At 41.4% G+C, this 144179-nt stretch overlaps 1 protein-coding gene across 1 annotated transcript; it reads right to left on the reverse strand.

Annotated features, from left to right (window-relative positions):
• Positions 1 to 28558: 28558 nt before the first annotated feature.
• On the reverse strand, positions 28559 to 119100 carry ABLIM1 (actin binding LIM protein 1). Its single transcript, XM_082002337.1, has 22 exons — positions 118979 to 119100; positions 116026 to 116135; positions 101818 to 101944; positions 100594 to 100687; positions 77678 to 77765; positions 73020 to 73078; positions 70512 to 70574; positions 63803 to 63880; positions 61427 to 61582; positions 56647 to 56682; positions 55276 to 55405; positions 45154 to 45258; positions 42781 to 42828; positions 40424 to 40570; positions 38151 to 38242; positions 37912 to 38017; positions 35706 to 35767; positions 35339 to 35399; positions 34335 to 34342; positions 33010 to 33084; positions 29985 to 30065; positions 28559 to 28750 (listed from the first exon to the last, which is right to left on the reverse strand). The coding sequence occupies exons 1-22, from the start codon at positions 119083 to 119085 to the stop codon at positions 28637 to 28639; spliced, it is 1947 nt and encodes a 648-aa protein (XP_081858463.1). The 5' UTR covers positions 119086 to 119100; the 3' UTR covers positions 28559 to 28636.
• Between the last annotated feature and the right edge of the window lie 25079 nt (positions 119101 to 144179).

Raw genomic sequence — 144179 nt, forward strand, 5'->3', positions numbered from 1 at the left:
AGAAAAAGAAAAAAAGATAGCAGAAAAATCTTCATGCAAGACAGAGCATAGTCCACCCAAGGAGGTAAAAATACTGGCTTTTATTAAATTGCAAGTGGCCAAGTCTGTATGTTATATGGGAGTTTCAGTCTGATCCCATAATTCTGAGATATTTACTTCCAGACATAGTTGTTCATAACCAAAGACAATGTTGCCATACACCAAACCATCTTCAGACGTGCTTTCTATGGAATATTGCCTACGAAGAAGGCAATAGGTCAGTGGGGAAAAAAAGAAAAAAAAAAAAAAATTATTTTAGCGAGTCCTGACCCCGTCTTTTGAACTTTAGGCCAAACCAGTGAACTTCCCAGGCCTCCCCCCCGCAGCACCCTGCTACGCCGCGGGTCCTTGCGCCGCCGCCGCCAGCGGGAGTTACCATGCTCACGCCTCCTTGCGCGGCAGCTGCTCTCACACTCATCCTGCCCCACCAGCTGCAGGTTTAACCGCTCTCGGAGCTTTTGGCTGTGGCTGGAGCAGGAAGCTGGATTTGGACCTAAGGCTCAGCCCCACAGAAGGGGTGCGTGCAGGCACAGCGCCAGCCCTGCTTCGCTGCAGCTTCTCAAAGGACTCAGCTCTTCTAACCACCCGTAGCAACTTGTGTTTGCTTTCGCCTTTTTTAATCCCTCCCAAAGCTCTGCCCCCTGGATCCAAGTAAATTTATTTTTTTACTTAAAAACCCCCATGTTTATAAGAACTTCGGGTACTGGGAGAATGGTGTCTTCCTACTGAATACTTCTAAACAAATTTTTCTTTTGTGAGCATCTGCAGCCCTTCCTCCGGTTCACACAAGGTTTTACCATGCACTGTAGCACACAGCAAGAAGTTCCCAGATTTAACCCCTCTTCTCCAAATGGCAGCAATAGCTCTCACAATGGAAATGCCTTCTCCCAGCTACTGCCAGGGAACTTGCCTGTTCACCGACGCTTCCCCATCCACCCCCAAAACAGAGTTAAATAAGCGGTTCCAGCCCAGAAACTGGCTGTGTCGGCACCTGCACACGCAGCTCCTTGGGGCAAGGCCGTGTCAGATGCATCTCTGACCCACAGAGCTCTGCTGACAGTCTGCAGCACAGACTGGACCAGTCTGTCTTGTCTGCTGACCCAAAAGAAAAGCACAAATGACTCAACTTCCAAGATTAAGTAAACACCACCACGCAGGTTGTCAAACTAGCTGTGTGACTGCAGGATCCCGATTTATATGCCTGTGCTTCAGCCAGGCAGCTTCAGAGAGGAACACCTATGTCCTAGGTGCATGTGCTCCGCATCATCTTTAATCATAGGTGCACCTCTGATTTTTGGTTCCCCAAGATGTTCCCTACAGCTCTGGGCTCTCTGGTTGCTATTGCCTGAAGATGCACTTCCCTGCCTCAGGGGACTCCTGCCCTTCCAAAGAGTACAGCAAATTAATTTGAGTTTACAGGGTCTTCTCAGGAGAAGAGCATCCCTAATTTCCCCTGATCCAGGCTGGATGGTTGTGAGGAAGGTACTGGCCACCAATCACAGACCTTGGGGTTCAAGCCCTGGATTTGCCATAAAATCTTAAGGGATTCAGTTAAATTATTTAGATCCTTCATATGTGCTGTATATCGAGATGGAAACATTGTGGAACAAGTATTCAGCTGAGCAGCTGTCCAGAATGTAGATTTAAAAACCTGAGGTGCACAGCCCTGCAGAGCCTGGGTGACGTGGGCTGCCCAGCTGCCTGCTTGCCCCCAGTCCACCACCACTACTGGGAGCTGAAAGAGCCAGCCATGCTCAAAAAAAAAAAAAGCGCTGTACAAGCATTTCTGCATAGACACTCCCTGTGTTCCTGGGCTGTGGGTGTTCAATGAAAGCAATGAGTGAATCCCCTGAACAATAAACTCATTCACATGGTATCTCTGGTCACGGCACGCACAGACCCTGTTGCGGGGAGCAGCAAAGGTGCGAGAGGAGGAATGGGAGCGAGACTTGCCTGACCGCCTAGTCAAGACCATAAAAGAAAAGCAAGGGCTCGTGCCCTGCCGGGAGCACTCCAAAAGCAGGTGCCCAAAGGCTCAGAGCTTGTGAGCACTGCTAGCTTTAGTGGCAGGCTCCCGGCAATTTTGGCAGTGACACAGACAGGGCACTGCCGCTGCTGCTTATGGTCAGGAGAAGGAGGAGGCCCCAGTGACCATTTTTGGGGCAGCAAAAGGAGCACCCCCAGGCCTGGCAGTTACACGCACACTCCAAGGGCCATTGCTGCTCATCAAACACGGCTGAAGCCAGTATCCCTACAGCCTCCTGCCCACCCGCGGAGAGCCCGTCCTGGTCTGGAGAACACCAGAGAGGCTCATGTGCACCCAACACAACTCACAGTATCCTCAGGTGCCCTGTTTACATAAGTAATGCAGCTGTGCTAGAAGAGACAGAAATATTACACTAGCATGGATGACAGTGTGTAGAATGGTTTGGTAGGGTGGACACAGTAGATGTATAATTGAGACAGGCTGTGGTTTCAGTCACAGAAAAAGGTTTTGTCTCCTAAATCCCTGCTGAGTAAATGACCCTGCACTCCTGCTGCCTATTCCCCAACAGAGTCCCTTCCCGTCTCCAAAACTCACTGCTCTCACATAAGTGAGGGTTATTGTATTCGTTATGAGGTTATGCAGGACATTTTAATCTGCATTTCAAAGAAGGCTCAGCCCAGCAGCTGAAAATTGTGCTGGATTTGGTACAGGGCAGTACATTGCCCTGTTTCCTCCAGATGCCAGTTACACCAAGACAATTAGGTACACACAAGAGCTGTGTTGATGCTCAGCTTGAAGAGAAACCACATATGTTTGTACAGACCATGTTAATATGAAACAATCCACTCCCGGCTCTGATTAACAAGACTTTATAAAGGGACTCAGTTTCTCACTAAGGCTCACATCTCTCATTCATGCCTCCACTTCGCACTTTAATCCCAAGCATATCTCCTTATATTTGCAAGAACTTGTTAAAAAGAACACATGCCAAAGTCCCAAACAGACCCACACCCCTTTCCCCTCCCAGTTTAAACATGTTAACTAGCAAGCAAACACCTTGCCTTTCTATCAAGTCGCTATTTCAATCCTTATCAACACTAAACTGTTGGCTTCTGTTAAGAAGACAATCTCTGCTCCATAGTCAAACAACAGCGGTCTCCTCAGAGGAACACTGCAAACACTAGCGATGTCCTGCAGAGGCCCTGGGAGATCCTCAGATACAAAATGCAAAGCTTGTGTCTTTGCTCAGTGACACTAAAACAAGAAAGCTAAACAGCTTTCTTCGAAGAACTGGGCTGCAAGTCACTCCAATTTCCATTACAGAGGTCTAACACATTAAAAACACAAAATAATCTTACAAACCTCTCGAGGCTTGCATCGCTTGACATCTTCGACTACACACATGGGGCTGCATCACAGGGGAGCACCTGTGACTGAGGTGACAAGGGGTTGGTCTGAGAGTACTTCACAGGGATGGGTGGCTGAGTCGGGATGTCACCAACGCACCCCTCATCTCTAACAATGCATTCAGCACCTCTTCCCTTCCCAGGGTCTGGCGATGGCTGGTCACAGATCAGCCAGCCGCGTCTGACAGGGAGGGCAAGATGCTCCTTGGGTTCTTGGGTCTGTTGCTCCTTATGCCTCACACATACTCCCTAAGTCACAGGGAGAAGGTGGATTTTTAAACAGCATCTTCACCAAAGGGAGAAGACACTCTTTACTGTGGCCTGGCAGGAAAAAAAAGAAAACCCTGCCACACACCAAGATCATCCTTCAGAGCTCTAAGAGCCTAACAAGAGTCAAAAGCCTATGTCTTCCTAAGCAGCTGGCCTCGCCCCCCCATTTGCAGAGGCTGGGAAAGGAAACCCATCCCCAGGAGAGTTTCACAATCCCTCCTTCGCTTCCCACCGCGCAAGTCCAACAGGCCAAAGTCTTCCCGCTCCAGGGGTGCCACCCTGCCGGCCACCAGCCCCAGCCTCCCAGGCTCGCACCCCGCTGGCCCGATGCCTCCAGCTGCTTCCCCCTGCCATTGCAACGGGGGACCTCTTGTGCCTGCCAGGTTAGGGCTTGGGTGGAAGCACATCCCTGCCTGCGCTTAAAGCAGAGAAACGCTGCTCTTTGCTGGTGCTTGTAACCTTCATGTCTTAAGTAATAGGAGAGATCTGGCAGTCATATTCCTCCTCCCAGAACACCAGCTCATTGCTCAGCCGCCTTCTTTGAGTCCCTCCATCTCTGTCGTTACAAGATTTCCCCGCACAAGCGCTCTGCCTGGCTCGTGGTGACGGCTCGCTGTACCAGCCACGGCAGCGGCAAGATAGCCCCACCAGAATGGGCACGTGTCCCCTGTGCTTCTTAATAACAACTTGCATGCCTGCTTTCTCCACCTGCTCCTCAGGGCTCCCAACTCCCACACGTCCTGCCCCAGCCCAGCCCTTCCCCCTCCACCCGCCTCACCGGCCCCAGCTGACTCCAACCACCCCACCACGCTGGGGACACCTCCCACCACTGAAGGAGCTGCTGCCATCACCTGCGGCTGCTCTGCCCAGCTGGAGGGACCTCGGGACCCTCATTAACCCACACCCACTCCCGCACACTCGTTACCGCTAACGCAGAAAGGACGGGCAAGCCTCCGCAATCAGTTGCGCTTGCTATTCATTACGTGTGCGGAGCGCATCCCTGCCGCTGAGGGAGCGGTGTGTGTGTTTAAAAAGACAATATACAAAACATAGCTGAATCTTAATGAATCTACTGCTTTGCTACTGGAACTGAATTGTACAGACCCTGCCAAAAAAAAAAAAAAAAAGCCACAGGACTACACAGTATTTGATTTGTAATATAATCTTTAACATCACTTTTGCAGTATGTTAATATCGTGCTTATCAGGCCCGTAAAGTATCGGTTGCAAGGAGGGAAAGGATCAAAATGCAAGAGGCAGCACAGTGCCAGCCATGTCAGAACACTAAAGTACTTGAATAGTCAAAAAAAAATACAGAGTCCTGGCAAAATATTAGCTTCACACAATACGGTACCTTGACAAATAAAGTCGCCACCACAGAAGGATTAGGGAACGAGGGCTACCGGCTTGAATGCCTCTGCCGAGGCCTAACCGGACCTTGCCGGCCTGGTGCAGCGAGCCCAAGTGGAGTCGGGCAGGAACACAGAACCAAGCACCCCGCGCGACGGGCGGCGGTTGCGACGCGAGCCACGTCTCCGCGCGACAGGTAAAAACCCGCTGCAGGCTGCCTGCGCGCCGCACGCGCCTCCTCCCGGGGAGGCTCCCGCGCGCTCGCGGAGGCAGACCACGGCGTACCCCCACGCGTGCGAGCGCCCCGCGCCCCGGCGCCTCCCCCTCCTCAGCTGGCAGCAGCGCGGAAGCTGGAGAAGTTTCCGAGAGGCACCCAGAGCGCCACAGACCGGAGGGCAGCCCTTCTCGGGGACAACGGCCAAGCAGCATCCCGCAGGCAGCGCCAGGGCCATCGATTGCGGGGAAACACAGGGGCCGGGGGTGACCAGCAGCCCGGGGGGCTGCTCCCCCACCCGCTCCCTCGCGTTTAGAAAACAGGGCACCCGCTGCCGCACCCGTTAAGCCTGGGAGGGCGGGAAGTCCACCCGGACCGGCAATTTGGGAAGAAAGACGGAGGCAGGCAAGGCTGGCCCAATTCAGCGGCTGCAGAAAACGAAACAAGACGCTGCTTTTAAAGCGGCGGAGAGAGGGCCCGATCCGCAGGCGCTGCAAAACGAGAGGTCTCCCTGCTCCCCCGTGCCCGGGGCAGCTGCAGGGGGCTGCACATCCCCGTGAGCGGCCGCGCTGCCGCCGCCCGGCCCCGCTCGCGGGGACCGCTCTCCCGCCGGCCCTGGGCTGACCACGGCCCCACTCGCGGAGATCGCCTCCCCCGGGAGCTGGCTGCCGGCCGCCGCCTCCTCCGCGGAGCTAGACCCTCGCCCGCGCCGCCCCGTCCCACTCGCGGGACAACTTCCCCCACGCCTCAGAACTGAGCTCGAGCCCCACTCGCGAGGACACCCCTCCCCGCAGCTGACCCACGGTCCCACTCTCGGGGATCACCACCACTGGAGCTAGCCCCCAGCCCGCCGCAGCCCATCGCCGCCGTGCTTTCCCACGCGTGGGGACAGCGAGCCGCAGCGCCCTCGCGTCGGCGAGTCTGTGTCCCCCGCGCTCCCCCAAGACCTTTCCCCACCAACCCCAACCCCTCAGGCCCCCGCTGCCCCCCCGGCGGGCAGGGCGACGGTCCCCATGCGGGGCTACCGCGGGGCACGGACACGCGTGGCGCCCCGCCTCACCTTTGTACTTATCCATGGAGGCTGCAACGGGGAGCCGCAACCCGACGGCTGCCGCGGAGCCCCGGGACACGGCACTGCCTCCGCCCCGCTCCGCTGCCGCGCCCCGCCAGCCTCTTATTCCGGCGGCGCCGGGTCCCCCGGCCGGCCCGGGCCGCGCCGCCCCGCCCCGCCCCGCCCCAGGGCCGCGGCGCTGGCCGGGACCGCGGCTGCGGGTGGGGATCCGGGATCGGGGCCCGGCTCCCGGCCCCGCGCCTCGTCCTGCACGGCACGGACCCCCCACCGGCGTCGGGCTCCGCCGGCGGCCGGTCCCCTGGGAAAGAGCAGGGTCAGGGCCAGTGACAGGAGGAGGAGGAGGGAGCCTGGGGCGCCGGGCTGAGGCCGTGGGTGGCTCCTGGGGCCCCTCGCTGCTCCCCAGCGCTGTCCCCAGGGGGCCCTGTCTGCTCCCTGTGCTTCGGATGGGGCTTGCTCTGGCTGCAGTGGGGCTTGGGCACATTCGAAGGGCCTGGTTGTCCCGGGATAGCTGGCTTCGGCCCCGACGGTTGCCGGTGCCGAGCCCAGGCAGGAGGCAGCCAGCGACCCACCTCCCACCCTGCTCCTGGCTGGCAGGCTGAAAAACTGGGGCCCCCTTCCACCATCCCAGGGCAGCTGCTGGCTGTAACCCCGAGCCACTGAGTTTGCACTCTCCCTTTCCAGTGGCTTCATTAAGGCTTCCTGGGAGGACCTGCCTCCTGGACAGAGCAGATCTCACAGGAAGATGTCCCTGTCCTTGGGTTCCAGTAACATTTTTGCCTGGCTTCCACCACTGCAGACAGAGCCAGCATCCCCAAAGCTCTCTAATAATAACGAAGAGAGAAGTGGGCATCCAGTCTGACCTCAATATAAGGCAGAGGTGACAATCTGTTCCTGAGGCCAATATTTCGGAGGCACTGCAGGAATGTAACGTTTATATCAATAATGAGAACATCCAGAGTTAGAATAGACAAGATACACAAGGATTATAGAGGAAGTTTTCTCGTGAGAACTAAGGTTAAGCCGTCAGCGTGGGGACAAGGGAGCCATACCAGCCTATGATAAGGTCGTTCTGGCAAGAGGACTAGGCGCCCAACCTGGATGGGCAGCTGCACTGCTTCTGTGCAAAGAGATGCAACCATTACCTAGAAAATCAACGGCTGTCCTTGGGAGCTGAAAAACCAGAAGTCAGCTCTGCATCATTCACCAGCGCTATAGCCACTGGCTGGCTATATGAGGATCTAGTCCTCCTTCCACTGGAGGACAAGGGTCATACCAGGGTCACACAAGGGACTCACAGGCTTTGGGGTCTGGGCAAAAGGGAGCTTGGGCCTAGCTTAGGCTTTGAAGTGTGGACATGAAGATGGTGGTGTGGCCTGCAATGGAAATGAACCTTTTCTTGCAGAGAGCTGTTCCTGCTGCGGGGCAGATAGGCAGGTGCTCCAAACCACACAGCCCCTTGCACATTGACTCTGCTCAGCAAGCTGAGCTCTCGGACATCAACCCACACCTAAAGACCCTGGGGTACTCACAAATGGTGATTGCTGTCTTAGTAAGGTGGCAGGGGCAGCATCATTTCTTCTGTGGGATAGCTGTGTCATGGCATCATCAAGGAGAGGGCAGTTAGACAAAGCCCAACGAGAGGCTCACAGAATCCATATTTCCCAATTTTTGGACCTGCCACCCCACAGACCCTTGGCATCTGTGGTCCAAGGCAGCCTTGGGAAATGTTAGTGCCATGTATGTAGAAAAAACCCCAAGCGTCCATCATACGGCCTCCTTACATTTTCCGGAAATAGCCATGAGCAGGCTCTTTTGGCTCCCAAGGGAAGCGAGCAGCTGGGCTGGAAGGGCACTGTCCTGCCACCCCTCGGGTCCCTGTGTGCCCCTCCTGCCCCCTGCCCCCCCAGGCTGTGCTTGACGGGGGTGACAAGTCACAGAGGATCTGAGTGTCTGGTGGAACCAGAAGGTCTTATTCAGTATCTTTATTGATGATCTGGATGAGGGAATTGAGTGCTCCCTCAGTAAGTTTGCAGATGACGCCAAGTTGGGTGGGAGTGTTGATCTGCTGGAGGGTAGGAGGGCTCTGCAGAGGGATCTGGACAGGCTGGATCGATGGGCAGAGGCCAACTGTATGAGGTTTAATAAGGCCAAGTGCAGGGTCCTGCACTTCGTCCACAACAACCCCATGTAACGCTACAGGCTTGGGGAGGAGTGGCTGGAGAGCTGCCCGGTGGAAAGGGACCTGGGGGTGCTGGCTGACAGCCGGCTGAACATGAGCCGGCAGTGTGCCCAGGTGGCCAAGAAGGCCAACAGCGTCCTGGCCTGTATCAGGAATAGTGTGGCCAGCAGGAGTAGGGAAGTGATTGTGCCCCTGTACTTGGCACTGGTGAGGCCGCACCTTGAATCCTGTGTTCAGTTTTGGGCCCCTCACTACAAGAAGGACGTTGAGGTGCTGGAGCGTGTCCAGAGAAGGGCAACGAAGCTGGTGAGGGGTCTGGAGCACAAGTCTTATGAGGAGCGGCTGAGGGAACTGGGGTTGTTTAGTCTGGAGAAGAGGAGGCTGAGGGGAGACCTTATCGCTCTCTATAACTACCTGAAAGGGGGTTGTGGCGACGAGGGTGTTGGTCTCTTCTCCCAAGTAACTAGTGATAGGACAAGAGGAAATGGCCTCAAGTTGCGCCAGGGGAGGTTTAGATTGGATATTAGGAAAAATTTCTTCACTGAGAGGGTGGTCAGGCATTGGAACAGGCTGCCCAGGGAGGTGGTGGAGTCGCCATCTCTGGAAGTGTTCAAAAAACGTGTGGATGTGGTGCTTCAGGACATGGTTTAGGGGACATGGTGGCGCTGGATTAATGGTTGGACTTGATGATCTTAAAGGTCCTTTCCAACCTAGTGATTCTGTGATTCTGTGATTCTGTGCCTTTTGCTGCATGGAAACTTTACATACGAGAACAAGTTTAGCTAAAGGGCTTCTGCTGCTCAAGGAAGCTGAAGCTGGAGCCACATCTTGTCTCTTGCCCGTACAAAACTGCTGCACAGAAAGACAGGCAAGCCAAATGCCTGAACCATCAGATCCAGCAAGCAGATAGCAGTCTTCAATGACTGGAGAAAAAACAGGTTCAATAAATGTATCTGTCATGTAGGAATACTTCTCTTAGAGCTCTTTCCAGCTGCTTCTTGGCTCTAGCTTTCAAAATCTAGCAAACTGATCTTGCAAACTTTTGAAGCGTGCCTGTATCTCGAAGCAGGTACTCAGCAAGACCAATTAAGGATAATACCAGTTAAACAAACTAATTAAAGATGATTTGAAAGATCAAGACGTCACATACCTGTGTGTCTTCAGGCCCCAGAGCCTTTACATCCCCTGCTTGTCCCTTCCTTCCCCTCCCCAGCCATGATAAGGATGCTCTGGAATCCCAGGACTGCTGGTTAGGCCCATGGCAATTGCTGGGCAAGTGACAATGGGACAAATACTAATGCCGGAGGAATACATGTTCTTCCTGTTTGTCCCCTTCCTCTTGCAGTAGGAAGTACCTACAATACTCTGAGATACTCTTTTCCAAACAGGCTGTTGTGTTTTGGGTTTTAATAAAACTGGGAACTACTCAGACCCTGCTTAGTGTGAGGAACTATTATTCCCAGTGTTAGTGCTGAAGTCTATAGACATTTGCCACTGTGCTCAGCTAGAGCAAATGCTTGCGTACTGGTTTTCCTGGTGGAGCTTCCCGAAGCCAATAAAATAACAGCCATCTACCTGTGTACCCATGCATTCTTTGCTTTTTTCCTGCTTATTAGCAGCAATGATTGTTAGTGATGATTACTACTAGCTATGACTCAGGTGTGACAAGCCTTGAGGGCCAAGCTCATCCTGTTCCAAGTCTTTTCTTTCTTTCTGAGTCTGACATCCTCTGGTGCAGAGGATCATACTATAGAACACGTTTTCATGTTTTTTCCCTGCATACTCATGCTGTGTTAATAGACAGTCTGACCACTACTGAGATTATCACCTTTGGCTGAAGTTCTCAAGTACCATGCTGTGGCTTTCAACTGATGTGATTCTGCTTCTCTGGCCTTACACTCTTTCATTTTAGCACTTTTGCTTCCTGTGAAACAAAGGAATCAAGTATAAATTTAGAAGCCTAAACAAACTCTATAAACAATTATAATGATTTGCTAAATAACTTGTGCAGAAGCATGATCCTGATCCTCTCTTATCCACTGGCGATGCTAAATGCTTTTCCTTTTTTCCCAAATATTGACACTAGGCAGGTGTACATTGCTTCATTGATATTACTGCTGTTACACTTACCTTTTGCATCAGCAAAGTCTTTACTATCTAATATTTGTCTAAATCTTTGCTATGACTTTTGTCTCTCTGGTTGCATTTGACTTGCTCTTTCCCTGGTTTAAGCACGAGTCCAAGTCTGGTGAAAGTTATTGACCTCTCTGTTGTGAAAGCTGGAGGGAATCCTACCACAAGAGCTTGTGTGCAGGTGCACCCCACCGACTTCAGGGAAGTTATGCTTGACGGAGGCTGTGGGAAAGAATCACACCTGACTTGGGCGTGTGGAGCTGCTCCCGGCGGTATTTCCTCCCAGACGTTGATCACCCCAGTTGCAGCAGTCCACAGTGGTCAGGCGCCTGCCTTTCTTCAGGGAAAATCCTCCAGCTGGCAGAACAAAAGGTGGACATCTCCTCCACACATTAAGGGTATCTGTTGTTTCACAGGACTTTTCATTCTCTCTTCCCCATGCACTTATCAAGGCTGGGAAAACCTACTTCAGGAGTCTACTCAGCAAGATCAAACTCAGTCAGAAGTAAAATTAACTTGGTCTTGTTAAGATCCTGAAAGATGGGGAGCCATGTCAAATACTCCATGTGTGCAGGCACCTGGAAGACAGATGGAGACAGAAAATGGCTTGGCAGACTAGGGTTAGCAGTGAGATGTGCTCAGGTCAATGGTGGCACACCTTTGGTGGTCCTCTTTTCTTCCACATATCAGCTCAGATACCTGTTTAGATAAGGGTGTAACATCTCTGTGGCCAGTTGTGGTCAAGCAGGCATAACACTACTTCAGAGCGGTTGACAGGAGAGATCTGAGCAGAGGCGAGTTTTGTCACAGATCGGAGCTGAGATTAAAGCTGAGGTGTGTCCTGTGAAATGCCAAGAAACAAGGAAGCCAAAGGCTTCTTCACTTTGGCATCCCTGGCCACAATGCTGGGCTGTAATCTCGGGGCGGGGGGGGATTACTTTTGTCCATATGCGGATGCCTCTGAACAGCAATGAAGCCTGTGGAGCTAGGGACAGCTGAGCCAGCAAAACAACGCTGCTGTCTCTGAAAGGCAGAAGGCTCTTTCTCTCTCCTCCCCATGCTTCTGGCCAAATGATGTCTCTCTTCCTAGCATCATTTTCACAGTTATTGGACCAACTTCCATGCTGAAATGGTGGAAAACTAAACCAGCAGATTCTTCTCCCAGCTGAGAAAGACAAGTTGGGTCACAGTAGAGTCAGGGAAGACTGAGGCTGCACCAGGTAAATGGCAAGCACCTGCAGCTGGGAGGAAGGAGGAGACCATGTGAATATGTCCACACAAGCAGGTGGGACCACAGCTGGGACTTGGGATCATCAGTCCCAAGCTAAGCTGTCTTCTTGGAAGTCCTCCCTGATCTTCCCTCTAGCCAGGAGCACAGAGCAGGCACTGGCAGGAGTTCAGCATACTTATGGGACTCCCACCAACGTCTCTTACTCCTGACCTGCTGAATCCTGCCTGTCTTCCAGAATTTCTGATTTGGGGGGGGGGGGTGAAGGGGACAGCTGGTGTTGGGAAATTGAACTGAGGCCTCCGTTTATTCCTCAAGGAGGTCTAAATAGCTGGACACTGCTAACCGTCCTGATTCATGTGATCAAAGACTCTACATCCCATGCCGAAACCCTGAGCCACCCAGGCCCCAGGAACACAGTTTTGTGAGAGGAGCTGTGATAAATGACATTGCCACGTGGCTTACTGCAGAAATGCATTAAGGATCCCAGGCTACCAACTCAGGAGCATGAGCAGCAATGAAACATCCTTCCCCAGGCATAACGATTATGCGTGTTTTATAGTAGACCAGAGTAGCTCCTTGGTTCCAGAGAGGGCTCAGTCAGTGAAGAAAGGGCCAGAAGAAACAGAGAGGCAGATGGGGCACTGTCTGGGATAGCATGGTTGTTGCAAGCAAAGCTGCTTGGTGGAAGAGGAGCAAGTACTCTGTTGGAGAACAGGACATGAACCTTTCACCTTACAAGATCTGCAAGCATCCTGTCTATGGGTGTCCCTTTTAAGGTCTTCTGGCTTCCCTGTGAAGGGCTTCATGATTGTGGCCATAAAAGAGATGACCAAATTCTCCCCCAGCATAGAGCTGGCCTTACGCTGGTGTTGCTCCACTGACTTCCGTCCAGCCATTTCTGACTTTCACCGATGAAAGGCAAGACAATCAGCCCTAACACAAACAAAACCAGAGCTGTTTAGCTGCTCAGCTATACAAAAGCTTCCTCGCGATACATTCCAGCAATGTTTTGGATTCTCTCAGATGTTAACCGTTTCAAAAGAGCGTGGCTGGGAAGAGAGTGGCTGGAGAGGGGGCGGGGGGGATTTCCCATTAAGGACAGCAGGACCAGATGTCTTTTTGATGAGCTTCTCTTGGCTTCCCATTCTTTGACATTTCCTTTTCAGTTGTTGAGTCCAAACTGCTTCTAGACCAAATTACAGAGAGCTCTAATAGCAGGAATTGTTTTCTTTCCCCCGACAGATAGAATACCTTCTTCTGGCCAAAGTATGAGACACCCTGACCAGTGTGCTCAACAGACGGGGCATTTGTTCCTCCTGGAGCCATTTCTTCTTCATACTTATTTTCCACTTCAGACCCTCTCGCCCTCCAGAGAAGCTCCTCAGCTTTCCTTTGACAGTGTTCAATACCAGTTAAAGAAGTAAAAAGCATTCTTTGTTCCCTTCCGCTCCAAACTCCACATGGGGATGCTCACACCAACAGACCTCATTGGGTATCAATACACGGTGTTTCGGCATGTAACACTCAACAGGCACCACAGGACGTGGCTATCGGCTTCCTAAGAGTTTCTGACACAGATTTCTAATACATAACTAGCCATGGTCCTAGTTTTTGAGGTGATCAAATAGGAAATCATGGCTTTCAGTTGAACAAATACTAGAAATTTCATCCACACTTACAGATTTTACCAGTAAACCAGTATTGATCAAAATCTCTCCCAAGTTGGTATAAAAAAGCCCACGTGGAGTATCAAGCTGTCAATGGAGGACTCGACAGAGCTGAACTCTTGGCACCTTTCAGCACCACTAAAACTTACCCAGGCGAGAGGAAAAACTAGTTTTAACAAAATATGGGGAAACATTAATTTTTACGTCTTGCTGCGTTTTCACTGGGATTTTTTTAAGCCTCCCCTATCATCACCGCAAACTGTGGTCTGATGTCAACTGTGAGCTCACAGAAGGCTATTTATACTGGCATTTTCCCAAAAAGGAGTTTTTTTCAGCCCGCAGCTTTTTCTTTAGGCCTAAACCACCTCTACCCAGCCAAAGTCAATAAGCAGAGCACACTTCTGAGGTCAGCGCTGCTGGAGTGCGAAAGGGAAAAGAACGAGAACCCGTGGTCCGTACAGGAGAGCACCAACAAACTGCCGTTTGCTTCAGCGGAGCCTAAGTACCATGGAGGAGTCCAAGTTTCCTTCCCACACCCCACGTCTGCTATTAATATTAGATCTCGTGTTATGTCAAACTACCTGCCAAAGTGCAAGTAGCTACCAGGTAACAAGTCTCACCCACGTCAGTCAAATCTTCCACTTTTTTTTTTTTGTTCCAGTGAAAAGAGATTTAATTGAGAGTCAAGAAATCCACCTCGATAAATACCAAAAAACGCCGTTTCCCTTTTCCCACGTAGACCCATGGAGCTGCATTTCTCTTGCCTTCCTGACTATCATTAAGTATTCTGTTTAAATAGGCCAGCTTCATGCCATCTATAATGAAGTTATAGTGTATTGCTCTGTTATGAATGATGAAGCTGTTGTGTCCTACGGGGAGAAAAATCGCTGTAATCCAACTTTCCTTTTGAAAAGGCCTAATGTATCCACATGAGATCTTCTGGCAGAGACAACTGAGAGAATATAAATAGAAGCTTAAAAGAAGAAGGAGGGGAAGGGGAAAATAACTCCAACAGGGCTGAGTAGCTGAAATTCACAAGTTTAATAGGAAGATGGATGACTGAAGAGCCTGTTCTGTGACACAATTAGGACTTTATGTAGGCCTTTTTCAATTATTTGTAGCTGACAAAATATCTCACAAAGGCTGTTTCACACTGCAGGCCAGGTGCCCAGAAATGGGTTTTTTGGAGGCGGGGAGCAACTGGGAGGGTTGCCCAGGGGCACAGGCCACTAGGGTCGCCACTGGCTAAGTTAGGCAACGGTGAGCATCACCTCATGCACAAGTGGCAGGAGCAAAGGGTGTCCCGCAGTGCCCGAGGCCCCTGTACATCCAAGCCGTCATCTGCCCATCCCCAGGGAGCACTGAGCTCCAGCCACAACAGACCACGTGGGGTGGGAGGTGACTATACAACTGCATATGGTCCGTCTTGGACCGCACCTTCCAGTCTGCGCCGCAGACTGATACAGTAAGGGGACATGTGGGTTCCTGCTACAGAAAGAGGTTTCTGCTGGTGGGTAATTGTCAGTACTGAAGTTGTATCAAGAGCTCTTGTCAGTTCAGTAAATAATCTAGTAAATTCAGTTTAGTTAATTTGGGGTGAACTTTCCTGGGTGTCCCCATGAGGAGAAGACTAAGTCGAACCCCAGGACGTGTGGAGGGGTTAATTCTGCCTAGGTGGAACTGTGGTGGGGCAAGGCCAAGTCTGTGGGAGCAGACACAGGCTGCTAGGAGTCTGCCAGGCAAAGATAAAGCAGGGTAAGGGGCATGTTCCTCCATCTGTAACAATCTGATTGAGGAAAGAAAGACAAGGTAAGAGGAGGAGGGTTTGTGGAGAAAGGGGAGTCACAGGAATGTCCACCCTTTGGGCAGCATTAGCCCTTACTAGGGCAAGATTGTCTCTAGGGAGGTGTTTTCCTGAAGGCTCGTTCTTGACTCCAGTCTTCAACGAATGGTTTACAACTTCCTCTGAAGACTCGGGTGGCTCAGCAACGCAGTCACCATGGGGATGGGGCATGGGGCAGAGCCCTCCCAATGCCCGCAGTCGTGGTGGCTCAGGGCACACTTCCAGCACGGCCTCCCTACGGGACCGGGAAGGGCCAGGGCTGCCTGGCAGGACAGCGGCAGCTGTGACTTCAGCTCACGTGTCACTCGCGCGGCTAGAAGTGTTTTCAAGTTAGTTAAAAACATGTTGTCGCTGAATGGCAATGCCTTCCCTCACCCTTCCCTTATGTCAGCACTAGCGACAGGCTGGCTGCACGTCGAGGCTGGCGGGCTTGCCGATACGACTAAAAGCTACTCGCTTTTCCCTGACGGGGTGAGTTTTTCAGCTAGCTGTTCCCCCGGTCAGATGGGTGATCTGCCTGCGCTGGTGGTAACTCCATTGTTGCTTGAGCTGGCAGAACACAGGAAAATTCTCCCGAGGTTCCTCCTCTGGGATCGCTCCTGAGGGAGACGGAGCACAAACGTACTTTTCCGGAAGCTGAACAATTAGTTACGGAAAAACCAAACCTCGAGTGCCAAGAGTTCAGAGCAACGTCAGAGCATTGAAGTGGTGTGCTCGGGGCTGCCGGGGCACCATGGCAGACCACTTAGTTGATTCAATATTTACTGGCCTCAGCAGAAGTTTATTTTCAATTACCTACTATTGTTTCACAAACCTGGCCAGTAAGAGGACTAAAACTTTTTTTTTTTTTTTTTGGAAGGGGGCAGGTAGAGGGAACAGCAAAAGCAAAACATAAAAATAAAACACACACTTTTAAATGATTCGAAATATCAAACACTGGCTTTTCTCCTCCCACAATATCTGTGCTCTTAAATGCATCATTGCAAGGGGAATTATTCATGTAGTCACATCAATAAATCTTACTTAAGTCCTTTATATTGCAGTCCTCATTTATCTAGCTGGGACTCCTCTGTAAACGATAATTAGGGTAAGAGCTAACTGAGATACCGCAGAGTTTGCTCTTGGCCGTCATTTAACATTCAGCATGGTATCAAGGCTGTAAAGTAGGCATTTCTCAGCAGCAGTTCATTCATTGTAAAACCTGTTTCGATTATTAGCTTGTCTCCTGTTTCATAGCAAACACTTAGGTTCACATAAAGACCTCAAAGCATTTGTCAATGAATTCCTTGAATGGACTCAGCTGCATTTTGTTGTCTCTGCAGTATCGCACCGAAATCCAGAGGAGTCAGCCAAGGGGGAGCACTGTTCCCCTCTGGCAGCCTTACTGGGCTAGCCTTCAGAAGAGGCTTGGTTCTACGATCAAGTCTCCTCTCCAACACCTGGTGCTATGGGGGCTGGGATAGCCCAGATAACTGGAAATAGGTAACGGATCCACTCCCAAGCATGATGTGGAGACCTCCAACAGCAGTCAGCCTCCAAGCCAGTCTGCTCCGGCCAGACCTGGCTTCCTTTTTGATGTTCCTTCATTGGGCTGCCCAGGGATGCACTATTAATTTACATCCAGTCCCTTAGTCTTGCCAACTATGAAGACTGGGCATGTCACTGAGCAGGGGTCTACTCTGTGCAGACCACCTTCTCCAGACTTGTGCCCTGGTTTTTGCAAAGACACCATAACACCCACCAAGGCACAAGTGCCTAGCAGAGGCTCTCTCCCGTCTTTGGCTCTGGACGCTAATCTAGCGCAGACTGAAATGGGTCTCAGAGCTCAACTCTCTCTCCCTCCACCCCAACATCCATACAATTACACCCTTAATTGACTACTTAGTAATAGAAGGTGTGATGGTAGTGCTGGAAAACTACAGGAGGGCCCCCCCCCCCCCGCCCTCTCTGCCACGGACTTGAGACTGTGATTTCATGACAGAAAGTGTGCAATATCCCTAGCAGTTTAATGTGTTCTGCTCCAACTCCTACAGACCCCACTGTCCACTTGTGCCCATCACATTTTTCATGCCAGCACAACTGTTTTGTGAGGCCACTGCTTAAATCAAAGCAGGGAACTGACTCTATTTAAAAAGAAAAAAAAAACCCAACCAGCTCTATGCGATGAAATAAAAAGTAAAAAATGTTTTTTTAAGCAGGATTAGTTCCCAAATGCCACTGAGAGCGACCCCACAAGCAGCCACGCTGACATATCTGATGGCAGGAAAAAGCTGTGGGGGCGTGGGAACACCTTAAGCTCGCCGAGCAGCCGCCCAGTGCTTTGTCTTATGAAATCACAGCCCGAGGAGAGACTGCGCTGTGCCGTTTTCCTGCTCCCCCTCTCTTCCTTTCCCCCTGAGCCCTTGGGCCCCCATCACTACCATGACTACATCCAGGCCGGGATGTACATTTTAATCTGCAGTGTGTATATAAAAGCGAGCTGGAAACAGTGGCTGTCTGAGACCCACCTGACCTTTGGACGTACAGCAAACTTCCTGTGCCAGTGCTGCCGGCTCTTTCATCTCCCAAGTCCTTAAAAAATAAGAGTGAGCCTATGTGAGAAAATGCTTTGTAATGGGAACTCCTGGAACAACTTTTCTCTCTCGCCCTCTGACTGAGCCTTAGAAAACAGTCAATATCTCTCCCAAGAGTCCTTTTTTACAATAGAAAAATGGCAGGCGAAACTGAAGTTTCATTTCCCAGCCTCAGACTCTGAAGCAGACAGGCACAAAAGCTACAGAAAAATAAAACAGCAAGAGGAAAAAACACACTCTTGTTCATTCAGAGTTTGGGGAGATTTTTGGTGGAGAACAAGCTTCTTTTGGTGGGGAGCAAGTCACACTTGGGAACTGGGTTTCCCTTTTTGCAGGAGGAAGTGGTCTGGGGCTATATACTTGACAGCAAATTAGCATTGACATTTGACTTGTTTTGATCTGAGCTATTTACAGTGGTATTATCTGTGTATTTTTGACATGCTGTGAAGATTCCCATTGCCAGATGCCTTGCGATGGCTGTAGGATGCAGTGCATTCCACAGTCATTACTCAGGGGTCATAAACCTCACATTATTTCTGGGGAGGAGGGGAGCAAGGAAAAATGATCTAACAATAAAAAAAAAAAAAAAAAGAAACGCCGGACTTAAGATTTCACTGGACATGTGTATTTAACTGGAGGGAAATTAAAAATGCACTTAGGCTGGCTGGCACTGTCACACTGTGGAGCTGATGACTGGGATGGATCCTCGTGAATTTGCATTACGCATAGGAGCGCATTCACGGCAAGAATATTCCCAACTGCTCTGGGCTGGGAAGGCTGTAATGGAGCAACTGTGCCGCTGCACTGCTGGGTCAAAGCTCCCCAGCGGGGGGACTGCTGCCTGGGGCCTCGGGAGCTTGGGTTGGCAGGACATGCCCGCGGGCTGGCACCGCTCGGTAGCTGTTCCTACAGGGAAAGAGCTGAGGCTCGGGCAGTGGATTTTCAAGAGTAAATGAGACTGATTCAAAAGGCAGACTGTGTTTCTTGTTCTCTATGGTTGGGAAACTTTCAAGAAAATTTCTCGGGACAAATCATAGACCTACACTTGTGGTTTCTTAAGCAGATACTCCATGCACAGGCCTTCCTTGCCCCCTAACTGTGTGGAGATGCCCACAGTTAGGTTTGTGGGCATCTCCACAAACAAGTAGTTTGAGGAGATGCCAAAAAGAGCCAAAAGATGCCAAAAGGCAAACTGGAGATGCCCAAAGAGCACCTGACATGGAAGTGCTTGGGGGCTGCAGGCTGGCAGGCGGGGAGTGGGGTCCTGCCCTGCAGAGCAGTGAGGAAACATCTCCCTGATGTCTGCTAGTCCAAGGGATGGGGAAATAAGCAGTGCAAAACTTTTTTCAAGAAAGGTCTCCCTTAGACTCTACACTTGCCTTTCAGATGAACAAGCAGACATTTAAAAATGTACCCATGTCTTCCCAACTCTTCTCTGGCTCAGGACTGCCCAGCACTTCCCACAGGTAACCTGCGCAGCACCATGTGTGATCAGCTGAGGTTTGCTCACAAGAGGCTACAGTTTCCTAAAAACCCTGAAGCTTCTCCATGCTGGTCCTAAAAAGAAGAGGATAAAACCCAGGTTATTATGGCCTCATCCATACCTGGTCTGACGCAGAGAGGGCTGTGAAGTGGCTGGGCAGGAAATGTCTATAAACATGGCAGAAACAGAGAAACAAGCGATACTGGAACGCATGTGCCGACCTGCTGAAATCCACAGGCCCATTAAATGTTCAACGCAGGGGTCATCTCCACCCTGTACTTACAAATGGTCCAGTTCAGGATTAGGGCTCTTCCAACTAGGCACTGCAACACAACAAAAAATCTGGGTTTAAATATTTTATGTAGGTGTGCTTCTGCCCCTCGCTGCACCATGTTCCCAGCAGTTGCAATGGATGATTTTCTGATTTTGATTTGATTTTGTCCCACCTACAGCAAAAGTACGATCTCGGGATTAAGCCATCCAAAGAAAGGAAGCATCTCACTGCCTCCAGGTAGCTTTGGTGGATTTGTCCATAGAAAAGTTTCTCTTGTGCAAGATTCAGCACAAATACAACAACAAAAATCTGGGCATGGCCTGGGAAGTGAACGGGACAGACATGAACTGTGCTAAAGGCTAACTTCACAGTCGTGTTGAATTCCCCACCTCTTGCTCTCCAAGCAGGAACCTGAGCCCCCACCTCATCCGAGACTCAGTCCTTAGATATACCCAACTTAGTATATTGAAGTAAAACCCTGGGGGAAAACTCTACCTTCGTTGTGAGAGAGAACCTGTGTAGAGTATTGAGGTAGGGCAAGGGCAGGGACGTGTCTCAGAGAGGAAAAGAAGATGGAGAACACGTTATCTGCAGGGCACAGACCTTGATGCTGCAGGGGCTCTCCGTAGGCTCAAGGACGCTGTGCAGGATGTGTGCTGCATCGCTCCTAACGGAAGGCTGCAGCTCAGATGATCAATGGTCTGAAGCGGGATTCTTTCCCATCCCCTTTGAGGTTTTTTTAGGATTGATCCCCAGTGGCTTCACTTCAAATAGCAACATCACCACACCCCCCATACCCCCCTTTAACAAACAAGCCCAGGGGCCAATCCTAATGAGGCTCCAGCTCTGGTTGCTCCGGGTCCCATAACTGCATAAAGCTCCAATTAATTCAGTGAAGATGTTTGGCAGGTCATCTAGAGAGCTGAGTGGCTTCTTTTCCAGGGAATATCTACACACAGTAACGAGTGAAGTCCCTTGACATGTCTTTGTTCTGAGGCACTGGCAGGAATTGCTATGGATTCCTCTGAGGTGCAGCGTGCTTAATTCTGCTCCTGCTATGGTCTGCTGGAGACTCAGGCATTCAGCACATTCATAGGTGTTTTATAGCCCTGTTTCCTTCAATGGCATGGTCCCCTACCTTCTACACCCAGACCAAGGCTGGGCAGGTACAACTCCAGCTAATTATGCAAACATCTAACTTCAAATACTAAGGCACGTAAATATCTTTTCAAGTGGGGGACTCAAATTTTAGCTGACCTTGCAAGGATAAAGAAAGGAAACCATTTAGACTGTGAAGCTGACGTAACAGCATGCCATAGTTGACCTCGATGGTATCTCAGGTACTTTTAAACCACAAACCGACCACACAAAATTAACACTCTTATGTGGTTTGTATGAATATCTATTTCTAGTAACTTAAGTTACAGGAAGCCTTATGTCCATTTTCAAACCTTGTGTCATAATTTCACTGAAGTTGCGTAACTGTTCATCTGTCTTGCTCTGGTCATTCATGCCTCACCTCTCTCTTGCTTGAGAGCACATTGTGTTTTGTAAGAGGACTTTGATATAACTCTGAAAGATGAAAAAAAAAAAACCCCAACCACAAATGAAGCAACATGAATCCAGCGATTAAGAATAAAGCTCCAAACTTTATTCATTGACTTGAATACAACAGTGATGCAGGTTACAGTGGCACAGGGGTGCAATATGTGCTGTTTGCGGTATGACAGTGGAAACACTAATTGTACAGAACAGCAACCCAGCTCAACTTTTCATTATGCATACAAGCAGACTTACTGTACAGACAAGACATTGATTCACTTTTACAGAGACTCAGCTGTCTCACAGATGAATGGAAAACAGAGGGACACCTCCCCAAAACACTGGTTTATAATGTGTGAAGGGAGGAGAAAAGAAAAATAAAGTAATAAAAAACCCTATTGCCAAAATCTACTGATTTAAAGGAAAATACACCTTTGAAAAATCAGTTTCAGTTTCCAAAGCTTAACAAAAAGCCCCCAGCTGTAAGGCCCCCTTACAGGAAGGGTTGTCGGCAACGTCCAAGCCGCTCTGCTTGGAGAGGCCTGACGCAGTGATGACGTACAGAGCTCGCTGCTGTGGGCACACGCAGCAGTCGGAGGCTTTCCCGGGCTAGTCAGCCAAGAAAGAGCCTGCTCCAAAGCGTGCAGAGGTCAGTGAGAGGCTCCACCGATTTCAGTGGTTTTGCATCTGGAGGGAAGTGCTTTCTGAAGGGTGTTCATTGAGAAAAGCCCAGGCAAGTGTCCAGCGGGACCCATCAAAACGCCTCAGGGAGCTAGAGACTCAGCCTGGTAAGGCACCGCTGGAATTCCCATAGCTACTTGAAATGCTTCATTTCCTAACGCCTAGAAGCAAGGTCCTGTGGGCCTCAGCTTTGCAAGTCCTGGGAGCAACGCTTGTATTAACTGTGGTGATCCTGACAAAACGGGTTACTGTTTGCCCTCAGTCGTCTCTTTTTACCTCATAAGAAAGACCGCAATGCACGTGGAAGTATTACCTCTTCGCATGGACAAGCATTTTTTAGGAAATCATTAGCAGACATCTATTTCCCTGTTAGAAGCCCTTTGGGCAACAAATAATTTTATTTTGCATACAGGCAAACAACATTAATGGCCAATTACATTCCCACTTCCTGCACTGAGGCCTACATTAAAATTAATAATACTTAGTCTCTCCCTGCCAAATGTGGGCATCACAGAGCTCCTGCCAGCAGAGCTGTCTGACTGAAAACTCCGTATCTTTGCATTGTGATAGATTTTTTGTTCCTTATTGCATTAAGCACAAAAAAGGTGTGTGGGAGAAATCACAAGGCAAAACTCACCAGCCAGAGCAGTCCTGCAACCCGCAGCAATAAGGGTGTTTCTACATCGAAGGAGAAAGGCGCATTGCACTACCGTCACAGCGTGCAGTAGCTCTCTCTAGCTCTTCGTTACTTTAGCAACGGGGTAAAAACATGCCACATATTGCCAAGACCAGCCCCCGCTACGTGTCTGCCCTGAAGACTATGCTGGACTCTAGCAGGTGTATTGACAGGACACGAACTGGGCCATGACCTGGGGCTAACTGAATGGGGAAGGGGGCTGTAGAGTCTACCCTAAGTGCCTCTCTGACATGGAAAGATGAGTGGCACTTCAGGACAGATTAGTTCATTTTCTTGTTTCCTGAATGTGTTTTATTGCATCATCATCGTCGACCGGTATTTTTCACTGCCATAGGTAACCTCCAGGATGTGGACATCCTCCTCCACAAATACATTGTGAAGGAAAGCAATGAATCACGGAGTGGGAGAAAGGTTGGTTTCCATTTAGTCCACTCTATGAGGCTACGCCCCAGATATGCTAAATCAGGATGAGCCAAGGTAAGTCATTCCAAGATGAGTTTAGAGGATGTTCACATTTTTACCATTTGGGGGCTAACTTTCCTGTCACTTGTAACAGCTTCATACCATTAATTTCAGTGTAGACGCTCGTAAACTGTGGGCTCCAAACTTGACTTCCCCACAGTTTGAAATAGGTACCACAGGCTCATACCGGTGTTTTCTTCTAAGTTTGCTAAACACCCCCCTGGCAAACCCTGGCGAAATCAAGCTTATGCCAGCCCTCCTCCCTCCCAGAACTTAACCCTTCTCCACGCACCGATATTACCTGCCCAGGAGAAGCATGGCTTGCCGAAAAGGATTTCACTTCAAAATGTGCCTGATTTCAGCGTAACAAACTTTTGCAAAAGAGACTCCAAATGACCTCCCCTGAACAGCAGGACATCTGAACTACACGGCTGAGAAAGGATTTCCAAATTGCAAAAGGGAAAGGGCAGCAAACACTTCGGTGCTGGGCCCACAGACTTAGGACTATAGACTTTGTCCTATAGTCTTTGTACAGAGAATGACATCAGTCTTGACATAAGTAAAAGCACTACTGGAGCCACAGAGCAAATCTTGTCCCACATACAGGTATTAAGAAACTTACTGTTCTCCTAGTCTAACCTTTCACAGCACACTGCAGCTATGTCCACAATGCATCACAAACTGTATTTTATGAAAGGCTACTAACCAAAATGAAAACAAGTATGTTTCTGAGATGCCACTAAAACCTGCCTTAATTGACACCAGCATGAGATGATAAGAAAGAATTAAATAAAAAAAAAAAAAAAAAGAAATTCTGTGAGCAAACTTCACAAGAACTTGCTCTTCCACTTGTATAGAAAGTTTAGCAGGTTTGGGATAGGACACCGGCAGAGTTGAGATGCTACATTCAGCTTCCTGAACTGAGGCCACAAGAGACCACATTGCTTCACTGAGAAACAGTGGACAGTTTAGTAATTTCCAAATCTGTTCTTCAAGTTCTTAATTCTACTATCTTCAGAGATGATGAACAACATACTTATTTCAACTTCTAATTTGCATTAGGCTGGAGCTTACACTAAGTTAAGGCAGAGGTGTAAAGGGTATGGCCAGCTACTCCCACTACACAAACCAGTATATGGAAATTATCAGAACAGTATCTGGAAAGGGCACAAAACCCAGTAAGTCAGGTCTCTGGATTCCCCGTTACTATGTCAACTATTGCATAGGGTATTACACTTCCATCTAAGCACTGCCAGGGGTGGGTGCTGCAAGTGTTCACACACACCTGGGGAGGCCTTTTAAACGGTATCACTTGTGGCCAGCCTGGCACTCCCATGATTTGGGAAACTGACCCTGCCTTTTGCACACTCCATACATCACAGGTATCCACAAGCCAAGGCTGCGAGAGTCAGGGTTGTTCAGCCTGGAGACGAGAAGGCTGCAGGGAGACCTTATTGCAGCCGGCCAGGACTTAAAGGGGGCTTAAAGAAAGATGGGGACAGACTTTTTAGCAGGGCCTGTTTTGACAGGACAAGGGGTAATGGTTTTAAACTAAAAAAGGGTAGATTTCGACTAGAGATAAGGAAGAAATTTTTCATAATGAGGGTGGTGAAGCACTGGCCCAGGTTGCCCAGAGAGGTGGTAGATGCCCCATCCCTGGAGACATTCCAGGTCAGGTTGGACAGGGCTCTGAGCAATCTGACCTAGTTGAAGATGTCCCTGCTCACTGCAGGGGGGTTGGACTAAATGACATTTAAAGGTCCCTTTCAGCCCAAAGATTCTATGATAAGCCCCGCAGATACAAGTACATGTGCAAGCGACAACCTTCATCATAACTTAATGACTACTGTGTATTCAACACGACGCACTATTTGGAAATTCCAAGTTAACTACTCACATAGTATCTCAAGTCTAAATGGGGAGTGTGTCTGCTACACGCGCATCTGTGTTTCGAGAACCTGCATGTGTACCTAATCCCATTTTGCACACGTGTGGTTATTTTGCAATGTTTTGACAGGTCTTTGCTCTTACATCACTTCTAAAGCAGAAAAGGGGAAAAAACAAGATAAAAATCAATCAGTTTTCAGTCCTCTTGGCAATGATGCTCTGTTGACAGCACCAAGTTTGATGGTACTTTATCAGAAGCTCAAACGCTTTGCAGGAAATAATAGAAGAATGTAAGCATGTATTTAAGGCATATTCATGGAATCATAGAATGGTTTGGGTTGGAAGGGACTATTTAAGATCATCTAGTACAATGCCTGACACGTCTCAAGGGAATACTGAGGGGAATTACAAAGAACTGCCCACTACTTGACTGATACTAGGAAAATGATTCATTGCTTACAAAGAAAATTCTCCCTGGGGCTACACTTCTATTAGGTGGAAAGACCAGATGAAAGAACAGAAAACATTGCAGTGACAGTTGCCAACAGCCCACTGCAGAAAACACACATGGCCCCCGTGGCTGGCTGCAGCGTGGCTTTTATGGACAGGCGATCTCTTGGGGTGTGTCTACATGCAGATGGTTGCAATAGTTAAGGGGAATTAACTATAGGCATGAAATTGAAGTGCAGAAACCCCTTCATGTTCTCAATCAGAAATAAAGTGGTATTAAGTCTAGTGCAGAGGGGCGTGAACTGACTGACTATGCTCCACACCAGTGAGATGTGAACCAGCAGTGGCCCAGAAATCCAGTTAGAGATGAATTGTTTCTGCAGCATCTAAGCTGGCTTCTCTTAATTCTTTCCCAAGCTGCAATCATAGTTTTAAATTCGCAGTTGCTGAGGCAGATACAAATTACCCTGTCATTCTCACAGGCTAGGAGGCTGCGTTTTTTTAATAATCTTTTTTTTTCTTTTTTGAGAGGAGGGACAGGAGAGAAAACAACCTGGCTTAGTCATTTCTGAAATGACTGGGTAGTATACTCATACATGCTGTGAGAAGTTCAATAGTAATCTAGAGATGGGGACAGGAAAATGCAGACTGGCAGCTCACATCCTTGAGAGCGCAAGTCTTCAGATCAAAAAGGTTTATTGTCAAGGTGACTTGGGCTAAAAGACCCGTAGCGCCTACTATGTCTGAGAGGCAGCAGCACATATTGTCTATAGGATGTGGGCTGACAAAATTTGGAGAATTTTAATACTTTAAATGCATTAAAACTCAAATGTTCATCTCAAAGTTAAGCTACACCTTGCAGGTGACAAACACTGAGTTTCTAAAGCTCCAGCATTCACAAAGCCTGTGACTGTAAAACATTGCTGTTCCTTCATTGTATGGGTTTGGTTTCAGCAGCCACTCAAAAATGCATCTCAAACTGCCAGTGCCCCTAACATTCCCATTTACTCCTCAGCGTTCCTCTAAAACCCTTTCAGATGCTTATTCTGAAAAATGAAGTAAAACATGTTGAACTGATTCTTGCTGCAATCTCAAGTGACGTCCAGAGAGCTCACAACTGCGCGCGTCACAGCCTTCACTGAGGACTGCTGTTCGGTGGGGACTGTGATGCCAGATCTGCACAGCAGCATATTCTCTAGCTTGTCCCACAGATTCACCATTCCCTTAGCTCTAGGGACATGGAGCAGGTGCTGACCCCTTGTATCTGCCTCTCGTATACTGAATATTCAACTCAGATTTTATCAAAGGAACCACAGTGATCTGTTGCAACAGGACTTTCTAAACCAGCAAAGAGGAGGCAGGATTTGGGTCCTGCACATTTCATGGTGAAATGCCATTTGGTGATATAGAGAACTCAACACAGTGATACTGAATCTCACAACTACACGGGACTGTTTCCCCTTCCTGACTTCCAAATTTTAACACCAATGCCTCATATAGCAGAAAATACAAAGGTTCTGATGTCTCCAGTGCCAAAAGTTTCTGCATTAAAAATGAAATCTTGATATTCTTTGACAGACACAGAACCTAAATGACCCTCTCCCACATCAGGAGATGGGCTCATTAGTGCAGTATGCATTGGCAGTTAAGCACCAAGGAAGAGAAAAAGCTGACCTTGCAGCCACAATGCATTCATTCAGTTACTTTGGTGCTCATGTCTTCCTCTGTATAGGACTTGCCCAGAAGCAGTTAAGGTATATACAGGCAGTTTTTTAAGCTGCAGCATATTGGAAGAAGACTGAAAGCAGTAAGGAGTTCAATGCAGCTCTGAAACTGTCTTGCATGATTACTCCGTCTTCAAAAACCAAGTCAGGCACAAAGGGAAATAAAAATAACCAAGGCTGGAGCTTTGATGCTTCAAGAGAGGAAAAAAAAAAAGTCTGTGGCCTCTTTTCCAAGCACAAGTGAAAAACTACATTAACTAAAAAGAGTGCTTGGCCCATGCACTGTGCCATACTGACAACAGCAACTGCAATTTAATCAAAAAGCCTCTATTGGCAAAGCATGGCACCTTGATGGTACCTTTTAGTTCATAAACATTCCTCCCTCAGAGGAATGAATTTGCGTGTTAGTTTGCAGAGAACTATATTCCCTGCTGACGTTAAATCCTACAACTCCACTGCAGTCTGATGAGCTGTACTAATAATTACTAGCAGGGAGTCTGTCCCAAAATCTCTGGGTGTGAACCAGGGCACACTTAAAAAAGCATTTTCTCACTCTGTCACTCCCACCCCCATCCACCCATCTCCTGGACTAAATTACAAGAAAACTGACTCTTCTCCATCATTCCCATTAAGTGATCTGAAATTATTCAAATGACTGGTTAAGCTCCAGCCTTATTAATTCAAGCAGAAAGTGTGGAAGAGGGAAGACTGACAACAGACACAGCAATTCACTTCCTACATCCTAGCAAATATATACAAGGAGTCCATTTTCCAGAAATTCAACTGGTATGTCCTGTAAGTGAGCACAGTGCCCACCTTTACAGATTGTATCACACGAGGAAGATGCCATTTCAAAAGAGTGCCAATTAAGAAACAGTTGTGTGAACGACAATGTGACCATGGGGATATGTTACCAAGGGCTTCTCCTTCACTACAGAGCATCTATCTATCTATCTGTCTTCCTCTCCATATATATACACATATATACACATACATACACGCACACACATAGATAGATGGGTAGATATAAATACATGTGCGCACACACGCAAACACACATACATATATATATATTTTTTTATATATATATATTCTTTTCCAGTTCTTGGAGGGGTTACAACTACTTTAGTCTACAAGGCATCCTAAGGGCACTTCCTGGCTCTAGCAATAAAGTCCATCATATTGTGGAGAGAAGTAAAGGGAATATCACTGAGGGAGAACAGAACAGTTTCCTATCTTGTATAGTATCATGTAACAAGTTGACACCTCTGAAAACCATCATTGTTGTTTCTGAGCCCAGGTATTTTCTCCCTATGTTACAGGAGAGCAAATGTTCATCTTGTTCAGTTGCTGTGTACAGAGGTGCCACTATGAGATTTTCCCTTTTTGGTGATAAGTAGTTGCTTCCAAATAGTTTGGACTGTATGATACAATATCCTATGTATCATTTTTGTTGGTTTGTTTAAAGGCAGATTAAAAGAGTTTTGCTTTTTTCTTCATGTCGTTGCGTCTCCAGAGAGGTAACTTGTCAAACTCCTGTATCGTCATGCCAAATATTTCTTGAAAAACCTCAGGTGCTAAGTGACGCTTTAAAAAAAAAAAAAAAAAAAAAAAGGAAGGGGAAAAAAAAGGAGAAAAGGCAATGGTCAGTCAAAGCCAGAGAGACACAATGGAAGATAGGAGTACCGTAAGGGTTTCATGTCACTGTGTAAGAGCCATTGCAGGAAATAATAATGCTTTGGCAATACCCATATCCAAGTCCTCATCAATTCAGGTGCTCAATAAATCAATAAAATTTTGCAATTTGTTAAGTCTTAGAAGTTTACAAAGGAAATCAGGAGATCAGAAAAAATATTTGTCTGAAGCCACCCAACAAGCAGTGATAGACCAGAGAACAAAACCAGCTCCTGCGCGCCCGTGTCCCAGGCTTTAGCTAGTCACCTCTGCATACGTATGGAAATTCAGACACAGGAGAGCTTTGCAAAAGGGCTGCAGGTTGACACGTTACATCTGAAGTTCTGAGAAGGAAGATGTCTGGCCAATCATTTTTCTACTGCCAATGAAACTTTTTTTTGTGTGGCCTTGTGCACAAGTTACTTCTTGTTCAGCTGGTTTAGAGTGCACTGGATGGGGAAAGTGTCTCTCTCTGTCACTAATGTAACACAGCACTGAATTCTGATTAGTGATCACATATCTACTAGTCTAAAAATACGGATAAATGGTTACTTACCCAAATTTTTGTGGCCTCTTCCATGCATCTCCACAGAACATTAACTAACTACAAACGACTTAAGACATCCCCAGCCTTCTGCTGGGCTGCTTAAGTCTTTCTAATCCACAAAGCTGTAAACAATTTTTATTTGTTGGCAGAAATTTAAATCCTCATATTTCTGGGTATCAGCCAGTCTAACTCACAGGACTCACAGGTGAGTTAAAGTTAGACTTTTGATCTTCAGGGATGGCTGAGACTGACTCTTAGCTTAGAAATGATCCAAGATTAAACATTCCTATATGGATCCTATGACTAAAAAACACTTCGGGCTTTTTACCAATTTACAAGTATATAATTAATTGCTTGAAAACACAAGGGGGTTGTGAGAAGCTAAGTCCAGCAGCAGGGAGACAGAGATGTGGGACTCCTGGCCCAGCACTGCTCACGGAGATGCGGCTGCTTCCTCCCCGTCTGACTCCTCCTTCCCTGCTTAGTGCTGAGAAATCTTCCCAGTCTAACAAGGACCCACACTTCAGTGTTTGAGCTTTCAAATGTACAACAACAAACAACTTCAGCAGGAAAGAGCATTTAGGAACTTGCTTCTCTTACCTCAAGCCTGGTTCTGTCTACATCTTTTAGTATTTTATTTCGCCCTCTGTTGGTCACCATGAGCATTTCATATGGAAAAATCTGTTTGAACAATGTATAAAAGGGGGAAAAAGAGATGTATTTACATTCTAAAGCAAAAAGAACACAATGTGTCTCGTTTTCATAACCACACAAACATTTGGTTTCCTTTCCAAAGGAAATCATAGCAGTTTTGTCCCCTACATTGCATGAAAGAAAAGCCAATCTCGACATAGCAAGAATATATTTAGTATCAAACTGCCTCATATTGTAGAGCCACTGTGTACTTGCCCACCCCACTGATTTTTATGGTGCATATAATGCAGCTACTTTGGTAAGACAGTCCTCTCTATTCAATATACCTTCTCATCCAGCAATGTATAAACTCAAGAGTTTATTAAGGTAAATATATTTGGCACTCATTGGTCTAACTGATGGTTGCCGAAGTGTGGACAGCTCTGAGGAAAGACACTTAGTGAACTTTTGAAAATGAACCACATCAAAGTACATCAGAAAAAGCAGCAACTCTGAATAAGCAAGATATTGAATATTGATTCATCAAGATTCATCACATGGTTTTCTTTGCCTTTTTGGATAGTTGAAAAATTTAAACAACTGCCCACTGTGCTTGCTGGCTGTGCAATACATACATGGATTAAAGGAGATATTTGTCTTACACACCTTCATCTACTTCAGGAAAGTGTGTGTCCAGCACATCTCCCACTAACGTTTCCGTTGTTTTTCCTTTACATTGCAGAGAATGTCCAGAACTTATACAAAGCAATTATTGGCCAATAACCGGTTCCTAAATGCACAAATGATTTTACCTTTGTTTTACAGGCTCTTTGTCTGAAGTAAAATGTTTACTGTCAGTGGGTCCCAAATCAGTTTAACCCCACAGAAACAATGCTGCTTAGAAGGATTTCAGAAAACCATGTGCCTTAAAATCAGTTTCTGGAATCATCCCTGGCAAATAAAACTCTGTTTTGGGACTTTTTCCCTTGGGCAGCCACTTCCACAAATGCCTGGAATGACCTAGGAGAGCCCACGTTCGTCTGACAGAGCCTCCCTATAGCCCTTCTCATTGCATGTCTCTGCACAGTAGGGTAACAGCATTCCCAGTGAGGTCCTCATCCAACCCATGCTGAAGTCAATTCAGTTCTTCTGCAGACTTCAGTGGGGATTGGCTCAGCTTTTATTGCTGCTTATGGGGCAATGGGAACAAGACTGAGACCACCAAAACTCTCCTGGAGAGACATCTGAGCTATTATCCAAGGCTATTAATTAAATTATTTTAACATCAGAAGAAATTCAACTTAACTTCTGTGCAGAAGTAGACAATTAAGTTCATTCCATTGTCAACAATTATCCCAATGAACTTTTCAGAGTTATAATAAATAAGATTCAGGCATCAATCAACACACCACTGAGTTTATTGTAAGTAATAATAATTTAAATAACGTGTGCTTACATACCAATTGTAAGATATGATTCTTAGGAGATTCTGACATTGTCACAATTGTACAATTAAGTCTATGCTTTGAATTACATTGTTTATGTTTGATACTGGAAACAGCTACCATATACAGCATTATAGGAAACGTCAAGCTCTATGGTCATAAGTACATTCTATATTTAGATATTCACAACATGGCATGTCTTAGTCTGGGGTGGAAGGATGCACAAATTCTGTCCTTTCTGGAGAAGCATTTGGTAAGATTTGGTCATTCTTAAGTTTACTAATTTTCATTTTTCATATGTTTCACGCTGACTTTGAGTTGGTTTCTTTTACTTTATCAGGTTTAAGTTAGTGTTGGGACCATTGGCATGGATAAAAATACTGCCAATTCACACAAGCTGAGGGTCTGGCATCACCTTTATAAACATCAACAGAAAGAGACCTATGTCATGAAAATTCCCATAAATTTTATCACTAATAATACTGACAGAATTTGTCACCCAAAATAACATTCCAAATCACTGGGTGCATCAACAGCAGTGGTGGCTGTAAAAATTTCTATTGCACTGAAAGAGAAATTATTTGGAATAAAAAGTAGTACCTCAGGAATTGGAGATGTCCCCAAGGTCTTATTTATATAATATATAAAAACACTTGTTAATATACATTGCAATGAGGTCTCAGCTTATAAAGCTAGGGTTATTGCCTAGAGGTGACTAATAACCTAGAGGTTATTGCCTTGTCTGGAGGTGACTCGGAAGCATAAATAGTAGTCTGCTTTGCAAAACGAGCTCCTCGCTTAACTGCAGAAATGCTGATCCTCGTAACATCAACAAAACCATGATTTCTCAGAAGGTTCATCAGCAATACAGAAAGCTGTAAGATTTAAAGCACAGCCCTGGTTGAATCCCCTCTATCTTACGTTCATTTTTAACTCTGATGTCTCTAGACATAGCTGCAAAAGCATTTTAATTTATATCTTAAATTATATTCAGCTGATGTTGCCTCTTTTTCCAATAAATCTCCTGAAGAATTTTTTATAAAGCGAATTCAACATTATAGAAAGATGTCAGGCTAACAGTTCTGAGAGCTAAAGAACAGATCCAGATAGACATGTAGGTATCTAACTTCCAATCTGAAACAGAGATCCATGTATTTCATTAATTTTTAAATCAATACAGCCTCAACAGAGCCACAATATTCTGCATCACTTTTCCAGCCTGAGAGATCTGAGACTTTCCCATCCAGTTTGGCCTGCTGTTTTGGCTAGTGGAAGCTTGACAGAGAACTTGCTATTGAGCATCTTCACTATCTTTGTTTTGTCTCTGGAAAAGCCTCCTTGACCCAAGAAGCCCACAGCCTGCCTGAGTACTAACACCTGTAACAGGCAAAGTCCAGAACAACGGGAGAGGTTTGGCACATAAGGAGCAGGGACTGAGGGGAGATGAAGAAAAACAAGGGAACTAAGTAAGACATTTCCTGTATTTTATCTCCATTTCACAGTAAAATCTTCACTGTCTTGAAGGAAAGAATAACATCTGCACTTGCCTTTGGCTCCAACATGTTAGGCATAGATACTCCTCTGTCCATTCTCATTCCAGGGACATGACCATCCGGAAGGGACTGCATCAGATACAGGTATACATCAGACACACAGGTTACACACACAGAGGGTAAAGGCACTCAAGTAGTGGTGAAAACAAGGGTGAATTTGCCCTGAGACTTCCTTCAAGTCTAAATATTTGGTCTTATCATATAGATCATTGCCATGGCTACTGTTTACCACTTCTCTGAGGCATGCAGAGGGATCCTTCCATCCTCTCAGCCACCACAGCCTTCTGTCGCTGCTAAGGCTGGTGATAGTTCCCCGCCGAGCCTACCAACACCACTTTCCAGTGGGGACCCCAAGAGAGTGGTGGGCTCTTTCCCACCCCCATGACTAAGTAGGGTTCTTCTCTGGACAAATACACAGAAGCATTAATTCAGATCCCACCCAGCAGCATACAAAGCAGTATTACACCTCGGGGCTTTCCTTCCTGTCACTTACTGTATCAGATGAGAGATTTTTTTTTTTTTTTTCTCTATAATGGGAAATTTTTACTACGAACACAAACAGGGATAGGGTAAAAAGCTGCTATTTTGATGCAGGTACTGTTCCTAACAAAATGTTTTGAGCACAATACATGGACAACTCCTCTCTCCTCTCATAATCTTACTCTCTTTCCAATCATCATAATTTTGATACACCATTAACGAAATTATCCAAGTAATTAAACCCTTTCTTAAATTGCCATTTTGTATTGTGATTGTGCTGAGGAGCCAGACAAACCATTCTGGAAAAACCCCTGCAGACAAGATTTGGAGTAAAAGGGTTTATATTTGCAAACACACCTCTTACTGGCTCAATCTGTGATGGCAGCACTGTAGAAAACTATTGATCAGCCATCTTGTTTGCAGAGTAAATTCCAGGGTGAAAATGAGGGGTTCAAGGCTCCTGGTATGCGAGAAAATTGCCTCCAGAAGAGACTTTCTATCTGTCTCTGGGGTCGGTACTAGAGAGGCTGGAATTAAATCCACCCTCAGCTGTCCAGGGAAATAACTCATATATCAACAGACAGTGGATTTTACAGAGCAAGTCACAGAACTGGTGTGAGCTCTCTCAACCCAGCTCTGGGGAGTTAACAAGGAGGAATCGGAGGCTGTGCCTGTTTTTTGTTGATAAGAATCTACATTTGTGATTACTCTTAAACATGCAGGAAAATCAAAGCTATTGTCTTATGAAACCCTTCCCTGTAGCAGAAATTCAAACTTCAACAAGAAAGTAGATGCTTTTAGTTCTGTTGTCAGTTGATTGATGAAAACCCGTACTCTACCTGGAAATCTGAAAAGCAAAAGAGAAATCTCATCAGCTTTAGAATGCAGAAGAACAGGAATCGATCACAATCTACCAGATAATCCTTGTGTCTTCTGGTCTACCTGATCTTTCAAAATCCCATTCGATTCTCTAGGGCCAGCAACCTTCCAACTTTTGGACTTAATTTGCAAAGAGTCAAACACTCCAAACATTGCAGCCCTTTTCATTTTGAGCAGGCTCCTCATTCAGGAAAATCAAGTCACTTTGGAAATACTGAGAGACACAAAACCACAATCAAGTGAATAAATAGCCAACTAAAATTCAAATATATAGAGTGGGATTCACCTCACCTAACCTCTGCCATCAGGTAGCTGTCTAGATTCCTCCACAGGCTATAAGGAGACACAAGCACCAACAGAAGATGCCTGATTGTAGGGTATCTAAGGTAGTCGGGATCAATCTCACTTTGGAGATAACTAGCCTCTCCCTCTCCCTCAGCTTAAATCATTTCAAAACATTAACTCTCAAAGTTTCATAACTTTCATAAATATTGTCAATTTTTATTAGGCAGTGACTGATATCACATCTTGCTCAAAGTCATAATGAAAATCACGAGCAGCAATGGGGATTAGAAGGCATTATCCTCCTTTCTTCACTGTGGCACATTCTTTTAGACTGTGCAGTGGATGGTAATTTTCAGAGAAAGAAAACATCATAAAAGAACTCAGTACATATTCCTGATAATAGATGTTACCTGCTTTCCATTTGCACCAATGCTAAAGCAGTCTTTTGGCATAAACAAGGATCAGCTCCACACAGCAGATTTAGCAAAATAAACCCAAACTTTTAAATAGGTATTTGCAGAGTTTGGGTTAATTACTGAATTTACCAGAGGAAGTTAAAATCTACTGAGCAAATGCAAAGTAACTACATCTACAACCTTAAAATAAAACAACCAAAATCATCAAATATCGTAACATGTTCAGTAATGAAGTGGCATGTAAAAAGGCTCCTCAGCCTTACCTCTAACACCACCACTCACATCCCCATAACTGTTGTACTGACCAAAATCTGTAGACACCGGCTGTAAGAGAAAAAGAGGGACATGCACATAAATTCACGGTTCATGACTTGACAAGCACGTTGGTATATGAGGAGTGACACACTGCTTTAAGCCTTTTTTTCTCCTCAATTTTCACAACATTTCTTGCATTGCTTTCTTGCCTTTTTAACAATGTAGTTTGTGGGAAGGGAAATTAGGTTTTGTCTGACTTCAGATGGTCTTACTAGAAAGCTTGATCAAACTGAAAATCCAGTACCGTTAATATGGAAATAAATACCATAGATAATTAAAGCCACCTTTTGCTTCTCAAAATCACCATCTACTTACCCTGTGAAGTCCATTTTTTCCATAGCCAGGGAGTGAAGAGGTTTTGGAGGCTGAGGCATGCGCTGTTGAATGAGGAAGGGAAAAAATTGAAAACAAGAGCATTTGAGGAATCAACTAGCATAAAAAACAGTTAAAAGAGCTAAGCATATAACTGAGACACACTGACTTTAAGAAACTAACTTTTCAGCCCCAAACTCATCACAACCTTCCCTACATTCTGTAAGTTACACACAGCTTTATCATGCTTTGGTGGCAGGTCATCAAGAAGGGACACTGTGATTTTGCCAGGCTCAAAATCAAAGTGTTCTCCACTGAGTTTAAAGTAATGCTCAAGGATCAGACAAGAGAGCAAAATAAATAACTCTTTAGTCCTTAGCTAGGCAAAGTATTATTGTGCATCTTATGACCAAGATAAAGGACAAGGAGAATCCAAGATCGACAGTATTTGACTGGATAGATTCCCTGTTAAGCCTCCCATGCAGGTCCATTCAATTCCACTCTCCTAAGTGGCACACATGGTTTATATATCATCATACCCTCTGAACCTTTCCCGAATTTCCTTTCTATCCTTCCTACAGCAACTATTACTGCATTCATTCATGCTCCCAGCTTCTGCTGTTGCATAAGCCAAGATACATATGACTAACACTCCATTCCCTCTGTATTCACACGCTTCAGCTTGCCATTTTTGCTACGAAGAAGAAAAGGCTATTAGTTTTCATCCTGTAACACTGTAATTGACAGATGCTTTGGTACTGACTTCATCAGGAGAATGATCAGTAATGGGCAGTGCTGAGTGAATTTGAATGAGTTTGTGAATTTGGCATCATGATCCAAAATTATAGCTATCCCACACATGATGTGACACTTCTGAGAACATGACATGATTCAACAGAGCTCTGTGACTCCTGATTTCTTATAAAATGAAAGTGAAATAACGCATCTGGGGGCATTTAACTTAGCATTGGCACTGACCTCAGAAACTGCACGAGAAACATAAAGAATGTGGAAATGTCAAGGGTATGTTTTCAAATACAGATAAAAAGATGGATAAATAGAAAGATTGTCAGCATAATAATGCAACAGCATCTCTACAGTTAATACAGCGCATTCAGACAAGATATAGAATTCAATAATTCTATGTAAGAATTCAATTTTTGTTTTTTTAAATGTTATTTTTACCACAGAGGGCAGGGAACATAAAACTTGAGGCAGTGTTGTTGCCAGCAACAACAAGTTTTGGGAAAGGTACCACTGATTCCACAAAAGGCAACTGATGACTGCACTGATTATCACTGCAAGAGGGATGGACACATCTCCAATAACGGAGTCCTCTCATCTGTGTTAAGGTTAATAAAAAACCATAAGCCCTGAGCTGAGCAGGTAGACTCTAGCCCTGTAAACGTTACAGGTAGTGAGGGACAGCCACAGACATTCTCTTCAAGACCGTAAATAGAGGCAACACACTTATGCAACAAGGAACACAAGGAAATCTTAGTTTGCTTGGCAGCTACTCTGGTGGATGACTCCAAAGAGACTTATCTTTTCCCTTCTTTGCTCGAAGAACAGCTGCTGTGCTACGGTGACCAGTGTGAAGAGAGTGAAGTAAAACCCCCAAGCCCCTCTCTGGAGATCAGAAAAGGCCACAGATATACATCAAAAAGTGCAATGAGGCCAAGAATCTAAGCCACCAATTAACCAAAGTTGACTTTTGTGCTTTTGCTCTGGAACAGCATACACACAATCAAAATGCCAGCCAAGGCCGAAACATTGGCTGTGTTTGGAATATGCAGCCCCAATGGCAAATGTTGCTAATTTTTTTCTCCCTGGGAGGAGAGACTAAACAGTGATAGGAACCACCAGTTTAAGCAAAATGTCTTATTGTAATTTAATAACCCAGACTATTAGCATATCTGTGATGTAATAGTCACTGAATATTTTACCTCACTCCCTATCTATCTTAGAAAATCACTCTCCTCAAAATTGCCTGAAAATCCTTAACCTCATATTTCTTCCAATGAAAAACCAACTATGATGCTCCTCCCCTCACCAAAACCAGCTAAAGAATTAGGCCAGTTTCAGGGGAGAACATCACATATACACATATCAAGCTGTCTTCCCAGTGGTGTCTCTTCTGAGAGACTGCTTGATATGTGTATATGCGGTGTTCATTAATTCACTGTTCATTATTAGCTTTATTGCCCACGTGAATTACCTGTAGAATCGTAACGACTGGCAGAAAGGGCTGACCTATCGCGACTCTCCTTTTCCATCTCTTCTTTCAGTATCAATTGTCCCAGACCAGAGTTGAGCTATAAATAGCAATTAAAAAATATATCAATAAAACAAAGGTGATCGAGGCATTAGTAGAAATTCATTACAGAAAACAAAGGGACACTTTTTGGATGGTGTTCAGAAACAGCATGAAGACAAGCTTATAAACACCTTCATGAGCTGCTCCTCCTGCAGTTGCCGGCGTCTCTGTAGTTCCTCATCATCTTCCTCTCTTCCACTTGATCTGCGTCTCATGTCAGCTCCTGCTTCCACAAAACCACAGCAGAGAAAAAGCTTTGTGTATCAGTTCAACCGCAGCTTGAAAATTTCTATGCTAGAAAGTACTGGTCATTTTGATTTACTGAATAAACAAAGCAGTATTTTCCTGCAGACTCAAAAGACTTTTTCAAAAAATCACCCTTCATAAAACTCACTCAGATAGCCTGCCCTATGGCTATCAGGCTTCTTATAAAATTAACAAGAAGTTAAACTGCACATGGGTTCCCAACTAAGCAATCGTCCTGGATACAAAAGCCATAAGTCAATGTAATAGAAAAAAGGAGCTCAGATTGCTAGTTCTGGAAACGTGGGGTTTAATGGCACCAGTAACTACCCGTGGTTGAAAACAGAAAATCTGATTTACATTTATACTTTTATCTAGACTCAGAAAAGCGAATCTGAATTAACTCTGCAAATGGAAAATGAAACTACTTTAATCTCCTGAAGGGACACTCATATTTACAAGGCATTATTTTTAGTCTAAAATGCAAACTAATTTGTGTTCTACATTAGTTTCTTACTTTTTTTTTTTAATAATTTTTATTTTCTTGAATAGTCTTAAAAAATGGTCCAATTTGGACATCAGGACACTTCCATGAATACATAGAATATGATATTGCTGCAAGCATTTAGACAGCAGTTGTATTTTTTTCTGCACAGGCTATATCTCGATATAGTCATTTACCAATCTTATGCTAGGCAAACTCAGTGCTTTATTTGAATGAAGACTAAATTTTCCAACTAAAGTATCATAAGGTTTATATCAATTAAATGTTTTGTACAGCAGTGTTAAATTGATGTTCATATAGAGAGGGAAGAAAAAGCTATGGGGAAATTATTTGCCCATATTTAAATTATTATTTTCTTTGGTGTCTCAGGCTTTTGCAAGACTTTTTAGTACAATAGCAGTAATACTCATTTTTTGGACTTCTGAGCTCATTCTGGCTCTGTAAGCAAAGTAACACAGAAAATCAGACAGCAAGCTGAAAAAACTGGGGCTTGTGGGTTTGTTTTTTAGTGATTAATCTTGTATGATGCCGCCTTATTTCTGAATAAAATAGGTCCATGAGCACATTTTTATCTGTATAATTTCCAAACAGTCCTGTTTAGTTTCTCAGGTATAACGAAATCACCTGATAGCCAATATACAAAGCAGTTATACTGGAAACAATTAAAAGTTGTCATCCACTGCCTAGAGACTAAGCTGAGAGACAAAATTTCCAACAAAGGCTCCACCTCAGACATATGGCATAATGCTGCTGTAGTTATCACCAGCATTGTCAGGAGAGTTTCGAGGATGTCGGTGTTATCACTGTGACTGTAGTGTTTGTCAGGTTGCAATCCCATATAAAGGACTTTTTAAAAAAAGTGCCGCTGCATATGCAGCCCCTTCAACTGGCCATTGAGTTCTCCCATCCTGTCTCTCCTCTCCTACCACTTCTATGAAAATCCCATTGCGCTGACAACCATACGCTCCTTCACAAAAACCTGAAACAGGCAACACCTTCAGTGTTTCAGACATGACTTCAGAACCAGGCTAGATAGTTTATTTTATGCTACAGGGGTCAATAAAAATTAACAGAGAAAAAAACCACAAAACAACAAAATAATTTAAAAATGATCATGCACATGATTTAAAGAAATGAATGATGATACCTGTAGTGCAACAACACAGAAGAAAAATACAAAGTCTGTAGATACAGTAACTCTGAAAACCAGGACATTCTTAGCTCATTAACTGTTCCACTTCAGTCTTTGCTTCTTGCCATGAAAATAGTCATGTGGTTGGAAGCAATCACATTTTCTGTGGAATATTTGCTATTAGCTTAGGACTAAAAGATTAAATAGACAATAACTGAAAGAAGTCAGGCTTGTGTGACACACCACATTTTTTAAGCTATTGCACGGGAGTTCACGTAATTTGTCTATAGGTTAATATCTGTGTGATCAATTCCAAAGTCTTCTAGCAAAACCTCTTCTACTCAGAACTATTCAATAGTTTTAAATTCACAGACACTTGGAGGTCTCACCAGAAGACCTGCGCTTCGTGGTGAACACCTGGAGTGGACACAATCTTCACTACCCATTTTTACAGCTCCAGTATTAATCTACTTTGGTTACCAGTACCTTTTAAGACGCATCGCTTGTATCTTTTTTTTGCATACCTATGGCTGCAAGGGAGGGAGGACCTGGCCAGTGGTCCATCTCAATCTTTGGTATCTCGTTGGGTGCTGGTGCATGAGCTGCTGGGAACTTGGAGGACTTGATGATATCCTCGGAGGACTTGCTCTGTGCTGCCAAAGCAGCTGCATCTAGATGGCAATCAGGGAACTTAGCTATGTAATATAAAGGTCTTCCTTATTTTGGCAAAATTTTATAATTTACAAGAAGTTGATTTTCAAAAGAAACATTTTCACGTTTTCCTTTTCTAATTGCAATTTGAAGCAAAGTAATGTCTTTCTCTTGCCAATAGATTGGAATCAAACTCTCCTTTCCTCCCTCATCCCCATCCCCAAAATAACCCCAAATTAACTTTGGATTTTACTAGGGTTGCACAGTGTTAGAATGATTAGGCAAGAGTAAGAAAATTCAATCTAACAGTATTTGTCAATATCTCCTAAGGACAGCTGATTATTAATGAAGATGAAACCAGATTTATATACTGATCTGTCTTCCCTCTAGGGCAAGAAAACATTAGTTCACAGGAACAGCATTAATTTTAGCTTTACTCATGCTAATTATTTCCTATGTTTCTGTAAAAAGCTGCAAAAGAAATAAAAAAAAGAATTCTGAAACAAATATGTTTATTTAATCAGTGGATTTTTTCTGCTGCATGCCCTTGCTTATTAGCATGCAGTAGTAGTAAAAGCAGATGTGAATTCATTAATAAATACTAAACTCCATTCAGATCCTGGCAGGAAAAAGCACTTGCAATGAAATGAACCCCACCAATAAAATATCTCATCAGTGAGGCATCCACTTAAGATTCCTGTCTAAGCCAAAGTCTCTTAAAAGCATGTGAGGATGTACACTATGGCTTTCACTTCTTGACATCTAAGAGGATTTAGTTTGCATTAAAACCAGCCTTAACTACTTCTTATCTGCAAACTGTTAGCTCAAATCACTTTCTCTTCATATAAAACGATTGTATTCAGAAGCAAGGATTCTGGACTTTTCCCTTTCCTCTGTTTTATTAAACAGAGACACATCTGTTAACGAAGTGAAGCACCGTGTTGCTCATCCAACATGTTCAGGGTAGTTTAGGAACATCAGTATTAGATATCATCGGGAATTCTCAGCATTTTATGATTGGGAAACTAAGCATAATTGCAGGTATGGAGGAAGCTGGTCAGAGTTTACAAAAGCATGACTTCAAACAGTACTTACGTATTAGAATTGGTGATGTCAGTGGTTAAACATTCACATGTTAATGGGAGGTGAGGAGATACATTAAAACCATAAAAATAAACAAAAATAATGTTAAGACTTTTTCCAAAATGAGCATATGGTTTGAAACTTAAAAAACAAAGAGGAAAAAACCCTCACGTAAAACCACAGCAGTGTTGTTTGCAATGCTCACTCCTGACTACAGAATGGACTTCCTGGGCTTCTCAGCTCAATGGCTCTCAGCCAACTGTTCGTCTAAACCCTGCAGTACTGCTAATTTGCTACTTAACCCTAAATACATTTAATTGGATAAAGGGTCTGCAAAGGGATACAAACTCAAAGTCTTTAAAAAGTGGAGTCATCCGTCTTTCACCACATTACACAAAAATCACCTCCTATTCAAAGTTTTCTGTTAAAAGCAGAAGGGAAGAGTGAACACACTCTTGTTATAACCAGGACCTTGCTCTGCCGTACTAAAGACTGGCAAGGCAGTGGGCTTCTGCCATCATTCTTATTTCAGACTTGCTATAACAACATCTACACAGAAAAGATTAGAGCACTAACATTGCTGTCCAACTCAGAATCCAAACACTTGGAAAAACAAGTACAGCATACTACCTGAGCTGTATCACAGGGCTTGAGAATCAAATTAGCCCTGTCAGTGACAAGTCATCTATATTATCTTCAATAATTAAATAATAACATCTCCACCTTCGCTGTTGAAATAAAATATTGTACTTTGTCTGTTTAAAATAAGGATATTCCATGAAGTTCCTGTCAGAAAACATTGTTTTTAATCCATTTTAACATCATCAGTACCTGTATTCTGAAAATATAAACTTAAAGAGGTGAAATACAGGAAGGCATCATAATGCTAAAGAGACAGCAAAATCCCAGTTAATGGCAATTTTTCCATTAATATCAATGTGGCCAAGATTTAAACCATAAGATCCAAATGAAACAACATGCTTTAAAACATAATTACTCAGCAGGACATGCAGTAACAGCTGTTTCAAGCGTGGACTACTAATTTTTAATGCTTGCAAAGTAAAAACTGAATGCTTTTCACTAGTCTGCATGCCTTTTAATTTAGTTGACACTCCAGTTTTGAAATAAAAAGAGAAAGATCATTTACCATGCTGTTTGTAGATGGGTGGTTTTCTGTAAATGTTGACACCTTGATCTGTGAAATTGAGAAACAGAAAAATGGGAATATGAAAACTGCTTCACTTGTAGATAAAGATAACTCCAACACTAAAACAATAGACAGACCAAATCAAGGATGTAGCACAAAAAACAGCCAGAAAGCTATTTCAGTATTACAGAAAATCAGATTATTAAGGAAAGAAAACATAACAACAAGTGAAAAGTCAGAGACATGTGGGATGAAGTCCTTTGGAGCTGATTCTGTAACATGTGGATGCATCCAAGTCATGAACCATTCATTTTCAACATTCAGAAGATTACCAGTGGGATACAAGTTAGAGAGGAAATGCAAACAAGCAAGACATTTCAACGGTGAAGATACAAGCCTTTTGGAGAAAACTACCCCAAATAACTTTTGTGGAAAACTGTGCTTCAGTCACATCAGCTCAATTTTCTTCCCAACTGACTGGCTGGATTGAGCAGAGGAGAATGCAGTGAGCCTACAATTTACCTCGAAAATCAGAGAACAAAAGAGCTGCCTAATATGCTGTTGTTGTCTGTTCAAAACAGTTACACTTCAGTGAGTCAAAGGGATGCTTTATGAGTGTTAACTGATACACTACTAAAATTCTCAAACCACAAGGATAGATTTTATTTCTTTTTTGTATTTTTTTTAATGTAAGGCCCACCAGATTGCACAGTATCAATGCAAATCTGAATAAAAACACCTCCCAGAACTCTAATGCAGTAAATCTACAGCATGTCTAAAAGATACAATACTTTACAAATAATTATCTAAGAAATAGAAACCAGTTTGTTCCAAACTACTTCCCCACCCAAGCCAACACTTCATGTATTCGGCATAGCTACAAATACAGAAGTTAATCCAAAATGAGTGCTACAATGCAAAACCTGTCAAAATATTACTAGAAGACAAAAATGGATACGGGGAACTAGAAAATTAATGTCAATTTTTCTTTTTTTCTACTTCATACTGCCTGAAAAAAAGTTTTCAGTTACATCAGAATGAAAGATGAAAAAGCATTTTAGAAATACATGCTGTGTATCGCAGATCCAATTAAAGTATTACAGCTGTCAACTTAGCCTTTGGCATTAAGGAACGCTAACCCTAGAACTCTGTGGAAACAGAGGCAAATCTTACTCAGTAGAACCCTACGTCCTCGACTAAACAGGCAAATCCATTGCACACAAAGACACTGAAGTATTTCACTCTTGTTAGTGATCTGTTATGGCTACTTGACCAGCCAACAGGTATAAATGTTACAAGGGTAGTCATGCAGTGCTTTTGCGCACATCTATACCAGAAAGCTAGAAGGAGGACAAGAACATGGCTCCTTCTGGGGCTGCACTGTGCCAGCTGAAGCGGACAGGTCTCCCACCATGCTAGAGATTATTACTCAGAGCTATTCATGCAAGTGTGCGTTAGCTTACGCAAGTCAAAGTGAGCCAGGTTAGCTTAAGCAGTTAAAACAGTCTACCTTAGCCAAGCCAGGTCACACTGACTGAAAAGGGATTTCCCACAAACAGTTTATCTGCCAGATCTGAGGGAAGGAGGAAGAGCGGTAGCCTCTGGCAGTGCGAAGGGATACTAGACTGAAGGGGACCTGAAGAGTAACTGGATATAATAAAGCTTTCAGCTAGCACTGATGCAGTCAGAAGATGCATGTCAACAACGCTAGGGACACACCACTCTCATCTCATCAAAATGCAAGACAGATGAGCTTCTCAGGGGTTGGAAGAACTGTGCAGCTCACTTCAAAACAGAGCCTGCCCTTTACAGAGAGGACATCCTGAGGTATACATATCCTTGTGGATCTGCAAGTCTCCCTGAGGGCACCAAGCCATTGCACAAAACAAGTAAAGAAACATCCTCATCTGCTTTAAAAAAAAGGGAACATTAAACTAGAACTGCTTGGTTCAAGACTGAAATAAGTCGCAAAAATCTGAATGAACAACATATGTAATGTCTCACTGGTCAACTCTTTTCTACGTGCCACTGTGAATCAAAACCAACTCCTCCGAAGTTAGCAGCTTAGCTGAGGCAACTGTGAGAAAAATCAAGCCCTACATAGCTCATATCCAGCCCACAGGCCATCACCAAGGCATTCCAATAGTGAAAGACCTGACCAACAGAATGGGTAAAAATCACAATTAACACCCTCCAGTCCCTCCATTTCTTAACTCACTACTCCTCTCAGCAAGCCCAGGAGCAGGCTGTTCCAAACCCTGCGGGTGCACCCCATGATAAACAGCGTGAAACGATGAAGACAAGACAAAAGTTACAAAGGCTACATTCTACACTGTGACAGGACACCGAGACACATACAGTGCCAGCTCCTACCTGGAACATGGAAATGTTTAGGGGCCTGAGCGTAAGTTGGAGTGAGAGGGCGGCTGTCGGGCCGATAGGGGACAGGGGAGTTCCGACCGCTGGACGGCTCATTGCCTCCAATGAAAGAATGGAGAAAACAAAATGAGAAGAGGGAGAGCAATAAAAAAAAAGTAAGCCCAATCAAACCCAAACAAAATCGGTGGAATCAAAACCTCAAGGGAAAAAAGAAGTTGAACAAAAAATATAAATACAAACAATAACGAGAATTGGTAGCCTTGGTGACATTTTTTTCCCCCTGATATTCCTGCAGAGACAAATATTCATGTTCAGGCTAGAGTTGAGGTTTCAGCAGCTCAGACTTATTCTGACAGCATGCAGGCAGGAGCTGTGTGCTCGCAGCTGGTGCAGATGGGCAGCGTGGAAAAGAAGAATGGAAGGTTACTTGGCAATGACTTAGTACAAAGATTGATATTTGGAGTTAAAAGTTGCAGGCACAGAGCATAGTAGTTGATATGCAAACCCAAAATGAAACCAACTCCCAAGCAGATAGAAGCAGATGCTGGCAGTTACTACAGTTCCGTAAACCAAAAGCATACAGGAGATAAAGATGGAGAACAGCTGTTAGGTCACTTGGCCCATATCAAAAGGCATCCCTGTTCTATCCACACTCTTTCATTGGTTTAGCTCTCTGGTGGAGAATTTTTGATATAGCAAAAATAATTTGTAAAGCAATGCAGCCCATCTGGTGGCTGCGCCCATACCATTGGTTCCACCTCAAATCTCTGTCTATGGCAAATTTGGCTCTGGTGACATTAACTCATTACTGCTGATTTAGCAAATCTGAATCTAATGTCTAAAAATTTAAGTTTCATTTTGCACACACAGTTTGTTCCATTTGTAGGATTACTCTCACCAGGACCATTTCTTTGCCTCCTAACAACCCTCCACAGTAATCCAACGGCCCTGCAAGTTCCTGTGTATGTCAGGGAGAGAGGGCTGTTGCAGAACCATGCTGGGTGATCCCCAAGCATCAAGACTTAACAGCCAGATATCCAAACACATGACTGTGTGTATCATAAAAGAATGTTGCTGCCTTTTACTCTGTGCCATTCTTCACACTAGTGTGAACTTGCACAAGCAAAAACTGTCCACATGGGTGTTTATTTTACATGGGTGTGAGTGACCACAAGGGTGAAAAGTAGGGGAGCATCAAATCCCTTCCATTTTTCAGGTATGCAGAAGGGTTTAAAAAAAACCCTAGAAAAGCTGATTAGCAAAGCAAGTTAAAAAAAAGTGGAGGGGCCAAGGGAAAAAAGTACAGGAGGGCTATAAAACACAACAAAAAAGAAACTGCAGGCCTCCTTTCAGGTACTAGTTTCCTATATCCCATTAGAGGACCCGAAACCTTGGGACTTGGCACACTTACTTATGTACTGGGGGTTATCTGTCAATCTAAAAGGCACCAGAAGGAGAAAAAGAAAATGCTCTTTACAAACCTCGCTGAGAGAGATATGCCACAGAGGCCTCTGCCAGTATACAAGTTAATCCATCTGCACATACATGTTTTAAAAATTACATGCACAATTCAGCGCGCTTGGCTGTACAAAATTTGTTCAGAAGAATGCATGTGCAATATTCTGTATTTGCCACTCGGATATTTCAGCCCTGAGTGACTTAACGTACATGATATCCCCCAAACACAATGTACTTTCAACCACGTATGTTGATGGTGGTTTTCTATTTTGGGTGCAGTGATGCTGAGCTTCTGGCCAGGTAACAATAAGTGCTAGGTTTACTAACTGTGAAAAGCAGTATGAACGATTATTTAAAATAATATTGTCATATCTCAATGTATAATCTTTACTTGGCAGTTCCAATATTATGTTCTACTTGTCCAGCCCTTGAAATACTGTCATGGTGAAACACCTAACTTGGTTAAGCTGATTTCACTCATGTTTTTTGTTTCTATTGAGAAATGATGAGTCACTTTTCAGCAAAATTATTGTTTTGTAGGGAAAAAAACATCAGTATTGAGATGGCCTCAAGATATAATTCGTTCTAAAATGTACTACCTTTATAGAAACATGTCATTCTGCCTTTCTGCTCCCATTAGCAATTAGTATATTCAATAAAATAGAAGACTCAAAAGGGGTTTATTGATCTGTGGACTGTCATAACAGAGGAGTCACAAATACACTTTACCTGTTGGGAACTGGTAGTAAAAATGTGGGCATGTTCAATTTAAAACGCCTCTATCACCAACACTACAAATACAAGGAGGAAACCCTTCTTATCCCCCACCCCTTTATCTCAACTAGACACAATTAAGTGTGCTCACATCCATAAATGTACACTGGTTAATCTTTTATTTGGTACACAGACAATTTGTTCATAGAGAACTGGCAATGTTGGATAACACGTACAGTACAAGGCAGACAATTAGTGTGGTATCATCCTGCCTGTGTTGCTTTACAGAGGCTTCTGTTGGCTTTTATTTCCTGGTGTTCCTGTGCAGCCTCTCTCTTCTCAATGACTCCTACCATACTGACAAATGAGTCTATACTTACTAGGATGGCAGTCTCGTTACCTCCAACCACTGCGGGAGGGAATGGTACATCTACTTAGATTCCCATTAGATCATCCCTGATGAGCCCACTCTAATAATGAGGCTTAAGTGCTTCAGATGCTGCTGTAAAATCACCCGCAGTTTATGAAAGCAGTGCCAATATCCGTGGAAGGTGTACAGGCACACAGGAAAGCAGAGCTGCTAGCCTACCTGTACCTGCCTCCCAGGGCCTCATGGCCGGCCCGCGTGCAGCTTTACATAAAAGCAGCGGCTGTGCGTGCTTTGAATTTGGGTTCCTTGCTGTGCCTGCAATCTGCCTATTCTCTCAGATATGCCATAACTAGTGTTAACTCCACATAGCAAAAAGAGTACTCCAGTTCAACAACACTGTAGGAAAAACTAGCTCTCACACCCCTGACATGAAGTTGAATATGTGCATGTGTGTAGGTGGGTGCCGGATGTTAAGAGATAACGGAGTAAGTTTAATATAAAAATCAACCACTTGAGCACAGCAGCCTCAGAAGTGAAATTCAGAGGCTTGTTTTCTTTGATTCTGTTTGCTCCATCAGGTAGTTCCCTTTTTCTATAGCTTGATTTGTTAAGCAGGTTCCTCTAGCAGTCAGGAATATAATTGCTTGCCTATACACAGTCCATGCAGGTTCCTGCTGCCTTCTGAAGTGTTCACCACCGGGCTCACTGTGTGATTCACAAGCCAAGTTCACAGAATCAGGCCAAAAAACCCATATGCAGCCAACACTGAGCCTTCTTTCAACTTGCAATTTTATTGCTCTACTTCTGAACATAGGAAAAAGAGCTCAACAGCACCTGAAACCCTAAGTCCTATTCAGGTTTTGTCAAACTATAATTCATCATCTTGTCCAGATATGTAGCTCACATTTCCAGCACAAAACTGAATGCCATGAAACAGCCAAAGCATGGCTGTTTTCCAGAGCACAGCTTTCAGCTGCATCCACAAAACCCTGGAAAGAGTTATCACACACAGAGAGCATCTGATCTGAGACCTGCCTCAGGGAAGGAAAGCAGGAACCTGTGAAAACCAAGGCCAAAATTCACTAGGAAGGGGGGTAGATTCCTTATGGGAAGGTCTGTGAGCAGAGGAATACACATTACTTCGGAGCTCTTTTTACATGGAAGTCTTACGGGAGCTTTGCAATATTCTTGAATGCCTCTGAAAAATTCTAGGCATGTGAGATGAAATCCAGGCTCTCAATGAGAGTTTTGTCTCTGATTTCAGTAGGGTCAGGGTTTCTTTCATTCATGGACTTGTTTTGATTCTTTCATAGCAAAGACAGTACTTTATTGAGACAAGACCAAATTCAATGGAGAGTCCAAATGAGATTAAATGAAGTCTAAGCTGACGCATATTACACCCTCTTCCAGCTTGTTCAACATATATGTGACATTAACAAACTCTCACTGAGACTTCCTGAGGCATTATCTAGTCCCTTCACTCCTCAAAGTTCTTTACATTTGGCCTTGTCTACAAGGCTTGAGCATTCCACTTGTTTAAGCATTATGCTGCATGAAAACACACTGAAACTGGTCTAAATGTCTACTTTTCTGGCTTGAAGTAACACAGACGTAATATGTCATATGCCACTTTCATGCTCATTATACTGTTAGAAAATTATGCTCCTTTACCTAAAGAAAAAAACCCCACAACGTTACAGCTGTATGAAATCTTTCTTACAAACTTACTCCAAGTTCATCTTCCTGCTATAAGTACAAGTGGCTTTAAGAAAGGCTGGCCAAGTACAAACGAGATCACAGGATGCCTTTTCTTTGAATCACTGCAAATTTATCTATCCATCCAATTAACCCTCACATTGCCATAGTTCTCATTTCAGATATATTCACAGGGGTCTAATTCCCTAGTAGACATAAAAATGCTACTCTCAACGGTAATATAATGCAGTTCTTTTGGCTTTGAAAACAGACACCTAGAATACCCAAGACAAAACCCTACAGATAACAGTATCAGGGAGTTGCATTAGGTGCAGCCAGTGCCAGACTAATCTCTCTTTTCTGCTGCACAGATGTAAAAAGGGGGTACTTGGACACATGTGATACTCATGGAGGACAAATGAAGAACCATGTGGGAAATCCAGATCAACCTCATCAGTTGATAACAAAATCTATTTATGAACATGAAGTATCGAAGAGGACATACAATATAGTGCAACTGGACTTCACTCAACACTACTCAAATGTTAAAAAAATCCTTCCCCCCCAATTGTATACTGCGCAAGCTATAGCATCTCTTCCTATGAAAACACTTACACCTACACGTTTTCATAGTAGAGAGGTTTATTTAACAGAAATATTACCAGTCCCTATCATCTTGTCTCTCTTGAAGTGCACGTGCACTGCTAGTACATATATGCATATATACACTATGTGTATTTTCAGAGTATATCTGATTAAGAACTATCTTCCATCATATTCCTTTTACAGGACAAGACAAAGTTTGCTCCGACTTAAGGAACATTACAAATATTTGTTCGTCTAATGTTTTGTGGGCACTTCGTTAATCACTTAACATGCCGGAAAAATGACAAAAGTCTTCAGGCCTTTTTGACCTCTTGTACTTTTCAATATTTTGTAGTAATGGGAAGACAAAAACTTTTCCTAAGCTGTTTCCATAGCTACTTATCTTCATCTTAAACAATTTAGAGAAATAATGCCATTTTTTATCTAATTTAAGTGTAACATCGGATCTTATTGTATCTTTGCCTGTTATATGGGAGAATGTTCTGTTACCACACAGGTACACAGACACTGAACAAATCGCTACCAAATCCTTACATTTGATAGTATTAATGTATTAACAGCCATAACTTTTTCACTATGAGATTTGCAATTATTTGATGGGCCTTCTCTGAAGCTCCTGCAGTGTTTCTTATGTCACTCATCCTGCTGGGACTGTGGACTTACCAGCTCAATTCCCTGTCGATCTTATTCAATTACCTAACATCTCTACTTAGCTCTTTTAGCTGCAGCACCTCTTTCTGCTGTCCTATCCATCCATCCTAACACCCACTGGAACAGTCAAATCCTCTTCTGAGTCACTGCTCTTCCCAGCATGTACAGATGGACATCACTTAGAAGCACGGCTTACGTTTGGCTACACTGTTCACTGAGAAAACTGTTGCTCATGTTCTTTATTGACTACTATTCTCCCGCTCTGCATGCCATCAGGGAAGTCTGCAATATTATTTCATGTTTTCTTCCAGATCATTACCAAAAATACCCCAAATTAGCTTATCTGTGTACATTTTATAAACATCTGAGTTTGGTTCAATGCTCTGAGGGAACTCAGCTTGCAGTGTTGCACTGAAACACGGAAGTGTATTTTTGATTTTTTTGAGTAGTTGCCTTCCTCCACAGGGAGGAAAAACAAAAAGAAATTAAAAGCATGGGGATATTCCCACCACATTAACCTAGGGCCCAAACTTAGGTCACCTTAGAAAGGTGCTTCTTTTTTTCAACCAACTATTACAAGACTACTCTTTCTATTCAGCCACGTGAATTACAAGATGTGGGTACCTACTACTTGCCCCTTCTCAAACGTACCACATCCTCAGATGGTGTACGCTGTCACAGTTATATGACCTTGAGCTTTCAGGAGCTTTCCTGAGTTACAACACATAAATCCTGTCCAGGTCTAAGACTTTAATGTAAAATTTTCAGAAAATTGTGGATTCTTACAATGCCTTATGTGACATATCTGATGAGAACCACATCCACCCCTTTGTCTACAGTGCTTGCAATCCCACTTGGCCTTTTGTACTGATAACTGAAATACATACCTAATCTACACACCAGGTAATTTGAAATCTGAAAACCACAGGCATGGATTTCCAATAGTTCTTCTGAATTATCTGTTGAAGAAGCTATTTTCTCAACAGAAGAAGAATGAAAATGCCACTTGAAAGAGTGTGAGCATTAATTTAGATTTACAGCAAAGAAATGTTGAAATTGCAAGGATTATGAATTAACTGCATGCTGAAATGAGCAGCGTATCTATTTTTAAGGGTCCCAATCTTTTAAGTTTGAAGTGACATAATAGGAAAGTTGAAGTGCGTATTAACAAAACTAATCTAAGAAAAGACAAGAGTAAAATTACTAAAGGTGATCTGAGTGCTTGAAGAGCTATAACCTTGAGATTAGCATTTCTTGAAAGTTCATGGCAACAACTTCCTTGCAACTGTTTTTGATTATCTCCAGTTTATGATTATCTACATTAATCAGTGGTATTCAGATATCTACCAGAATAGAATCTATGTTCAACTTACTCAGCTGCCTCTTTTTGAGCTCTTGTAGGTGACATAAGCTATGACCTTCTCCCCCAGCAGAAGGGATGGCACAGCCAGAGAGTGCTCCAATAGAAATAAAAGTAAAACCACATTTGCAGAAAGCAAAAAACAAAACTAAAAGATTATTGAGCTGAATGAGCTCCTTGAAGGGACACAATGAAAGAAGAATCCTCCTTCCAAAATCAAACCATGGAAAATAACATTGAAAAACACAAGAAATGACCAGATCCTCAGGTAGTGTAAACCCCTGCAACTCCACTGCTTTCAGCAGAGTCTGCTGATTCTCACTAGTTGAGGAGAGGCCTAGAGGTTTTAATTTTACTTTGCTGGGCACTGACTATTGCCAATGTGACTAACAACGATTAACTTCCTTGTTGCCATTGATCTGTGTAGATTTTTTTTTTCTTCTCCATATTTTTGATCACCTCGCTCTCATCCAGGCAATATCTGTAGTCAATTTTTAAATGCATGTTTTAAGAATGTGGAAATAATAATTAAATTTTATCTGCTAACTGCTGTAGTGATTGTTATGTACTGCTTTAGAAAGAAGCTAAATTAGGCTCATATAGGTTCTAAATAGTAAATGACAATGCTTTCCTGTATATTTCTAATAGGTAACTGATTGATGACTCTTCAACTAGGGCCCTTAGAAATGACATATTTCCTCCGAAAAAAGGACATTATGTCTATTCTAATGTAGTTTTAAGTGTAACGGCACATTTCAAGGCATGCTCAGCTATACAGCCAATGACAACCTTACAGAGATACACCTTATTAGCTTTGACAGAATGCTAATAAATCTCCAGCCTGGAGGGTACTCCCTGGGGAGGCCTGGCTCCTTACCTTTGACATGGGGGATGAAGTGGTGTCGGAAGGGGGAGTTGGGGCGGGAGTCATGGTGAGTGGAGCTGAGACTGCTCGTGCGCAGGTATGACAACCGCTGCACACCAGTAGAGAGCAGCTCTGCGGCAGCAGGGAATCGGGGGGCAGAACAAAATGAAAACAAAGAAAAACAATAAGAGAAAGGCAGGGAAGGAGGCTTCAAAGGAAGAAAAAAAAGGCATTGAACAATTAGGATTCTGAAAAGAAGGAAGGAGAAAAAAAAAGGTTAAAAAAGACGTACCAAAGGGTTCATAAATGTTAGACAAAATTACAGGAAGTATTAGAAGAGAGGCTCAGATTTGAACTGCATCACTAATTTAGCATAACATTTATTGGCTTAACGAGCTTCTGATCTATGCCTTGTTACCAAAAAGTAGGCTGCTACCAGCATGCAAACATCACAAAAATTGATGCTCAACTAGTTAAGAAAGCAGCTGGTTTGAAAAGTGCCTGACCAAAAAGTGTGAGTTAAGAGGCATGCAAGCTGTTTTCTATTGTTTTAAGACATTCCAAAAATGCTGCCAACATCAGCTAGGGCACTGCAGGAGGAAAAGGCTGCAAACTTTTTCAAAACTTGTATCATTGCAATTTTTGAAGAACCTTATGCTGACAACGTCAACACAGTGGTTCACTTCTCTCTCAAGGGCTAGCTGGGAGCCAAAGAAAAGTTATCTGGGGCCACTGGGTTTATTCAAAGAGAAATTATTCTTGCAAACAACATGATGATAAGAAGTGTCATTAGGAGAAAAATGGTAAACAGACATGTGCTATTATTCAACATGAATAATTACTGTAGGAAAATTATAACGTATCATTAACAATTACCCCAAAGCAGGGTAGCAAAGATCAAAATGATAAATTCTACAGAATTACTTCTGTGTCATCTGAGAAACAGAAACAGGTGAGCCAAAGATGAGATCATCTGAACAGAGATAAGTTTGAACAGATATCTCCTCAGAAAATCCCTCAGGCTGCAAACTTTTGAAGATTTTACATTTGGATCCAAACTCCAGCTTGAGCCCATCCGCCCGTCGCAAGAGTTACATAAACAGAGATTGCTTCTGGGGAAGGTCCTTGACTGAACACAGACGGTAAAACTCAATCACAGTAAAGTCTGGAATAGGGCCTGGATTTGTTCGTATCCTTGAAATAACTGATACAAATGGAAAAATCCCCTCAGAACTTCCAGAATCAAGAGACAGAAGTTTGCAGCTTTTTCACGCTTTTAAGTCTCTTTTGGTTTCAGTTGTAACGTCATCTTAAAACACAGTCATGTTGTCAGCACTAAGTATCAGACACAATTTGCTTCTGTCCCACCTCCCTTGGGTCCTTTAAATAAGGCATTCACTGACAGACACAGTTAGCTGCTTTCAGCTCACTCCCACTAGGAAATGGCTACAGCATTCAAGTTCCACAGTGATGGCTCTATTATAAATCTTTAATTTTAAAAATGCAGCTCCCATTGTATATTGGCTTTTGGCATCCCAACTGTTCAGCTGTAGTCACCAAGGAAGATGGAACTGCATGATTGTATCACAATTTAAAAAGATCACAAAGATTTAATTCATTACCATAAGCAGTAAAATCAGTCTTGAAAAGTATTCAGTGAACAGCATTTAGAGACACATTTTTATGCAATTTGGGTGCAGATGAACAGTTGATTTTCAGATCTTGCTTTTATATACACGACCATTAATTTTGAATGCACTGGCAACCTGAATGACCTGTGCATTTTCTATACTGTACATAGAACTTGTACATCACTGCTAAAGCAGTAAATGAAGTTCGTGTTTTTCAAATGTTCCCAGGCAATTGCCCATGGCTTTAATTAAGAAATCTACCTTGTGAACCATGAGTCTGTTTTAAAAAATGAGTAGCAATTTAGAATATCTGGGAGTTTTGCTGCTGAATCTGAGATTCCATGGCTGTATCAAGCTTTAAATGAATTGTTTTTTAGGAGGGAGGAATCCTACATTACTGACTCTGTATAGTCAAGCCATAACTTTCATTTCCAGTATGTGAAACTTTTCCCAAATTCCAGAATGAAGTTTGTGATTCACTGCTGCAACTTTTTGCTCGCTTTCACAAACATATAAAAAATAATTAATCAGAAACAAACCCAGAAGATCCCTATTTATTATGTAAGAAACACTCATCAGCCTAGTGCAAAAGACTGCATCAACCAAAAACAAAAAAACAGGTAGAAAGGGAGATATTAAAATACGCAACAATTTTTCAATCCTACATTTTCAGTGCTAAAAGAGACAAGTGCTTCGCTGTGCCACTAAGTGACATTAAATAAAGAAACAATAGTTTTACATATACTTCTAATGTAGTTGCCCTTACCAGGTCTGTGGAAATGCTGAGGGGAACGTGACATGGTGGGTGTGTAGCTATGACGACTGTACACTGGAGAATTAATGGAGCCCTGACTAGTAGACCTGTGAATCATGCGATCCCGAACATCTTGATAACCCTGCAGAATAGAAGCATTCACTAATAAATGTAAATGCACATTACACGTTTTTAGCAGCACTTAACTTTCACGAATCTGAAGACATCAGCAGAAGCTACTGAAATAACAATATCCCTTAAGCTTTCAACCTACTTCATTATTACTAATGATTATTCTAATGAACTGCTCCAATACCTCCAATCCATTTTTATAGCCTGGGTCAGAGTTGAGTCTTGAAAGGTTCCAACTCTACCTATAATTTCTATGAAATTCTACATATCCTAGATTTGCCCACATTCCTATGACTCTGTTAAGGGAAGCTGCATTCAGAGTATGTCTGTCCTGCAGCATACTGCACAAGATACGTGTGCTAGCCTTTGGCTACCTAACTTGGAAGACCAGCAAGAAGTCAAAAGCTGTAGCACAGAGCTCTCTGTGGCTTAATTTACCACGTGTCTTTACTAGCTACATCAAAAGCTATTTAGTGTACAAATTAGATTCCCCTTGTATCTGAAAACATGACACCTTCTTGTATAGCAAAATTCAATTTACTTGGTTTCCTGGGGGAAAAAAGCCAGTAAAAAACACCACCCCACCCCCAACCAAACATCACCACTAGCCCCCAAACCCACAAAGCAAAGCAAAACAGGATGAAAGGAACAGGACTGATGTTAATGCAATGACCACAACTTTTACGTTGCAAATAAGCAACGCTCCCCACCCCCAAAATGATAATGCTTCTGCAATGGCATCTATTTTATCCTGACAAATGACCTCCCAAATATTTCATGGCATTGTGATGTTCCAATTAACTCCTAGGGAAAAGAAAAACAAAACCAAACCTTAATTATGTTTTCGTGAAGACAAAACTGCAAACGTTTTAGTAACAAAGATGGTGTATTATTTAGATGCTCAGAGCAGCATTTTAGCTCATGTAAATCATCCAGCTCCTGTGATCTGAGTCCGCCTGGGCCACAAGAAGCATGAATGTACAAGAAGTGACCTCTGCTGGAGCAACGACTCTGCTCTATAGCCATCAAACGGGCAGGAGTGGTAGCTTCATTTTTTGTACAGTCTCCCAATACGAACTTAAGGTTTTCTTTTTAGAGTTAATTTTTGTTACATTTCAATATTCAGAAAACATGTCTATATGGCAAACAGAGATGGATCAGACTGATAGCAAAATCAACACCTGCATTTGCTGAAGTGAATAATTCTAATCACAGTAAGATACTGCCCCCAAAGGCAAACACCAAACTTACTTCTGCGGAAGGAGTAGGTGATAATGTCCTTGGAGACTGCAAAGACATAAAAATAAGGTTACTGAAACGCCATTACATGTGCTGGGCCAGAAAATGGTAATCTAAACATTGCTGCAGATACACGGATATATGGCAATGCAAAATGGCAATGTAGAAATTACTGAAGGCATTGCAGCGCTGAAACTTGCTTTTTCCACATTGCTCAGGAACTGGTCCATAAATCATTGAAGCAATTAATGTTTCTGGGAGAATCTTTGTAAGCGTGATTAATTCAGTCAAATATCATACAACATCATCTCTCAGCCATCTAATCATTGTGGTAATTAAAACATAGCTGTAAAGATCAAAATCAGAAAGGGTTATTAATTTAATAACCATGCCTGTTTTGAAGAAAACTTTAAAGTGGAAATGAAAAGTAAATAATCTTAACTCAGAGCTTTGCATGGCATCAGAAGTACAGAATAACTTCCAGGACAAAGCATGTTTTTCCTCCAACACACGTATCTCTGGCAAAATATGCTTCTCCCCAAGGCCTTACATTTCATACCCATGCAAAGGAGTACGTAGTTGTCATCAATGTTTCTTTGATATGATCTCCTTTAAATCTCTGTGTTCTTCCATGGTTATGTAAGGAGAACAGACAGGAACTACAAGTGTGTATATTGAAAGAACTGCTCAAAGGCCAGTCGGCAGAAATATGCACAGTATTATGAAAAGTTTCTGTTACAGAGATAGGGAAACTGAGGCAAGAATTACCTTTAGAAATTAAGCATAAGATCACGCATATGTTGATGGTACGAACAAGAATAAAGACTATGTATAATTACCAGTTACGTGCCCTTTAATCACAAGACAATTTGAAGCTGGAAGATCAGGATTTAATTATTTTCTTTATGCAATAAACTTCAATATTATTTAATTGCCGTAATAAACTGGGCAAGAGATTATGCTTTTAAATAAGACCACAATTATTATAGAACGATACAGCTATTAAGATAATGTCTCAGAAGCAAACCTGCTGATTCTGGTCTAACTGTTACAGTAATATACAACAGCAGTAGTGTAAAACTTATGCAGAATTTCTGGTAATAAACATCCAGCTATACATTTTGCACTGAGAGACCATTACCTCTCACAGAGCTGGTGATACTGTGAATGCAAAGTATCCAAACAAAGGAGTGACATCTCTTATTTGGGTACAGAACACCTCCTTTCCAGCAAGTTTCCATACAGCTTTGTAAAGACTGCTTTTGTAACTTTCCATCAAAGCCCTGAATGTCTTTTACATTATTGTTTTCCTAATCATTGTAACTGCACAAGTTCTATACAGCAATCCACCATTTCATTACACATCTAACAGCAGCAGTCATAAAAACTGCTCCACATGAAACACATCATACACAGTGCTTTGTAGCATTACTCTCTACAAGAAAAACTGAGAGCTAATCTAAAACTTTCCATATGAATGAAAAAGCAGATGTTGTGACACACGTTCCCACATTTTTCTACTGGTAATCTATGTGTTACTGTAAATAAACAAATTTCCATAATCTGCTGTGGTTGCCTAGATGGTAAGGTAATGACTAGTGTAAAAAGTAGTCACAGGAATCTAAGACTGGGAAGGCATCCCAGAAAGTAATGTGCTGAATCCATGACCAACCTTTCACATGTTTTTACTCCACCACTATCTGAAATCATCTTGTTGCTTTTTGGGAACCACAATCTGCAGCCAATTTACTGTTTTATCACGCACAGGTGAACTGCCGTTATCTCAAACTCTGAGCCTTCCAAGGAAACCTTGGTTCTTCAGGCTTTATGAGGTCTTTTAAATAAATCTGGACTACCACAGAAGTCTTTACACTAGTCAGTTAGAAATACACTGTGCACTTGACTGACAAGCAACAGCTCTGTTCCAGAATAGTAAGCTAGTAGATATACAGAGTGATCACTCCAGATTGCCAAAAAAAAAAAAAAAAAAAAAGTCTGGGTAGAGAACTTGTTCTGACCAAATTTACAGTAAAAATTATGAAATTATGGCAAACATTACAGGTGTTGTTTTATAACATAAATTCCAGCATTTTAACTTTTTATTGAATTACCAGGTAGGATGCCTGCTTCGTTTTGAAGCAGCTATCACATTAGAAAAAATACTTTTCTCCATTTACAACAGCTTGTTTACTGAAAGCTGTTACAGACATTCAATGCTTTCAAGTGACAGAATACTAGAAACAAAGGACATGCAGGTAAAATACTGCTTTTCACAATATTTATGCAGCAAAAGCCAGACCTGAGAAAACACTTGATCTCAGTGCTAATCAGGTTGCTGCTCATAGGGCAGAAGTTATAGGACATGAAAAACTTGAGTAACTGACAGTTTCTGGAAACGTTATCACTACACTAAAGGTCAGCCTCAGTAGTAGAAAATTTATTTACAGACCTAATTTGTTATTTGTTAATCTCTCTTATATTAGAAGCTAATCAACCTCTTCATGAGCTTCCTTTCACTCTTCCGGCTAACCGCTGGCGGATCTGGGACCAGAATGCCTGGTCCCGCTAGATGGTGCTGTGCGAAAATATTTTTCATTACAGACTTAGAAAAACAAGACTGGGATTTAATTGAACAAGAGAGATTATGGCTGAGAAACTTTTTAAAACAATTCCCTTCCATTGCAATAAAGAAGAAAGTCTCATGTTGTGTTTTCTCGCTTTCTATGGCTAAAGAATACAATTTTATGGTAGCTTGTTCCCTGCAATTAAGGTTTGTTTCCACTACTGGGTTAACTTGGCTCTTGTACATCTACCCTGTACACCCAGAAATCTTCCTTAGCTGAGTTTGGTGATTTCTTTGGTTTTTTAATCATGGTGAAGGGCGTTTCTTGGGTACAGGCTTAAGTGTAGGCTCCCCTTTTGTTTAACACCACCACATACACACACTTTGCAAAAAGAATACAGGTTACATCACTCAAAGTCTGCAAATCCCTGCCATGACTAAACATGTCACCTCCTTTGCTTTTTAAAAATGGTGGTGACTAATGTATGATGTACTAAGATTTTGTTGTCACTTGATTACCACAACACAAACACAAAGTTAAGAGATCACTCCACCCCAATGGGCTTGTGTTCTCATTAGGGCAAGGGAAGGGAGGAGAAACAGGTACAAAGAGGTGAGTTAACTTGCCCAAGGTAACAGAAGTCAGCAGTAACACTGGGTGGAAAACCCAGATCTTCTGAAAAGAAGGTGAGAGCCCTTCTGTTTCCAGAACAGATTTCTGTAGTCACCAGAAATGAATTAGATTTAATGCTGGTGAAAACACAGGGTAAGAAAATCCCAAAGGCTTTTGCTTATCCTCAGAACAAGCACAACAGCAGACAGCTTCCACCATACTGCTTTGTCTGTGAGAAGCTTCCCCTTAAGGATTAACAAATAGTTTACCTTCTCTGGGTGATACTAGTTCCTCCTCTGTGACTAACAAGAGACTTGTGTTTGTAGAGGGTTTTGTGGAAAGGGTCAGGCCTGTAGGAACTGGCCGGAGGTCACCAATGCATCTCACAGTGGTTTTGAACCAGGTATCAGCTGGATTCACGACGAACATAAATTTGAGGGGGGAAATTCTATAGTATTCTGACCTGTTAATCTCTTATCTCATTCTTGAGCTGAACAGTCTCCTGAATTTCCAACTCATGTTATAATTTAAAAGACTAACCCTATAAAACATTAAAAGAATAAAGCAGAAAATCTGAGACAGCTCTCATCTGTTGGTGGACAGAACACTTTGCTAAGAAAGCAGATTATCAGTCACTGATCTGGGCATCTTCAGACCACTGGTACCTGAATGATTTACTGTACTTGCTTTTTCCTCAGCTCATCTTCATACTCAATTCAGTTACAGTCAGTAAAGTCACAGAGATTGCAAGGAAGTAAATTCATTTCCATGTCCATTTAGATTTGCATTCAGGAAGTCTGATTTACAGTTAGATGGTATTACATGACAAAACCTGCTTCACGATCTGCACTGGAAACATGTAAATAGTCATTGCAGCTATGGAAGCTCACCTGAGAAAACTGGGGGACACTACCGCCTGAAAGAGATCTTTAAATACAAATTTAAGAGAGTAAATTAGCAATTTTTTTCTACCATTGCAGGATACAAGAATCCTTACTAAATATCAGCAGTTTAAAAGGCGAGGCAGCTATTTCCATAACACAACTAACCTGCCTTCCCAGGTGGAAGAGCACTTCATCCTGACCTAGTTCAGATTTTATCCAGTACATCTGGCAAAGTGCTTCAGAAATGTATTTCCCTTCAATATGCGTTAATATTTCTCTTCAATATTAAGAGAAAGCATCCTGCTGCTCTTAATACTGTTACTGCCATAGAACATCATGGTATTCCTCAAATTCAGTTATGATTATTGGTGCGCCACAGCACACCACCAGGTTGGCTTTTGCCTCACATTCTGGACTTTGCTGTACCCAGAGACTAGGATATCCATGTGAGTTATGAGAACGCACACACAGCCAGCGTCCAAGCCTCCCCCTTGCCATTCCTCTGCCAGTGGCTGCTGTTAATGTAGGTGTTTAATTGCGTGTTTAACTGTGCAGTTTCGCACATGAGGCATCATCATAATTGTTCCCATTAAACCCAGACAAAAAGCACTGTGAACAGCAGCAGCAACAATATCTAGGAGTGTCAATTAGAAACTGTTTCAAAAGAGGATAGAAGCGAAGCAGGCTTTGAATAAAGCGTATAGCAGAATGAGTTGCTTGTTGGTTCATTACCTCTCCAAGACTCTGTCTCTCCTGTCTGTCCTCGTAGGCGGAAGTGTAGAATGGCTCATAAGTAATTAGATCTGGACGTTCAATGTCATAAATGGCCTTGACTTTGGGAATGGCTGCTAAATCCTTGTAATCAAGGATTTCATTGTCTACTTTTGCCTGAAGGTCAAAGACAGAAGACAAATTAACTTACACAAATGCACTGGTAATTTCTGTTTTACACAATTTTTGATTTTTGGGTATTTGTTGTCACACTGTTGCTACGGAAAACTCTTTTTGGCACTCTACATGCGAAGTGATTGCTTCTTGCTCTTCTCCAGCAGTCCTCCTCTGCAAAAGCACACAGTGTTTTCTCAATTTAGGAAAGAAAGAACATGGCATATGAAGATCTAATACAAAAGTTTCTTATCCCCGGTAGTGAGCTGGAAACTTCAGCTCTGCAAATGACTCGTTTTGGGGCCTCAGGCAAGTATTTTCACCTTTCTGCTCTTGTTTTCCCATATGTAAAATGTGTGATAACATCAACTTAGTTTGCAGATTACAGAGATTGTGAGAGGATTTCATGCAGAAGACCACAGACAGAAATTCAACTTATAGCTGTGCACACAAGAGGAAATACAACTTATTACAAGGAAATAAAAAGTCAAGCAGGACTATTTGTCAGGACTGGGTATCCAAACTCCCAACTGAAATTACTGAAATTATTATAGTGCACTTGTCATTCAACCTATACCCAAGCTTCTAAGGCATATGCTGTTTACTATCTGCATACTACACAGGACTAACATTGACTATTTTTCCACTAAAATTGCAAGGAGCTCATGACTAGTTAAAAAAAGAAAGTAGGAAATCCATTCCTAAGGCAGCTGCATCCATTAGAAAGAGCTAGAAAGAGGCCTTACATACAGTTTACAAAGCTAGTATCTTTCCTTACTTAAAAGAAGACTTTTAAAAAATCGTCATATATTCTTCTCTACCTTACAGAAACATATTTGATGATTAAAACTGAAGGAGAATACTCAAATCGGTTTTCAACTCCTCTAATAGATATTTTATTTATTCATAGTAGCCTGCACAAGGAAACAAGGCTGATCTGTTTCTACTCACATTCAGTTCCATTCTTCCCGAGTACTAGCACCTAATATTTTCAGATTAAAGTGCATTTGCCTTTCCAAGCTCCCTTAACAACCACTGGTCTTGGTGGTTCTTAAGCAATGCCATAAATTAGAAACAATACAAAACATTTTTTGATAGAGAAGTAAGGTTTGAATTAGGAAGTTAGGAAATTAGCTTTCTAAAAATAGCCTCAAATCTCTTTAGTTTTTACACACCAGATATAACAAAATACCTTCAGCCAATTTAACCCTTAAAATACACAGGTATATTAACGTATGTCATTTCTGTAATATTTTTACCACAGTCTGTTAATATGCTGCAAAGATGTCTGGATATTCTTAATCCAATATAAATTACCACAGAAATTTTTGTAGACTCTGGTCTAGGCCACCATGTTGCCCTACAGACTGTGCTGTTGAGTTAAATTTCATAAGCTACTGCTTATGAAGTTGATACTACCAGCAGAACGGCAGTTCTCCAGGACATGCTCTGTGTTTCAAGATCTGCAGTGTGTACATTTTTAATATACCAGTTAGTCTTTGTTGGTGTTGTTTGAAATGCACTGAAGAACTAGTATTTAACTCAAACTCAGGACTTGAGATTTGTAATGTTGGTAATTTTTCTGCATTATTATACATCTAACTGATAAATTTCTGTGTCTTACACTACAATGATGATGCCAAGAAGTGAAAGATATCCTCTAAAATAATGAAAAAGGAGGCTTGATTACTGAAGGAATCATATTAAACTCTAAATCTCGGGTAACTAACAACAAATAAAATAGTGTATTAATAGCTTTGCATTTTCAGCACTGTTAGTTTAGTGAAAGAAGGATGCTAATACAATTTTTATGTTCTTAAATAAAAATAACCTTTTCTTCCACAACCAAAACATCTGACTTCTGAAATGGAAGATGTCCCACAGCTGCAGACAGCAGACCTCCCAAGAACTGCACACCGAGGTGCACAGATCTCCTCATATAAATCCTAATACAAGTCAAATAACCTGTCTGCCTCCTGTCCCTCTTCACATCACCAAGTGATTTCAAGAGATTTACTGTATCTAATGGAAATGTGACCTGGAAAAGGCTTACTCTGCTCTTGAAATTCTGTAGTTATAAAAATGACGTCTGTCACGACGAGAATTTTAAGAATTTAACCACTAGAATGAAGGCATTAGCATCAGTATAAAAGTTATTTCAGCATGGAGTATTTCATGTGCAAGCAAGGGATCGGCAGCTTATTCCTTAGAAGGAATACTTACATAGATAGTGTGGCCTGGAGAGCCAGGTATACTGGAACCTGGTCTGGAATAAATGCTTTCTGATGATGTTCTGGTAGGCTGAAAAACAAAAAGTAACTTATCAGAGCAACCTGAAGCCACTGACATTGGTAATTTTGGTTTTAAATGAAGAAATCTGCATAAATCTTGAAATTAACTGGATTTAGGAAAAGATGTCAACACAAATGCAAGCATTCTGGCAAATTTTGCAATCTTGTGAGGCAGGTGGGCTTTTTTTTTTTTGGTAGGGGAAGGAGTGCTGTGAGAGGTGAAGGAGGTTTTCTAAACCACACAATGTAAAAGACTGACAACAATAATGAACAAAACCAAACAACACCTGCCAGAGACACTGCAAGGCGCCATACAAAGTACAGTCCAGGATAGCCCTACTGCTCATTTTATCAAAATGTTAGTTCACAAACAGCTAGAGGTATCAGCAGCTCAGCAGACAAAACCGTTGAGAGGAGCATAGCACACACGTTATCACTTTCCAGATGTTAAATCACTGGATTTCCATTATGAATACAGAACTGAACTCAGTCCTTCTAAGTAGAAGGACCAGAAATCCTTGCCTTGGAGCTGTTTCCTACATCTGCAGCACAATCGAGAGGCAACATGAAAGCTAAAGTGTTGGTTGAAATTTCACGGTTCCCCATATTGCAAAAGTCCTGACGTCTAACGACAGTGTCCGGCAAACTGCAGTTCATGAGAACAGCCACACCCCCACAGAGCAAGTGCTGTTACACATTTAGTGGACTTTCCAACACTTCATCAGGACTAAACAGACACAGATTTCCTGGGAGAAGTTTTGTGAGAGGAGACAAAATACCTTATCACTGAGATGTGGGGATCCTGAAAACCCGATGAATTTGAAAAACAACTATTCCATCAAGTCACCCAGGCTGTTGTGGCAATTACTCCTAAATTTGGCATGCAGCAGACACACAAAGGTAGTCAACAATCTCTCACTTGCAGCTGAGAAACCATAAACAATTTCTGCTCCTTAACTGACTGCAAAGAACCAAATCCCGTCACAAAGCAATGCATCAGCTGATGACTGATGACACTAGTGCAGTGGGATACTTCAAAGTCACTGAAAATTAAATCTGGGCAAACAGTCCTTACCTCGTCAGCTTGTGACGTTGATCTAAGGGACCTTCAGGCACACAGTGAAAAGAAACAAGGCTTGACAGCCCGGCTTGCTGTGTTTTTCTTAGGAAATATCTGGAGTGAACACAAGTTTACTGGACTTTTCTTATCTCTCAGCATACATTTCCTGAAAGGATCCTTTAACAGACCTCAGAGTCTTTCTACCTTTTATTTCATAGCCAGGAAAGCTATTGGAACCATCCGTATAAAAAATGCTGAAGACTAGTCGTGGATCATATGGCAGGCTTTCTCTGACTTCATTTGTGGAAATGAAATCACCACATTCTGGGAGGGTCAGAGGAATAAAAGGCTTTGAACGTGTTCCACCAAAAAACGTGAAGATTCAGATCAAACAGAGAGCAGATGTGGCTGTGGACTGACACAGTCACAAATCCTCTCCAGAGCATGTCTGAGAACACTTTCTCAGCTGGACCTTTATGTGTTTCTTTCCTTTTCTCTCTGTAGCTGCAAATTCCTACATCCCAAAATGGAACAGAAATTTCTCAGCAGCCCTTAAGCTCCTCTCATGATGCAATCAAAGCAAAAAAACACCAATAAGCACTTGTTCCATGGACATGTTACAAGAATTAAGCTGGAAAATCTGTCTGTTGTTGAGAAACACTTTATTCCCCCTTCCATTCTGCCATTTCACACCACTGTCTGTTTGAGTGGAGACACATGTAACATGTTGCTGCAGTTGCTATGGAAAACAAGTGTTTTCATTACAACATAGGGGACAGTCTTAAGTAGTTGAGGTACCATTAGGGGTGCCTCTGTTACCTTTGGCTTTTGGCAGACATACTTTAAGAGTTTTTTTCTGCTCAATTCTCCCTGTTGTAGGAAAACAAGCATTAGAGGCAGTTATGGCTTCTGCCCACCTGGCAGGCCCTCTTGGTTGCTCTTCGCTCGGGAACTTTTATAATCACTTCAGAAAACAAGAAATTCTCAGCCCTCAGGCCACGTTAGTCTCATCTCTTAGCGTCACTGGTACAAACCTTTTTAGCAAAGGAAAATTCACTTGTATTCATCACTTCAGTGAATTTATTAAATAAAGTTACGACATCTTAAAGATGGTTTCAGCCACATCCTGCTAACAGCCTTCTTAGGTGCGCTTAACGCTGGAGCACAGGAGCAGCACAGACTGGTAAGTTGTAGCACCTGTTCTTCATTTGCTCACTGTGTCTCTGCTTCAAGTTCCTCATTACCATCCCATTAACACGGCCATGAGCACCTACAGCACCCCTAAAAAACAGTTTTCTATTTTCTGTAATTCTTCCTGCACACATCAATTTTACCTTCCGTCTATTGCAAAGCTCCACATCCCCTGGGCAGGATGCCATCCTGCAGCCGCTGCCTGAGCACACACCCTTCCTCTCCTGAGGAGCTTAATCCAAGCAGACCTGGAACTCTGTGGCTCCTCTATTTGCCCCCAGTCCTGTATCTTGCTTAAGTTTACGACACACCCCTGAAAACAGTGCATGAAGAAGAGGACTTCTACATCTACCCACCCGTCCTGCCTCACTTTGCCCTATTTCTTGTTTTGAATTACACAGGCTGTTTCCATTGCAGATGGCTATTTCCTACTCTGCTGCTCCCACATGGTCTGGAATCCTTCACAGCTTTGCACTTTTCCCTAGAGACAATTGCATTGCACTTAAAAACATTTGTGCTGCTTGCCTTAACAAACATACGCTAAAGATTCCTTGATATAAACTGCTCCTCTGGCATACTTTTAGTTGCTATGGTTGGCTCCTTTCCTAAGGGACCTCCAATAACTCCTGACTGAAAATCTGTGATGGGGTATGGCTTTTACTAGATTGTACATTACATCTTCATTAGCTGTCGAGAATCCCCGACCCTGTGTATCACTGTTGTGACTTTATATCTTAAACAGGCGGCAAGAGACACATTGGTGGTTAAGTTCTCTATTGATGTAACTGCAATGGGGTGCAAATTCCACCTTAGAGAGAGCTGATCAGAGTACAGGTAAAACAAGAATAGCAGCCACCCCTGATTTAACCTTTAACTTTCAGTGGAGATACCACGTAAGCATCTCTTGCACACATTATTGGAAGACAGGTAAAGAAATGCGAGAAAACATCCTTCAGTATGAATGCATTAATTTAGAGCTATTTCTTTCCATTACAATAGTCCTATGACACTTGTTCTACACTCCCAGCAACAAAACAATTAAGCTGCCTTACTTCTACAAACAGATCTGGAACACTCTTTATGTGATTGTTCTTGGTCTTGAAGGTTTCAAATAGAGCTTTTCATAACACCACCTTTGTGCAGAGAAATTTCAAGCAAATTTCTATGAAGAACAGCTAATCTTTTTTTCTTTTCTTGTGGTGCATGGCCTTTCTCCACATCTTCTGACACTAGAAGAGTCATCTCTTTTTTCCTTTCCTTTTCCACTCAAATGGATGTAACAGTAGTAAATATATCAATATAGGATGTCTGTACCAGACACAGGAAGTCTATGAAGTATATGAAAAAAAAAATCAATAGAAATTAAGTCAATAGATATTCATCCATGTCATTAAATGAGCCAAAGGAAAGAAACAGATCACAAAGTATCTAAAGTATCTGCAAGACTTCTCAGTATTTCCCACTTTATCACAAACTTCTTATTTTTATGTTTTTTTTCTTCATTCCACGCATTTGTCTTCAATGCAAAAGTTCTTTACCAACTTCATTTTCAGCTTGGCAGAAGTAACACCAACTGTCATGCTCATCCCATTAGGTTCCCTGTGAATTTCAATACTCAATCATTGTATCACCCATGCATATACCCCAAACTGATTAACTTGTTATTTTAATATTAGATTGCAAAGCTTAAGATGTTCATCTGCATTTATCTCAGTTTGTCATGTCATCATGCATGGCACATCATCTAAATAAATAACTTCTTAAAAAAAAAAATCCACGCTAAAGCCATTCACATCATCTAGATGCTGCTACAATGTGGTGGCTCTGGCTTTCTCAAGTACAGATGTTCAGAATCATGCTCTATAAAAACTTAGAAGTGCAGGCAACCAGATCAAAACTGATCCCAAGAACATCTGGCCAAACGGATGCACTATTGTTTAATAAAGGCATTGTCAGCATTGTTTACAGTACCTGCCTTAGTTTTTTGATGGAGTTCATTATGCAAGGCGGTGATAATAGCTGCAGAAGAATGAATATGTTTTCGTTTAACAACGTTTAACATTCTAGCTTAAGCAAATTCTCTAAACCTCAGAAGCTACTTTCAGTGAAGCATGTTTATAAATAGGATAATAGACGATTAGGATATAATGTATTCTACTAGGCAGATGCAACTTTGCAATAGCAAGGAATTCGGCTTTCTCAGTACAACATTTTCTACTCTCCCTACCTGCTTCATCAACTGCAAGGTTATACAGCTATTCAGGACTTGGAACCAGGGTTCATTAAACACAGGCTTCCTGTGGATTTCAGTAATTTTCAGTTGCCATGTACAAGACTAATAAAGCACCTCAGTGTTACAGCATTCATTGTGCTTTTCTGCCAGTTTAGCTGTACTCTTCTCCTTACAAGAGTTTTTCCTTCAAAAGCATGCATTCATTATTTCTTTGTCTAAAAATCTATACTACATATGCATCAAGACAAAACTAGTGAACAGGTTTAGTGCAAACTCAGAGACACACATATTAATAGGTTACAAATAATTTTTCTTTCCTTTCTAGTCACGAAGGCCAGAGAGGAGAATGAATTTTCAGCACATAATCATTGAAGGCACGCTGCTACCAAACCAACTCTTTTACAAGACTACTCATGCAAACGTAGCCTTCACCAAGCATAAGGTAAGTGGAAAGCAGAAGAAATAAAGTGGGAAGTCCACAACATACTGAATTCAACAGCAAACTTCTCAGAGAATTTACCCTATGATTTTCTACCTACAATTTTCATGTAGATTCAAGCCTTTGGCCCATCTTTATAGAAAAAGCAATGATATCATCTTTGTGCCTACTCTGCAGACAAGCCAAAATCTGCCTTGAATTACACTCTGTATAACCAGCATGTAAATCTAAACAGAATTTAATACTGGCCAAATTTACAGAAGAGGATATTCATCCGACCCTAAGCTATTTGTATCCTACACAGTCTACAAAGCAAGAAAGAGAACGTACCTTTACTTTGACATGGGCTGTTCCTATTTTGCCTTGTATATTTTTCTAATACATTGGATAGGATTTGTAAGGCTCCTTGATTTCAACACTGGAAATTCAGACTCGTGCACACTAAGTTGAATGCAAAGCACCACTACGCTGTCCTAAAAGATGAGTGAAATAGTTCCACAGTTGGCTGTTCTCAGACTCCAAGATTCAATTCTATAAAGCCTAGGGCTGCAGAGACATTGTCCTCCTTAGGAGTACTGATAACACATCTTTATAGCTGTATTGTCTTGATACATAGTTCTCTAACTAACAGCAAGAGCGGTGCTCAAGAGTGATTAATGCATCGCAACACCCTAAGTTAACTGACTAAAGCACCATGCAGGACGAAGGTACAGGGCTTGCATTAACTCCCATTGAATCACAGCACTGGATTCAACTGTTTACCACTATCCTGCAGGCTGCACCTCACACAAATATCTTGCCCTGGCTGATGATATGACTACGTCTACTTTGCAATTAGAGATGTGAAGGCAGCATGAGCAGACACAATGGAAATCCAGTGGCATGGACTCTATCAGCCTGTCTGCCTACTGCTAGCCTGTACTAAGTCTGTACCGGTACGTTCTTACTTCATCATCAGGTGAAAGCTACCTCAGGTGTGCCTGCATGCAGTACAGCCACTGTGCCCCCACAGCAGACACCACTAATAAATAATCACTGCCCTGAAGGAGAAGAAATGGAAGTGGGTGGTGTTTGTAGGTGCAAAGCAAACTCAAGGAAGTCTGAAAGTAGAAATTCCAGAATCAAGAGGACAGGGAGGACCTCCCAACTCAGTTGTGGACATGCCCCCGATTAGAGAGAAGCAAATGTTCTTGGGCAGCACATAGAACATGTCCAAACCTGGAATTTTGTAAATATTCATATATGTATGAATATTTGTATATATGTATTCAAATGTAGTTGGTCAACACATATACAGAAGTAACTGATTTAACTGATGGCATTTTTTTTCTAAAAAGCATGAGCCATTGTTCATGAAAAACTATTTCTTTTTAACTACCATTTTGAAGTAATTTTCATTTGCTTCATATTTGCACTCTAATTTTTTTAGAAGAAAAACTTTCTGTAACACTGGAAGAACAATACCACAGCCCCAAAAAGCTCATCTGAATTGAAAAAAAAAAATTTTAAGCATTTCATTAAACAAAATAAAAAAATGTGAGAATTAACAAACAACACTGCACCACATGATGCAAAATTCAGCGTCAGTGCCCAGGGTGGCAAGTGATAGCAGGAAAGCTGTGTGGCAGAAGTAATAGCAAGCGCAGCAAATGACAATCATGAAGAATCTTCTCAGTAAAGAAGACCATTATCAACACTATGAAAACACAACAGCAAACCTCTGCAGAGCGTGGCCTGCGCAGAACCAGACTCTTTGGATAAAAGAACTCAGATGAGGAATGCTGTCATGAAACACAAAAGGGAAAAAAGAGTGAAAAGAAAAGCAATTTCCCCAGCTCAGTGGTTAAGCTCTTTTTTTTTTTCCAATCAAGTTACTAATACCTACTTGCTAGATAATAATCTGTGCATTATACATCTATGTTGCTTATTAATCCCTGCAGAATCATGAACAACCAGACAGTTTTAAAAAATTCCTAAGCAATGTGTATTTTTTAACATACATATTATGGTTGCTTTATTTTCTGCTTGTTTTGGCTTTGTAATCCTCCACAAATATCCAGTGGGAGGAAGATCTAAAGCAACCGTTGTTTTTATGAACTCCCTCTCAGTTCCTGACCAGCTAGAGTGCCAATTAGTTAATACCACAATTCAGTTACTGAAAGAAAACAGAACTTGCTGAACACTTCTAAAGCGACTTCAATGATAAAAGGGCCTTTTGTTTTGTTTCCCTCTATAGGGAAAGGAAACTCAGCAGAGCAAAGAGCCCATGTCACTGGCTTTTTGCAGAACCACCAGAAAATCTAGCCCGACCCTGAAAGCTGCTGTATCATATACTTGTCAACTCACAAACTAGATTCTGATTCTCGTATCAGTTCTAAATGTGTGTCACCAAGAAACTGAATGTCAATCAAAGTACAGTTCATAATTTAGTGATGACATATTCAAATAGCACATAGTTACCCCAGTTTTATCTTTTTCTGTACCTACCTGTTTGCTACTGCCTTCATTTGAGTCAGCAGAATGAAATGTGTCAAAGTCATCAAAGTAAACTCCAACTGATTTTAAAATAAGGTGCCTGACTTTGCGCTGGAGTAGAGACTATTTGTGATGTACAGCTGAAGCTAAAAATTCTCCATATCTCCAGCTAGCTTCAGTGCAGTGTATTTTTCAATGCCTTTTAAAGACATATTAAAGCTCTGCATAGAAGCTCTCATCCAGGAACAAGGCAACCTTGGATAGCTGTGCCATAATATTTCTCAGATGTTCCCTTAATATACATTCTTTCGCTTCACTTAATTTTTTTGCAAGAACTCACTTAGGCAAAGTCTTGCAGGTGGATGAATTCATTTACTTCACTCATGTCAATTAAAATTAGCTGAGGGGGAAGAAGACTGACATGCTTGAATGTGTGATGGAAGAAAGGAAAATATTTGAAGAGGACTTTGGCCATTTCCATAGGGAATGGAAATATGCCAACTGATTCATGAGGCAAGCTGGAGAAGGTTCATAAGCATTGCAATGTAGTCAGAAGTGCTTTGATAAGACTCTTAGGTCCAAGTGAAAGGGAGGTATTGTACCCCAACCCTTCACTACAAAGCACAAGTGTTCTGACACTTAAGCAGGGTCAAAACACTGTCTTACATTCAAATTGTTAAATAAGGAAGAAAATCCAGTCTGGCATAATTTTTGATTTTCTTACGGAAAGTCAGGATAGAACAATGTGCAAATGCTGGATGGTACCTACAGTGATGTTTGGCTGTGCTAGAGTGAATTATAATTCTGTATTAGCAGTACAGCCCATGCTAACATGATATTTGCTCAACAAGAATTTATCTTGCACATTACCTATGATCATAATAAATTCTCTGCAGAGGACGTTTTACAGACCAGTGTACCTGAACAAATTCTAAAGGTTGTGGCTTCTTGTCAATGAGCCACACATAGAACACAACCCGTAGGATATCCTACATATCTCCATGCCAGTCTTAGTTTCCTTGTCTGAAAGATATTTTATTCATATACAGTCTCTAACATTCATATCCAGAAATATTATCAAATTTCAAAGGACCAACTGAGACATCAAAAAGAGTAAATGGTCCAGAAGATGCATTAGTGAATATGGGCTTAGAATTGCCTGGTACATGCAAAAAGCCAGGCTCCAGCATTTATCAGTGCAGCATTATTGACATCAAGGATTTGATCCAGAAAGTTTGTCTGGATATGCTGAGGTGACTCCAAAGGGAATTGCAGCTCTTCTTGGCATTCAAATTCATCATTTTAGGATGGGATTTATTTGGATGGCAAGGGAAGAAGAGTCCATACTGTCTAAATGCTGTAAATAACCATACGGAACAGGGGACAAGTATAAAGCAGTTATACAGATATGCAAAAATACTAAAATATATCATAGCATTTGCCCTGCTCACATTTTCGCTTTAAGAATCTCTCTCACAATAATTGAGCTATGAAATGAAGTGTTTTAGTGACTTTGCCATGTCTGTATGTCAGTAAATGATACTACCTTTAAGGCAGTGCACTGAGACAGGTATGTGAAGGTGATAAGCCTAAAAATCAGAGCAATACCTCTGAAGTGCATCCACTGTTTATTCTGCCAGAGTGGTGACAGCTATGTGAAAAAACATGGGAAAAGTCACTCTTTTAAAAACAGCATTCAGTTATTGTGTGGGCAAAATACCTGGTGTGTCATTGCCACAAATTCAGCTTACCCGCAACTTATCTTCAGTCTTAGTGGATTGCTTACAGTCGGGATGCCAGACAGTGGAACCTGAGGGAGGTAAAAACCCAAAAAAATCTTTATTCAGAGTAAAGCAGATGACTTCCAGTCATGACAAGTCAGTTAAAGAGAATCCCTTCATTGCATCAGATGGTGAATCTGTATGAACTATGCAAGTAATTCACATTCAATTCTAGCTCATGGGAAACACAAGTGAAACAAAAAAATACTCAAATCCCTGGCCCATCTACAGCAGCCTCTCCCTGAGGCTGTCAAAGCACTTTGCACACATTCTTAATTAAAACTCAAATAGCCTGAAGCAGCAAGTCAGCAAGCACCAGCTGGAGGAACTGAAAGACAGAACGTTCCTCTGAGTAGGATGGAGGCTAAGAGAAGAAGAACTAGGCCATGGTTATCTGATCTGTTCTCCCCTTATGTACTGCTCCACACATAAAAAGGAAGTTCTGACCATGAGTCCATTAATACTGGGAAAATCCTATGGCTTCCTTGAGCAATAAGTGTCATATTCAGTTCACCTCTCCCCTGCAGTTTTGCAAAATGCAACAGCAAAAAAGCAAAATTAGAAAAGTCACAATGCAGCAGGGTCAGGGCTGTCTCTCACCCACTGCACTAAGCTAGAGGTGCCAGTATGATGTAGGTGGTACAAAGCAACACGTGCAAGAGCCTCTCTGTAGACCTCAGTGTACCATACTTGCCACTGGCACACACATAATTTCTACCCCTTGCTCTGCAAGGGCAGTTGCATGTGTTGCATTGGCTTTTCCATGGCATATTCCAGCTACACATCCTAATAAAAAAGGCAAGGTCTCTGCTGTTTGTGTCCAAAAACATGGGGATTCTCTCTTATGCTGTAAAAATGGAAATATCCCATCTGTCCCCAAGGGCAGAGCAGCGTCAGGGGCAAGGAACATTTCCATCCCATCTCAGCTCTCCGTTGGAGCAGAGTGTAAACTGTGGTCACTTCTGGGAAGCTGCTGGCAGGTATTAGCCAAGTTGAAATCGAGCAGAAGCTAATGCTGATTTTTAACACTGACTGCAGCTGCAGTCAAACTTCATTCTATCCACCGCAAAGCCAATACAGCGCCTTGTCTGTCTGGGAGGGGGAATATCACCTCTTCACTCTGTCCACAAACACAACAAACAGAGCAAAGTCCAGGTCTCCTGCTGGTGACTATTAGCTCAAGTGCAATCAGAGGAAACCCCACCCTCAGAGCCCAGGAGAGGTATGGGTCATGGCCCCTGGAAATTTTGTTTTAATGAGCCCTTACATGGCTCGTTACAGAAGTAAAGACCAGCAGGAATGATTTCACTTCCCAGCAGCACACAGTGTAATCATCACCAGAGACTGGAGAGAACGCTGTGACTCTGGATCAAGGGTCTGACACATTTGGCTTTGAGTCGAAGCCAAGAAGAAGAAACTGTGCATTTGGCAGGGGGAAACGATCAGGCAACGGGGAGAGGTGTACCAACAGCCTTCTCTGTAAACAAACAGCAACCTCGGAGCCAGGACCCCACAGAGCCTGCGAGATCAGGAGAGAAGCATGCCTTGTGCATTTGCTTAGGAGGTCAGACAGGTCCAAGCACTCAGGAGGAAGGGAGTTCATGTTATAAGGCTGATGAACTAAGGCTCAGAAGGTTTAAGTTCAACTCTCAAATTCAGCTGTGAGCTTCCTGTGTGACCCTGAGAAAAATGATTGCTGTTCCTCAGTTTCCTTTCTATTAAACTATCCCCACTGTCAAAGAAAAAGCTGTCATTGCATTTTCAGGCAGTATTTAGCACAAAACAGCACAATTTTAGGCATACCCCAGCAGAATGGTGCAGCTGCTGAAAGTGAACAAGAAATGCAAGAGAGTCTGGATGTCACTTTTATGGTGAAACTTAGCTAACAGTTGTGAGTTTTCTTTCACAAAATGGTAAGAGGTTTGAAATAGTAAAATTTAAAAACTCAAATCACATAGAGCAGGCTTAAGAGGTTAAATGTAAATATTTCTCATGATCTTGAACTTTGAGCCAATGTACAACTTGTGGATTTTATTCATCCAAGCATGCCAATCTCTTTTGAAATGCTTGAAATGGTGCAAATTCTCAAGCTGCATCACCCCTCTTTTTCCTACCGGAAACAGTTCAGCAAATTGTTGTTATTCCCATTCTTAACATATGTTTGTTTGCTCACTTGGCAGACACCAACCAACATGTTCATTTATTCAGCTTTTCACTTTGCACATACCATTGTTTCAACATACAGTGCTCTCAAAATCAGTAACTCAGGCTATATTTACACACTAAATAAGGCTAAAAGCCTGTGTGAAAATCAGGTGAACCATCCTTCTAAATGCTGAGCAACAGCCCAGCCCAGCAACAGTCTTCTGGGGCAGTCTACATAGTAATAGAAAGTCAAAAAGGTTCGGATGATGCTTCTTTTTCATTTCCCTGTGTTGGAGCAGTGCAAAGCCAGAGTGCTTCTGCTAGCGTTATTCAAACTATCCCTAACACAGAAAGCCCCAAAACAGACAGCTTGTTTTTCCATGTTCTCCTTTTGCAGGTTTCCCACACATTTCTAATACAAGTGGCTTCCACAAACCTGCCAGGTTCCTCTATTACACAAAGCAATACCAACACAGCACTTTCATGTCCTGTGGAGAGGACAATTAGAGGTAAGATGCAAGCTGCCTATTTTCACATATTTTTATCAATAATGTGATTTTGGTTGTAGCTTTAGTGCTGTGTGTTGTGTTTTTATTTCAGAGAAAAGCTTGGAATGCTGTTTTTCTGCACCCTAGGGTAAACAATTTGGACGGAGTCAGGATGTACATTTCAGCTGAGAGCTTTGCACAGGAAAGGCTTTTATGTCCCTTACACTTACAAGCATGCTGAATTCAGCAAGGAAAGCTTTGGCAGGACAGTCTGGAGCACGCTCAGCAATAATATTATTTAGTCAGAAAACAGCTTGTGAACAATAATGCAACTTGGGATGCTCCTCCTCTGAGACAGAGTGAGCATGAAGAACATCAATTCACAGCCACAGAAAGGGAGATGCAGCCAACAAGAGAACAATGGCAGATCAAGGAACCAGGTGTCTCTCCTCTCCTCTTTCATATCACCTGAACTTGTCCAGGACAAAATCTAGCCTTGTTTAAGTAGAAGCAATACCTTTGGTCTTATTTGGATCTGCAGAACTTTATACCACAGCCTGCTCCAACTCTCTACTAGACTGGTGAAAACAGCACCAGTTGCGAACAGCTGTTATTAATAACAGCAAAGGGTGAACTGATGCTCACCTTGAACTCTGTCTGTACTTTATTGTACTAGGACCTGAAGAGACTAAGAAGATTACCAGTTGTCAAATGCGGTGACCACTGCTTTCAAATCAGTCTTTCCAATTTACCGTCAGAAAGGAGTACTTCCTACCCAGCCTTCTTTCAGCCTCTCCTTGCTCTTGCAATGCAGAGCTCCTACACAACTTGGTATCCGCTTTTGTGCACAGCTGGAATAAGATGACTAAGGTATAAGGTCAGTGAGAGATGAGAGAGATGGACTGCAAGGGAGGACAAACAACCCAAGTTGTTAACCCAACAAGTTAGCTTCAAAGGAATTCCTTAACAATATTATCTTAATTTTGGAATTCCTCCAGAAGGAATCTCTCCTCAGGATTTCAAGAGATGGATGCCACCACACTTTCCTAATTTCTTTCCTACTGTTTTACAGTTCTTTAGGTATATTAAGCATGTTTTCTATTTCAATATATAAAATCCCAACATGTATCTGCCTTTTTCACTTTGATTTCTGGCTTGCATAAATGTCTATTATACATCTTTCTACCAACATTACTTCATACAACAGCAAGTTGTAAAAATAACTGTAGCTTAATAGTTAACATGCTACCTTCTGGGAGAGTAAGTAGAATTCAGATCAAGGATACTATTCAAGAAAAGAACACATTCTTTTTTGTGTGAAAAGATCATGTAAAAAACATATTTGGCAATACCTGGGAGTGTGAGACTGTTAGTAAGAAAGAGGAGATGAAAATGAACATACAAGAAAGAAGTAACTGTAGAAAGACATAAAAATAAAGTAAATGGGAATAAAAAGAGAGACAGGAAAAATAAAAGGGAAATGGGGAAGGTAAGCAAATATGATTAAGAACTGAAGGAGACACTGTCAATGTGCATGGGGAATGAGATCTACATGGTGCAAAACAAGCTCACTGGAAGTTTTCCCCTTGCCTTTTACAGTTTGGAGTGTGCTCCAGACGAGAACAGAAATTGATCAGCAGAATTCAGGGGAAACCCTCTCACTTTATCTAGTATCTCATATACCAGTCTGTGTGCTAAGCTATCCATGAGATTGCAAATTCAGAGGCAGCCTAATAAATTTATTTTTGCTACACAGCTTTTGAAAAGACAGTCTGCCTCAGCTAGGGTGTAGCGTCACTGCAGTGCCACTGTTATGGCCACCTACTACAGCAAAAAGTTTTCAAGTGAAAAGGTATGAGCACACTACTGACGACAGGATGACTATAGTCCTCCTTGCCCCTATTATTACATGGGGATGGTTTATAAACTCCTGAGGTCTGTGACAGAAAAATTACAAAGTCTGATTTTCTTGTTTTGGAATGGAGACACCCTTACCTTGCAGATACATTTCTTCTCCTTCTGTGAACATCTGGTTGCACCTGCTGCATCGTGCACAGCTTGGATGATAATGCTTGTCACCTGCCTGAACAAAAAATAAAAAGGGAAATGAGGGACCAAAGTATTGCATTGCTTTGTGAACACTCATTTGCTGACAGGCCAGTGCCATTTTTCTTCTAGTTCATCTGTTATGATACAACATTGCCTTCGTGATGTGACAACAGCTATGAGAATGCAAGATCTGCCATACTGCTTCAGTTCAGAGGTTTATCTAGTCCAGTATCCTGTCCTCAACAGAGGCCAGCAGCGACTACTTGCGGTAAAACGCTGCAAGAAACAAGACAATACAGAACAGTCTTTCCTCTTCACACGTTCCTATTCAGGTAATCAATGGTTTAAAGATTTCCTGGCTAGCAGCTACGTCACAATCTATCTATTCTCCATCGCCCAACACCTTTTTAAATCTCCATCTAACAGTCCAAGGCCATAAATGTGACACAGCAGCTCAATATTTGTGTAAACCTGCTGCCTCCTCATTTTGTCACGCAATATATATTTTCTCAGTCACACCATTGTTATGTATGAATTTCGACAATGAACAACAGTTTTCAACCTGCCATTTCATTCCTTGGCCTTCTTCCTGACACTACTGATATGGGCATTAAGAGAGAGAGCTTTCTAGAGCCACTTCTGGGACCATTAACTTAATTCACAGGTGCCTGACTTCAGAAGCTACACTAGCACAGACAGCATGAGCTGAATTCGAACTACTGATGTAAAGACACTAAATACTCTAGATCCTATTACACAAATCCAAATCCACTGAGCCATTCATTCTCTTAAACACACTGGTACCCATAATAAACAAAGCTGATCAGATTTCAGGCCTATAAGGACAGGAAAAATCAAGGCACAGGTATTAATGTGATTTCTTCTCCTTAGGAGACTAAAGCATCCAATGTATTAACTTCCCTGCATCAGAAACTAAGCATGCAATGTCCACATCAGGCTTTTTAAATTAAAAAAATTACTAATCCTAGAAAATGACCCTTAACAGTGACAAGTAATAAATTCTAAAAGTCTTTAAAATTGTATCTGTCTTTCCAGACATGTTAACCTCAAGTTCTTTTTCACAAAGTATTCCCTATCCACTGAGATGTTATATGCACAAAATATGTTTACTCTGTAGCTCACTTGTAAAATGCCATCAAATCCATTGATGGATGCATTATATTTCATTATACTTGAGACTGTAACATTACTAAATTCAACCTTTCCTTATGTCTATTGAGATGAACAACAACATATTTTTGGTTCACATTTGACATTCATTATACAGGCTTAGTATTTAAAAGTATTTATATGACATGACGAAGTATATGGATTAAAGTACCTGATAACTACCAGACAACCAGATCCTCCACCCAGCCCTCCTACAGGTAAAGAAACTTGCACCATTTATTTTTCATGTTCTCATTCGTTCCTGCCTTAGTAGTGTAGTACCTGCATTTGATTTTAGGGAACATTGGGTAAGGTAGAGACACAGAGGTAGATTAACAGAGACAGTGGTGTTTGTGGACATGACTATTTACCTTTCATTATCACTAAGAACAATTCCTATCCAGGAATTTCAGCAATACAAGGCCAGAGAAGAGGACTCACTGTGCTCTTAGTTTAGCCATACACTTGCTCTTCAGTTGAAAAAAACCTGTACTTCTCCTACTCAGATACTGCCTTTCCTCTTGATTCTTGCTCCTTAGAGGGCAGCATCCACCAAACTGGGAGACTAATGTGATTTAGTATTTTTTTGCACATCAGATTTAGACCTATCAGGCAAAAAAAGGTGCTCTGGTAAAACGGAGGAGGAAAGGTCACTACAAGGAAGAAAAGCTAATGAGGGAAGAAATACAGAATTGATGCTTGTGTTGCAGCACCAAAACCGATATTGAACTGAGAAGGAAAAACACAGTTAAGGCTCATTCTCTTTCTATCCTTTTCATTACTGGCTGTCCTCTTCATCTCTGACTCTCTTTAGCAATTATTTAACCCCTGAGGTGTCCCATCAGTTCCATTCAAGACTGGAATTTAAGAAAAAGAAAATGCAGAAAGTCTGTATCTGAAATGCAACACTAGCATCAAGCCACAGCTATTCTGATCTTGAATGCAAAAGTAGAAAGAAGAGCTACTTGTGTGTGTGTGTGTGTGTGTGTGTGTGTGTGTGTATATGCAGCTTAGTGCTGTGAGTATGGAACAGGGTTCAAAGGTAGGTCTCCAATTCAGACAGCTCAGCACTCAGCAGATGCCAACATCCTTTTCTTGCACTTTCTGCCTCATGCAAACAATACTGTACGTACGGAGGAACAACAATCTTCTCTGTGTTCGGTAAAATAAAAATCCCAACTTTTGGGCATTCCTAAAGTTCTTCAGCAGAATGGGGCCCACAGAGCTGCTTGTTACGAGTGATTTCAAATGTATTCGGTTTAAAAGTGATGGCAAATCTGGTGTCCTGGGAACGACTCCCAGTTAATGAGATATAAAAAATTCCTAAGAGAGCTGAATCACTGCCAGAAAGGATCTTCTCCAAACAGGAAGACAATAATTGAAACATAGATTTGCAATAATAAAAACAGGAATCTTTTCTGGGCTCTGCCTGTCTCATCCAACTAAAGAGTATCTCTGTGGCATAACTGACACTGCTTAACAGAGCTCTAATTTTCAGTAAGCACATTGGATTTTTCTGAAATAAAATTCATAGCTTCTCAAAAGGTATTCAGTAGGGTAGCTAAGTAGCTACATGGTCTGAACTGGAAAGAGTACAGAGCCTGTTATGTTATTATTAATTAACCTCTGAGATATCCCACCTGAGATGGGATTGTGTCCTGTGAGACGTTTACCGAATTCCCAGACACATAGGAATGAAAGCTTTGTACATAAGTATACACAAAGAAATAATTCCCTACCAAGCACCCTCATGCTCATCTAAGGCAATGTAGCTTTAAGAAGGGTAGGTAGGATCCAGCAAAGATACCTGTATTGTGAGAGGACCATGACATGCAGACAAAGAAAATCATGCATTCACACCTGTATGGTTTCAGCTTCTGTTCTTCCAGTCTGGCCTTTGAGGTGTAGCGGGTTTGGGGTTTTTTTAATGTTTTTGTGTATTTGTTTTTGTTTGTTTTTTATTTGGGAACAGGAAAGCCATATTGCACCAGTGTGAGCGATGATGAATGAACACCATGCCCCAGATAACACAAGCTTGCTAAATGGAAGCGCTAACACATCCTGCACTAGAGAGGTTTTGGGGGACTTACATACCACAGTAGCTGCAGTTGCTGCTGAACACTTCCAAACCAGTTTCATGAGTTTTCTGCCTCAGTAATGTTTCTACAGCTCAGGAGTCGAATCCTTTCTTCAGTGAGTATCCACTGGAAAACAATCTGCATCTCAACTAACTCAAGGCTAATCTTGCCATGCCTGGCTTGCCGTAATCATCTGAGAAAACACTGCTAAATATCAGTCATTTACAATGTATTAGGAAAACCTTTTGGATCTACAAAGGGATGAAATATTCAAGCTTTTTAGAGATCCAGTCTTGCTCAGCTCTCAGTCTGCTAAACCCTCATTCCTTATGGCCAATATGCAGCTTCCTGTAATCTTATGCTCCCATGCTGTGGACTGTAAGGCTTGTATCTCAGTCCCGTTGGCTGTAACAAGTAGCGTTAATTCAGTGCACGTTTGTGCTGAACATTCTTCAGGCAAGGTGCAAGAGGGTTAAAGTCACTTCCTTCCCACTATGCCTCGCTCTCCCCCTACCCCTTCTCAAGTTCACTTCATGTCCAGAAATCCCTTACAGTTAGCTTTGCTACACGAGGACTTCTCAAGCGGCATCTTGCACCTTGCCATCAGCAACAAACCACTTTCTTGTTCAAAATACAGCTATGCAGCCACTAGGTTTTGACCTATCATATTGCTTTTGATCCCTTCTGAATTATTTCAGCTTTACTCAAAGTCTTCAGGACAATACAAACCATCAAGAGCAAAGTGACCCATACCTTAGAGGACTGTCCCTAAACTAAGTTTGAGTAAGCCGAGTTAATTGCTGAAACTGTCTTGGTTTTGCTTAGATAGAAGTGCTAAAACCAACCGAAATAATTACTCATCATCACTCTTACTCTGCATACAAATTTTTAAATGGAATTGAATGAATCGACAGCAAAGTTTCTTGTCAAATGAAATATTAAACCTACATGTTACTGTCACTGCTTATAAATTCTTTGTCAAATCAGCTGGCACTCGCATTTGCAGTAGAAGCAAAGAACACCACTTATCAATTTATAACAATATACAATCTCTTCTGACTTTCAAATTTCTCTTCCGCCTACACTGACAAATCTAAAATAGGTTCTCAGATTAAATCTCATTTGAACACAGTTGATAGAAAAATTCAGATTAAAAAAGTAGTAGTATATACTCATTTATCAAATACCTTCAGAGCCTTAAGAATTGCAGAATGAAGGAACAATGGGCAATTGTATATTATAAGTGCCATTATAAATGTAAATAAATGGATGTTAATTTGAGTAGCTTTCCATGGTTCTGTAAGCCTCACTGATTCATGGTTGACCAGCAATACATGAAGTCTATTTTCTATGTATTATTAAATATATGTACTACACACAATATGTACTTATTCATATTCATGTACAGAAAATAAGTTTTAACATTATTTTACATAGTATTAAGGTTCTATTTATTCTGGTAATTTCAAGACTTATACTAGAATCGAGTCTTTAGCAACACTGAGCTTCAGTTTCCCAATCTACAAAGAAGTTTAAATAACATCTAATGTCCTCCATAAAATATTTTGGAGAAACACTACCAAGGAAAAGCATTACAGAAAGGTATTCCTCATGACCAGTCCTGAGAATAAAACCATGTAATCAGCTCTCCTCTAAGACTTACGAATGATGGTTGGAGGCTCAGCAGTCAGGATTCAAGGACGATGGACTACATACGGGGAGCTTGATGTGTATGTTATACAGAGGACCTGTCCCAAGTAACATTAGCAAAAGTTCAAGCTCTATTATGTCTTATAACAATACCAAGACCTGTAATAACAGTTAATAATGAGACATCAGATTTTTCACAGATCACCTTTTCAGACTCAGCAACCATCAATTTTCAGCCTTCTTCCAGCATACCATTCTCTTAATAACTTCAACTGGAACATACAAATCTTCCTCAGCTGATTACACCATTCTGCAATGCCATTTTAAAAGCCACTGTGTACTGTTTACAGACAGCTTTAAAGGCTCACTCTAATGGAGGGGTAACAACCCTGGACAATTGTCCAGAACAGGAAGAATCCTGGAACACAGCCGTTGCATTACACACGGTGTGCATGAAGCTTCAAGAGACCTCTTGCAGTTCAAAAGGTAAACCGAAAGGCTGGGGGGTTGGGAGTTGTTTGAAGCACCAGTTAAACACAATGCACTGAGCTCCTGTACAACCCCTTCTCACGCCCATGATGCTCCAACTCTTCACAATGCGCACAACACATTTGCCTTCGCTTTAGCACAATACCTTTGGGGATTTCCTGAAGCCAAAAGTGTACTGGTACTCACAGGCATCACGGAAGGCAATGGTGGGTATCACAAGAATCATTCCAACCCAGAAGCTACAAATACAGCTGCATCCAAGTTGATGTAACATGCCCCAGAAACCCCAGCATAAAAAGTACCTGTTTGAGCACACATACAGCTTTAACTCCAAGGTAATAGTACTTCAAAAGCCAAGGACTGTATTTTCCAAGTCTGTCCTGTCTGTCCCCACTTCCCACAAAACTTTTATTCTCTGAGTGATTGTAGAGCTGTAGTCTGATTAAATAAATGTTTTCCTCTTTGGTGAACGTGAGAGCTTAAGACTTCCTATTACTCATGCCTTCAGTTCTGTCCTTCCTTCCAGAACAACAGTGAACAAGAGCCAGAGAGAACAATAACAAGAATCCCGCTAGGAGAGCTCACATGCCAGTGGGTCTGGTAGAGGAAGAACTAATTACCAACAGACATTTCTGCTGGCCAAAGGACACAATTAAGTGCATATTTGTTGTGTTACATTTGCACAGCTGCACTCACTCACTGTCCATTCAAAGATATCTTAGCAATCACCTGAAAAAACCTATTAAACATGTAGAAAGCTTTACTTTTCTAATACTATTTAAATGCCACAAAACCTGCTATGTAGTTTTAAGACTACATTTAAGAGTAAAAGCCCCCACCCTTTTTCCTTTTTTTTTAATTTTTTATGAACAGGTGTAATGGGCCCATTTGATGGACAAACCTAATCAAATATTTAGTTCTATTTAGACTCTGAGGACAATGACCTGATTTCTTAACTCTCTTAAAGAACTAAGGAGAAGCACAAAGAATAATTCATCTTTTAAACCCCTTAAGGAATGTCCTGAATTATAAAACAGGAACTGTGGCAGGAGCCTACCATTTTCCAGTGAAACTTTATTTTAATTACTTGCAGAGGTCACAGAACCTTCAACCCTGTTTGATGTTTGGTATAACATCAAATTGCATTGTTTCCTTCTCTGCAGGCTTCTGTGATCTCATGGGCAGCTGGAACAGCACAAACACTATGAGGACCAAAATTTGCCTTTAATAACATCCTGATCCAAACTGTCCACTCATTTTTCCCAGGCTCTTATCTGCTTAGTAAGTCACTACAAATATCTGTGCTCATATACAAAACTAAAAGTGCAGCTTCTTTGCTTCCAAAGAACTTCAGAATCTACCATAATTTTCTCCGTTATTACCAAAGGAAGGAAAGTGTAATACAATTTAAATGTTGAAAAAATTCTAGCCAAATAAATCCTTGTTTGATATTTATCTTTAAAAATAAGACCTTCTAAAACTGTTTTTAACACTACTGTCACAACATCCCAATAGAAACAGCTCTCAGCAAAGTCTCTGCTTCTGTTCAACCTGGGACAGGATGGAGCAGCGGGAAGCAGAGCTCACACTGCCAGTTCCCAGGCTGATGGCGCTGCAAGACACAAGACACCACACCAGGGAACAGTGGGAAATGGAGCGTGAGGCTGTGACTGTAAATCTGAGTGACAACACGCATGCAAGAGACATGGAAGACCCTCAGAGCCTTCCATCGCTTGCTGTGCTGCCTTAGGTAAGCCAAAACTGCAGCTGTCCTGCTGCTAGGAACACTTGCACTGTTAATTCATGCCTGGTTTCTGATTTTCGTACAAAAATACTTCCCAGCATCCCAAAAGTGACTGCCGATGTCATGCTAGTATATTCCTTAACAGACGGACTATGATAAACCTTGTAACTTACTAGTGTTAATTCCATCAACAATATTGTTATACTCATCAGTTGCTGCTAATAGCAATGCAATTATTAGCTGCTTGGAATGTAATTTTTCCTTACAGCAAAGATGTGAGTAATGATTCAGGCTAAATCCCCAGTTGTAACTGCACCTATTGCTACGTACAGGACCAAAACTATGAACTTACATTACCTACACAGTGAACAGCAGGAGGTTGGTACTATAAAGAAGGTAATTCCAGCCAACTAAGAAATGTAGCCACAATAGCCCAATGTGGCTGGTTAGAATAGTCTGGGTGGTATGGAAGAGCAAAGCAATAGCAGACACGGCTTTGTGGCCTATTGCCAGCATTTCAACAACGTCTCTGTTAGGATCCTGTGTTACGTTTATGCACAGAGAAACTTAATCCCAGTTACTGAACATGTAGTTAATAAGAGACAATCCAGAGGAAATATATGTACTAGATTTTATTAAGATAATGCACACATGCTGCAAAAAAGGAAGGTTAACCACTGAATGCATGCAGCGTTTTCTTTAGGTGCATGTTCCGTTTTGTAGTGAGGACGTAAGCAAATCGACATAATTTTCTACCTCGTTTCATTCTAATCTAATTAACCATACAAATCTGAATTCACTGCCTCCATTACCCTTATGTTAGGTGCATATGAAGGCAAAATCCAGCATGTGCTGTTCAATTTTTTTTTAGACCATGTTTATTGCACAGATTTTTATTTTTTTAATTCTGAACTTCTCTACAGCAAGCACTTGTCAAGGCCTGATACAAAACCCTCCTCTGTTTCTTAACAATGTCAGGTCCAGTTCACAGTGCAGGTGTGAACTTCCTACATCTTCTGTAATCTTTAGGCTTCACACAACATTAGAGAACTAAATATTCCTTTATCTTGTATGCATTTTGTCCAGCATGGATTTTTGACATGAAAAGCTACTTCACCTAAAGGACCTGATTACAGCCACGTTCACATTGCTGGATTAGTTTGGAATCAGAATCAACCAGCAAAGCTACTTTACAGTAACTTCACCATAGTGCCAAGGGCCTTTTCAAACAGCCTAATGCTGGCTGTAAGTTTGTCTCAACCAGCCAGCAAAACACCTCTACTGACTACCAAGACCGTTGTGTAGCTCTGCTGAGCTGTACAGTTGAGTGATCAGCCTCTGCAGCAAGGCAAGAAAGCCATTCCAGCCACAGCTTGTAGTGTAAGCAAAGCCCCTATAGCTTGGTTTGCTGCTAGGTGTTAGTTATACAGCACAAATCAAGGGACAGTATGGAATCACAGAATCATTAAGGTTGGAAAAGACCTTTAAGATCATCGAGTCCAACCATTAATCCAACACCACCATGCCCACTAAACCATGTCCCAAAGTGCCACATCCACTTGTTTTTTGACCACTTCCAGTGATGGTGACTCCACCACCTCCCTGGGCAGCCTGTTCCAATGTTTGACCACTGCCTCAAGTAAAGAAATTTTTCCTAATATCTCATCTAAGCCTCCCCTGGTGCAACTTGAGGCCATTTCCTCTCATCCTATCGCTGGTTACTTGGGAGAAGAGACCAACACCCACCTCACCACAACCCCCTTTCAGGTAGTTGTAGAGAGCGATAAGGTCTCCCCTCAGCCTCCTCTTCTCCACACTGAACAACCCGAGCTCCCTCAGCCGCTCCTCATAAGACTTGTGCTCCAGACCCCTCACCAGCTTCGTTGCCCTTCTCTGGACACACTCGAGCACCTCAACATCCTTCTTGTAGTGAGGGGCCCAAAACTGAACACAGTATTCGAGGTGCGGCCTCACCAGTACAGGGGCACAGAGTACAGGGTACGGAGTACAGGGGCACAATCACTGCCCTGCTCCTGCTGACCACACTATTTCTGATACAGGCCAGGATGCTCTTGGCCTTCTTGGCCACCTGGGCACACTCCTGGCTCATGTTCAGAATGGATTATGTACTGGATGCATACCTTATGCAACCTTTCGTAACACCAGCAGTCTCCCACTTTCCAAGTCATCTTGATGTTTTCTTCCGTTAGGTGGTAACAGGATCACTGAGTTATCAGGAATATGTGAGTTCAAGAGTGAAACACAACCACGTTTCTCCTTTTACCTCTCTGCATGAAGTGACTGTTAGTCCCTCAACCTGTCCCTCTGGCTGAACTTCTAATAAAAGAACGTGATGTATATGCATTAGCAGATCACGTTAACTGAAGTTGTATTTGCAGTGCTGCAACGGTATCTCCAAAACAATGGGAAGTATGATGGAAGACTGAAATATTATTAGTTTATTTATTAGAAACAACCTTCTCAACCTGTAGAACTATAGCTGACACCAACCTGCTGAAATTTAGTGAGAAAAGTCAGTAACAAACCTCTTTTGTATCTTAAAAAACCAGAATCATTTCACAAATCAGAAAGTCTTGCACCTGACAGCAGGTAATAAATATCACCATATCATAAAAAGGATATTTGCAATTCCAATAATTAGCAATTATTGCCATTCTGATCATGATCTGATTGCATTTACACAGACAGAAATAAAGAACAGTGTTATATGTGCATACATATATATGTGCATATGGAATTTTAAAGGAACATACATATTCCTAGATAATTTTAAGACATCCTACTGAATGTCCCAAATTCTGTATTCTAAAATAGAAACAAAAAAGTTATCATAGTCCATATGCTTGATGCACAGAAAAATCATAGGAACGGAGATACTATTAAACAACAACAAAAAAGGCAATTAGTAAGCCATTAAGTTAGAAACAAAGATAACTGATAAGAAAGCTAACATTACAAAAAAAACAACTATGGACAATATGTTTAAAGACAATAAGAGTCTTTACTAAAGCATGATGGGAGGAGGAAAAAAAAAAAATCACAGATCAGGCAAAGATCCCTTGTGAGCTATAGATGAAAAATAATAAAAGATGACACAGAAAAGGCAGGAATTCAGGAGTTGTATCTTTCTGGTTTGTATTTGACAATGTTGAAAGACATATTTCTCCTGTTTGATACTGTTTATTGAGCAAGAGTTATTTAAATAGTGTTTGCCATGGGTCAACATTTACGTATTGGGAGACCTGAATAATTTGTACTCAAGAGTCTTAAGAAAACTATAGCTTATAGACAGTTCTCTGACAGATGGATGTGTTAGCAGGGGAGGCTCTGCTGAGCCAGATACCTCAGAGATTACTTCCTTCTACCCGCAGCATGAGGTACCTCTAATACTGGACAAGACAAGAATATAAAACCTTTCCTGGTAAATCTGCTGATGACTCAAAGACAATGCTTGTTTAAGCTATCTAGACCCAACAAGTACATTTTAATAGTCTAATGTAATATAAAATGTCTGCAAATCAAGAAAGCAGGGCCCTGTGAGATTGAGGGCCATGTTGTGGGCAACGGCAACTGAGGGAGGCAGTTTGAGGACATCATTCAGAGAGAGGCTTCAGAGATGACTAGCTTACAGTGGACAGGTGATTAAAAGCAAAGAAAGGAGATAATAGCAGAAAAGAGCATGAGTTTTTCAATCCCATTGAAAAAACCATGACAACATCAAAGAGCTGAAGATAGACTTCAAAATAAATTACCTTCAAAATAAGATGAAGTTTCTAAGAAGTAAAGGTAATTTAAAGCAGCAAGAGGGAAAATTTGTGTTCTTATAATCACTCTGCAGGTTAATTGCCCAAAGGATAAGTTTTCACTTGTTTTCTAGAAAAGCTCTATGATTTTGAGAAGAGAAGGTCAAGCAAGATGATTTTACAGTCCCTCTGACCTTAAAACCCATTCCAAAGGGCTTTACAGAGAGAGAAACTTTTACACATGCATCAGGCTGCTCCTAGGGAGCACAGGTCTGTAGCAAAACAGCAGAATATTTAAAGTCAGAGTCTAAGGTTATACTGGTAAAATTTCCAATAGAGTTGAATCAATTCACATTGAAAAATTTACAGAAAGCTGTCTTGGTTAAGTAGAAAAATTCCTGGAATAGCCGGAGCTTTGCTGTTAGGATGGAGCTTTTGTTGATGTGGCTTGTGGTTCCAAGAGACAATTCAAGTGCAACACCAGGAGAAGTTATGGGGTTGGGTGTGCTGCATCAGCACCAGAATTGCTACTGACCCGGAGAGCCCAGCACTGAGATGGGGCTCTATTGTATGGGTAAAGTTGAGAAAACAGGTCAGTGTGGCACTAGGCAAAACTCTTGTTAACCTACTCAGTAGGCAAGTGCAAACCACTTCCTATTGATGAAGCAAGCAAGAGCTTTGAAGATTAAGCAACTCACCTTGGATCAAAATTAATGCTTGCAGCAGAGCCAAGGATAGAAAAATTCTCAGACTCCCAACCCTGCCAGACCTCCATGTAGCACACCACCAGATCCAAACAACTCTAGCTGATTTTCTTGTTCATCTAACAAAAAACTTTCCAGTTTTCTGTCAGAAGACTGTTTCAGGAACTGTGCAACCTTTGGCATGTGATTTAGCAAAGCCTGGTCTCCATTCTGACGTCTGCATTCAGTTCACAGGGAGTGTCCCAAGAACAACAGAAAAATAAAGGTTGTGAAGGCCAGAGGAGGGGGGAAAGAAACTAAACATGAGGTCATGCACAGTACATCCGTAGAAAAATAACCAGAGAATATAAAAGAAAGGTAGCCTGTAAGAAACAAAGTAGACATGAGGCCCTCATGTCTAGAGGTAGATTGGTAGACTCAAGATTGTTCTAATAGGAAAACATGTTACGATTAAACTGAGCAGGGAACTACTCTGATCCAATAATGCTTCAAAAAGTCTAAAGAACGGGTTTTGTCCTTGATTAACTGTGATGCTACCTGCTGCCTTTGGAATTCTCTTCCAGCAAGAGGTCACAACAAGTAATAGATTACAGTCTAGGGAAGGGACAGATTTTCTTCAAATATTTTTCTTCCCAGGCCCATTGCTCTTAACTCAAGAGTCACCCATATATAATTATGAGCCTGCATTCAGACATTTCTCAGGAATCCTCGTTTTGTAATTCTGGCCAAAGTGTTTACGTTATACTAAATTTAAATTTGAAATTATCAAAGGACATCAAGCTCACCAGTGGATAGTGCAGACAACCAGTTGTCTCTTTTTCAAATAGAACAACTTTGAATAATTGTCAGAACACAAACATGTACTCTGCTAAAAGCAGAGCCTTTTATTTTTGGCAGAAGTCCATTTTTTTTTGTCCTATTTGCCAGTTTTCTCACTGCTGATACATGTGATTTCCAATTATAGATGCAAAACTATGCAAGCATACTTTTGAATCCTAGCTGACATGAACATTCCATCAGAGTATGTTTGTCAGAGCCAATACACAGGGATTTTCTTGTCTTCTACCTTGTTTTCTTCAGCTCCCTATAAAATCGAGATTTCTGGTTACCGCAGGAAAACTATTCCAACAAAATAACCATATTACTATGGTAATGAACAGGAAAGAGATTACGGACATGAAGCAGAAAGGGATACCTAACATCATTTGTGGCCATTCAGTTTTCAACCGAGTACAGTGTCTCCACGATTGCTCTACTCAACAGCAGTAGTCCAAGGGTGCTGCTGAGATAAGTCTGCTTAAAGATTTTTAATGCCTCAGTTCTTACTCTTCTCATTGCTAGGAAAAAACTGCCAGCTGAGACTAACGGCTTTACAGAATTCAAAGCAACAGCTGATCCATCTGTATACGTAACAAATGTCTCTCTCCAAATCCGACATGTAAAAGTCAGTTTGTTAACGTTTTAACTCATACTGAAATGATTTATGACGCTCATTTCAGAGACCTTTGCAAAACCACAAAACATTCCATTTCAGACACCTTAAATGCGAGAGTATCTGTGAAAAGGTGCATCTCTTGCTGTGTGCTATTTTTCCTTCTTACAAAGAAAAAGGCTTGTAACAAATGTCATACATCCCAGATATCTATCCAAACAACTATTAGACCTGTATGATCGTCTAATGTAGCAAGAGCACGTAATTAAAATCTACCAATTTTGTGCTCCAGGTGGTCATTTCAAACATTTAATCACCCATAAAATACTCATGTGTATCGTATTTCTTTATCTGTAAAGCACCTGCTCAGTAAAGACAGGTGTTAATTCTGTGGACTTCAAAGTCCCTAGAGATTCCAGACATATCTTCTGTTTTTGTTTTTCTTGCCCGCCCCCCCCGGGAAAGCACTCTGACCCAAGCAGGCCAAGGAGAGAGGGGACTGAGTCCTCACAGAGTGAACATTAAGCACAATACCCGGATGGAGGCTGTTACAAACAGGGGACAAGCAGAGACTTGCCCCAACAGGCTCTTCTCCAGTTCTCAGTTTCAAACATGTTATTGCTTCATTCTTCCCAACAATTACTTTTTATGGAGGACAGGTCTAAGTCCTACCCTGCTCTTCAAGAAGTCAGTAGCAAACTCTCCACTGATAGGAGGACTTAAAGCAGGACTTAGAAATGAAAGATCACAATCGTGCAAAAAAATATTTCACCATTTAACCCATTTTTTATTGTGATTTCAGTCGAGAAGAAACAAAAAGTTGAAATAATTTCATATTGCTACAGAGTGCCTCACATTCCCCTGTCACTACATCCCAGGTGACAGTGAGACCGTGACACTGGAGGAAGTTTTCTTTTCAGTGTAAGTACTTTGGTGCAGGGATCATTACTAATTTTATATCCCCATTGCGGGTGACTGTGGCAGGCAGCATTAGCACAATGCAAAGATGAACAGAACAAGCAATGGAAGCTACACAACAAAAATAAGAGTATTATGTTTTCCTGAAAGCAGACTGCTCCAAGAGGAGAACAAGACGTGTTCTGCAGTGACAGCCATGCAATTGAATTCTTAATACAGCTATGCAACAAGAAAAATAAAGTCATCCAGGTAAGTTACTCTTCTAAAAACAGGTATGTGTTATGTGCACCTCTAAGACATGAAAAAGCGACTTGTTTTAAGTACCTATTGTGTGTTACTGGAATACATGCAATGGCTATATATCACAAATGCTGCTGTTGGTGGCAAGAAAGTTTACACTAATACAAATGTCTCCACTGACATGTCATTCTGAAGTATTTTGATCAGTCTGCTAACGTTTTTCAATGATATTTAGTGCAAGAGAATATTTACTAAATGAAAAAGGTAAAAGCTAGAGATGCTGGGCTAGGAAATACAGATCCTAATCAGCAACACCGTACTCATGAAAGCAATTTATACAGATAAGCCATATTTTTATAAGCATCTGTAAGATTTCACACTTTGTGGCAGTAAGGAAGCTTTAATTAGTTATTTTTTCAAATTACTTGTTACAACTTGCTCATCTTATTCACCATCCCTACATCCTCTTAACATTCCTCCCCTGCCTATTGATGTTCAAATTGACTGAAGGATGTTTTCCAAACCACTGCTGAGAAGTTAATGCCTTGTGATTATGCTGCCATAGCAACTGAACTTCTGTTACGGCTCTGTCAACTTCAGATACTCTTTTGTCATCTTTACGTGACAGGTCTTTCCCAACTACAGAGATCCCTCTTGCCAAATTCAGTCTTTTGAGGATGGGGGGGGTAGGGGGGGAATAAATAAATAAATAAAATCACCAAAAATCCTGTTAGAAACATTTTTACATGAAGCAATTTACATTATTTTTCTGGAAGCATATTTATTCTAGATTTTTGGCCCCGTGCATGGTAGTGTTCTAAGCAATTACATCTAGCAGATTTTTCATCAGGGAAGGCTAGTCTAAATTAAGTTAAAACTATGCTACTACTCAGCTACATGGACAACCTGTCTGAATCATTTACCCATACCCTGAGTCATTATTAAATTTTTCATTTCCCCTTTTTTATGCAAACCCACCCCACATTAGAAAAAAAAAAAATCAGCATCCTACGTTAACTGGTAAAACAACTTTCTCAGCAAAAAGGCAGGGAAACTGGAAACAAACTCTAACCTTATTTCTATATCTCAGAATAAAAATCTCCAGAATTGATCAAAAGAGCCAAACTATATTAAGAATTATTGGAGATAAAGAATTGTATTGTTCCTCCATACATCAGCAATCAGTTGCAATCGGAAATAGCCCAAGCTCTGTGCCATTCCTGGCAGCTTAGAAACAAGTGAGCTGTACTCCCGTTATCTAAGCCACAGAATTACACACAGCCTTTTAATAAAATCCTTCTGGTGCACAGGAACCCGAGTACAAGTGCCCTATTAAGCTACCACTAGCAAGCCATTCAGTCACATCACAAAGTTGTACCTCCCTCTCCCCCCATAAAGCAAGCCACAGTTCAGATCTGGTTTTGCAGGAAGGGGTTTACCTTCCGATAATAATTCTTCAGTCTAAGCCCATTCCCTCCGCAGCCCGGCGGGCAGGCTCCCTGCACCTCCGTTCAAACTTGGAGCGCTCCCCGAGGCAACGTGCGGACGGCTTATGTTCTCGCCGCCCCAGCCGAGAGTGCAGTGCCCGTGACCGGCCCCAGCCCCGAGCCTCACTCCTCCTCTGCTCGAGCACTCTCCTGCACACACCCACCAAAGCAAGCAAATAATCCTCCCTGCACATTAAACCCACTCCGGTGGTAACTTGTCCAACCCATTCTCAAAAAGAAAAAGGGGTAAGAATATTGGCCCAGCAGAGGCAGGACTGTTTCTTATCACTTGTGTGTCACTATTTGACTCGGAACTTTTCCCCTGGGGAGAGGCATCTGCTGAGTATGAAATCAGCGCTCCCTTTCTCTGGAAGTTATTAAATATTACTTTCATGGCTTCTGAAGAATATATACAGCCTCCTGGGTGTTTGTCTAGTTTTGTCAGAAACACTTAGTTACACTGAGATTGTATTCTAGTCCAGTTCAGATTAATGCAGGCAGAGTGCTGGGGCCACTTCTCACTCTAGCACGTGCATCCCTGTACCCTGTTTGCAGGTTCTGGGTGAGATGATGCTTCAGCCACACTCTGTGAACATCTGATGAATTTACAGTGGGCCCTGTGCACTGACCCTATTTGACCTCTCAACAGGTATTTTCCATAATCAAAATAGCCCAGTGCTCTGCGGCATATACTTGTCTAAGAGGGCAAATGATGGCAGCATTCTGCTTTTTCTTATCGTTTACCTGAGACAGTTATCTATTATAGTTCTATGACATTCAGGCAACATGTTTGTGTTTTCCCATTTATTGTAACAGCAGTAAAATTAAACACAAACAAGGCAAATCAAAGCACTAACAGAGCATGCACTAGATTCCACTGCTGCTTCTCTTTTGCTGGGTAACCTTTTCCCCTGTATTTTTACGGTATGGGAAGATGACAATGATGACTAGGTGATACTGGTTGAGAGCAAAGTCTCTTCCAACCCTAAATGACACCCAAACCAGTAGATGCCTAGTGCTATGAAAACAGAATGCTAATACATTCTTCAGAGGTATTATTTTATCACAACTTTAACGTACCACCAAAACCAAACTCTTTTGGATCCATCATATCACCAGTCCTTGTTCAATTCACCAATTGCTTCATTTATAAAAGTGTTTAAAATTCTACATCAGCTCAACCTGTATTACCAGTACACGTTGCATCATTAAAATCCAGTAAATGACACATTTTGAGATACTTCCTGCATAACTACTATGAAAACAGCCTTGCTAAATATTTCATTCAGCAGAAGAATATATGCTAGCCTTTCATTTAATGTTTCTGAATGGAACTGAAATAAATTTATTTGTTTTAAGAGATTCTCTACATGGTTCCCCAATCTAGAAAGCATACTGTTTTAAGAACACAGGACCAGATGCATGAATGTACTGAAGTACCTAACTAAACTCTGTACTGCGTGGGTCTTTGCAGAGAAGGGTTATGTCTTTACCTGAGCTATAAGCCTAAATCTCCTTAAAATAAATTACTTAAACATGTAGGCTACTGAGTTTCCCTGAAAGCCAATCAACTGAAGCATCCGAATACTAATACTCACATGAGCAAAAGTTGCTTGCAACTTTAAGTTTTGGCAGAAGGCACATCCTTCAACAACATAAACAGGCATTGTTCCAAGAAATCATTTACAGCTTGTATGCGAACCAGTGATGTTGCTACTATCATTCATATATTTATTTATTTACATGTAAACAATCAGCAGAAACTTCCCTGAACCCCTCACAGCGCAGGTTTCTATATCTAGCTCTGAAAACAATACTTGACACTTACGGGCTCCCTCTGGCTCACATTCTTTACCTCTTACATATGGATACAGTTTCCTTACACAATCATAGCAGCTTTCATCTCTTGGTTTTTTCTCCCCATAATTGCTGTTATTTATTTCTAACTTCAGAAGTCAAGGTGTCTCAGAATTGATATCTGAGTTCGTTGCAGTACAGATGACACATCTTAAAATTCTGGCACATTAAAGTAACAGTATCTGCAAGTACGAAGCCCCCTTCACATTAAATACTGCATCTTAAATTACTACTTCTCTTTAAAATCAGGGGAATCTCAGCGTAAATTACAACATCAAAAACACATTTAGAACTTGACCTTGCAGGCTGAAGTCAAGGGAGCCTTCTGGTCTCCTGGCATTTCTCCTCTCAGGTCCGTCTGTTAAAATGGCGTTATGCCACTGCCTACAAGGTGGAGTGCAAGTTTCAGCAGCGCACAGGAAACAAACACAGGGCAGGCAGCAGCCCATCAGAACAGGAACTATGCACTGCCAGGAGAAATCATACATTGGCTTTTTATTTGCAAATGAATATTAAGCAAGTAGTGTTATAAAAATGGGTGGAATAGCAAGATGGTTGAGGGGTTTGACAGTAGATAGATACATCTCAATCTCTAGATCATGAGATCAAATCCTGTTCATATCAGTAACAGTCAAAAAAAAGTGAAAATCGTTAAGATGTGAATCTTATTCTCAGGCTTTCTGTACGATTTAATGCATATTATCCACCTGTTTCTGCCCTGATGTCTTCTTTCTGCAGAACTAAAAGAATACTACTAAGAAGTTTTGTTAGACATTTTGGATAAGCAGAGATGAATTACATGGATATAGGCAGGTCATTCTGAGTACCATTCTCTGAAGTCAATGGAAAGCTTCTCATTGATTTAACATATTTTGAATTAAGCCCTGGAGGAATAGTTATACTGTGTATGATAATCATATTAGACAAAAATTATTTAGGCCAGCATCTTTCAAACAGCTAAATGTGTGCTGAAGATTACTTAGATTTCTGGAGTTACACATGTCTACACAGAAATTTGCAGGATTAGGATCAGATGGGCATCTTCCAATAGGCAAGCCTTGAAGCCATGGAAACAACAGCTTAGTGGAAAGTTTATATGAAAGTCCTCACTCTCACTGTTATTGCCTGATAAAAATGGTTTTTGCCAGAGTTAGTGGGAAGTTAGTAATTTTTCATAAATAAAGATTCCTTTCTGCTGGAGAAACCCAAGGAAGAACACTGATCTCTGTTGCCTGGACAACATTATCCTGAAATATTCAAGTTTTAAAGTATACAGTATGCTCAAGGAATACTCAGTTGCAGTATCTATTTCATATTGGATACTCATGCCATTTATTATGTTGGCATGCACTCATGTATCATCTGTGACTATTCGCCACAGCAAGTTATGTGCCAAATAATACATGAGAAATATCTGAGCTGACTTAAATGCACATGGTATTTTTCTTGTATATTTTCATGGCTACTGAAAGTAGTTAGATCTACAACCTAGAAAAAAGAGCATTCTTCCATGGTATGTGGATATTAGCAAAATAAGTACTGTTTTTCTAGTAATGCGTTTCTTAATTGAGCAGAGGGCTCACCTCTACAGAATGGCTGGAGGGAGTCCATCCCCTCAAGGCTTAAATCTCTAGGTTTGAACTCAAATCTTGGCCTTTCGGACAGCCTTTGCTGAGGATGCCTACCAGGGGCACAGCATAGCTGCTTCTTAGATGAAGACTCTTAGGTCCACATCAGGAGTGGTTGTCTCTCTTGCTGGCTGCTCACTGTAGAAGACTGAAACTCTGTTTTTTCAGAGGTGCCAAGCCATACTGAGGGACAAAAATGAGCAGGAGCTGCAAGCCTGCAATGTTGTGAAGAATCTCAATTTCTCTTAAAAGAAAAAATTTAATCTCTTTCTGGAAGAATAGATACTATCAGCCTCTGTGAACACAATTGTGTTTGAAAGTTTCATGCTTTCATTTCCCTTCAGTTTTCAGTTGACAGTATAGACTGTCCCAGATGTAGTAAGAATAAGCAGAAAATAAAGCAGCATGAGAATGGCATGCTGCTAAACACTTCTGATCCATTAGAGGGAAGTGTTCGTATACAATGCACTGTATACTTCCCTCCAATCTCTTCTAATAATTTCTTTGGATAAAGATGATGATGAAGTATGCTCTGCTGCTGACATAACAAATTACTTTATTGACAAAAGACAAGATACTGATCAGTGAATTTACTACTACCATTTTTTTTAACAAAGGCAAAATACAAAGTGTTTAGGGTTTTTTTTTTCCCCACCAGATGTTAGTAGGTATAACTTTGGCTGGTCAGTGGATAACCTAGAGGTTATGGCATCACCAAGACAGTTCCTATAATTGTGCTACTTCACAGCAAGAATGTGGTGTCCTTCCCAAGACAGGCAGCAGGACAAGACACAACCCACATGATATAAATCATCAAAAATACCCAAATTTGCCAAAGAAACGTTGCCAAAGAAAACAAAGAGGGAAGACAGTAATCTTTGTGTGAGAATCTCAAGCTTCATCTAAATTAAAACTTCAGGGTACTGAAAGGTTGCAGGTGATCTCCTGTATTGGATAAGGCGATTGTTAATTGGCCTGCCTCACATAGGTCTGCAGCCCTCCCTAACTGTGGCATCCTGTTCTGTGAATTATCTTCCATGGCCCTGTGGCTGCTTCTGATCTCTCATCTCTCTTGTTACCAGAGGATTTATGTCGTGCTCTGACCCCATCCTTTAGACTACCTTTTCCGTCCAAAGGGGATACACAGGCTGACACACAATTTTCTCATCCTCAGTTTTGACTTATTAGTTCCTTTAGTCTAATTTAGAGGCATTAGTACCACCCCTTTGGAACTGTGCATCTCTGACAGTGTAAAAGGTTTCTAGGATGAGCCAAGAAACTAGCCCATGGTTCTGATAATACCTTTCAGATAGCAGTCAGCCTTCAAATACCATTTAAACAGATCAGGAAAGAGCTGCACTGTATGAGTAATTCAACTTCTACAGGCTTTAGAGTTTGCTCTTAGCTACATATTGAGAAGTACTGCTGCCCTCTACTGTATTATTATGGGTTGTGCCTCTGATAATCAATGACAGCCACAAGTACTCAAGCAAAATTTCTCATCTTACCCAGAACTTAGCATGCTTAATATTTCCATGTATTGGTAAGATCATTCAAAGGGTCTGTTTCCAATTCATCAACATGTTCTGATTCTGGAGGGGCTAGGTCAAATTGAAAAATCTTTTTAATTGATGTTGACTCTTAGAAGAGGTGGATCCTTGGAAGAGGTTGGACGTGTTTCATTGCTTCAGCAAAATGTTGTCTCTTCTTCTGATAATAAATAGCCATCAGAAGAGTAAGAACTATGGAGTGAGAAACCAACCCTGGGGCCAAAATGACTGCATCGAGGTTCTGCCTGGGACACAATGTCTCTGATAACCTGAATTTTATCTTAGATTATGATGGACAGCTAAATCCTAGTTCAATTGAATTCATCTTCCCTTAGTCTCAGCTTATTCAGTTCTGAAAGGATACAGCTCACAATCATCTCAGAAAGCTAGGTTTCTTTCTCACTGATGCTAGGAGGAATAACGAGTGCTACTTTGCTATATTCACATCCACTACACAACAGGTTCCAAACAGGAATAGCTTATTTCTTCCCAGCTCTTCACAGCCTCCAATAACCTTCACTTTTATCATTTTCATCTCCATGTCTCTGAATAGGTTGCACTGCTTGTAGGTTACAGCACCTATCATGTGCATCTAAAATAATTTTAGAATTACTTTATGCTTCCCAATCTCACAAATCCAATTACTTCTCTCCTGCAGTGCTTCCTGCACTGGAATGCAACTGTGGTGTCACCAATATATAGTACTAAACTGAAAAATTCATCAGAGATGGGAATAGATAAGCAGATGGTAGCAGACAACTAGATTGAAGCCAGAGACACAGCCTTCCTACTCAAGGGAAAACTCAGACTGTTCTCACTAATTATCTATGCGGGTCTCCGAAGGAATTAGATACACATTGTAAAGGAAGCAGACTAAGAGCCTGGCTAATTAAAAAACTGTTCTTCCAGTAGATGCAGTGAGAAATCCACTGGGTGTCCACACGTGTCCCGAGTCCCTCATTTGGTGACTACCACCCTGGTTAATATTCTGAACACTGAAGCAGAGAAACCTCCAGAACTAAAACCACAAGCTGTTACCATTTTACGTCAAACCTGAAACTTCTCTTATGAGGCTGACACAATCTTCTATCTGTAGTAAATGGGAAAAGAACCTGTAATACACATTCACTAGCAAATTCCAGCCACTTTTACTTCTGTAATATTTTCAGGTTTATTTTCTGTTATTCACTGTAAGACACCCAGTATTTCCAGTTTCTTCTTCACAAAATACACCTGTAACTTAACTTCACGGTTCCCCATTTCTTCCATAAATGTTATGTAAAGGCTTTTTTTCCATGAAAAGGGGAGTACTAAAAAAATCATTAAACTTGGAGTCAAGCCACACAGCCCAGCTCCAGATCTAACGTCAAAGCTTAGGTTCTTTCCACTGAACAGTTTCCTACAGGGAAAGGACGCAACAATTTTGCTTCTCATCTCTGAATGACAGTGTGACAAGGAAGGTCCTCTGCATTTTTGCCCCTTACACATTTCAATGATGACACAGAGCGATCCATGTATAGTTTAAGGATTGCAGCTCAAAGGGGGCTTATCACAGCCATGGGAGAAGGAGATCAGTACTGACAACAAAAAGATACGTATGTCTCAAAAGATTTGTCCAGTTTCAATAAGAACAGAGGACTCCAACTAAGAGTCAACAAAAGAGATGGTTCAGATGTTTTCTGCCTTTTCATGTCTGAACATCTAATTTATCTCTCCAGCATATTTCTCCCTCTCACATTCTCAGCATCATTCAGATCATCTGGCCTCATTTGGGAGGAGAAATCTCATGTCATAAATTTTGGCAAACTTATGGTTGCCAAAGGAGATTACAATACTCAAATTACCTCTACAAATATTATAACAAATCTGACACAGCATTAGCAGTGCAATAGACTCTGTACCATTAAAATAAAAACATGGAAACCACAGATCCATAGAAACTAGTGCAATTAATTCCCTATCTCACACTTCTCCTGATGACTGCAAAGCTAAAACACTCAAAATATTTCTGCAAATTAGCAACTCTGCTCTAAAATCAGCAAGAAAGAAAAAAAAAACTTTCCTATGAGAATTTTTTGTATTCTCTGCAGTTGCACGAGGACATAACGGAACATGGACCAATTCTTAACCTCCAGTTGTCAAAATACCCACCTCTAGGACCTTCCCAGTAATGAACTGGTGACATGCTTCACATTTGACTCCAAAAAGAACTTGATAGTCCTTTTCACAGTAAGGAGCACCATCTCTGAAAAAGAAAATCCATGAATTACAAATCACCTTTTAAGAAACGGGTTACAGCATGACTTGGTCTTCCCTTGTCTTCAGTCTGGAACCCCTACACACAGCAATAGGCAAATGGGAAAGAATTCAAGGGAAATGTTTTGTAGTAGAAGAAAAAAAAAATCATATTCTTACTAGTGCCTCTTAGAATTATTCCTTAAATTCCCATCAAGAAAAGGCATCCAGGACAAACCACTGATATAAATCTCATTCTTTGTGACAGACTCTCTACACCTACAGGTGGTACAATTCTAGGGAATCAGTGGAATATGTCCATGGGGATGAAAGGAGATTCACTTCAACAAAAAAATGTTTGATAGTCTGCAAGAGTATAAGCAGTTACTTTTAAGTGTAAGGTTATGTATTTTTTTTAGTATGAACAAGGAACGTACAGTAAAAGTGGAAACACTAGTCAGCTTAGGAGCATTTCTCAGGCACTGAACTTCCTTTGAGAAATTAGAGATGCTACTTTTTACTAAATATTATGCACCCCTTAATGACAGGTTTGTGAGACACACATTGTTTCCCTATTTTTTCCTCTTTTTTATATGCTTGAAGGAGGGAACAGAGACTGTATCTTCAATCCCTCTATTTTATCATTATACTTCTTTTCCCCATTGTCTTCCTCTACACTTCATTCCACTCAAAACTCTCTTCATTAGTTTTATTACATGGAGATGAGAAACACAGTATCAGGTCAATCATCAAGTTTACTCTATTCTCTAGCAAAGGCAAGCAATGGACAGGTTCTTACCTTTTTCCCTCAAAGGGGGAAAGCAAAATGGCACAGAACTTTAGCTGGCTAACTCGGAAAACTCATGCAGGAATTCACCTAATTCTTTGTGGAAACATGGAGATATACCCCCTTCTGTATTAGTATTAAATACAGACTACTATCACTTAAAAACACCTTTTGGTTGTACTTTTCAGTTTACTTTCCTTTCCCCACTCAGCTCTCACTGGGAACCAAGATTTTGTTGTATACGGAAAGGTGGTCAAAACTGGAATTTGAAAGGTGAACTTTGCTGCAAGCTCTTCTCCATTGGCAACAAGAACTCATGCCAAGAGTGTAGAAGAGATGCAGAGGTTACGTACTTGCTGATGTATTCCCCGGTTAGGACCTTCCCGCAGGCCTTGCACTTAAAGCACCCCAGATGCCACTGCTTATCCAGAGCTAGCAGTGCTTGTCCATTTTTTATGTCTCTTCCACAGCCAGCACAATCTGCAAATAAACAAACAAATGCATTTGTTGTCAGTTACTGGGTTCATTAACCCCCGTTAACCACCCACCCATTGCAACATTTGATAACCAAAGGGGAGAATTACACAGCAAAGCAAAGGCACATCATCTTTTCCTCAAACACTTCCCGGATCCTGGACAAAGGCTGCATCTTTGTCACTACAGACACAGTCAGCAGAAGAGGCAAAGTACCTCTTCTGTTTTTCATGCTGTTTATGATTCAAAGACTGCCAGGCAAGCTCTGTACAACTTCCTTTTGTTGGGAACGAACTATAAAAATCATCACTGCAAGAAGTTCCTGTCTTCTGAAGCAATCAGTGTTATTTCGCGTTTTGCTTTTTGCAAGATCTTGACCGCTTACGGGAAGCTAAACGCGGAGGCCTGAGCGAGCACCGCCAGCCAGGACCGCGGCACTTCCCCGCTGGGTGGCAGCAAAGCCCAACGTGCCCAGCGAGCTGAGGGGCGGCGGCGCAGCCCAGCCAGGCGCCGGGGAGAGACCTTTCCTGAGGGAGGGCCCACGGCAAGGCTGACGGCAGGGTGGCAGCAGCGAAGGCTGCACGGCAGGGCACATCGTCTTCCACCTGCAGGTGTGGGCAACCGTAGTTCTCATGGTCTCTAGTCGGCATAAGGACTCTCGCTCAGGGATTTTGGTACTACCTTGGTAGTAGACACGTTTCACAGCGATTCTGAAAGACTCTTTGATGGCAGAATGCAAACCTGAAGCCAGGAACACTGAATGCCCTCTGTCCCAGAGGATGCCACAATGCCTATGTCACATCAGAAATCTCTGGCTCAGCCCCAAGCTCCCATTCCTCTCTATTCAAAATACTCCTAGTAAGGGGCAATTCAGCACATGGCAAGATCTGAAGAGCCTGACGTGGCAGGCAGCGCTGAACTACAAGGGTTGTGCTACAGCTTCTGTGCCCAGCCTCAGGGGACAGGGGGGCCGAGGAAAGGAAAGGCCTGGAAGACCAGTGAAGCAGAAAGGGAAGCTGCCTGTCAGCTGAGGCACACATGGAAGCCACAGAGGAGACAGCCTGGAACAAAGGATTTTCCATATTTTATTACCCCCAAACTCGGTATTCCTTTGGTGAATGTAACATCCTCTCCATACACCTGCAACATCAACAAATAGCAACAAACCAAGACCAACAGAAATAGAGCAATACGAGCAGTTAAAGCAATTAAGGCACCAGGAAAATCATCCCGGCTGCGCTGCTCAAGCTGATTGACAGGTACAGCCTGAAAACTTTCATGTCCTCATGGGTTTACAGCCCACACCTTGCAAAAGGGTCAGTTCGAGTTTATCATCTCAACTGATAATGAGAAGAGAGTCACTCCTTTTGACACTAAAGGGCCTGACTTTTGTTTACTGGATAACCAGCCAAGAGAGCCCCAAATATATGCCATACATTCCTGCCATCCAGGTCACCATTTGCAGCACGTACCTCCTCCTGTCAGCATTCCTCTCCTCAACTCCCTTTAAAAAAGGGACTAAGCACCATCGTATCTTGTGATAAAATGCAAGTCACAGATTGTTGACATAACTTGGACTTGAAAAGCAACCCTGAGATGACCTAATATCAGGACTTTGCTCTAGAGGGCAAATGTTACAAATTGAAACCATGAAATGACAAGGATCCCTCTGCTCTTCCGTGCCAGCTCAAGGCTCCATGCCACTCTAACAACAGCAAAGGCTGGAACAGGTCACCCAAGGGAGGCTCTGGAATTTCCAGCATGGGGCTGAGGAGGGGACAAGCAAACATCTGTCAGGATGGCTTTGGCACACCTTTGGTTTTGGGAGGATACTACATCATCTCTTGAGGTCCCTTCCAGCCTGTGTCTTCTTATGCTAAATCCAAAACCATGCCATTTGCCTTCCAACTGTGACAACAAATGGGATCTTTCCTTCAGTCTCAGTGGGCACTGAACTGCAGCATTAAACAACACCAATTTCTCAGCTTCCCAGCACTACCGCTTCTCCCCTAGTGTGCCAGCTTCTACATTCCTGACCTGGGGTCCAGCCAAACTGTGATACATTCACTGTAACATTAATCCCTCAAAAAATCTCCTGTATTTTTCATGCTTTTTTCAGCTTTATCCATGAAGCTTCCATGAAGGTGAAACTTCTCAGATACAGCAAGAAAAAAAAGATTTTTAAAGCACTTAGTTTTGCTTCTAACTATATTTCTGAAGCAGTCAGAACAGAAAAATTGCTTTACACAAAAGGTCTACCTAGTCCAGTATCTTTGTCTTGTTTTGGCACCAATCCGGTTACACGGAGGAAGCAGGGATCTATGAAGTACCTTTTTCCGTTTAATTGCTTCTTGTAAGCCAAAGGTGGTGTTGCCACACTTACTCTTGTGGTCATGTATGGTAAAGGTTGATAACATGTTTTTATTATTCTATAGCAACAATGATATTTACTTACTCTTTCTGGGTTTCTTGAAGTGTTTTGCAAGAGCAAATTAACATCATTATTTCCATTCTGCTAATATTACAGATATGTTGAATATCTAAAATCAAAGGAAACTAATAGCCCAGTACTGTCTTATTAGGCTGAGATGGCTTTTAACTAAGCCTGATTTTAACTCTGGCAAAACAGTTGGGTATATACATGAAAAGCTAGCAATTATCATTATTTCCTAAAATAGAAAGCAAATAAGGCTGGGCTAAGAAAAGACCATTTGTTCATCCAAATTCCACAAATAAAAGCCATTTATGATCTCAGGCCTGCAAGAAGCACATTAAACCCTTTGGCTCAATGTCATCAGCACACAGCATATACAGGCAGGATCTCAGGATCACACTAAGCACAATCTGTATTGGTCTAACCTATAACCAGCACATACTGCAAATAAAAGGGCCATTAGGTAAGACTAGCGGTCCACAACCACATGCCAGAGCAGACCTGTACTAAAAAAATCTGAAAACCCTTCCCAAAATTTTGTGGAATGCTTCCCACCATGGTTCTCTCCGGCTTCATACCTGGGTCTAATAAACCGCACCCCTTGACCTTGAGCTGTCTTGTGCTTTCTTTTTGTCATACAACCCACTCTTCCCTACTTCCATTCCTTGCACATCCACGTATTCAGCTGTGCCAGTATAACGAAGAGGAGGAGGAGGGGTAAAGTGCGGTTAAAAGTACTGGTTAAAATGCAGAGTGAGCATTACAGTTCCTGTATGCACTTATGATCAAAAGAAAAGCATACCACAAAAAACACTATGTAAGACTAGACATTCCATGGCATTGATTCCCCTTAAGAACTGGGAAGTAACACACGTTCATATGTGTTGTGTCCATGCTCAGAATGTTCAGCTGTATAACAGCTATTTCTCAATAAAAGCACTGCTGTTAAGGACCCAATCAGAAGAAGGTTATCCAAGAATGTCAGGAAAATAATGTATTCCCCCAAGATCCATCCTAAGCAGGGAAAAAAAGATTGTATCTGACAGTACTGAACATACAGTTACCCAAATCACGGTGTAGCCTCCCCGGGCTGTCTGTGACGCCAGCAGCTGCAGCCTCCACAAGCAATGTCCACCTGCTCAGACTTTGTGTGTAAAAATTGAATTCACTCTCTCATAACAGCGTTAGCTGACAGTACCATTTTTTAGCCAAGCAAAAGCTTCTTACGCAATTTAAGCCAGAGATGCTTAAACATACCTGTTGTGTCTTTCACATACCCTGGCTAGGCCTGCTCAATCTGAAGATATATCTTAACACATTTAAGCTACAGGTCTGGAATAAAATAGCCCAGAAGGATGTCATATTAGATGTGTCCAGATACAAAAGCAAATGCCAATGCCTGGACTGTAATGGGGAGTCAGCCAGCCCAAAAGCATGGAAAAGTGGGGGGACAGGACAAGGGAAAGTAGCACGGCAGTATAATATTATATATGATTAAGATCTCCACCCCCAAGCATCTTAAGCAGCCTCACTAAAAGATGTAGGCCAGGGTGAGCCGCCATCCATGACACCTTGCTTGTAAAGATGCGATGAGAAAACATGTTTCCCTTTTTAGCATCTGCATCACCCCAGACATCCAGGAGTGAAGCATCCTGCACAGCAACCCATTCGTCACTGCCTAAATTAAGCGGTGGATTTTCCTCCTCTGCCTCCCTCCCCTGCTCTCAGCCAATAGCAGGGCACAGCGGTGGGCTCGGAGCCAACATGGGTGTATTAACCCTAAACACACTGCGTATGACTCCCATTTGGATTGCTTTGAAAATTGTATCTTTATCTCACATTCTCTGCTCACCCCATGTAAGTTATGAAAGGGAAATCATCTCTACTTGCTTTAGTCCTAATGACCATGGTTATGCAAAGTGATGTGCAGGGACAGTCTTCCAGGAGTGTATTAACTCTGCTTGGTGCAGGGTTAGCTCTTGTGAACAGAGCTAATTGCAGCCTGAATTAATGATGCATACTTAAGTCACCAAAAAGTTCCTTTCAATCGTGAAGGCCATTAGTGGCACATGTCTAGATAAAGGCTGAAGCTGCCACAAGCCCTACAAGTCGCAGGAGTAATACTCTTCTTACACTCTTTTTGATACCATTCCCCTTCCTATAAAACACAGGAAAACTAGTTTTACAAAGGTAGCACCAGCAGGCTTCTGCCCTGAAACAGGTAAAGCAGGGCAGAATGAGGGGGATTTTTATAATTATTATTAATTTTTAAAAGAAACAAACAATTTTTCTTTGGGCTTACACCGAAATACATTGTCAAACATAGCTGTACCTAAAGGGCAAGCTACGAGGAACAGTGATGAAAGAGGTAAATATTACCAATGAAGTAAAGGTCAAGAAATCTCTAATTGTAAGTAACTCTCACCCACCTTGAAAAACAACTTATATCCCAATAACTCTTCTGTGGCAATGTGAAGGTTGTGCAATTATCATTTCTCATAGACTTAGGAAGACCAGAGTTTTTTCTCAGTCACCCTTTAACCATAGATCGGGCAATGCCTTTCAAAGCCTTGTTTCAAAATTAAAAGTTTTGGTGGTATCATGTAGGCTTTTCCAGATCTTCAGGATATTTCAGTCACAATTAAAAATCCAAACTCACTTTGCCTGTTTACAGTATGACAAATGCTTTCAAATTTAAAAGCATAACCATTTGATCATGAGGGCAGTGATGAGTTCTGGACATCAGAGAAGGACACACAATATTGGGAATTTTACATCCAGGATTTAGATCTGAGTATGCAACTCAATTTGGCAAAGAAATCTGTTGCCATACCCTTCCTCTTTGGCAATGCAATGCTATGAAATGTTTGTCAGAACAAAAAGCACTATTGCCCTTCTGCTAACAGCAAAACAAGCGCATGCGGGCAGCCTTGTACTCCTGAAATCTAACAATAATAGGCTGGGCACATACAATGGAGGGAAATAAATTTCCCATGGGAAGTGGAGTATAGCTTTGACAGTTTATTATAAATGGCAATTTTGGAAAAATTGGTATTTTCAAAATAAATATTTAAAGAAAATAAAATTATTTTCGTTGATTAAGTACGGAAAGAAATCACAATGGCATGAACTGGCATTATTTGCTTGCAACACAAGTCTGTGTTAACCATCTATGAATGCCTAACATTAACTTGCCTTTTTAAGAATCTGGATGTATCATTACCATAAATAGCTCTTTCATCATCTGATGTAATTTAAAGGGATTTGGAAAGACGAATGCTCTTCCCCAAATCCAGTTTGTTAGTATGATATTATTTTATCAAAGGAGTTTTTATTTTTGCCCTGTCTTCTACACAGGAAGAGGAAACAGCATTTCCCTCCTTTCCACATCTTTCTACACCTCCTTCCCAAAGGAGGCCAAACCAATTGACGTTTTAACCTGTTACTCCTGCAAACTGTCCCTACAAGCAACATCCCACCAAGTCAGCCTTTTTCTGTAACATCAACCTCAGTCTCTTCTTCAGCCCAATCTTTCATACAGGCATCTGAACTGAAAACCAAAGCTTGAATGAAATAGGAGGAGGAAGAAAGAGCAGACATGCTACAAACTATCTAAGACAAGAGTTTTTAGTTGTCCTGTAAAAGAAAGATAAAGATTTTTAGTTGTTTTTTTTTCCCAGCTTAGCACTTCCAGAGTTCCAGCTGTAAAACTACTCTGAAGGATAAGCCACAGACAGGTATTTCTAAGCTGAGGCTAGTCTTTACCCTGTTATTTCTTTTACCATACTTCAAATGTACTACTTCACCATAATTCAGATTCACAATTCCAACCCGCAGTACCCCAAGCAAACTGCTCAGACAGCAAATGAGCTTCACTGTTTAATACCCAGCTCATGGACAGCACATTGTGTCTCTTCATCTGCAGGCTATTTTGTGTATTTTCAGTTGTTATTCTTGGAAAACAAGCAATTCAAGCATGGTACAACCTTCAACAATAGGCATGAAACATATGGTAACTTTTTGGAAGGTTTTTATGCCCTGATAACCCATGGCAAACTAAGGTCTAGCTAACAACCAATTCACTTCTCACATTGTTTTTAAGTGACTTCTGATTCCTGACTTACTACCTGGCAGGCTTTCTGAATATGACAATGTTTTATCTCTGGAGACCTCCTCCGATAGTTGTATCTTCCAAGCTAGTGATGCCTCCTCTTACAACACCCATTTACTAAGCAATTCCTTACACTTCCCCCAGAACTTTCTTTGGAATTACCTTTTGATTTGTACTTCTCTGGTAAAAGGTAAGGAGATGGACATGTTTTGATTCCAAGTTCAAGGTGGGGTTACGCTTAGACAAGTAAGAACTAATACTTATTTACTACACTTGTATAGTTTATTCACAATTGTTTCTGCCCAATTTACAGAAGTATACAAAAGAAATGGGCAAACTGGATTGAAAACACCTTCCTGAAAAACAGTCGTTTTTGTGAAGGAACATTTTTCTAATAGAAAACTCATAATGGGAAACTTCCTGCCCTACCGCAACTATATTCTCAATACAGTTGCTGCTCTGTCTGTGTCACCCAAAAGTTAGTCTACAACAATGTTTCATACACTTCCAGAGAAGGATCTAAGGCAATTTACAAAGCAGCAATGAAAATACCCATCCTTGCAAAATAACAAATAGCTGAGTAAATGGAGGCTACTGAAGTAATTTAGCCATTGTTATGAAACATAAGCAAGGACTAAAATTAATCCAAGAAAGCAATTCAAATTATGAAAATGCCTCAAATATTGCCAACGTTTTTCAAAAGAATAAATCTCGTTGGAGTAATCACAAAAATGGGCCAGTGTCATTGCAAGGATTTATCAAGAGAAGAGCTGCATATTCTTAGGTGTAATCTAACGGCTTTTGCCAGAAAGGAACTGTGCTTGGGTTTGCATCATTTCTCTGCATTTTGTATCATTCCATACATGTTGATTTGCTTATTTTATTCTTAAAAAGGGGGCCAAATAAAATTTTAGACCCACTGTATGCTCAAGATATTATGCCATAAATGTAGTTGCCTTGCAATGGTATTACATGCAAATTTATATTAAAGTAATAAGAATTAGATACTGATATTTAAAAATAAAGGATTTCAATTAAAATCAGAATTTTAAATTTTCATTTTAATCAAAGTTAAAAATCCAAATGGGATCTGAAAACAGAGAAGAAACTTGCTCTCCTTTTCCTATCTATAAACAAATTGAGGTATGATAAGATCTGCCATTTTTAATATCTTTAAGGACATGGTGAACCAAAGTAAATACTTTTTATAAGCTACAGATCCTTGACCAATCAGCAGTTCCAGAATTAAAATAAATTTTAATGCATTTACTTCCTTCATATGTCTAGTGGATTTCGGGTAGTTTCTGAAATTAAAAAAAATCCACAATGCCACTTTATGCATTCTAATTAAATTTTAATTTCCATTCAAATAGAGCTTGACATAAATCATGAGCAAAAATAGTCATTAGGAAAAAAATAAAACAGATGCTAAAGAACATGATGAATTTATACAGAGCTACATTAATTTAAGTAAATGTGTACAGATATGGAGTATCCTCATGCTTACCAATTAGCCTTTTACAATTAAAAACCTAAACGTAAACCAAGGTTACAACCAATTATTCTAATCAAGGTTTCCTGGGTTCCGAGGTAAACCATGATTTACATCAGTGATTTAAATCACAGTGTTTGAAATCAATCCACAGGGATGTCTGTGGTATGTCTTGATTCTAGGGTAAATTAAAAAAATAAGAGAGACAGGACTACATGAGCCCCTTCTGTCCAGTCCCCAAAATCCTTAACTGAATCTCCAGTACCCAAACATAAGTATGCAGGCTTGAAATATGTGAATGTTTCTGTATCTTTAGCAGATAAACCGGCATTATGAAACGAGAAAATTTGTGTATTATGGCACACAAAAAATATTGAAAAAGTATACACAGGATTTTTAAAATTGTATTTTAAAACTGTATTTTAAAAACACATGTTCAAAACCAAAATTGTTGACCCATCTAAGCTCCCCAGTGCATTCACTGTTTATGGATATTGTGAGTGTGGATCCCATAGGCAAAACTGGGCTCAGTGTCTTACACAAAGGCCTATCCATCCGTGCCAAGTATTTGTACAATACCAATCTATACTATGTAGCTTTGACACACAGTGTGAAATTGTAGGGTATTTCCTAAGAATGAGCTCAAAGTCATGTGTTGGATGTTGCTTAATATCCTTTGAAGCCAAAAAATCACTGCAGATAGCTTGCTTACAAATAGCCAGCCAGCTCTTCCTCTTTGCTTTTTAAGGCTTCCCGATGAATTTGAGGGAGTTTTCAGACAGCTCAGAAAAGAAGGGTTAAGAACAAAATAATGAAAACTGAGACAAATGTACCTAAAGAGTTACAAATCCTAGCTACAGATTTTTCACAAGAATTATGATTAAAAGGAATTTTGCATCCATTTTGTTCACTCAGCTAACTTCTAATGGAGAAGTTTGTGATGCATATAAATCAGCTCAGACAATATTTCTGAATACTGGCAACAATCACCTATCTAACGAAAGGACAGTTATGTCCCGAATATAAAACTGCATTAAGAATTAGAGAGTCTTTAAAGGAATACTGCTGCTTCTCCATTCTGATGCTTCGTTGTTTCACAACCAGCCTCACTCCCCTCACCACTTTCTGGGCAGTGAGACAAATGATGATTCCTGTTTTTTCCTGCTCACCTTTTTCTTCAACAGGTAAGGTATGTTGCCTCTGCTCTACTTCAGCATTACCAGAAAACTTGTTGAAGTTTCGGATATTTACTGGGAGCTTTACTGCATCTTATTTGAAGACATAAGGCTATTGAATAATTAACAAAGATATCTTTCTCCCACAAGTTCATTAAGCATTAAGCTTATTTATATCACAATAGAGCTCAGATCCCCAGTGGTGAGCCAGGATCCAACTCTGATAGACTCTGTACTGATGGACATGAAAGCATTTGTCCCAGAGAACTTACATTCTTTGAACCAGAACATAATGTGCAAAACAGACAAGGTCAAACATACAAAACAGTATCGTGAAATCTCCACGTTGGATGCTGGCTGGTCAGGGAACAGCTGCACCAAAGATTATTTATGCACATGTAACACGGGCCATTTTGAAAACGCTGGTCCATGTCTTGGCTGCACTGTAACGCTCTTAACTCACAGGAAAGACTGTTAGAAAGAAAGGGGAGTTGACCTTTTTTTCCCTGTCCTTCTTTCCAAACAGTATAATCATGGGATATCTTGGCATCTATTTCACTGAAGAAAAGGAAAATCTGAAAGTCTCCCTCATCATTTTAAAAGAAGATGAATTTTTCAAATATAAACTCTTGCTAGGTGATTGTAATGCTTCAGTTTCTTTTGGATAAGGAGTTTTTTGCTATCCGTCTAGAAAGTCCACTTTTCATTTGAAATACAATTTCTTAATTAGTTCATGCACATCACTAAAACGATCCAACCTTTCAGCAAAAAGATAATAAGAAATAACTAAAACTACCTTACCAGCACCCAGACAAGGAACCAACAGAGAAACAGCTCAATCTCAGGTAGAGAAATAACATTCTTATTACTGAAATGCTTTATCATGGAAATAGGGAAGTGGAATGCTTAAAGGAAAAATCTCTGTTTGAGAAAGAGGGAAATGTATTAAACTGTCTTCAAAGACACATAGTCTCTTCAGAACTTCAAAGACGATACCTAGCCAGAAGACAGCCAGCTCGAGCTCTGCTAGTGCAGACTGCTGGCACCACCTCACGTGCCTACCCCGAGTGCGGGGGATCTCTCTATGGCTGCTCTGCTCTCGGATGTATGTTCCACAACCCCCCTTGTGCAGTTCAAGAAGAAATGCAAGCCAGTGTGGTACTTTTTAAAAATGAAGACCTGACTGAACTAGGGATTTTGATGTTCAAATGTCTGCATCAGTTCACCTACCAACTTCCTTGGTGAGAATTCACTGATAAAATGCCCTAATGAAGAAGTATCAAAGCGAGTATGCCCGTTAATGGGGCAAATCTACTTGCCTCTGCTTCACGCACTAATGCGGACAGAAATTCTTTCAAAGGTACCTAACCCTAACATGGATGAAGAACAAGAATTTAGGCAGACTTTAGGTTCTTTAATTTCTCCTTACACAAGTTAAAACCACATGCCTTTCCTAATTTTTATGACTTCAGCATCAATAAGTAAGACCCAGGCAGTAGCATAGTACTTAGGACTGCATCATCTAAGCACTATACCATCTTCAATTTGCTTATAACCACAAGAAAGCTAGGACAGCATTATTTTTTTATTTTGCTGATAGAGAACCGACCCTTGAAATTTAAGTACCTACCCTGATACATAAAACGTGTATGAAGAAAACAGAAAGCTACACTCAGGATTCCCAGAATTCCCAAGGGAATTAACCACTAGATAATCACTCCTGTGACAACATGGAAACAATAAACCATGAATCCCCAAACAACATAAAGTAGCAGCAACAATAGCAATGATGACAACAAAAAATTCAGAAGTTTGACTTTGGCTTTGACTCTTTTTCACTCTAAATTACAGCATGAAATTAGGAAAAAAAACCCATATAATCTGCAGGTTTTTAAACGTGGCCTTCCAAAACAGTCCACTGAATATGTGATAAAAAATGCTGAGTGACGGTGAAGTGAGGCTATCATATATAGAACAGAGATACAATACAGGAGATCTTAATTAAAAGAAGGTAAAATTGGAGGTGGGTGTGTGTAAGCTAGTGCACTGTGTACATATAGCAGTGTCTAAGAAACAGGGTTAACTAAATTATAAATTATGAATTACAATTACTCTATACCATCTGTGTACTGAAAAAGTCCGTCTTAGAAATTTAGAATTACAAAGGAGTCACTGAAATGGTTCTTCAAGAAAATAGCTATAACTATTCCAGGTACTATATGTGCAGTGAAAGAGATATATTATTAATATAGATAAGGTAAATAAGTACCATGGATCCAACTAATATTAAACAAAAAAAAAGAACATTAATTATTCAGTACTTTTTCTTCTGATTTTCATCAGAAAGTGCACTGGTGTGCACTATAAAGGAGTGTAATAGCATTCAGGTTCTTGTTATTGAAGATGTTAACCCCTGTATTTAGAGGCATTTGATTTTCCTTGAAACCATCCAAAAAGAGCTGTCAATAAGCCTTTAATTTCTGTGAAGTAAAAGACATCAGACAACCGCATGTCAACATTAATGCGGACATTCTTGTGGATAGAAGGCTTCCTTTTACACTACATCAGCCAATCAAAGCTGATATACTTTCAGTCTATTGACTGAATTTCCTCACTTCCAATTTTCTTTGTTTTAAGGAAAGCCTCCTCTAGTAATCAACTTGGAAGTAATCAGGGGAAACTAACAGCAATATAGGATATAAAATAGATGTATAGTATGAATGCGATTCTGTTCTAAAAAAACTTGCATTGAAAACAAAATCCTTTCAAAAACAGGCAAAGCATCAGAAAAAAATGATCTGTCTGATTCAGCAGGAGAGATGTAGAAGCAATCTGGAACAGCTTGTACTAATTAAAATTTACCCTTCAGTACCAGCAAGAAAGACTTCTCCGTCTCTAAGTCAACTTTTGCACAAAGCTAAAGCAGCAGCTGGCATATCTTTGAAGACAGAGGACGCTTCATTAGTATTCTTTTAATTGAGTTTTTCTGAACTTATAAACACACACTGGTCTTGCTTTTATTTGTCTGTTCTGGAGAGTTTTGCTCTAAAATGACAAGAAACTCCATACTATATCTTCCTACAAGTCTTTCTCCATAAAAGAACAAGATGCATAGTGGCAGGTACTTCCAGATTTCAAAGTAGTCCACTCTAAATTGTTAAGAGCAGGACCTCTCTTGCTGTGTGTACTGGTAAGGCAGTTTGCCCAGCAGGACCCAATTCTGATTTAAAATTTAAAAAAAAAAAAAAAAAAAAAAAAAAAAAAAAAAAAAATCTCATCACAAGCAGCAGGGAAGATTGTTTTATAATCCTTGCTACCTATGGCTTAAGTGTGGAACCCAAGAGGCAATTCAAGCAGAGACTATGGCCATCAGGAAGTGACTCTCCAGCTCTTTTGCTTGCTCACCATCAGACAACTTTAGACTATCATCTGCTAGGGGGCATTTTGGCACCTGGAGTCATGTATTGAGAAGTGGCCACAGTGCTGGACACGTCCGCCACTTTTTGAGAACCAGATGTAGTGTAATCCAGATACTTTTATCATTGCACACCAGATGTTTGGGAACCAGTGCTGTGACATGCTTGGAAAAAGAACGTCAGTATTGACTGAGGTCCCTATGCCTTGCAGTTCCTTACTGATTATGCCTCCTAAATATCAGTAATGAAAATAAAATTTCCACATCATTCCTTTGTCTCAGAAGGACTCTCTGGGTGCCTGAAGTACCTCATACATTTCCATGTTGGTTTGTAAGTCTTGTAAGGCTTTTGTCAGGTTCCTAAATTCTTCCTTAACTGACTAGGTCTGTGCATTTTCAGCTCCAAATCTACAGTTATAGTGGAAAATATCACTTAATAGACAGAAAAGCACGATAACAAAAAGTTTCTCATTTTCCATTTTGCTAAGTGTCTGATTACATGTTCTCAGGCAAATCAGATAACCTGAGATTCACTTGACTCATCCACTGAGCACAAACATTATTCAACTTTGCCTTTACGTTGCACTTCATAATCCTAGATCTCAAAGCCAAGTAACCAGTATGAGACACACAGTGTCTCCCTGGAGGAAACCAACATTGGTGGAAAACTATCTATTGTCACAATGAAATCTGTAGCCATTTTGAATTATAAAACTATACTGGGTAAGTCATTATAGAGTGTTGAGTACAATCCAGCAGTCAAAGAACGAATCATAAATCCACAAAGATTAAAAGAATTAACTACCAGAGGCAGAGATTAATATCAGTAATTTACAAATTATCTTTTAAAAACATTAAAACCCAACAGCAAACCAAGTTAATTTCCCTCACAAACTTTCTTCATTGTCTCTTTTCCCTTAACTTCTCTCTTTTTGTAACAGTTTCTTGAGGTTCTGATCACAGTATCATTGTGGTATCAGTTTACTGGAGGCATAATCCTGGTGATGCTCCTTTTAAAGAATAATTAATTAAAAGTGTTTAATAGTAGAAGAAAATTAATTTCCTCTGACTTTGTCCTCTTTTGAATACTTAAATCTGTGCAATTATACATGGAAAAAAAGTAGAATCTATCAACTCTGAAACCTCAGATTTCATCAAGTACTTTTCCAGTGCCTATAAAAGCAGAATAAGCCCTTTTAAAAACCCAGTCATTGGGGAAAAGTCATTTGCTCATATTGAAATATGTAAGTGTCTCTTCCCGCCTGTAGTAACAGACACTTTTCATGAAGAAAAAAAAAAAAGGGAAAGAAAAAAAGAAGGTTCCCAGAGATAGTTCACATTTCTAAGGGTGAGGAAAAAGAAAAAAAAAAACACGTAAAGATTGCATTAAAGTTAGTTTCAACCAAACACTGGTCATCCCGGGAAAGCGAGAGGCTTCAGAAAGAAGATGGAATACTTACTGCTTGAGGCAGACAATTCTTTTGGACTGGAAGACATTGGCTGAGCACACATCTGACAGAGACAGTCCCTTCCATTAAAGGTAACACGATCGCCTGGTGGAAATGGACGCCTGGAGAGTTAAAGAGAAAAATGTATTTTAGCAAAGGTTATGCCAGAAATTTTCCTCTGTTCCCTATGCCTTGATTTTGCTGCCTTCCCTCAGTGCAATCAATATTTTACAGAAACTCAGGCCAAATAGTTTCTGCAATGTGGCCTTGAAAAAGCCAGGCACTGGAAGAAATCCAATCCGTGGATGCAAGCAGAGCAGAGGTTAGACTTGCCTTGTATTTTGGCTTTAAAAAAATTATCAAACACATTTTATCTAAAGAGTAGACGACAGTGAAATCCACTTAGACACAACAGCTTTATTTATGATGGTCTCAGCATGATGTTGTGTGTAGGAAACCGTACAGAAGAAAACTCAAAGGAAGAACAGGAATTGGTCTTGATGCTAGTGAGGGAATGTGGATCTAGTCACTCATAAATACACTAAATTCATCTGTATTCAGCAATGAAATATAAGACTCTATTACAGTGGATGTAGCCGTTTGCAAAAAAAAAAAAAAAAAAGTTATCCACATGCATTCTCCTAGAGCTTTAAAATAGGTATCTGCATTGCAGAACCACCGCTGTAATTGCTACCTGTGCAGATGGTGTTAGGAAAAAGGTGAAGGCTGAACAGACTATGGAAGTTTGAGATTATTTGCTGAAGCCAACAAAATGTTAAGAATGTGTTTTAGGCAGAAGTTGACATTGCTGTTAATGCTTATTTGGTGGATAAAACAGAGGATGAACAAAATTTTGTATGAGCATTTCACTAAAATGAGAAGGTTCAATAACTCCAGATCTTTAGTAAGTAGCTTTAGCTGCCGACTACAGACCCCCCTACACCACACTTCACTCCAAAACCGTGCTTAACAAATGAACATCTGCTTGTTTCCACAAAACAAAATGTTTAGGGCAATGTTCTAGTTTCCTTTCCACTGCCATTCCTAAGTGGGCCATAAATAAATCAGCAGCAATACTGCATTTCATTAATCCATTCCAATGACTCATGTTTTGTTCATTCAACATAAAAAGATTGATTCAAGTCAATGTACAGAAAATTGATGTCAGGTTTCATACTATATCATCTACTTTCACACTGTTCTTGGGAGATCAATCTGAAACATACACATCATATGATTACCAACATAGAGTAAATTCACACACTAAAATCAAACATAAAAATGGTCAAAACACTTTCAATAGAAAAGGTCTTGGAAAATGTATGAGACTATAGGACAAAGTACTTAAACTACTCATCAGAGATAGCTATAAAAGATTAGGGTAGCACCTGGCAAGTCTGCCACACTAATACCCAGATGCATCATATGATGGGATCTCCAACAAGGTACACTAATACCCAGATGCATCATATGATGGGATCTCCAACAAGGTACACTAATACCCAGATGCATCATATGATGGGATCTCCAACAAGGTACACTAATACCCAGATGCATCATATGATGGGATCTCCAACAAGGTACACTAATACCCAGATGCATCATATGATGGGATCTCCAACAAGGTACACTAATACCCAGATGCATCATATGATGGGATCTCCAACAAGGTACTATCTCAGAATGTAGATTCTTGCCTTTCTTGTTCATGTCATCCTCCTGCATTAAGTTTCAGACAATTCACCCACTGTCAGATTCTGACTTTTGGAGAACTCCACTGTCCTGTTTTCCTCCAAGACTACAAAGGAACAGGCCCTGTCTTTTGGATCCTCCCTCTCTATGAAATCCACCTACATCTCTATTCTGATGCTCCTTGTATGTCCCTCAGGCATTACACTGAAACTTATTTAAGAAAAGTCCTGATTTACTTGCAGGGTTCTGAACTGCAGAAATGAACAACTGGATGGCCATCTTAATTCCAGATTAGTAAATAGTAAGTATACACATAACACAGTTGGCTTTCTGTGGAATCATGATGGCACCATAGTATCACTTCACTTTCACTTTTATGTCTAGAAGATTTTTACTACTATAAAAATGTGCCACTATTATAAAAACCTAGAGAAGCTTTATTACCTCCAGTGTATCCAAAATATTATACCAATCACCATAGCAATAAGGTACATACTAAGACAGCCTAAATTCTAGCATAGTCTCAGTGCCTAGAGCCAGCTAATAGAGAACACTATGCATAAGGACTTTGGGTTGAGTTTAGGCTGTAAAGCTCAGCTGAGATCTTCAAGTATAGAACTGCTCAACTGAGCACGCTATGAGAGCATGTGGAAGATCTGCCCTCTAGTCTTCTAAATGAGTATCTTAGTGAGAATTTAAACTAAAGAAGAAGTTAAAAATGCCATCTTTTGTCCCATCCACACAGCCTTAGTTAACTTCTTTTGATTCTCTGTAGAACTGAAGACTGGTTCTCTTACTGGGGACAAGAAATAGTATTTGGGAAAAAGAGGGGAATCACAGTTATCCCAAAGCCATGTGTTCTTACATGATGTGAAAATGAGTCTCCAGAATGTTTTCAGTTGTTTAACTGTTCTTACAGCCCAAATGACTTCTGTATTGTAGCAGCCAGAATCTTCCTTTACCTCATTTCTCCCATCAAGCTGGGCTGATCACCTGAACTCAACCCAATCCACCTCCGTTATCTCAACATGTAAGCCTGATATTTAATTCTTTCATATGTGAGAGTAACTCTTTGAGAACAGAGAACTATATGTAACCGAGAAGCTGTGTCCCCCAAATAAGTGAGTGATATTTTCAAGACTCTCAAAGTCAGACCTGCAGCAGATCTTTTCCAACCAAATGCTTCCCACAGAGAAATATGTCTTGAGGTGATACCCTCCTCTGTTTTCCTTGTGCTGGGTTCATGCTATGTTAGTTGAAAGGGATGACTTACTTGCAAACAGTACAGGCAAAGCAGCTTGGATGGTAAGTTTTTCCCAGAGCTGTCACTACTTCACCTTCCACGAACTCCCCACAACCGTTGCAGCGGGTACCGTACATGCGCTGGTAATCCAAGGTGCAAAGATATTCCCCGTTCTTAATGAAAAAGCCTCCTTGTGCCAAGTCACAGCCACACACTGCAAGAAAAAAACCACACAGATAGTTTGGAAAAATATACCTACTAAGGATGTCAGCGACAGTCTATGCTGCCGACAAATGAGATGACCCTGGTGGTCTTGCTCCCTTCTATCATATTTTTGCTTTCTGCTGCTGTCACTACATGCCTTGACATCCCAGGAGATGTTGGTATTCTCTGGCTACAAAAGAGCTTTTAAGACTTTCCTTGGAGGAATCTACATAATCATAACTTTCATGTGCTTGGTCCTCACCAAGAGTTCAGTTACCTCCAATCAACCAATTAATCATGTTATCAGAGATATTTGTACCAATGCAATCTTGCTTTCACTTCTGGGACTGGAGGTGAGCAGAAGAAAAGATATGATTCCGTAAATAGTACAGATTTTACTATTTTATACACTAGCATACATTTTTCCTGCAAGCATGTGCTTTATTTTAAAAAGCATTTAAGGTGCTGCATCTTTTTGAAACAATGAATATTTTTGAAACGTCATATAGTTTAGATTAACTCCTCCAGTCCCCAGATAACACTGAGCTGCTCCACCACCGCTGCATTAATACTTTTCGTTTTGCTTTAAAAAGCATGATCTTTGAAACGTTCAGGTTGATTTTACAGTATCAATTTAGACATAAATACTGGGAGAAAGATGCAGTGAAGAGACAATCAAGCATTAAAAATCTAGCCACATCTCCACTATATATACTTCATGATATATGCAGCTAAACTATACAACAGTATACTGGATACTGGATAGAGCAAATCGGAAGAAAGAGTATTCCCCACCTGTATTCTGAACAGGAATTATTGTCCCAAGAAGTACTATTACCTTTGAGTGCCTAATCTGCATTGGTCTTCTGTTAGTCTTTCACATATTATATTCCCTGTACTTCATGGATTAAGATAAACAACTCTAATATTTGCATATAGACTTGTGGCCATGTACAGCTTCGTTGGGAAAAATAATCGTATCAGTAAAAAGGTGAAGGACCGGTGAAGCATTTCTGTGACTTGGCACTTTTTCCACTGTTAAATGCTTATTCACCCAAACTAAAACACATCACAACCAGGTGCCCGTTTTGCTTTAAGAAAATATTCATAGTGCTACATTGGCATCTTCTGGTCAACACAGGAGAGAGAAAGCAATCCATCCCACAACAGACATGGGAGATGGGAGATTGAATTTCACACTTCTGCTTTGGCTTGGATTGACAAAGGACTTGAATGTTTCTAACATCCCACAGTAGCACGAAAAATACTACTTGCTTCATGCTAGCTTTTAAAAAAGCCCTTTATTCACCTCAGTGAGAAAGCATAAATAGGAGCTGCTAGATGAATTCTTAAACAAATTTATGTATGACTGCTCCCAGGCATTTTGGTTTCAGCCACTCCTACTGCTCATCTGTATATTGCTGTATTGGTGTAATTCAGTAAGAGACAGTACTCTTCACAGTGGTCTAGGATGCTAGCTTAACTCTTACTCTGCAAGCAACTCCATCTCATCGCTCTTCATAACATTCATGTATGTTCAGATCAAATATCAAAAGTATCGAATATCAGAAATCCTGATTATTAAGGGAAAATAAATAAGCAGCAGAATAATAAATTCTAGGTTCCTGCAGTTAAAGAGTCCCTGAAAGATTGAAATATGAAATACAGAAAGATTATCAGGGGAACTGGGTTCAATTCATCTCTCCCCCACAAACTCCAAGCACAATGTCATGGCACAATGTCATGCACAACATTCGTTCTCTCCCCTGTTAAAATGGGCTAATATCCTATTAGCTACCTGCCTTGAAAATTAAAATCGCAAGGTGTTTGGGTCAGGGATTGTAAATTCTCTGTTTGCCTCTTGCCAAGCCTCAGAGGTCTAATGAGTGTTCTGTAACAATAACTAATAGAATAATAATAAACAGAATGCACTAAAATGCAACTTAGAATTGAAGCAGTATAAGTGCTAGCAGTCTTCCAGTTTCACATTTCTGCATAGAACAGTGTTAGTATTTCACGTGCAAACAAATTACATGTCATGGTAGCATTCAAAATAGCATGCAAAATGCTCTAAGCTGGTTCTCAGGTACACCTCAAAAAAAACCCTCTTGGTTTGTTTTCCATCATTCTTCCATTTTTTTTCTACTGATCTCCATTTTGTTTAAAATACTATTTTCAAATTAAGCATACGGCATCATGTAACCATTAGGCAGAAAATACTGTGACCTCTACATCACATCACCACTTCCCCTCAGACTCTTCCTGAGTTGAAGACCATTTTCCACTGGTAGTCCAGAGTTACCTTTGGCAGATCCTTATAATTAGATCATGGAGTAACTGAGAATTCTACTTTAATGCTTAAAAGTTGTCAGGGATTACTTCAGTATTCAGACTGTTAGATCCTGTGGTTACAGTGTATAAACTGGAGTATTGTCACGGAGTGGTCAATACCAGATGCCTCAGAAGCTGCTAAATTTCATAGAGCTGTAGAGTACTCATGTGTCTATGCAAAAGTTTCTTCCTAACCTCCTTTAGTTTGTAATTTAGCTTGTAGCTTTAACGTCCAAGTCTATATAAATGCCCCATCCCTGGAAACATTCACGGTCAGGTTGGACGGGGCTCTGAGCAACCTGATCTAGTTGAAGATGTCCCTGCTCACTGCAGGGGGGGTGGACTAGGTGACCTTTAAAGGCCCTTCCAACCCAAACGTTTCTATGATACATACTTCAGCTTCAAGCTGAAAGCATACTCAGCATGCTGCTGGATCTGCCTCAGGAGCTGCATATATGAACTCTCTGGCTCTCTACTATGGTCCCCAGTTCCACCAGTGAGTCACCTTTTGAAAAACTCGTTTAGTCATTATGGCTCTCTTTGCCTAGGCAGGTAATGGGCCTAATAAGGTAGGACGATCAAAAGTAACTTTCAGTGCAACCTCTGTTCTAGCTTCTTCTGAAAATCCAGCTTCAACATATCATACAGAGGTCTGTGGCAGATCACTACTTGCAAAAAACGTTACAAACTTTAATGAAAGTATTCATGCACGCACAGTTATTAAGCTTTATCCTTTTTGCATGGCTACAGGGATTCAAGACTAGCAATCAAATTGGGAGATAAAATTATTTGGCAAGTCTTTTAAAGACAGTAATTATTATTATTAAAAAGAAGCTCTTTCTCTTGCCCTTTTCTTTATGAAGTGTCCTTTCCACCCAACCTCTTCTTTTTGTCCATAACTCAGAATGAGTTAAATTCTCTCATACCGGCAAGTCATGAATTCAGGCACAAGCAGAACTGCTTATGATGTGAACCACCAACAGATTCATCGTCTTTGGCACACCCACAGCAGGAAGCACACACCAATCTGCAAGAATTAAAGACAAGTCCTGGCAACCCCATAGTACAACGGATTTTTGCAGGCAATTTAGCCCATGTGTTCCGATCACTAATCACAGCTTTAAGTTACACGGGCGAAACAAGGGTCATCCAGACTGTTAACATCCATGGTTGGAAAAATGCTGTTCCAGCAGGCTGCTTTCACTTTGAGTCAGAGATCAAATCAGAAAGGATGAACGTGACTGTATCCACTCTTGGTATACAATGTGGTGTGCAAACAAGGAAGGGATTTAAACAGCTTTTTGTTTTTCCCCTTTTTGCAACTGTGCAGAAGTCAAGGTTCTGGTAATAAATCCCCTCAAGCTTAAACATATTGCCTTAGCACACGTATTTATGATCACTATAGAAAAAACACAGAAAAGAGGGATGAATTGTGATTGTTTTTATTAAAAAGAAAGACCATCTGCCCAGCATTGTTCATACCACAAACAGCAGAAGCAATGAAGAGAAACCAGCTGTGATCACTACATATGTACAATAAATCCCAATAGTGTGATCTAGGCAACTGCTGTTATACAAATATCATGTCATCAAAGAAAAACGAATATCAAAATGATGACAGTTCATAGGAAACATCAAATTATGTTCTTTCAGTTTTTTCCTATGCTGATGGGAAAAACAACTTTGAAAGAATTAGTAGAGCCAATAGTGATAGACAAATCATGCTTGAGACGGCAAAAAGCAAGAAGTATTCTGTGAACATCCATCACATGGAGAGTTCTACAGAAGAATAACATCTCCCCAAGAACCCTTCCTGCTCGACGTGATAGAAGAAATTCCATTCTACCTGACCAGAATCTCTTTTCTGAAACAGGAACACTGGGGAGCGTTTCTATTCCCACAAGCATAGAGGCAAAAAAATCAGCCTTTTTCTTTAAATGAAAAAAGAAAACCATTATCTTCAACAGCTCCTGGAGAAACTCAGTCTTCTTCTCACAGTCTATATATCAAAGCATTTCATACTCCAAACAGACCATGCTGCCTCTCTTGTGAATGGAATAAGTTGGAATACAGTCCTGCTTCACACAGTATGGAAAACACAGACCTACAAGCTTTTTCTCTCTTGAACTGCTCTCTGGAGCTACTGTTTTACATCCCTGGAACACAAGAAGACTGGGGATACCATCAGTGCTGCTGTCAGCTCTCAAAGCTACAGGGTCTGTGTATGCAAGCCGGGGCTATTACAACCAACGGTAGCTGCTCAAAAGCAATCCAATTGTCTGTGATCTCAAAGGACTGGGATCACTCTTAAGCTGAGTCACTTCCAAGCTTTAATGGATATGATGAAAATTAAGAGATCAGATTTTTTCAAAGTGAATGGAAGTAGGATTTGATCCTACTGAGCATTATGTAGGATTTCCATAAAGGTACTGTCAGTGTGAGTTGAAAAAACAGGCCCTTAGTAAAATAACTCCAAGTTGGTATTAAATAAAAACTGTTTCAACACTGAAGAAACAAAATCACACACGCAGACTCTATGAGCATGGGCTCGCACTTTGCAGAATTGAATGCTATTCATTAAGAAAAGTCTAATGATCTGCTTTGTCATCATGCATTAAATAAGGTGCAAATTCAATTTCCTATTGGGGTTTTATTTCTTTCTAATATTTCTAAGCTTCATAGAATAATGGTGCTGTTCTCAAGTGGGGAAATATTCATACAACATTTACTTTTTAGGACATAATGGATTTCTTGTTTGAAGGTAGAAAGGAATTTGGCAATGTTTCAGTTTATCATCTACATCTAAACAAATACACAGGAAAAATCTGTTTGTTTGTTTTTTTCCCAAGAGAGAGCTTAACAAATCCTGTATTGATGAAAGCAAGGTTCATGTTATTATTAAAGTTTAAAGTTTCCACGTTTCAAATGAACTAAGTCTTTCTCTGCCTTTGTTTTATTCCTGTTATCAACACTTTTCTTGATAGCATAACCTCCAGTTCCTTTAGTCATTTAAAGAATGACTGTAGATCAAAAGACCACATGAGAATGGTAAACCCCAGAAACCATGCTTCAGAAAGATTACAAGGCACCATTAAGAAACTGCATACAGCTTTTTGCAAAAGTTGTAACAGAGATCTTGATAACTGTTTGTCACACTCTTGTCACTGGAGATTTTTTTCCCATACACTGATGAGACATGCATTTTGGTCCAAGCTATTTGGAACTGTGTCCAGTATTCCCAGTGGTTCTGGAATCTCTTCTCATTTCACTAGATTGACTTTAAAAACAACCCTGGGAAGTCAAAATGTCTTTATAAACATGGAATAAATACAGGTGATGTTAAAATCTGCTTCATGATCTAGTCACCAGCTGGAAGAAAGGTTTAGCAGCTAAAATATCTCCTGAGCAAAAGATGAGACTGCATTTCTCCCCTCTTCCCCGAAACTGGTCTGGGATCCCCATGAGAAGCACCCTCCGGCCTCCAGCCAGGTCCTTCTCTTCCCTTGGAAAGCCTTGACCCTCCATTTCAAACATCCTGCCTGCATGCCTACTGAGTGCCGTTGTCATGGTGACACAAGTAATTCTCAGAGGGGTACTTCAGTGAAACCCCTAAGCATTTAAGGCAAGCCTTCACTCAACTGAAACCACCAGTGATGGCTGAGTTTCAGATGAGCTCAGAGTTTTAACTTAATCAACTTCCCAGTCAACGTCATGACACTGCCTTTAGTCCTACGCAGTCAGCTTTATTTGGTTTTCTCCTTATCACTGGAGACTAAACAATACTGCAAAGGGGAAACTTCCCTGCCCACATCTCACATGCATATATTTCAGTCTTTCTAGCAATCTAACAGACAATAGCTAGTACCTGAGCTCAACAGCAAACAAGGAACAGCCATATATAATGTACCAAGATGACAGCTTCCCAGCTGAAATATCAATGTTTTGTGCACCAGAATGGAAGCAATGGCAAGAATCATTCAACCATTTAAAACACCTTTCACATTAAACTAAGCACTAGGTGGAGATCAAAGTCATTTATGGCCCTGTGGGAAATGAACCTTGAAGAAAATGCAATTGGTGGAAAAATGTCAAAGTTTAGCCTGGGATAGCTGGATGACAGATCTCTCTAAGAAGATTACAAATAAGCAAACCAAGGATGTAAGAATAGAACAAAAGCAAATCTACCTCATCCATAGACTTATGTAACAAGCCAGGCAAATGAAGGATACATCTGACAACAAACCCAAGGAACTTTTCTTATTCCCATAAGGATGCTCTGCCCCACTCCTCAAGCACCTGCAAATCATTCTGCTGGTCCGCTACTTTCAAAGGGATCCAGTAGGTTGTTAAAATCTGACATGGCATCTGTCAGCTTTTGTCAACATCAGCCAAACAGTGCAATTAATTTCATTTCCTGTCAAATGTTTGGTCACTGAAAAAGACCTCAGGCCCAACTAAACTAAGATCAGTGTCAACCAATTGCCATTAAAACCTCAAGAGAAAAACAGGAATCTACTTTAGAATGGGACGAAACTGCTTGGGATCTTTTTCCTGTCAACAAAAGCAAAAATTAACGATTCGGTGTTTTATATGAAAATGGAAAAAAATAATTTGGAAAAAAAGATGCAACTAAAATAGAACATTGCTACTGAAAACAAGTAGAAAGGCAGGAAAAGGTCAGATGACAGGAGAACAGTGTGAGGCAAAACTATGGGTATAGTTTGAGCCCTACTGTCAAAGTCCACAGTCACCTCACCCAAGATGCCTCTTCAGTGGTGAGCAGGGAGTCCTCAGGAAGCCTTACGGAGACTGTTTTCCACAAGTGTTGAGGATGACTGGTGGCTTTCATTGCCAAGGGGTTGGATACAGTTTAAAATCTGCTGCACCCCTGAAACAGCTCATTACCATCCCAAAGGCTACTGCCACTAATGAGACAGAGCTCTCCCTGCTGCTTATGGGTTATGGGAGGGTTAGGGTCATTTTGCAGGAAATCAGCCTATTTTAGAGCAAACTTCCCAGGCCCTTACCTAAACTTGAAGTGAAATACCAATAGGAATCACTGCAAGAAAAAGAACAGGCTTCAAGACACAGTTAGTCTTATGGCCACAACTGAGGCTTGCTTTCATATCATCTGCTTGAATGCATGAATTCACATCTGAATCCCATTTCCCATCATGGGAGAAATGTTAACCTCCATTAGCTTCCCAGGAACAGCAGAAACCCATTACTCCCTGGATTTTCTAAACTGTTCAAACCTGATTTGCTGTTCTTAAACATGTTCTCATTAAGTCTCCCTGTGCACACAGACAACAGCGTGCCTCCCTTTTTGCTTTTTCACTTGATTTGTGTACTGATCTCTTCAGCAACAAGTATGTCCCTTTCATTTTCACCTGTAAAATCTCAACTCATTCTTCCTCATTCCCTTCCATGGGACTTTCTACCATGGATAAAGGATACAGAGCTGCAATCTGTCAAGCTCATGGGACTCATCCCCAAAGTCCTGACCATCCAAACCACGATATTATAACATTTCTGTCCTTTTTATTTGTATTCCGCTGTTAGAGCATTTCAGGTTTGTATTTGCCAATGTTTTATATTTTAATGACTAGAAATGCTCTTTTCTTTAAATGAAAGCCAAGACACTCTGGTTTAGGAAAAAACTGAAAATATAAACACTCTTGAGAAAAATCAAAAGACTTATTAATGTTAAAGGCTGTTTCAATAACCATGCTGAAAAGGGGAGTTCACAAGCTAGCAAGCAGAACCACGGTGTACTGAAAGAGAATTCCAAGCCTGGATAGTTTTTATATAAAGAAGTCTCTTTGGTTCAGTGATTCAGAGCTTTGAGGGACCTCATATAATTTCCCGATGCTCAGGAAGGAGCACATTCTATCCACCAGTTACGTTACCATATCCACAGATCAGTTTCTGTTTCAGAAGTATTTATGGAAATGCAGAGATCTTTTAACAGTGCACTGGATATCTACTACAAGAATGTCCTCATATTTAAACTTTCCATCCACTGACACTGAACTATTAATAGCACTAACTACCCAGCAGCCAGTTTGCAGCCTCCTCCTGCCACCACTGATGTAATCTGATGACAGATCAAAGGTCAAAGAACTAATGATTTAAAACACATTCCAGCCTGTTGATACAGTGTCTGCTTACATGACCCTAACTTCTTCCCAGTCCTTCAAGGGAGGAAGATCCAGTTCAAAGTCAAAGATTACAGAGCATCCCAAAATCTAAACTTAGGAAACTTCCTCCTTCCCCATCAAGCACACTGCGGTACAGATGATGGAGCCTTGCAAAAGTCATCACATAAAAGAAACAGTCCTGGGCCTGGAACGTAAACATACCACAGAGGATTCTGCAAGTACACGTTGATGTGGGCTTTCCTAAAGAAGCTTGAGAGGCATCTAACTCAAAAGAGGGAAGTTAGGGCATTTGTTCCATAATTAAGAAACTGTTTTATGATAATTTATAACAATGTTTTAATAGAAGCTAGAAGTTTCTTCTCCATGGGATACTCTGGGTTTGTGGAATGCTTTCTGTATGCCAAGACTTCACTTTGCCTTATAATTAGCAAGAATATTAGCTGGTAATTGACTTTGGATATCTGGTATCACTACAGCATGTAAAACATTCATATACAGTGAAACACTTCCACCTGGCATAGCCTAATAAAATGACAGACATTTATGCCACATAGTGAGGACTAGAAAACTTTAGGACACCATCCATATTCTCACAGCAGGATTGCTTATTTATGAGAATTTTTTTCTTTTTTTTTTTTTACTATGTTTTCCAATTTATTATTTTAAATACTCCTACCACAAATACTACATTACCTTGCTAAGATAATGCAACCTATCTCTACATATACCAAAATCAAGCTATGTAAACTTCTACATTATTACTATGCAAGCTTAAAGCTTGTTCTGTTAAGCAATATACTGCATTGAAACCAGCATTTCCCTCTAACACAGAAGATGAATCATAGGCTTAATAATAAATAATAAAGTCTTATTACAGCAATTTTGCTAGCCTCAAAGTTTCCTCTCCTAGTACATGCAATAGGGTAAAATGAATGTAATCAACTGACAATGACAAAATTATCATTTGTATCAGATCACAACTGAGAGATTAAAATCTCTGCTCATGCACATCATAATTTAGGGCCTGATCCCACACTTACATATGCAACAGACATTGCAGTGAACAGTAACTTTTTCCAGAAAGGTTATTCATGTATATAGATGCTTACAAGAAAAGACTTTTTACTTCTTTATAAGCTACAAATTCATTCTTGTTAATGTTAATGATTATTAAAGACAAAAAGTAAAACAATGAGGTCTCTAGCTCAGTCTATTCTCCCTCCAAACTCTCAGCCTGCTGCTTCCATTGCCTGGTAACCATTAACAATCTGGTATGGCAAGAGCAGTGTACTCCCGGTAAAATAGAAATTAAAACTTATTTATTACAATTGTAGATAAGGCAGAAACCAATTAAACCTGCACTTGTAACACACAACGAGGACTTTGTTATAAAACAGCCAAAGTCAACTGCTCTGAACAGTGCTCCTGGAGCTGCACTCCTGAATGTCTCTTATCCCCCCCCGTCCATCATTTCCCTGTTAACTCCAGCTCCCAGTCAGCTGCTGACTGCCTGAGATTCTTTGCCTATCGAGGAGGCTGGCAGAGCTCACCTTCTGGGGGACAGGCTCTTTGGGTTTTGTTAGCAGCTCTTATCTGGAGCCACAAATAGAACTAGCCAGCCTTGCCAGGCAGATAGGACAAAACGGCTGTACCCACTTGGATCTCAACAGGCAGGCAGCAACAGCTAGCTGCATCTTATCGTGAGGGGATGGGGACACATCAGTCAGTGGAAGTTTTACTTGTCATCTGTCTCGGGAAGCAGTTAGTCTGTTCTGAGAAAGATTCCAGGGTCGGACACAGCACCGGGGAAGATGATTGTCTGATCACATAACATGACACATGAGCAGGTCCTGAGCTGGCTGATGCAGCATGGAGGCTTAAGTCACCGTGTTCCTGCAGTGCAGCAACCACCAGTGACATGCGTGCCAAGCAATCACGGAGTGCCTATGCGTCTCTGACATAACCTAGGGAAGCAGGATTACAACCATATCAAACACGCTTAGCAGTATGATGTAAACACAGTTGAGAGTATGGATGGCAATAAAAGTAAAACAAAACAAAGGAATCCCATACAGAATGAAATAAGAACAGGTTCACACTGAAACTCTGCTACTATACAACTAGTGTGACAGCTTTATGAAGAAATGGATTTTTTCCACATCTTTACTAGACTATTAGACTAAGCCTATCGGTAAAAGTTTAAACATTTTCAGCAGGCAGGACAGCAGTCAGACAAGCATGTGCTTGTTCAAGTCTTTCACATTGTAGATGTACAAGTTGAAGTCTCAAAAGCAAACTTTATTATACAGAAAGGAGAAAGCTGCATCCACAGGTGGCTTTGGTTGTCTGGTTTCCTCTAGCTAACAACATACTGTATACGCTGAGGGGCTCTAACTCCACCTCCTGTAGAGTCGCAGTCATGTCACATTAAAAACCCATTAGATGAAGATGAAAAAAATCCTTACTTGAACAGCTGTGTCCTGCTTGTATGTCCAGACAACATGCTATATAAGTAAATAACTATATGGTTTAAACAAGAAGTGCATTTGCTTAAATATGAGGCCCAGCAATAAATAAGCTCTGCAGCTCAGGGATACAATTCAAAACAGGGCTTGAGGCAGCTTCTCACACACCCTCCTTTCCTTCCCCTCAGTGAACAACAAACGAACACAAAAAAGATGACACTCACTTGCTGGCAAACCCAACTAATAAGGCACAGACTGAATGAGCAGCAAGAGAAAAGTCTCTATGATTCAGCACTGGCACTCTCAGTTCAAACTGGGATGTGCAGATACTACAAACAGGCAGAAGCCACGCTGTCACTCCTTTCTCCTAACCAATATGCGATTGCATGCAATCAGTCACCTTCACAAGCTCAAAGTTTCCTTAACAAGCTAATGATAAAAAATAGTTTAATTTCCATCAGAAAGAGATATTTCTATATCTCTCCCTTCTCTGGCAATCTTCATGCAACCAGTCATGAGATCAATAATATTACTGAATATTAAACTGTCATCAGCTTGGAAATATCTCCATAAGCAGAAGCCACAATGAGTTTAGATATTGTCCAAGGGGAGCCGGAAAAGAAAAAAAAAAAAGTAGTATCCTACTAACCCAGCCTTGCAATAGAACAGTCAAAGCACAAAAGCAGTATATGAGTAAGTAACTAAAACACAAGTGAAAGAAGAAATTAGACCACCCAAACCCAGCAAGATTAATCTAGTGCGTCCAGGAGGAGAATAATTCCAGAGCTCTGTTCCATTTGCCGCCTTGCTTTATCGGGAGGTTCTAGTCACGGTTTTTGCCCCTGGCCTGAATTTCCATTCTTCTTCACAACTCAAAGGGTCTCAGGTAGACTGCTGCTAGAAATACCCTAATCCAGTGTCTTCTGTAAAATGAGATCACTACTGACTATGGGCAGAAACAGTAAAAGAAACTGCTTGTTGCTGTTTTTGAACTGCTTAGGGCTTCTATAACATCCAGAAGTTTGAAATACAGCAACTGTAGTAAAGACACAGGCATTACCCCAAGCATTTCAGGAACAGGGCAGACAGTGCTCCTCTCTGCCTTCACAATGGGCTGATACCATTCCAGTTTGACACAGATGAGCGACATCAATATCCAGGAGAAAGTTAAGTATTTTTTGAGCTATCTAGCTGTATTTAACTGAACACCACAGGTAATACAAACACAGAATTTCTTAGATTCTAGCCATTCATTTTTCAGCATGCAAGTAACTTGTGACTTTTTAAAAAAAACCTCAGTAACACAGGAAAACCAGTATTTCTAATTTCTGCTATATACCATCTACTTAGGAAGCAGAAGAACAGAATTATAGCAATTACACTACTATACTATTCCACTCGCATTTAGGACACGAAAAATATAACTGAAACTCAGGGGCTGGGCTTGAGGCACTTTTCAAAGTCTGGATCTCCAGCATACATGCTAGATACGGACTTTCAGAAAAGATAACTTCAGTTTAAAGGAAGTGAAAAACTCCACAGTATACATTCTGCTACTGTTTTAGTTACTCAGTTACTCTGATTCACCCCAACATCTTTCTTCATGTTTGCCACCAACTCCGCTATGTTCACCTCAAGCCTGAAGCCCTTTCATTGTACCCATCCTATGCTATGCCAAGACTGAACGTGGCAGATGCTGGTTGTAGAGGAGCAGCTCTTCCTTGTTTCACACGGGCCTGTGTATTTCTCCATACTCTCACCTCTCATCCTACATACTGTGGTGAAAGAGTTACTTAATTCAGCCGACTATGTATTGTCCATTAAACAGAAACTGTATGAAGGAGTCAGGATTGCCCTCCTGCTTCAGAACACCCATCTTCAAAGGTGATGATTTCACAAAAAGTAGTTTTACAATTATTTAATGCTTCATTAAACCTCTTCTTTTGTAAAAAAACACAGTGAGTTCTTGTTGTGGTTACAGAGGTCTCAATGGCATGAGCAGAAGCTGCTGAGAGCCACTCAGGTCCTCACTGAGAAGCGGGCAGGGCTCTCCCTATTCCCAAGGCAGCTTCACAACCCAAAGCCTCCTAACCCTCTTGCAGAACTGGGGCTGGCAGGAGGCCTCGCCTGACAGGAGCCGAAGCTCTGCAGTAACCCAGCTGCCTGCCATGCAGCTTCCTTACAGCTCTTCGGCAAGTACAAATACAGAAACATACAGAGCCCCAAAAAAGCAAGAGGCCTGAAAGCATAGGAAGCCAATACAAAGGTGGGAGGCTCACATAGCAGAGGCTTGTAGGGAGTTGGGGTGGCCCAAAATCGCTGGAAGCTCCCCCAAAAAATTGAGAGACTCTCAGACTCAAAGCCCTCCGAGGCTGAGAACAGAGTCAATGAAGGCCAAAGCGAGTAGGAGGCTCGCAAGTAGAGCCCCTAGGTGAATGAGGCTCCAAAAAAGGGGAGGCCTCCATAAAAGTGGGAGTCACAGAAAGTCTTAGCCCATGGAGGGTGAGGCCCAAAAAGTCAGGGAGCCCCAGAAGCATGGGAGACAAAGCGAGGGGGAGCCGGAAAGGGAGGGAGGCCTGAAGCACTGGGAGGCTCAGAGGATAAGGTCCCACAGACATGGGGACCTAGGGAGTCAGGGAGGCCCATAGCAGGTGGGAGGCCCAAAGGAGAGTCAGAGAGGCGGAATGGAGTGGGAAGGCCAGAGAATCCCAGCCCGTGGGAGGGGAGGCCCAGAGAGCGGAGACCCATGGAGAAGAGGAGGCCCAGCCCCACAGACTGGAGGCCCCCCGCAAGGGTGTGCGCATATGTATCTACATACTTATACACGTAAGTATGTACAGACATGCACACAGATACGGTGTCCATGTGAGCACGCATACCGCTACTGATGGTTGAACTTGATGATCTTAAGGTATTTTCTAACCTTAATGATTCTGTAATTCCTGAATTTAGGCAAAATCCAACCACAAGACAAGCAAGTAAAGAAAATCTTTTCGACCACTCAGCTTAAAAACTCCAGCTCAGCTGTTTCCGAGATTCACAGTGCCAGTACGGCTGCTGGAGATATCCACCGTCACCTGCTCCTTTCCCTTTTCCAGCCATCCTCTGTGCTGCCTGTTCACTGAATACACCTCTCCTAAAACATGTGGCTATGGCCCCCTCGCGCCTCAGGACACACTCCTCCGTGACCACCCTGCATGTTTCTCTTGGATATCAGTACGCATCAGGATTCTTTTTAGTGCTGGGTTGTTTTTTTTTAATGCAGGTACTTACTCCCAGCAATCAATGCAGTTTAAAGGAGCTTAATTTTCATGACTATCCCTAATGAAAGGCAGTGGTTGCTATTAACAATTTAAAGAAATCCAGATTTATCCATATTTTTTAAAAAGCACTTAGAACAAAAACTACAAAAAGATAGAATTTTCTGAAGTATTCTTATGCTATAACCCTTTTCACCACATCACACTATACGGTCTAAGCATACCGTTGCCCCACGTATGGCAGTAACAGGAAATAAATACAACACAACATCTGAAACCAAGTCAACTATTTACACTGGATTTCTGAGTGGCTGCTAGGGCTGTACTTTCTCTTCCTATGTTTTGTGACTCTCCATAAAGCACTTCATCTTGAATGTTTAGTGTCGTTCCATTGTTTCCCAAATAAACAGAAAAAAAATTCACCAAAGCAGCCAGAGTCTAACTATGGCCTAATTCACTATTTGGGAAATATGTGAAACTGCCTGCCTACACAGGAGTGTACAAAGCAAGTAAAACTGAAAATAGTATTAAAAAGAGCTGACACTTTTTTTCATCTCTTTCAGGTATAATTATCCGCTGTGTAGCTTGCACCCAGTGAACAGTAGAAAAGAAAAACAATGAACACAGAAGTATTCAGAGCAGAACGTGCTATTCTGAGTCTTCTAGTGTTCGCAAATTTATCCCCTGCCCCCAATAAATACTGAATTTGTTCTGTGTGGTGCTGATCACTTTGCTTGTACATGTGCGATTCAGCCATTTCACCCCCCATTTTTTACCCTCCCCAACCACAAATCTTTCAGATACTGAGCAACGAGAATATCCTGTAAGTGGCTGATTGCAGGATACCTGACATCTCACCACTGGTTCAAGGTACATTTGCAAAAACTGACTCATTTCTAGCAGATAAACATCAAGGTCTTACCTTTGCAGGTGAAGCATTTGATATGAAAGTGTCTGGCCTGAACACGGAGTACTTCACCTTTACATGGCTCCCCACATTTATGGCAGTGGATGACCGGCTTCTCAGAGGGGTGGTGAGGCTCCTGAGTATGGGCCACTGTAAAACAAAAAAATATGATTTAAACCAAACAAAAAGAGTATTTTATCCTGTAGATAAATCTGTGTTCTCAGACATTTTTCATCAAAATACAATTGTATCTGTTCACATTTTAGACTCGTCTAAAAAGTCACCACCATTTTCTTTAAATATAGCCTTTTCATAAACCAGTAGTTTAAGCCATTCACATCAACTACTACCTCTTTCCACCAAGGCTGCCATGGAAAGACAGAGAAAAATTCCTTCTGCAGTTTCAGTACCACAAAGTGTTTCAGACTGCCTAAGCTATTCTTTCCAAGAACATGAGTGTGTGTAAACTATTCAAAGAACACACAAGGCAAGAAGAACTGGGCTATTTTAATCCAAGAAAAAATACAATCCAAGCAAAATGAATGAAAGGAAAGCAATTCCAAATCATGTTTTGGGAAGCAAGATGAACCAGGCAACCTGACTTTCCATGCAAATGACTATAGTAAATATAAACTACAAGTATCTCCATTTTGCTACAGCATATACCTAACACAGGGAAAGCACACCTGAAAAGACACCAGTGTTACTTGTTTCTACTGCCATTAAATCTAGCAGAAACAACTCTCTGCATGCAAATCGAGAAATGGCCAAAGTGTCCACAATATAGTCAGGGAGACAAAATTCCAGGTACTGGTAAATGATTAGCTATCCCACAGCCCTGAGCTTGAGCTTGGATAGGAACAGGAAAGGTTTGTGTCAGCTTTATTGTGTATTTCACTGTCATAATAAAAGTTTCATTGCTCCACATCTGGCTTCTGTAAAAAAAATGTTTAACTTTTTCTTCAGATGTGTCTTGTGGCAGCTTGGGGCCCCAACAGAAACACAAATGTGTAAGCTAGAGGAAGACTGAGTCTCAACTGTACTGTATGAAGTAGAAAGTATCAGCCAGAATGCTCACAAACAAAACTATGGTCCTTCAAATCTCTTCCCATGTCCCATTCTAGTATTAGAAAGTAGTCCTCCTTGTAAGAGTGTTTTCAAATTAGCGATGCTCATCAGAGCATTTCTGAGACAACATACCGCTCTACCCATGCCTCTGTCTTCCTACCATTCCTGTCCTGCTTTTCCTGGCCTGCAAAGGACTGAGTGCCGATACCCCTGGAATCATCTTCATCTCAGTGTTTTCTGGAGCTCTCTTTTCCTTTCCTGATCAATTTCTGACATCTCCCCAGCCAGGATTATGCTTTTTTTCAGGTTGCTGCTTATGCAGCAACATAACAGATACCTTGCTTATGTTTACTCCACGTTTCCTCCGCTTCCTCAATCTAAGGGATTGACTCTAGGGGATAGAATCAAAATGTCTAGAGAAAAAGGCCCATCACTTCATGAAGTCCTTCAATATTACTCTACTTCAGAAATGCCTTAGTGAAGAAATGCTGCTATCATTCTGCATTGTATAGAGTAAATACAAGATTGATAATAAAAAAGCGTAACAGGTGATTAGGGGAGTAACAGCATCAAGGGTAGAGGATAACAAATATTTCAAGCAATAATTTCTGCTGTAAGTCAGCAGCTGCTATTTTGTTCTCCCCTCCCCAGCAGATCTTCAAAGAAAATGGCTGAATTCTTGTACTCAAGCTTGACGTTTTGAATACCTCCTCCTCTGGTAGCCTCATTTTAGCTATTTCCCTTGAGCAGTTATTCAGCCCATAGTGGTGAACAGAATTCAGTAGGCAATTCCAACCAGTACTTCAGCTAGCAGCTCCATTTAAATAAGAGCCCAGTGAATGCCTTGCCTTGAGTGAACCTCATCTAACAGTCTGCAACGCGATACTGTTTCTGGAGTGGAAGTTATTATTCTTCCAAACAAGACTATTAACTTGTAACCAAGGAAACACACAGTTTACGCAATAAGAAAGGAAGAAAGAATATAAGAGACAAACATAGAGACAAGTGCTGGCAAATTAAATTATTATGAGGAAAATTCCCTCTCAGATCCAGGCGGCCTGAGATGGCCTGATGCCAACTGAAGAAAAGGAAACAGAATGGACTTTCAAAGCTGCTTAAATGAGGAACCAGATCAAGGATTTGGACAAATGCTCCCTAGGACTGATTTGGTGCTGTGTGAAATCTATACCTGCAACATTCTGCTCTCTTAAATTCACACATGGAGGACACCCTAACATATTCTGCATGCTGGGATCCAGATCTCCTGCTATTGATCTGAAAGACAAGTTTTTGCTCTCTACTAGAGAGTAAATAAATGTTTTCAAGATCGGTCCAATGATGCAACTTCTTTCCAGTTCTGCCTTTACAGCCATTTAAATAAATACAAATACTGTTAGTCACTATTTCCAGACTAATCTCTTAAGTAAAGCTAATTATGGTGCTTGTCTTACTGGTCTCAGTTTGGCATTGTAGGTCAAGATTGAGTAATTGGACTTTTGTTCTCCTGCAAGGAATTGCTTGCAAGCTTTTTCCTTTGGCTATATGCAATACACAAAAGGCTTCTCAGTGGCAGAGGTGACCCTTTAGAGTTACAAGTGAGGACAGAACAGGGAATTAAAGAAGAAGAAAAAGGAATACCTTTACAAGGAGCTTATTTAAATGTTTCTGACTGAAGTCCAGCCAGCTTACTGGACATGTAAATTGTGAGCTGCTTTGGCTCTGAAAACCTTGAGCTAGGTGCTAGGCTCATCTCCTTACAGAGGTTTCACATCTTGACACAGTAAATATTACAGGCTCTGCCTGCACCAAGCCTACCCACACCAACTGCATGCTAGAGGATATCTTCTCAGGCATCACGCACCAGCAGCAATGGTGCAATAAGGTAACCCTGTATCATGACTAAGGCAACAACAGACTCCAGCCAGTGTAATTGGTGACAGGACATTAATTTAGGATTTGGATAACCCAGGTTCCAACCTCTGCTCCACAACAGGTATTTGGGCTCTTTGGATGGCATGTCCTTAACCCTAAAGGGCTAAAGCCAGACAGTGAAGTCTGAAGAACCTTAAAATTAGGTTATCTGAATGTTTTCGTTTCTCTGAGTCTTGAGTGTCCCTGACTGTAAACCAGGTGTAACAGCAGTGTTAGCCTTACCCTACTGTGAGAATAAATACAAATTACAAGGTTCTCAGGCACTAGGATGGAAAGAGTTGCATGAGCACCTAAGACAGTAAGTGAGTCCTGATGGTCATGAGAGATGCCACATCTGCCATACTTCTGGAAGCAGCAAAGTGGACACTTGGAATGTGCGTGAGTGCACAAACACTAACTCGTGGAACTGCATTGCCTTGAATGAAGTTTCAAGTCCAAATATATTAACACCATGACTACCTTCCAAATCAAAAGGAATTAAAAGAACATAAATTAACAACTTACTGAGGAAGAGATGCTACCAGAGCAACACATTCTTGGTTCAGCACTGCTGCTCACAATTGTCTTCATATCATAAAGCACATACATTCTGCATGGGTCGTGTAATACAAACACAAGTCAAGTATTTACCAGTTCCAGTATACTGATGTGTACTGATACTTACCTATATACAAATCACGTCAGATTAAGTCAAGATGTGATTTTCTATCCATTTAGCCCAACCAGTATAACAAGGTGCACGGATCCTTTTGTGTAAGATTAAACACAATGTATCTGTTGCTCACATTGGCAAGGTGCAAACACCCACTAACACAACAAATTTAAACAAATGTCATTCCATCAAAAGTACCTAGGCTACTAACTGAACTTTTTTAAACTCTCTCTGGTTAAACTAGCACAGTGCCTACACTTGAACAAAGGGGTGCTGGAAGCAGGTATACAGATCAAACAGATGCAACAACCTCTTTGGATATTTAGTCTCATTTTTATTACTTCAGCACTTTTCAAGATTAACTATGAAAGCTGTAGTACCTGTAGAAGTCTAAGCTGTCACAGTCTTTGCAATTTTACAGAGACTATTGATAAAAGATTATCAATAAAACTTTTTTCCAACATTTCAGGTTGCTTTATAACAGTTTTCACTTCCAATACTGATAGGCACTGCCTGAAGACTTTTTTTTCCTTTGTTAATGAACATACATGAGGTTAAGTACAGGCAAGCCATGTAAAGGTGTGTAACATGAGATAGACACAGAAGAACTTTTCAAAACAAGCAGGGTTCAGACTTCCACTCTTGCTTACAAAACCAAATTAAATGAACAAATAATGAATAATTAATACTTTCTTAAGCTCATTTGGGTTTCCAATAAGATAAATCAATGTCCCATTAAATAGCCAATTTGCGCAGAGTAACATGTACACTGATTGGGACAACTGGGAAGTCTGGATTACATTGTTTAATTCAGGGGGGGATTAAAAAAAAAATTTAAAAAAAATCAATAGCACCTTCAAAAGAAGGAAGACAGTATGAGGAAGACAGTCTTTGTCACTGGAGTATTGCTTTGTGCTAACGTCGCTCCATAGACATAACACCATGACTTTTGTCATTCCTTATGTTCCCTTGTGAATCATGCAATGTTGATTTCATTATATTTTGCAACTGCACTATACTGATGTACACTCAAAGCAACTCTACCAGCTTAAGAGTACTCATTACTGCATTTTATCAAAATGACTCAAAATAAATCCAGATCTGCAAAGAAAAAGAAACAATTAAGAGATAGAAAAGACCAATAACAACCCAATGTTCACATGAGAAACCCAAGGCACTTTCAGAGCAAAATGAAGGAATTAATTTGCTGTGCAAAGTTTAAAACTGTCCTGTCAGTGCTTTACATAGAGCAGATCATCACAGACAGGTAGACAGGTTTAATAGCAATTACATGTTTTGCTGCCTCAGCCAGAAAAAGGACCTCAGTACTCCTACCAAACCCTTCTGAAATGGAAATTACTGCAACTACCTGAAGAGTAACAGTTGCTGAATAAAATAAAACAATGAAAATAAATACTGTAGCCTCCATTATTGAATCCTCTCCCTGAACACAGAACTGTTAGGAAACCAAAGACTCAAGCTTAAGTGACTCTTAGCTGCAGATTCTTGCTGGCAAGACTCCATGCAAGCCACGGAATACTTCGGCTTTTTATTGGAAGTCAGAAAGAAGCTTCTGGGAAACGCCTTGCTATGCATATGCTGCAAAGCAGAGGTCACAGAAAAACAGGCTGGGTTCAGTTCTGCTCTGAATTGAAGTAAAAAGCAGCTTCCTCTAAATTTAAACAGGAGGATATGGGCTATTGTTCCTTTAAAAGTCAATTTTTGTAGTTTTCATGTTTGCATGCCTACCTTCACAAATAAACTTGGAGTTATGCTCAGACAATTCTCAGACATCTCTAACGATATACAATATGGTTATATGGATATACAATCTTTACGACTCCTAGGTCCACAGCCTCTGGGCTTTTTTGCAGAGCCCTGAGAACATGCTGTGCCCCTAGCAGCATAGGCAAGGGAACTCTCAGGATTTCACAGCTGTGTCCTGTATATCTTACAGTAGCCTAATACAGACAGGACGCTCTGCAATGCTACCTTTCAGTTGGCTGTTATGTTTTTTTGGCTGAAAACTGAACTGCTTAGAAGGAAAAAGAAAACAAAAATTTGATGGCATGAAACTATTGAGTGGTTTTTTTGCTAGCCTGCTTTAAAATTTTCCCACTCCTTTGTGCTTCTGGGCATGAAGGTGAAATGACTCTGCTAGAGAATGCCAAGCACTAAATGCAACCACATCTTCCCACAGGCAACAGTGCTCTCTGCCTTCTCGCTCTGTAATACCTGATAGGGCTTTGGAGACAGCTTCTTACATTAATTTACAGGATTTGAAGTTCAAAACTTGAAGGTTTTAAAAATCAAAATTCTCTCAGTCTCTAACGCTGTCAAGTCACTGTCCTGTAACTCCAGCTGGGCAGCCACTTGCTTGGGATAGCACAGAGCGAGGCAGGTAGGCACTGTGCACAGGATGACTAACTGTGAAAAAAGCTGTTCTGGGATGAAAAGCGCTAGAGAGACACCAGAGAACCAGGTTTGATAACCAGATCTGGCTTATCACTTCTTCTCCACGCTCTTGTTAAAGAGAGGAGGGGAAGTAATTTTCTCCCGTCCTTTGTGTTTCTTGCAGAAGTGAACGTCTGTAAAGCCTCTCCATCTATACCCCGTACACCCTCCGAGGCATTCCTCTCTCGTAAAGGCCCAGCATAGTGGAGCCCTGAGGAGTTACTGACATACCTATTAAAAAGAAGGGATGAAAAATACAGTGTCATTTTGCTTATCTGCAGACTCAGTTCTTGAATCTTAAATCTATAAGAATGCTATCAGCTAAGGTGACAAAACAGTGACTGAGACTGAAATCAAACCTCCCAGCTGTCAGGGACAGATAAAGAACTTACTGTGGCCACTAGCCACAGGTATCAGACAGGGATCTCCAGGAATCCCAGGATATCCTGGAAGGACGCACTCCCATAAAGAGATACTAGTGAGCTGCATGCCTACACACGTATGAAAAAGCCTAAGGCAAAATCCTAGACTGTAGCTTGCTCATACTATTGCCACTCTCAAATCATATCTGAAGAATAGTTTTAAAACTCTTTCTTCCTGTAAATTTATCTGCATTACTCCTACAGTGTGCCAGTTTGCCTTAAAACTATTTTCACTGTCTATGTATAACCAGAGTAGCTATTTTTAAAAAAGGCAGAAAATAAATCCTACACTTGTAGCTAATGCTTTCTGGTATTTTCCTTAAAAGTATTGTTATTTTTCCCTTACAATTAGCCTGCTGCTGCAGGTGCCATCGGGACCAATGAGAATGCAGCAGGACAGTATCTCTTTTAGCACTGTAAAAGCTAGCACCCTAATTACGGTGACACATGGTACGTACACATGAGATCATGGAGCTAGCCAGTGCATTCATACTGACAAGGCGCCAGCAGCGCTCCCCCGTGTTAGGGGTGAGACTTGGGGTGTTGGTGGGATGGAAGTTAGAGCTTAGCAAGTAGGGCAGCGCAGGAAAGCAAACTGCGTTACATGAGAAAGTCATGTAAAGATGGTTAGCATAGCCCACGTCTGTTCTGGTTTAGATCCAGAAAAAAATACTACTAATCCCCCAGTCCTCTGTCTCTGGTCTTATTCTCTACTTATTTAACAATGAGAAGACCTATGAAAAACTGATACTTTTCTTACGTATCTTACTCACTTATCACCATAACATATGCTTCTCGGCCTCTGTTCTTCAGCTAGAGTAAAGAAAGGACACCAGAGGTCTTTATCCTCAGAATAGCATCTCATGGCCAGATGCGGGGCTGACTACAAGATAGGAATGAACAGATTTTATCAGTTCTCTCCACACCCCCCCCAACACCCCTTGGCAGGTGCTGCAGCAACTAAAAGATTTTCACAAAACACTAAACAAAGGACAAGGCACATGCCCAGCCTAGAAATGGGGTGCATGGCTACCTTGAGAAATAAGATTCTTTAAAAGGAAAAAATAAGCTATAAAGACATTAACAAGCTAAATTAGTTAAACCAGGATGATAGATTAGGCTAGTTCTTAAGAAAAACATTTGAGGAAACATTGTAAGTAAAGATATCAAACTCAATTTGCGTGAGAATAGGATGCAAAGATTTCAATACCAGAAATCAAATTTTAAAAAGAAAAGATGAAACATACACTATTTTTAAGTAAGACAGACAGTATTTAAATACTTTCCTAAACATTTGTAAGCATGCGTAACACATGGATAGAGCTGATGCAGCTAACAGAATGAAATAAAAAAATGGAGAGACAAGTGTCTGAAATATTAACAACTGTAACTTGAAATCAAAGTGAGAAGACTCCTATATTATTTACAGACAAAAATAAAAAGCTTTGTGCCCCAAACATAAAAACATGTTAAAAGGCTAGGAAATAATGAGCTTTAAAATGGGGGGTGGGGGCATGGGGGAAATCACATTTTTTTCATACCTTTAGAACACATCTGCAAACATGCTTATTTCCTCTGTATTTTGCCTGCTGTTTCCTATCCTGCTCCCATCCCTTTTCTGTTATCTAGGGCTTTGACACCACAGTTAATTCCCCACAGAACAGCCTGCAAAACAGGGCCTAAGGCCTATAAATATTTAGGCATATGGATGATTCCGTATTAAGGGAACCTGCTTGATCCTATCTGAAAAGTGATCATCTTCTACAACATACACAAAAAGTCTGTGTGCTAGAATAAACCTGTGATTGTTCCGTGATTAAAATAAATGTGCTTGATGGATCCAGTCTGCCATGCTTTTGATAGTGACAGTGATTGAGACATTAAGAAAATTTGTTTGCGTTTACAGGGTTATAACCTTATCTGGACTTACTAAGGATTACACCACAGATTTTGATCTCCTACAGCTTTAGTGTACAATTTTTAGTTTCTCAGTGCTATAGTGTGAATCTTACTGTTTTTCAGTAGGCATTCATGCCTGACTACCTAGACATCTTGGTATATTCTACTCATGCTTCAAACCCATCAGGAGCGTGAACACTTTCTCAGTTTGTCAGGTGCAAACACACCTTATTGCTAACTCAGCTCTAAAATCCAGTTAAACTGTAGCAGTATTATTGATGCTGTTCTCAATGCAAAAGCATTAGAGCCTATGTAGAAAAACCTGTCATTCTCTAAAACAGCAGCAGTGCTATCCTTCATTTGCTGAGCAACAACAACTTTCACCACGTCTGTCCACGCATGTTTGGCTTTGGTTCCTCGGTAGGTGAACAAAAGCACATTCTATAGCATCAGCTATACTGCAGAAACAAAATGACTTGACAAAATTACTTCATTTATATTTGTTACATGACATATCTTATCTGACAATTACCGTTTAAGAAAAATTATAATGCTTTCAAAGAACAGTCATGAACAGCTTGTTAACCAAGTATGATCAAGAGTTGTTTTAAGCTCAAACAGGGAAAGCAATAGGCAGTTTTAAAATTATTTTCAGTAATGAAAAGGCCCTAATCTTACAATGAAGTATGCAGCAAGCTAAGACGTGCTGTGAAACAGATGATGTTAAAACAAACGTTGACTAAGCTAAGACAGTCTTTGAACCAAAACCTGCATTACTGAACATGATTGTTAACAGATGGATTACTGATTAGTGGTTAACAAACCAAAGGGAAGAAGCATAAAGTGAATTTAGTCTGCCATATTTCTACATTAGTACAGAGTAATTTTTCATGAAACAGATCGTGATACAAATTGGGTGATAAAAAGACAGTGAACTCAGACTGTCTTATCTGATGTTCTGAGAATGCCCTTATTGATCTTCATCGCACCCATGAAAGTTCTCTGCATTTACTTATACAACCAGCTTACTAAGGGACAGGATTTCAATTCACCCTTCAAAACTCCTTTGAAGGGTTGGAGGATCATGGTAAGCATGTGTTTCTCACACCAAACATCTGCAAGTCTCTAACATGTAGCAACTGTTTATCAGCCTTGTAAGTGATAAAATAAAATTTTGTTTTGAGTTACGCCTTGAACACACCTGCCATACACAGGAAGATCCAGTTACTATTTCAAAGGAGTATTTTGGGTGGTTTTTTCCTACCATTGGACAGGAGTAACTAGAAAATCAAGAGCTCCTAAAAGTAGTCTGAGCAAATATCTCATACACATCTCTTGATGTCCGTATCAAAATCTTATTCAAAACAATGAATAAACAGAAGTGTCAAACTATTCACTGCAAATCCTCAAGGATCCTTAAAGCTGCACAAAAGGAAGTTGCTATCCTTCGTTTGTTGAGCAACAACAACTTTCACC

Source organism: Phaethon aethereus (genome assembly GCF_964289735.1).
Source record: "Phaethon aethereus genome assembly, chromosome: 7".
Lineage (NCBI taxonomy): Eukaryota > Metazoa > Chordata > Aves > Phaethontiformes > Phaethontidae > Phaethon > Phaethon aethereus.

Excerpts from the sequence above, each read along its gene's own strand:
- ABLIM1 (XM_082002337.1), bottom strand. The coding sequence starts at position 119,085 with ATGTACGGTACCCGCTGCAACGGTTGTGGGGAGTTCGTGGAAGGTGAA. Across the intron at positions 101,945-116,025 it reads AGAATTGTCTGCCTCAAGCA|ATTGTGCTGGCTGTGGAAGA; the intron begins GTAAGTATTCCA and ends GTTTATTTGCAG. Across the intron at positions 61,583-63,802 it reads CTCCAGGCCACACTATCTAT|GCAAAAGTAGACAATGAAAT; the intron begins GTAAGTATTCCT and ends TTTGACCTTCAG.